This window comes from Apteryx mantelli, chromosome 21 (assembly GCF_036417845.1).
Source record: "Apteryx mantelli isolate bAptMan1 chromosome 21, bAptMan1.hap1, whole genome shotgun sequence".
NCBI classification, from domain to species: Eukaryota; Metazoa; Chordata; class Aves; order Apterygiformes; family Apterygidae; genus Apteryx; species Apteryx mantelli.
In genome coordinates, this window is record NC_089998.1 from 12048205 (window position 1) to 12187639 (window position 139435).

A 139435-nucleotide genomic window follows, 5' to 3' on the forward strand; every position below is an offset into this window, starting at 1 on the left:
GGACCTTGTGCTGTAGGCAGTGCTGTCCTGCGGCATGGGACCCGGCTCCAGCCGGGAAGGCATTGCCAGCTCTGAGGGCTGCTCCAGAGGAACAGGCGAAGGCTATGCTTAGTGCGGGGACCGGGAGCCTGTTTCTCTTGTGACTGTTTTGGAGCGTGAGTCCTCAGGCTCTTCCTGGTGGTACTGTCATCGGGGACCTCCCTTCCGTATGCCGAGAAAGGCGGAGACACGCTTGCCTTGGCGTCCTTCACCTTGTCCGGGGAATTGGCATCCCCAAGCCCCAGGTGCTGCCCGTGCATGATGCAGCCAGGCTGCGCTGCACCCAGTGGAGGGGTCCGCTGGCCCCGAAGCCTCCTGTGCAGCCTCGTGTTTAGGCAGAACTTGATCTTTTCCTCTTCAGGCCTTCTCCTCTCCTCTCCTCTCTTCTCCTCTTCTCTCCTCTCCTCTCTCCCCTTTCCAGGCATTCACGATTCCCATTAATCTGTATGCTGCTCTGAACAGTGCCTCCGTCCTGGTGTTCAGGATCCATCACCCGCAGAGCCTGCGTTTGCAGGGTTGTGTCCTAGGAAAGTTGCTTCCTTCCCTGGCTGGACCTCCTCTCTGGGGCAGCCTGGGTGCCCTGGCAATGCTGCGCGTGATGGGGAAGGCGAATGTCCGAGGTCTCCAGAGCACAACGTTCCTGGCAGGGAGATTTTACTCTCTGGCTACCCCCAAAACGATTGCAGTGAAGGGAGGATTTATCCCAACTTGGAAGTGGGGCCCTTGTGGTCTCCCCCCTCACCCCTTCAAAGGCTCTGGACACCTACCCAACACGGTTTGAAGCAGAAGAGTATATTTATCTCTGTCAATGAGAAGTGCCCCGTAGCTTTACGCTGGCAAGAGCTCCTTGGAAAGGGCAGTTCCCAAGGCTGGGAGCTGCCTGGACTTGGCTGTTTGCAGGTGAGCGTCAAGTGTTGCTGCTGAATATTGCTCATGGAGAGGGGCTGTGAGGGAGGTGGGTGTTACCTGTCTTGCTTGGACCTTTGCATGCTGGTTTATAAAAGATTATAGAGCTGTAAATTGCTGTTGGAGGAGGACGGTGGAGGGTGCAGAACCGCAGCAGCTGGGAGGTGACTGTCGCTGCTGGGATGCTCCAGGCTTGGATGTCCTGAGCCGGCTGTAATTTGATTTGGGAGATGGATACCCCTTGCTGGATGGGAGATGCTGCAGAGGGAAAGGGCAGCCGTGTGTGTTTGGGCAGTGGGCAAGAGCAGCTCACGAGGAATTTGTTAACGTTGGATCAACGTCAGTTTAAACTCTTGCACAGGGTTGGCATCCTGCTGCGAGATGCGGTTTTGCAGGTGCTTGGAGCCCGGGATGCATCTGCCTTGCAAACCTGCCTGCGGTGCGAGCAGACGAGGCTGTGATTTGGCAAAGCGGCAGCGAGGATCGCACCGGGGCACGGTGGGGATGCTGCGGCGGGTGCTGCGCCTGGCACGGGGATTTGGGCTTCAGCGGGACGCGCGGGCTCTGGGATCTGAACGGGTACGAGGTTTCTGAAGAGGCCCTTGCAGCAGGGGAAACCTTTCCAGGGTCCCAAGTGTGAAAGAGACTTAGTCGTCAGCCAGCCTGTGGCTCTGCTGGATTCCTCCTTGGCATTTTTCAGGGACGAATTCAGCTGTGCTCGCCGCAGAGGTGGTGCTGGGGGCAGGAGCACCCCACCTGTGCCCAGTACCAGCGATGCTCGCTGTTGACTCCAGGGGAGAAGCTGCAGCAATCTCACTGCTGGCAAAGTGCTGAGTTTTTCTGTGTCTGCCCCGTGCGGCAGACTTTGCTAATAATAAATCTGCCCACAGGATTGCCCCAAAATAGCCCAAACCTATTCTCTTCCTAAAAATCCACTTTTCATTTGGGAAGCAAGGTAGTTTTTCCCAGTCAGTACAACCTGATTTAGTTTCTAGTCGAAGCAAGCTTCAGCCTTGTGGTTTTGTGTCCTTTTGCTTGGACTAACTGTCTAAACACGCATGTTTGGATTTGAATACCCAGCCAAAGGCAGATCCTAATGCTGGCAAACTGAAATCTGTAACGCAGAACTGTGTTAAATTTTAAAAGAAAGTCATTAACTCCCAAGCCAACCGGCTGAGTGTGCAGTCTGCTGGAGACTCAAGTAGAAACTGCAGGTTAAGGTCAGTCCCCAGGAGATTAAATGTTAAGAGGGAAGCTGAAGAGTCTCAGCCTTGCTGTTGGGAGCCTGCAGAGAGAGGGGCTGCTGCGCGTGCAGCTCCACCGTCTCTTCTGGGCACACGATTTAATTTATAACCTTCTAGTACTGGAGCTCTGCTCTTTTGGGGCATTTATATACCAGGTTTTGTGCCTCTTCTTCCGTGGTGTCAAGGTCAAAGGCGTGAGCGCAGGACGCCGGTGCTTGGGCATGCCGGAGCGAGTGACCATCCTGCGTGTGGGACTCATGGAGCAGCTGGGAGAGCCAGGGCTGACGCGTGAGTGCTTGGGTGATCTTTCCTCTTAGTTTGCAGTACTGCTCTGTCTCCTGGGTGAAGGATGAATTACAACTGTGCAGGTGCCCAGTTATCACCACTGAACCAGATCCTGGCTCCTGGAGGTGGTGAAGGACCGTATCTCCTGCACACCCTTCACGGGGTGTCGGAGATGCCCAGCTGCCTGCAGGCTCGCGTTGCTGGTGGCAGGCCTCGGGGCTCTCCACCAGCGCCTTGTGCTGCGGGGCAGGGAGGGCTGGCGCCTGCTGCGTTTGAGAGCTAGGGCTGATTTTCACAGCTGGTGATCTCCGAGCTCTCTGGGAGGAGGGTGCGTGGGACTCCCGTGGCCTTGGATCCCCAGAATCCCAGAAACTCTTCTTTACCTTTTCTATTATTTTTTAATGGGGCAAAAGCCCTTTCTAACGGGATTCCCTCACCCAAACCTGTGGGACTGGCTGCTTTGAAGAGACAGTACTTTTTGTAACTGTGGCATTCGTCCCTCCTTTCTCCTCTTAAAACTGTTTTGCAATAAAGAAATGGCGAGGGGAGGCTTTGTGCAAGCCGGAGGAGTTCCTAGGAGACAGGGGTGGCATGTGAGACGCATCTTGCCGCTTGCTGGGTGTGTGGCGGTGTGCCGGGGAGAGCTGCAGGCTTGGCAGCACCAGAGGAGCAATCCAGGCTGTGGTCTGGTTGCCGCCATGGGGACATGCTGTGAAGGAGGCAAGGACAGGGCCTTTCATCCAGGTACACAGTCTGCCCATGCCGAAAGACATTTGGGATGTGTGGGACCGCAGAGTGGCTCCCTTGCTTGCTGCCCTGGTAGGACTGCTTGGTGTTGAACATCCCGTGGGTCGGGATGTGTTGTGCTGGTCATCGATAGCTCGGGATGCTGCGTACTGAAACATGTGATCCCAGGCTGGATATTTTATTATTATTTTATTTTTCCAGGTGCTAGTAAATTTGCTGGGGCAAACCCTTAGTTTTGATGGGTGGGAGATGGAGATCACTAGGAATGTCAGCAAACGGATTCAGCTGAACAAAATGAGGGGAAGAGTTTTTCAAAAGCCGGAAGGGAGGGATGTTTTGAAGTGCTGATTTCACTTAGAAATTGCTCTGTGTCCCCAAGTAGTGCCTGTCCCATGTGTGTGCCGGCTCCTGATAGCCATGGATGGGGCTTTGATGCCATTTGCCTGTGATCTGGTGTGTGTGATGCTCTGACAGCTTCTGGGGGATGCGGTGATGGGGGGACGGCAGCAGGACCCTTCCTCAACCCTTCTGCACGGGGTGACGGTAGCACTGACTGTGACCCAAGGCAGGGGCATCTCTTTGGAGGACCTCCATCTGCGATCTTGCTGTTAGACACAGCTGTAAGAAAGGTGTTTGGAGCCTCCGTGAGGTTGCTCCGCAGAGCCCGGGGCTGGGATGATGGAGAGTCCCCAGATTCCCCCGGCTGGAAGAGTGGGAGAGCTCCTGTGATATTCTGTAACATAAAACACACATGATTCAGATCCTCTCCCGAGTCCTCCGGCACTGCTGCCTGCGAGGCATGAAGGAGTTCATCCCTTCCCTGGCTCCATGAGCAGGACCTGGCTGTGTCCAGGGCTCCTCTGCCCATGAGCAGTCCTGTTGGAGGATGTGACATCTCCAAGTTTCGGCTTGTTACAACTCAGATAAGCTTTTTGGGGCTGAAGCTGGACCTGCTGCAGCACTGGGAGCTATGGGACCATGTGGCGGCCAGATTGCCACCAAGAGCGTTTAGTTGCTGGCTGTTTCTGTAGTCTGGACCGCTGTCACCAGGCATCTGCATCTCCTGCTCCCCTCCCAGGCTCTGACAGTGTCAGCCTCGCTGAGAAGAGGGGATCCATCTTTCCCCTGCACTCAAATCCAGCAGGATCACAGGAAGGGACAGACAGGCCGGAGCTGCTGAGAGCTGTCCCCTGCATTTTAATTAGAGCTGCAAAGACCACTCCGTTGCTAAACGAACAAGCAGCCACTAACGAATGAATCCTGGCTTTGGTAGGGGCTCCCTCTGCAGCCCACCCTGGGCTCGGGTCCCTGCAGCTGGAGGTGATGGGGGCAGACGCTGGGCTCCCAGATGTTGCTGCTGAAAGGCCAAGCAGCAGGAAGGCTGCCCAGGCCCCGAGTCCTGCCGGCAGCCTCCCCTCCCAACAGCTCTTGCCCATGGCTGGTGCCTGGCGCCCCTTCCCCTGGGCTGCGCCGTCCTCCGGGTGCAGGAGTCTCCAGCAATGCCGCGTTGATGGGGATGGAGATGGTTCCCAGAGCAGGAAGGTGACTCTCGTGCAGCCTGTGTAGACTCAACTCTGGCCCCTTCTCACCGTGGGGAAGGAGTTTTGCGTGGGATGTGTCAGCAGAAAGTCCTGGGAGGCAAGAAAAGCAACAGATGGCATTAGCTGGCTGCTTGGCCAGGCATCTCCTCGGGGCTCCTGCCAGTTGCCAAGGGTAAGGCCGAGCGCCGCGGAGGCGGGCAGCCCGAACGGAGCCGAGCTCTTTGTCTGGAGACCTTCGGAGAATGACGTGTCGTTATGTGTCTCTCCTCCCAGCGCCCAAAGGGACGTGATTTACGGCAGTGGTACAATAGGTGTCTCTTGGCCATGATGAATTGGGCTGGCCAGAGAGCATCCCTCATTCCTGCCCTCCCTGTTCCTTCTGCTGGCGTTTTCCCACGGCAGGTTGCGCGATGGCCCATGCAGGGGTGGTGGTGTGAGGCCATGAGCGAGGAGGGCAGGCTGGGGGTGGTGTGCCCTCTGCCGGGTGCTGGCCACGAGGAAACCATTTGATTCCTCCTCTCTGAGCCCAGGTGCTTCGGCAGGTCGTGGGCCGGGTGCCGAATCCGAGCGAGAGCCTTGCAGGACCTCTCCAACACCCGACACCGGCAGGGCAGTGTCTCCAGAGCCTGGGACAGCTTGGGTGCTAGCGAAGCCCCCGCAGGGCTGCTAGCCTGCTTTAAAGGGATATAATCAAAGATAAACCATGCTTGGGCTGAGCTTCTGGGATGCGCTTGGTGCACGGCACGCAAAGGGCCACAGCAGAGGCTGCAGCTGAGACAGCTGTGACCCCGTCCGGACACGAGTCCCCGTTCCGGCGTGACGCTGGCTGTAGCGGGTGCTGTCGCTCCTCTCCTTTCTCCGCGCAGTAGGGTTGTGGGGTGGTGGAGGTGTGCCAGGCTGCCAGTGTGTGCCACGTTTGCACCGAGCTGGCCAGAGAAAGCTCAGTGCAGGAGACTTGGCGGCGTGGTGCCCCGGGGAAGGCTGGGGGCAGGGTGGGGGCAGTACCCACGAGGCAGCTAGAACCGAGGGTGCCAGAGAGCCTGCGATGTCCCCTGCGTCCCAGCAACCTGTCCTTCCACATCCATCTGCCTCTGTTCTCAGCTCTTCTTTTCTCTGGCAGGCACAGGGCAGAGTCCCTGGTCGCTGGAGCCGGAGCGGGTGTCCTCCCCGCCGAAGGGGCGATGCGGAGCTCTGCAATCCTCCCTGCAGAAGCAGAGGAGGCCGCTGGTGAGCAGGAGGAAGATCAGCCACGCGCGAGTGAAAGGGAAAGGTAAGCAGGGATGGGTGTGCGAGTGGGGCTGTGGGCGACCCCCGGGCCAGCCCGGGCCAGGAGCGTGCAGAGGGGTGACTGTGGGGAGGGGTGGCAGGCAGCACCCTGCAGTTTGCAGGAGGTTTTGTCCTCTTCCACCCCTGTGATGCCCCGTGTATTAATTATCACTTCAGCTAGCGGCAAGGCAGCACGTGCTGCTGAGACCCCGTGCTGGCTGCCTTGTCTCTCTCCAACCTTCACCTCTTGGGGCTGAGTTCTTCTCCTGTCGCCCTCCTCTGCTTGGACCCAGGGCAGTGGCACCTGTGGCTCCGCTGTTCATACCCCGAAAATCCTCATGGGGCTCAGCACAGGCCCCTTACACATGTCCTGTGCGTAGCACGTATGAGCAGACACCCTTGTGGCATTTACCCCTCCGGCAGCTGGTGTGGAGCAGAGACGCTCTCGCCCTGGCAGCACCCAGCCTCCTCCGACTTCACCATGGCCAAGGTCAACGGCAAAACCCCTTCTGCTGCGCGCATAGCTCTGCTGTGGCTGTTGGGACGGCTCTTTGCCTCTGCTGGGCTTGGCTTACGCAGGAACTCGTTCCCGGGGGGACCTGGCATCCCTGGTTTGGGGGATTAGGCTCCAGGTGCCCGTGAATTTGCGCTGGGTGTGATGTGAGCGGCAGCAGGGAGCGATGGCGTCAGGGCTGCCTGCGACTGCGCTCGCTTCAGGGACACGCTGCAGCCCAGCTCTTGCTGCGCGTGGCCTCTTTCCCTTTCGAGGGGAGCGATGGAGCAGGTGTTGCTGGCCGCGGGGGTGGCCTGCCCCTGGCTGCAGAGCCCCCGAAACACCCTAACATCATGGCTCGGCCTTCCTGCTATGCGGCAGCGGTGGACAGGGCTGTGGATCTAGTCTGGATTTTTTTTCCTGGGGGAAAGGCCAGATCTGCGGGAACAGTTGAGCATCTCTGAGCTTTGAGCGTGGGTTCGCTCCTCCACTGCCAGGGGAAGGGCGAACAGCTCGATTTCCTCCCCTTTGCAGCAGCCTCTCCCCTTTTATAGGGCTGCAACCGTTCTCCCTTTGGTTTGTTATCCTGGAGAAACTCGCTCCATCTCTCTTTCCTCTGTGTTCCCTAGAGCTTGTGCTTGCTTCCGGATGCCTCCTGGTAAGCTGCGACCCAGTGTCCAGAGCTGGTGGGCGCCTCGCTGGCTCCTGAGGGAGAGGAAGGGCTGCTGCGGGGGCTTGCGGAGTGGCCCCCTGCGACACTGCCAGGCCGTTTGCCTCTTCCCTTGTCCCGTGTCAGCCGAGCAGTAACGTGCCCTGCCACCCCTTCCCTCTTTGGCTCATGCTCCGCCGAATAATCCTGCCCCCTTTCCTTGCCTGTGATAATTTCCCCCAATAGCTGTAAATGCTGCTGTCCCCTGTTGTCCTGGTGGAACGGGTCCCCAGGCGGCTGAGCGCACGCGGAGCCCTCGCACGCGCTAGCAAACCTCACGGCTCTAACGGTCGTGGGAATTACTCGCACACCGGCACATCCGCGGAGGAGAGGGACCGTCGCAAGGTTTGCCCCCTTCCCTGGGAGCTCGTTCCCCGCGCAGGAGCCGGGCGGCAGGGAGACGGCGCGGCCCGCGGGGCAGGGTGGCTGCAGGGGAGGGCAGAGCGCCGGCCGCGTCCCCGCGCGTGGCAGTGGCGGTGGTGCGCGGGGCCAGGCCTGTTTGCTCAGGCAGGTGCGGTCGCCGTTCAAATCCGCGGGGCCAATGGGAGCCGCGCCGTTCGAACGTGCGGCCGTTGGACGCGCGGCCCTTGGAAACCCGGCTGCGCCGGCTGCCTGTCACTCACGGCCTGCCAGCTTCAACGGCTGCTCGGCTTCCCCGGGGCCGGGCAGGGAGGACTCCAATTACCGCTTAATTAGCGCTGCCCTGCCATGGAGGCCGGCAGCGTGCACAGAGTCTCGCTCTGCACCCGTCAGGCTCACCCGCTGGGGGCTTCTTTCTACCTCACCACCTTCGGTAAGCGGGGGGCCTGGGGCTGCGGGCGGCACGGGGTGCGCGGGGTGCCCGCGGGCATGTTGCGGGCCGAAGCGACGGCGCTGTGAGCCGAAGGCGTTTTCGCTGAGCGGCAGCCTGCTCGCTTCTGCCTGGCTGAGCTGGAATAATACGTGGCTCGGGCAGGCAGGCGAGCCGGAGAGCGCCCTGAAACCAGAGCCGCCGAGACGTGCCGTGGCGGTCGCTCGGGCGCTGGACGTGCAGGTTGCTTTGCCCCCGGGATGGGCACGAGCTGGGATTGCTCTGTAGGGCTGGCCAGCACCGCGGCCCCCGCTCTTTCCTTCTCTGCTCCTCGTGGGCTTTTTTGTGGATGCCTCGGCCTTGCCGGGGAGCTGCAGGAAGCCCGTGGGCCATGGTGGCTTGGCTCTGTGAGCTGGAGCCAGACCAGCAGTGGCCACGAGCCCGTACGCCCATCCTGCGAGCAGGTGAATTTGGCATCAAACGTGGTGGCCTTCGCTTGTGCTGCTGTAGCGCCGTCCCTTGGGATCGGGGCCAGCAGCGCTGTTGTGGGGAGAGGTGTTATCCAGGTACAGGGTGATGTCTCTGCTCTTCTGGACCACTGGGCACATGGGCTCATTTTTATTCCCCAGCAGGTCCTGCTTGGGGGACCATTGGCTTCTGGGCAGGACTTTCCCTTCCTCGGTCTCTGCTCTGCCCCGGGTCTGAGCAAGGAGCCTGTAGGCTTTTCACCTTGTCTTGGGTGGGTGAGGGCAGCACGGAGGGGATCAGCACTGGGCTGGCGTTGTGTAGCCCTGAGGGCAAGGTGGCATCGTGGGCATGGTCAGGGGTACCCCAGCGTTGGGCCAGATATTGCCCTGGGGTCCCCAGAGTGCCCCAAACGTGCCCATCCTGCCTGTGAGTGGCACCAGGAGGAGCCAGGCGGTTCCCGCGTTGCTGGCGGTTTTGCGTAGCGCTGCCAAGCCAGGCTGCGCAGACCGGAGGTGTGCGATGGCCATCACGGTTGTGTCAGCATCTGTCTTGCACCGGGGGGAGCTGGGTGCCCTTCCTTGAGGCTGCACTCGGCACTGGTAGCTCTGAGCTCCTTCAAAAGAAGCAGAGTTTTCTTTCAAAGCTTCTTCCCGTTTTGGGGGATGAGCAGTGCAGAAAGTCATGCACCATCTCTGTTATAGAGGTTGCTGGGAGCAGAGAGGGGTTATGTGAGTGGAGCGGGGCATCCCTGCCCTGGGCAGCCGGGGACTCTGCTCTTTCCAGCTTCCCGCGATGGTCCCTCCTTGCCAGGCCCAGCCCAGACCAGGAGGGGACAAGAGACTGTGTTGTGCAGGGTTGGCACAGTGTGAGTCAGGCCTAACTGCAGCCCAAGGCAGTTAAAGACTGCTAATGCTGCTTGGTCTTTGTTGTTGGCCCTCTAGTGTCCAACTTCTCAGGCTAGCCTGGAAGCTAAAATCTTCCCATCTTTATCTCCAGGACTTTGTGTGCCAAATAATGTGAGTTTTGCAATGCCTCTTGCATCTATAACCAAACATGAGCCACACGTCCTCTCTGCAGCAACCACTTCCATCGTTGGCTGTCCATCACCGGTGAGATGTGGCTTTGCATCCTCTGAGCAGGGGAGCAGTGGCATGGCAAGGCCAGTACAGGCGTCTCGGTATGGGTGACCAAGGAGAGGGCCTTCAGACCAGCTGGTGCCAGGGTCTGAGGTCAGGAGTGACAAGCAGTTGTAGATGCTGATCTGCTCAAGGTGCCCTGCCTTGTGCCCCTGGGGACCCCCCACCCGGGCCGTTATCCAGCACTAATGTCCTCTGCGAAGCGCTCCCCTTTTGGCATAGAAACACCCTGCTGCGTGCACCAGTGGTGCTTGGCTGCCCTGGCCTATGCAAAGCCTGTGTTTTCCACAAAGAAACAGAAAAACATTTTAAGGAGCAGAAACCCAAGTTTTTATCTGCCGTAAGGTCATCAGCTGGGAAGAGATTTTCCTGCCTGCTGAGTCTGGTCCCAGCAGATGCCATTCGTGCATCCCATCCCTTAGCCCAGCAAATGTGCTGTCATGGGTGGGAACCTGTTGGATTACCAGCTTGTGCTTGTTAATCCCCGGTTTATCCTTGGTCTCCTTGTGCCAGCCTTGTTCCTCAGCTTAAATTGCTTCTCTCTCCCCCAGCCCTGCGGGGTCCGGGTGGACGGGCCTGGGTGCCCTCTTGGCTGCCGTTCTGCTGAGCCCTCCGGGGGCCCGGTGCCGTGCCAGCACAGCTCCTGCTGTTGGACCCAGTGCTGCTCCAACAAAAGGAGCGCCTGGAGGGACTGGGTGATGTTAACGCAAAGGTTTGGGCACGTGGGTGCTGTTGTGAGACGGGCTGTCTGCTGCTTCATCTCCCTTTGGCCCTTCTCTGTACCTGTTTTCATTTATGTTCATTTTTATTGAACGCGGGTGACCTGGACAAGGCGTGCTGGGGAAGTGCTGGTGTCTCTCTGCCGTAGATGTTGCTCTTGATTCATCTTAGGACTTCATCGAAGGGGGCAAACCTGGGGACGATGTTTCTCTGACCCTCCGCTTTTGGAAGGCGAGGGTGGGAGTGCAGCCTAGAAGCTTGTCCTGCTAGGCTGAATGATCTAAATAAAGCCGGCTCTTCTCCGTGCTCAGAGCACGAGGGGGTTGTGTTTCTGCCCGCCCGGATCTGGAAGAAGCCTAGTGCTCCGTGTACCTGAGAAAACACCACCACTGCCGCGGAGCAGCCCTGTCCAAGGGCAGAAGGTTGCTTAGGAAATCCTCTCCACCAGCTCGGGCTGGACTGGGCCCTTCTGACAACAGCTTCACTCTCTGCTCCCGGCCCCGGAAAAATGTTTGAATCGCTGCAAAGCCAAGGAGCGCAGCCCCGACCTGAGCGTGCCGGGACCCCTTTGGGGTCCGGCAGCCTGGCTGGGGTGTGCTGGGGGGGGGTGCAGTAGCTTTTAACCCTTCATGTGCTTTGCAGATGCTTGGGAGAGTCTGTTGCAAGGGCATTAAGAGAGAATCGTCATCTGTTCCTCGTGGGAAGCAGAAGACTTTTTCCCTGCAGTGTGCATGGGGGGGCACAGATATTCCCAAATCCACTTCTCCTGGGTGCCAGTCTTTGGTGCTTCTGAAAAAGGCAAAACTTCCCGTTTTCTCCCTGCCCTCTTTTGTTTGGGGTTGATGTAGCCTGCCACAGAGGGACCGCGGGCACCGCACAGCTAAAACCCCCAAAAGCAAAAATATATGTGATGCGTGAGGCCACGGTCGCTCGGCCGGCGCTTGCTAGGCAGAAGCCTTGATCCCATGTGCTGCCTGGGGAGCTGAGCGGCCCCAGCCGCTCCCAGGCCGGGGTTGATCGTAGGAGCTTCCTCCCCCCGAATTACCCAGCACAAAAGCTTCCTTTCTCCTCCCTGGGGCCCATTCATTACTGGCCTGACTCCTCGTCATGCTTGGTTAGACCGGAGCATTTTGCTTTCGTGCTGTAATGGTTGTTAAATGCTAATAGTGGAACAAGGAGGTTGTTCCCACAGCATCAGAGATCTGAAGATAGCAGAAGGGTTAAAGCCTGGGTTCAAAAGGCTGGGGTGACTCTGGTGGCATGATAAAACTGGGGGCGATATTCTCACTGTTGTAAATCGATTTGGGCCTCGATAGAGCTGCCCTGCTTTTACCCCACCTGAGGGAGTCTGGCTCTCGGCTTTATCCCCTCTTTCTCATTTGCGCACGTATGCATGCACATAACCACATGCATCTGCACACGTACACATGGATGCACACATGGACACACGTGTGAGCTGGGGAGAGCTTTGAAAAAATCTTTCGTCAAAGCTTTTAGGGGGTGAAAAATGAGATGCGAGTTCTTTGAATTGTTTCAGGTTGAACAATCCCATAGGAAATCCTCCTCAGCAAACCCAAGTCCTTGGGTGTGTCTTTTGCAAAATGCGGCGTTGTTTTTGAATTTGAAACAACCTTTAGATGTTTGTAGATGATGTGTACAAATGTATTTAGTTTGCTTTTTGTTGGTTTTTGTAAGTTGGAAAAAAGTGAAAGTGGGGTATACAGCTTTGCACTGTGCCTACTACACAGTGATATTTTACATTCGCTAGTAGCCTTTGGGGACATCTGGTTTGGGTTGCTCCAAAACAATTGCACAGATCTCAGGCTCTGCATCGCTTCTCAAATCTGCCCCCGGTGTTCAGGCTGGCACGTGGCCAGGCGGTGTTTCCCAGGAAACCCTCCTGGGAAGGCGTTCGGAGGGGCAGAGTCCTCCATGCCCGAGCAGGGCCAGCGAGCCGGGGGCTGCCGGCCCGGTGCAGCCCACTCTGCACCCCAGCAGCTTTTCACTTAGACTCTGGGAACCGCCGTTGGCCGAGTCTTTTTGCCAGTCTGAATGTTGTGGGTAGATTTTAGGGCTGATGGAGGGTCGTGAGTGCCTAGAAGTGTAGATATGTAACTATAACTGTAACTTAACTGGCAGAGCAGAGCTTCTGTCCAAGGACCCACAGCCTGGCTGAGCAGGGGGTTGCGTGTGCGGCCCTCCCAGGCGCTGGCCTCTGGAGCAGGGGCTGTGACCGCTTGACTCTTCACTGCTGGGAATCAGCTGCCTGCAGACAGGTCCAGGCAGTGCCAAAAAGCACAAGTTGCACTTCCAAATAAGAGCTGGGAACCCGAGGATCTGGCATGGGCATTCTGCAAAGCGGTGGGAACTGCAGGTTGGGTTTGGAGCTGTGCAAGAGCTGGATTTCATTCTCGGCTCTGCTGAAGCCCATCACCTGTAGGTGGAGAGGGCTGTGAGCTGTGTAGCCTTCTGCAGCTGTGGCCACAGCGTTTGCAGGGGGTTACTTGCCTGCCACCAGCCAAAGGCTTCTTTGGGATGCTTCTCTCTCTCACCTCAGATCTTGGCACTTTGAGTTCTCTTGCTCTTCTGGTTTATTCTCTGCCCTGGGGGGGGGGGGGGGCTGTGGTGGGAAGTGGACCCCCCTGTGCGCTCACCGAGATCTGCTCTCTTGCCCTGCTGATGCTAAGGATAGGCATGGCCTTTCCTGCCAGGAGCAGCCCTGCAAACCTCTCCGACCTCACTCCTGCTGCACTGAAGGCTTTTTCTTCCTGCCATCAGCTCCTTTCATCTTGCTGGGCCTCTGCGTTTCCGCCTGGCGAGGAATGGGCTGCTGTCACATGGCCGTTTCCTGCGAGTTGACCCATGTGGCATTACCCTGCAGGGTGGCACTGGTCTCCGGGAATCGCGGCCCCCCTGCACGGCCCCACGATGCACGGGGGAGCACTGGCTGCTTGCCCACCCCTTTGCCCCGGCTGCCCGGCAAAGGTGGGAGCCTTTGAGCTTTCAGCACAGTCCTTGCTAGGACTCCTAGGTCCATGCCCCAGATCTGCTTCCAATGTGACGTACCACCTTGGGGCAGAGCCTCTGCTGCTTGCGGGTAAATGGAGGCAGTGTTGTGAACGGCTCTTCCGTAACAGCCGTTCTGGAGCTGACAGCCCTGTCTCTTGCTGGTTGGGATTGGAAGCAGTGTCTCCTCCCTTGCTCTTCTCTTCATGCTTTTGCACAAGTGCAGGCTGATATAATGCATTTTCCTCTCTCCTTTTTGTCACCCAGAGCTGGAGGTGCTTGATGGGTGCCTGGCTTGTCCCTTGTTCCCTCTTCCCACCCCTTCCCACCTCTTCAAGGCACCATCATGTGCTCGGGATGGGCTGGGACTCCTGCAACAAACTCAGTCTGGGCTGTGATGGCTCTAGCGGGTTGCGTAGGCACGGGCGGTCCAGGCTGTGCCCTCTCTCTAGCTTCCACGTTTTGATCAGTCTGATTCTGTTCCTGTTGCCAGGCAGTTCCCAGTCTGGCCCTCAGCCCAGGATCGGTTTTTGGAAACACAGGATTGGAATTGAAAGCACTGCGGTGGCTTTGGGGTCGTGGTGGGCACATCTGACCTCCAGGCTCTTGGAGCTGTCCTGTGTTTGATCTCTTGGCTGTGCTCCTCACTCTGCTTGTGATGTTGCTGGGTGGTGGGTCCCCTGCAAGGCTTGGGGTGCCTGGGCAGCCGGGAGCTGGGTGCCCCGGGCAGGCAGGCGCAGGCCCTGCCTCCCAGCTTGGCAGACGGCTGCGGGTGAGTCAGTGTGTTGGGGGCCAGGGATCTCCATTCTAAGGTCCTGCTGCTCTGTGGCCAGACCAGCTGCAAAGCCATGTTTTGTTCATGTAGCTCCTCAAGGCTGTCCTGTGCCACCACCTAATGACCCAGGGGAGATGAGGGGTGGTGAGGCCGTGCTCGTTGCTAGTTGTGTTGGGCTGTGCTGGTTGAGGGTCTTCTATGGGAATGGAGTGAGCACTTGGAGAGCCCAGGCAATAGTGTCTTACACCACTGCCACGGAGTCGAGGGGCAATCCCAGGTCTGAGCACCATCACTACTAGACTGCATGTGCTCCTGCGGACGTGCTGTTCCCACGGCTGAGGCGCAGGACGGGGTCTCATGTTTGTGAGAAACTTAGCTGTGACAACCTGAGCCAGTGATGCCTGGAGCTGAAAGCCCCCCAACACCTCGCAGCTGCTGGCTTCTCAATCAAAAAGCTCTTGGCACTGTTGTTGTCTGGCCCTGGCTGCGTCACCGGGAGCTGGGGGTCTGGCCAGTCCAAGCCTGGCCTGGACTCTGCAGTGGAGGGGCCGTGGGATGGTGGAACCTTGCTCTTCCCCAGGGGCTTGGCTGCTCCTGGCCTTGCTGGCCACTTGACATTTGTTCAGTGCCATAAACCGTAAATTAAGCCATTCTTGTTTAATCTGAGATTAAACCAAGTGCTGACTCCTGGTTTTAGGTGATTGTCTGCTCATGCATGGAGTCCTCCACAGGCAGGTACCTGGGATCGCCAGCAAACGCAGCCTAGCCAGGGCCATCTCGCCGTGTGTTCCTGGTGGGCCGGGTGTGTTACGAGCAGTTTTGCCTTAGCCCTTGTCACTGTGTCCTTGCTGGTTTATAGTGCTAGTCAAGCTGTTTGTGGACATGACGATCAGTGGAGGGATTTTCAAGGCTTTCCCACTTGTCCCAAAGCAGTCTGGACAGATGAGGCATGCTTCTGGGAAAGCAGGAAGGAGACGTGCGTGGAACAAGGTCCCCCAGCAACGGAGGGACGAAAGCGGGTTAGCGCTGCGGCTCCAGCCTCCCAGAGTGGGGCCAGCCTTGGCTGACCCGGCGCTGGCATGTTCCTGCCACTGAAAGCCCCCGTTGTCCTTGGCATTCATCCAGGCAGTCTGTAGCTTGGCCCGTTGTCACCTTCTCCAGAGGTGACAGCCCCTTCCCTGCACGGGAGCGCAGGTGGGAGGCAAAGGGGAAGCCAGGTCTGTTCTGGGGCAGGCTGGGGGGAGGACTTGAGCATGCTGCACCCGTTGGCAAGAGGCTAATTCATCTTGCAGCAACTGTTTTGCCAGCTTGGTGCTCCCCGTCTCCCTCCTGGGCTTGGACCTCATGCCGGCGGAGTTTACTGTGCGCTGAGAAAACACTATTCAGTTTTTCCTGGAATGTTTTTGCATCTGAAAGCATGAGCATTTCTTGGTAGTGGGAGAAGGTGCTTCCTCCCCACCTCTTTTCTCTTGGCTCCCTGAGCAATGCCCTCGTGCCCAGGAGTGGGGAGGCAGGGTGGGTTTGGCCCTGTACAAGGCTAGGTGCTGTGGGGTCCCTGTGCCACCGCATGCTGGGGATGAGGTGCAAGCCCTGCCTCACTCACCGTCTCTCTTCTCCTTGCTTTCAGGCCAGCTGAAGCTGTCCATCGAGGTGCGGGACCGGGTCCTGGTGCTGCACGGTGAGTATTGCCCCACGGCGCACACCGAGATGGCCCCAGAGCTGTGGTGGGTTAGTGGTGGGGACAGCATTGCCGGTGCCCTTCCTTTGAGCTCTTTGGGGAGGTTTTGTGGTGGCTGTGGGGAGCAACTCTGCGGCAGAGCTGAATGACGGGGGTTCTCTGAAGTTCCTGGAGAGCTTCATTTTCAGGTGACCACAGTGTTTTGTGGTCCAATTATGTAACTTCTTTCTTAAACTCTGTAGGAAAAGGAAAAAGACAGAAACATAATTTGGGAAAGAAACCCTGAAATGCTTTGTCCATTCTGAAAGGTCTTTTTTATTGGCCAAGCCCATTTGCCAGACTTTGCTGGGATTTTCAAATAGTTCAGGTACTTCTAAACACTGCATTTTTTTGGCCCTGGAAATACGTCTTCAAGAAAAGTATTTCCCCTGGTCCGCGCTGGGGTTGCTGTCCCTCAAGCTGCAGCATGTCTCACTGGGGGAAGGAGACCCTTGCTGAGAACTCCTTGCTTTCTCTGGGGGCTCAGACCCAGCCACCGCTGCTGGGTGCCCACACGGGAGCACGGGATCTGCATGTACCATGTACCCAGTGCTGCTGCTTCCTCCTCCATGCCCTGCAGGAGCCGGTTTTCTTTACCCCTCTGCCAGCTCGGTCCCCTACAGTGGCTTCTGCTTGTGCTCTCACCATCGTCCACCCTGTCTCTTGTTGTCCTGTCCCTTTGTGGATCCCCCCCGTTACACTTACCGCATAATTTCTCAAATCGTTTCAATTCCAGTTGTTTCTGTCAAACCCTCTGGAGCGTGAAAGCAGAGCTGGCTTCCCCGCCGGCGGGCTGCCTGTCCAGAGCAGGCTGAGCATCGTGGCGGCGGGCGGCCTGTCCCGGCTCCCGCGGGCAGCGCGGCCTGCCCCGCACCTTGGCTCAGGCCCTTCGTCCGTCGGGGCGCCCGGCCCCGTGCTGGTCTGGGGCGCTGAGGCTGCCCGTGCCCCGGTGCCTGCTTGCGACCCGGCTTTTGTGGCCGCACGACACGATTCGGCTGGATTTGCAGCCCTAACCGATGCGGAGAGCGATATGGCACCTGGAAAACCCCGCTCCGTCACAGCCACGAGGCAGGTCTGAGTGACCCTCCGAACCGTGACTTTCTGGGCACCTATTAGAAATGCCAACGTGTCCGTCAGAACTAGCTTTTCCCTTAGGAAAAAGCCGTGCAGAGGCGTTCGTGGGGTGTGTTAGCATCGCTCCGGCTCCCGCGGTGAAGCATGTGTGCGTTTGGGTCTCCTGACACGGAGCTCCTTCTACCAGGGCTTTGGCAGGACTTTGCGATAAGTAAGTGGTTAAACAATCTAGGAAAAAGCCAAGGGTTCGAAGGGATCAGATTAAAAATCCTCTCCCTGCAATGAAGCAGGCTCGTCGCTGCCTTGGATTTGGGCCCTGCGGTAAGGGGGGAACAGGACCCTGCACACATGGCGCGGGGGCAGCAGAAACGAGCTTCCCGACCGTTTGCCGTATTTACGCTTGGCACTTTTGTCCCCGGCTTTGCGCTGTGTTTCCGCAGGAGCGAGAGGGAAAGCTCGCGACAGGCAGGGAGCGGGGAAATGGGGCTGCAGAGAGAAACCGGAGTGGCAGCTCTGCTCGCAGGAGGGGATGAGCGCCTGTTGGTCTGCCCGGGGCTGCGCGGAGCGGGGCAGGGACGGCACGCGGAGCTCCCCTGCGGCCCTACGGGTCGGGAGGGAGGCAGGAGGCCGCCGGCGAGCCGAGGCTGCGAGTGCGCCTTGTGTGTCCGTCCCCCAAGGGAGAGGGAAGGCACCCCCATCCCAGCGCCCCACGCAGCAGGACGGGGGGATAGAAAAGGCTTCTTGCAGGGCAGCTCCTATCACCGGCTGGAGGAAGGCGCCTGTCGCCAAATTGGCCGAGCGCGGCAGCCGGGCCGAGTGGGTCTAGCCCGGTGGGATGAGCTGGGCTGCCGGGCTTTCCCAGGCTGTCATCCTGTCTTGCCTCCCCCCGCCTGGCTGTAACGTAAGGTGTGCAGAGGGTGTCCTGAGCCACGCTCGACCCCGGTTGTTCTCTGCTCAGCAGCCACGACAGCTTGCTGCCCGTTTCCAGCTGCGCAGGCAAGGTTTGTAAGGAAACAAGAGCCAGAAAAGGTGTTTTTGGCTTACTCCGAGTTGCGCAGTGGTTCTGGCGATCTGGCACAGACTTCACCCCAAATCCCTCTGTCTGGAACAGCCCCAGCATGAGCTGGGTGCGAGTCACTGCGTCTCGTTCTGGATGTTGTCTCCAAAAGCAGACCTTGGAAGAGGGAAATGGGCCAGTAAAGGGGCAGGAGTGTGGCCCACGGTCTGGGACCTGACATCCCCCCCGCACACGATGGATGCTCAGGGTAATCGATGGCTGCAGGAGGACACTGGGTGACCCCTTACCTTGTCACTCTCCACCCCAACGTCTTTAAAGCAAAAGCAGGTCTGGCAGGAGCAGGTAGCTCTTGGTGGAGCCCGTCCCAGAGAAACCTTGCAAACAGCTTTGTGAAGCACCAGAGGGTCCTGCAGAGCCCATTTGCCCTTTTGCACTGCAGTTTCCACTGGGCTGAACTTGTTTATTAGGAACATGTATCTCTCCCTGGTGAAGGCAAAGCCATTGCTGCCTTGCCAGGCATGTTAGGAACGAGCTTAGCCTCCCTCTGACAGCACGTCCTGGGCTCCCCGGGCTCTTCTGCTGCCCAGATATCGCCTCCAGCCACACAGCTGGGAAGCACAGAGTTTCCCGCTGTCGGCAGTAGGGCAACGCCGCCTTCCTACTGGTGGGGCTGCGATCAGGATGTGACCACTGATATTTAACTTGATGATACATTTGGCTGCAGGGCAGGGAGCCCGGAGCTGGGTGAAGTCAGGCACACAAAATGCAATTTGCCATCCGGACGCTGAAGCGCATCTGCCTCCAACTTCCCGCACAGGCGCCAGTATTTATAGCATGGGTTTATTAAAGCAAAAATAGACCTAAAAACCTCACCCGTTCCTGGGTGCTGTGCCTGGCTGCCAGGCGAGACCGGGCTGGAGGGGAGGCGTGTGGGGACCTGCGGGGAGGGAGGCTGGTCTAGCTCTGTTCTCCGTGAGGAGGGAGCACCACACGGAGCAGAGTGCTGCGGCGTAGGAAGATGCCTTCCCTGTCGGTTTGGGGCTTAACCGTTTCATTTCCTTTCCAGTCATGGAAGCAAAAGGTCTGATGGGAAAGGAGTACCGGACATGCGACTCCTACGTGAAGGTGGGTTCTCCCGGGGCTCTGCTCGGGGACCATCATGTTCTCTTGGGGTTTTGGGGCTGGCTCCACCAAGCATGCTCTGGGCTCCCCATCTCTTCCCTTTCCTCCTCGGTCTCCTGTGCCAAGCAACCTCAGCGTGTGGGGAGATGGCTGGTCTCTTGCCCAATGCCGGAGCCTCTAGCCGGGTCCTCTCCTCTGCTTGTCCGTCTCCACGCGGTGTGCAGGGAGCATCTCCCCTGCGAGGGGCTGCGAGTCCGAGAGCGGCCAGCAGCATTTGTGTGCATCAGCCCCTCATTTTCTGACTTGCAATTGAAGCTCCTGCTCTTTTCACCTCCCACCTCCTGAAGAGTTTTGTAATTCAATGGCTAGACATGCATAGGGTAAAGTGGTCTAAACCACCCGTTAGCACAGACTCAGCTGGATCTTTGAGGCTTAGCCATCCATAAAACTGGCTCTGCCGGTCTCCTGCCGCTGCGGTGGCAGAGCTGGCAGCTGTGTGCCGGCTGTGTTTGCACTGAGATGGCTAACGCGTTGCTTGTTTCTCTACATAAAGATGTCGATCGTGCCAGATGCTGACTGGAAATGCAGGCAAAAGACGAAGACCGTGCCAGACAGCAAAAATCCTGTCTTCCATGAGCACTTTCTTTTGTGAGTATGACGGGGCAGAGGCGGCTCTGGCCCATCGTGGTTCCCATGGAGTGGCGGGGGAACCGTGTGGCCGCTGGCCTGGGGCAAACCCTCTCGTAGCCAAGACCCCGTGTTTGCTTTTGCATTATTATTATCTGTAACAAACACGCGTCATGCATGAGCAGCTCCACTGCTGAGATGAGGAGTGACAGACATTATTCTACTGTTTCTTATAGCTGAAATGCTGTGAACTTTTGGGCAGAGCTTTGCCGAGGTTCACGAAGCTGTCAGCACACAGCATGACAGCGGTGCTCCCGCACGGTTGGACTTTCTTGCTGGGTAGGAGTTGGGCAAACACGCTCCGTTTCCTAGACCCTGCGCCTGCAGTGATACGGGGCATCGGTATGAACAAGGAAGGTAAAAGGATTTCCCGCAGCTACAGCATGTCCCTGCATGGTAAAGGAGCTGTACGGCATGTAGCATTTTGGTGAAGCTTGTCATTGCTAGCAAACCAGCCTGTGTCAGACCTCCATCCTCACGCAATATTTAGTCTGGCACAGGATGGTTGTTTCAGAGCATGAACTGTAGCTTGTTCCTTGCATTTGCCCTTTGATGTCAGATGTGTGTCTTCCTGCACAACTCTGCTCCTTAAACCACCTGAGCGGTGTCCCCAGCACCTGCCCAAGGGAGGTCACATCCCTCGGCAGCCGCCTGTCAGGAAAAAGCATCTCACTGTTCAGTGACTCCAGTCGGACAGGCGCAGAGCTCCTCGTTATGTAAGAAACACGGAGTGGAGCTTGTAGCTTCGTTAATTTTAGTAAATCAGTGCACAGAGACTTGTTTGAGAAGATTGCAGTTTGGGGTGGTTGCTGCAGCGCTGCATGGAGGAGGAAACCTGCCTCTGAGGAGTGCGAGGGATCTCTGGCAACGAGGGCAGCCCTGGCTGAGCGCTCCCGGGCAGCGCGGTGCTCACGGGCTGTCCCCTCTGCTTGTTCCAGTCCAGTGCAAGAGGAGGACGAGCAAAAACGCCTGCTGGTCACAGTCTGGAACCGAGAGAGAAATTCCAGGTAAAGGGACTGCTGGGCTGCGATACGGTCTCTTTAAAACGGGGCTGGCGCGGTAGCGAACCTGCCATCTGCTCTGGCCACCCCACGTGAGCTCCTCCAGGGCTCTGGCCCTCGAGGGCTGGCCCTGACGTCAGGGCTGCCGTGTGCGGTGGCTGCGGGCCGGCGAGGCGGGGAGAGCAGGGCAGTGTGGCCGGGGACTGCGGCTTGCTGGCTGGGGGCTCTGGCTGGGGTTGTCCTCATGGCTGCCCTGTGCAACTTGTGTTGGGTGAGCACTATGCCGTGTGCACGCCGACGGAGAAGAAATCCTACTCTTGCTGCCCTCTGCCTGTGTTGCTGCTGCTCGGTAGCCCTCAACCTGACCAACATTGAAAATTTCCCCCCAGCCTGACTTTCTTGTTACAAGTTCACATCTTGCACGTGCAAACATGCAGCAAAGCGGGCAGGCCCCTTTCTGCCCTCTTGGCCGCTTTGCGAAGGGAAAGGGACTGGGGGACTGAGGACTTTCGCTTCTTCTTGGGGCAAAACAATTAGGGACAAAGCCCAGCAGCAAGGGGTCTGGCACTTTGCAGGCTGTCCTGCCTGCTCAGGTGAGTGGCTTCTGCCTCCTTGGCCAAGCTTCTGCCAGCATCAGGCACCCATGGGTCTTTAGCACTCTGGGAGGTTGGAGGTTTTGATGAATAGGAGGCTTCCGTCCAGCTCCTCCTTGCCCCAGTGGCAGCTGAGCGGCGGCCCCAAGGCAGCTGTGGATAAGCCCATGGTACCACCACACTTGCTCAAAGCATGGAAAGGAGGGAGGCCCGTTCCGGGCCCTGGCGGGGATGTTTGTGAGGGTCCTGACGAAGGGGTGCATGTGGGGAGCTGATCAACAAGTTCAACAAGTGCACGCTGACTGTCTCCCACTCTCCTCCAGTCAGAGCGAACTGATCGGGTGCATGAGCTTCGGCGTGAAGTCCCTCCTGACGCTGGACAAGGTACCTCTGTGCCGGAGCGTGGCGTTTGGGACTGGGGCTCACCCTCTCAGGCCTGTGGACAGACATGATGCACCTTTGGGGCACAAGGCAGGAGCAGGGATGGAGAGGGCTTCTCTAGCTATGGAGCAAATGCTCTGAAGATGCCCAGGGAGGCCCCTGGTTGCATCCCCAGCATTGATAACCACTGGGAGACTGGTGTCGGTGTGACTGCTGAAGGCAGGGATGGGGAGGCCAGGGGATTGTTGCTCCCTCCTGTGGGGACATAAGGACAGTAGCAGCAATTGGGGTTGGACTGGCAGAGAGGAGCCTCCTGTGAGTCCTGCCTACCCAGCTCACAGTGGGGTTGTGTGGGGTCAGGAGATGGGGCAAGCCTTGTTCAGCCTGCTGGCACCCGTCAGATGTGACACATGGCCTCTGGGTGGTGGCTGAGCTGATGCGATGGTGGGGTTTCGCTTCCTTGGAGAAGGGCTCTGCCTTTTGCCCTGTGCTCACCAGGGCTTCCCCAGCCGAGGAGGTGGTGGGGAGGGCAAATTGTCCCCTCTCAGGCCATTCCTCAGGCCATGGTGCTACCAGGAGGTCTCTGTGCCAGTCTGTGTCCCCACTGCTGCAGATTTGGTCACAGTGCTGCTGCCCCAGCCTGGCTGCTTCTTGGTAATACAACTTTCAGATCAGCTGGATTTGCCTTCCTAAAGAAGCCTGCAAGGCTACTACTATAAATGACTGCTGCCGATCTTCCGAAATGCAGGAACTGCTATACAGGGACGTGGCTGAGATGCCTCCAGGCCAGTGTCTGAGACACATCATCAGCAGATGTGTCACTGGAAGGTGCAGAACTGCCTTGGGCAGTTAAAGGGTCACAGGCTCACAGGCACATTTCATCCTAGCCACCAGTGGTGAGCGATTTCATCCCTGGCCATAGCCCAAGTCTGGTGTTGGCACATCTAAGAGTATCTAGGTAAATCTGGAAGTGGTTTATAAAAGTGTTAATATAGCACTTGAGGTCTGGAAATTTGCTCGTTATCAAGAGGTTAAAAAGGAGCTATTTGTGGAGATTATCTGAGAAGAGGGCAAGAGACAGGTTGAGCATGGCCTCCTCTGAAATTCCCATAAGAAGTGAGATGCAGGTTTTATAACAGTGAAGATAATCAGATGGATCAGCTCGAATCTGCAGCTCTCCCCAGGGAGCGCCTCTGCATTGCATGCAGCAGGCCAGACAAGATCATGATGGTCATGTTTGCCTCCCCTGCCCTCAGATGTCTCCTCCTTGCCAAATTTTGGCAGTGATTTTCACAAGCTGTGATTGCATGCAGAGAAGCAGGAGTGTCCGGGTATGTAGCTGCACCCATGCACAGCCCCAAGGCACCCTACCCTCACGGGATGAAAGGAGGATGCTGGGAGCACATGGCCCTTCTAGCTGGGGCTGAGATGAGCTGGACCTGCTCCATGGATGCCCCACTGGGGATTTAAATCACTCATTTTAAATGGACCCCTTCCTCTTTCCTGTGGGAATGTGATTCCTGCAACCTCATTGGACTCCTGGGCTTGGTCCAGGACAGTTGGCCCCTCTGGCTGCTGCCAGCTGCCCGGGGAGCTATGGGAGGCAGCGGCAGCTCCCAGGAAGGGAGACGATTCCTCCCTTCCCAGGAGGCATCCTGGGAGCCAAGGCCAGCTCTGTCCCCTTGACTGCTGAGGTGGCCTTGGCTGTGTGGAAATGGGCCATGGGCGAAGGGAGCTCCACTGTGGAGCACCCAGTGTTGCTGAAGGCTGGTTTGAGCATCCTGCTTTGGCGGTAAGGCCAGAGCTGTGTGCTCCTTGCGGGACTGTCAGCCGCTGCAAACCTGATGGGGATGGTTTTACTGGAGACTGGCTGGTCTCCTGTGCCCTGCCATCTCCCTCTAAAACCCTAGAAGCTCATTACTGTTGCGATGGTTGGTCCCTCCTTGCAGTGGGACAGGAGTTTAGCAGTTCCTGTTTCCTCGGAGAGGTGCTCTAGGCTGTGCCTCAGTGCGTGAGCGTGTCTGGGGAGTCTCTGTGCTCTGGCCCAGGGTGCTTCCTACCTCGGAAGCCTTTTGGGGCTGTGGGTTACCAGAGTGAGTTAAACGGGACTGAATTTCTCCAGCCCTCAGCAGGTTCAGTGACTCTCCATGGGGTCAGCATGCATGGGTAATGTGGGCACTGCCTGGGGGCTTTACAGTGCCACCTGGGGCATAAAGACACATAGGGCCACTGGTGCCTGTCCCTGCATTGAGAAGCTTCTCTATTCCCACCCAGGAGATCAGCGGCTGGTACTACCTCCTTGGGGAGGATCTGGGCAGGACCAAGCACCTGAAGGTGGCTACGCGGCGGCTGAAGCAGAGCAGAGGTGCGTCTCCCCTGGGGGATGTCCCAGGGTGTGTTGGCATAGCTTGGAAGGGGAGTTGACCTTGTGCCCCTACCTGGTGCTGGCTTGAAGCACCCTCAGCTGTCACACCCCAGCAGGAGAGGGTCCCTCCCCTGTGGGCAGGTGGGCTGTGTTGTGTTGCCTCCTGGGGAGATTTGGGCTTGGAGGCAGGCAGCACTGTCCCAGCCAAGAGCCCCCCTGTGCACACCAGTCCAGCAGCCCAGGAGCTGTGTTCAGGAGCTGAAATCAGGAGCCTGCACCCAGAAATCCTTGCTGGCAGTGAAGGAGAGGAGCCAGCACTGCCATCTCCCGGTCTGGTGGGGATCACTCGCTGGGGTCCAGCCTGGCTGCTCATCCTCTGTGCCCCGACAAGGATGTCTCAGCCCTGCAATGCTCAGCGGGCAGCAGGATCTCAGCAGACAGGTGCAGGGGAGAACCTGGCCAGTTTGGTAGGCCCTGCACAGGAACTGGGCTCTTCCCTTTACCCCTCGCTCCTGCTTTGCCCTTGGTTGTCTGTGGTTCTCCTTGGGGCACCAATTTTGTAGTGATGTGTCTGTGCCTCTTCCTGCTTTCCAGTCCTCCGTATTAGGGCTGATCCTGTGGCTAGACTCTGGCTCTGGGGTCTGTGCAGGCTGGTGGTGAGCTTTTTCTCCTGCCCCGGTCTCCGTGCCATGCTGCCGGGCTGCATGGAGCTGCATGGGCCGGTGCAGCGCCCATCCCAGATGTGCACCAGCTGCTACCATGCGGAGCTGCCCCCAGCCTGGAGGAAACGTCCCCCTGACATACAAAGATCTTACAGTGCCTGGACAAGGCGCGGAGTGGAGGGGCCTTCAGGAGCCCGCGCTGTCGGGCTGACGTGACCTTTCCGTCTGTCTCGCAGAGCCAGCACCGGGAAGCCAGGGCGCAGCGTGTGAAAGCCAGGACGCCGCGAACATGAAGCAGCTGAAGGTAGGTGCAACTGGGCTCCGACCCACCGGAGACGTGGAGACCCAGCTGGGACTGGGAGCCCGTCTGGCGAGGTTTCGAACTAGCCAGCGGGTTGGCATAATAAGACGAATGATGCTGAGGTGGGAGCTGCAGAGGGGATGGCTACGTCTGTCTCCTTACCAACACCACAACACAACTTTTTTAGGCAATTACTGATCCCAGTCACGCACCAATTAGCAGAGGTGGGCGATGGGGGTAGTAACCCCTCATTTGCTCCATGTTGTGGTATAGCAGCCTCGTGTTTTTTCCAGTGTGTTGCCACAGAGACAAAGCAGCGGCCGCCGGGACGGGGAGCGATGGGGACCAGGCTGCCGGCTGGCTGGCGCCCCGCTGTGCCATTCGACGGCGGGCCCCGTCCTGCGCCGCGTCTCCACGGACGGGCTGCGTCTGCTCCCCTCCTCCTTCCAGAGCTGTTTGCTCGGGGAGGCGAAAGACCCACGGCGGAGCCTCGGTGATTTATAGGAGAGGCAAGGATGGGAAATGGGAATGCAAACACAAGGCCCGCGTCGGAAACTGGGCTCAACAGGCCCTGTGATTTATCTATGCTGAATTCCGCTTTGCTGCTTCCCTCAGCTGCATTTTCAGTTATTTGTTTTAAAGCGTACGATTGAGCAAGACAAACAAAGCCAGCGCCCCTCTCCCTCCCTTCCTCTCCGGCAGTCGCCGCTAACTTGAAAGATGGTGGCTGGGAAGGAAGGTTGTTCCTCCTTCCAGCCGGGGCCGGCGGCGAGGCGGGCCGGGACGATACGCCCGGAGCAGCGCCTCCGCCGGCTCCGCCACGCTCCGGGGTCTCCCAGGAGCACTGGGGCTCCTCGTGCTCCCGCCCCGGCCTCGCTTGCCCTGCTTCAGTGGCTGCAGGGCTGGCTACCGTGGACGGGTGCTAACCCTGTTTTATCCCTGCGGACGAGTGTGGAAAGTGTTTTCTCCTCCTTTCCAGCCTGTTTTCCAAGGGGATGCACCGTGACTCTGGCAGTGTGGGCTGCACGGTGCAAAGACTCCCCAAGTCCTGCTTTGCACCCTGCTGCTGCCTGGGTTAAGAGTTTCTCTTTGTCTTTCATTGCAAGATTAATGCAATGTGGATCCAATTAAATTGACCCCTAAGCTCCCCCCTCCGCGGCTCCCTGCGCACAAAGCGTCGGGGTGTCCATATCTTCTGGGTCTGTGCTTTAAAAAGCAAACTCTTCTTCTTTTTCTTCTTTTTTAAAAAACCCCTCTCTCATCCTCTAACATGTAATGAGTGCAAGACGTCTTTTTAATGAAGTGAAGCTCGCGCAGCCGGTGCCTGTGAACCGCCGCTTAAACATCCTCAAAGTGTTTGTGAGAACATTGCAATAACAAAGTGCTCCGTGCTGCCGAAGAATGCAGCGGGAACAAAAGCCACATCAACAGAGAAGGGACTAGGGAATACTAAATAGTTGACAGGAATTTTAATATAAAACTCTCTCTCTTCCTTGTCACTTAGGGTTTTCAGGAAGCCCTCTGGCTTATCGTAAAGCGGCATACAGCACAGACAGGGGCTGGGGAGGTGAAAGGTGGCTTCCTGCCATTCTTCTCTGGAGCTGGGTTCCCATGGGCGGTCATGCCAGTTTTACTGTGGTTTTGTTCCGCGCTGGGGCGATACGAGGAGACCAGGATCGCTGCTGCTGCGGGGGACTGCGTTTTCATGGGCTAACAGCGAGTTTAGGGTTTCCAGCCATGAACCGCTTCAATGGACTCTGCAAGGTGTGCTCGGAGCCAAGATACAGACAGGTCTGTGCAACCCCGCCGCGGTGCGACCGCGGGGAAATCCACGTGCCAGCGTGTGTGTGCGCCTTGCTGCAAGCCTGGGTTAAGTTTAAGAGGGTCTCTGGGCTTTCTCCCTCTTTTGGGGCTGTGCGTGTGCTGGTACCGGGGTGTCGATTTTCTAGGAATGTTTTGTAAATAGTAATATTGGAAATCTAAGGAAAATGCTTTCAGATGGGCATCTCTGATCTCTGCCTGCTGCTGTAGTGCGTAAAAGTGGATAGATGGAGACGGTTTACTGTGTAACTTAAGGATAGGACTGAGCACGCAGACTACGGCAGCGCTAAACTGAGAGGTTTTGTCTCAATTTACTATTCATTTGGGCAGAGACAGGCGCAGCGGGCCACTAAGTCTCTGCCAGTCTGCTGCTATCTCTTTTTTTTTTAATTGTTTTAGCATGAGTGCATTTGGGAATCAAGTGTTGCTTGCAGCTGGTTACAACTGACAGTGACTTAAGCAGCATCGCTGCGCTCTGTAAAAGCCGGGGGGGGGTTTCCCTCGGACCCGCTGCGCGTGCAACTCTGGGTGCTGAGCAGAGACTCCTCGTTCGCTTTGCTTGCCCAGGTCCCAGTGTCCTGCGCTTTTGAATGCTGTTTTCCTGCATGGCCTGGAACAAGGCTCCCGGCTCACCGTCAGCTTTTCTCTGCATTCCCATGTTAATCTCCCGTTTCACGCTAAAGCTGCAGTAGGGGACAGTGTATACTAGAAATTGGGAATTGCTCAAAGAATCAGTTTAATTAAAAATGCCTCCTCCTTAGCAGGGCTGTAGACACTGGATTGTGCAGGAATGCTGCTCTGCTTTGCATTAGTGACAGCTGACTGATTTGTGTCTTAGACCTCCTCAATTCTCTATTTTGGAAGTCTCTTCTGCTCCTTTCTCCTAAGCTATGGGTACAGTGAGCCTGTGCCCACCATGGTACTGGAGTCCCACACCATCTTGTCCACCTTTAAGCTTCTATCTCATATTTATGTTTCTTACTTAACTCTGTGGCAAAAATGGATGTTCAGTTCCCTGTTAATGGCTGCGGTGGTGGGAGCTGAGATGTGAAGCACCAGCAGTGGGTAGCTGGTTATTTAGTGACACAGGGAAGGTGTCTCCATTGGTGGTGGACAAGAGCCAGCCAAGGAGAAGGAGTGAGATGTCTCTTGGCATGGGGAAAGCTTTGGCTTGAGACGTGAACGTGGAGTCTCCATGTGGGAGAGATCCTGGGCTGGATCATAAGGTGCTGATGGTAACACTTTTGCAGAACTCAGGTGCCCCGTGCCCTGTATTTAAGCAAGATGTGGGGTTGGTTAAAGGTGCAGAGCCACAAGTGGCCTTTTAAGGATCTGCAAAACTCCAGAGAGAAAAAATACTCAGCATGGTGGTATGGACCTACTTTTTGATCCCGCTAGGGAGAAAGCTTTTCTCTTTGGAAGCCTGTTTTTTCATGTTGAGGATGCAAGCAGGGAAAAGGTGCAGAGGAGCGAAAGCTTGCTGGGTTTGCCCTCCGCTGTAAAAGAGTCTTGAATCAGTTCTCCTTCTTGGCTGCTTATGCTGGATTCCTCCTCTTCTCTCTGGCTGTTTATTCTCAAAAATAATATAGGTCAAATGTTGGAGTTTTCTTTTCTCTGTCAGTAAAACAGAGAACTTGATAAATGTCTTGGGGGTAATCAGGTATTTACAGGAACAGTCATGCCGAGCTCCTGCTGGAAGCCAACATCAAAAAATAAATACCGTTTTATTAATAAGCTCGGTGCTTTGAGAATCAGGAAGAGAGATGAGCCTAAATGAGACGATATCCGTCCCAGCCAAACTCGGCGCGAGAAAGCGCGCTCGCCCCAGGGAACGCAGTGACACCCGCAGAGCCTGCTGTGGTCAGGCGCCTTGCGGACAGGAGGGTGCTGATCCTCACAGCTCCCCTCTGGGGTAGGGGAATGCTGGTTGTGTATTACACAAGTGGAAACTAAATGTTTGAGTGACCTGCTTGGAGAAGCTGCGCTAGAAGTCGCTGTCAGAGCCAGACTGCCAGGTTCCTCTTCCAGCGGCTTAGCAGACCTTTCCTCTCACACGCAAGAGTTGAGAGCGGGGACTCGTACATGCTCAAAAAACACTCGCTGCATGGCGTTCCTGTCTGTTGGTCCTTGGGCTTGATTTTGCATGACTTAGTGCCATTTCCATCCCCTTTGGCTGCAGCCCAGGAGGGCCCCGCTGTCCTTGGGGTTCGCAAAGTGACGGCGTTCGTCGTCACAGCTCCTTTGAGCTCTGCAGCCGCTTCTAGAAAAGCTGTGTTGCGGCATTTCTGCAGGCCGCGGGGCAGCCGGGGTGAAGCGGGGGATGCTCGCTGATCTGCCGCAGCGTCTGCTTTCCCCTTTAACGGGCTGACTCCGGTGTCTGCTTTCAGATTACGATCCCTCGAGGAAGCGATGGGTTTGGCTTCACAATCTGCTGCGACTCCCCGGTCCGTGTGCAGGCGGTGGACTCTGGTAAGAGATGAGATCATTTTTATCCCTCTTGATTCAAATGAGACTTTGCTGCTCCTTTTTGCTTCCCGGGTTAGATTGTGTTTCAGAAGCTCCCCTGCCTTGCAGGAGTCTGCTTACCTCCAAATAATTTCTCTGAATGAGTTCTCTGTTGTTCCTAGTGAGGACAGAGGCCACTGGGTAGCTCTGGTTTACAGAATCACAGAATGGTTGAGGTTGGAAGGGACCTCTGGAGATCATCTAGTCCAACCCCCCTGCTCAAGCAGGGTCACCTAGAGCACGTTGCACAGGATCGCGTCCAGGCGGGTTTTGAATATCTCCAGAGAAGGAGACTCCACAACCTCTCTGGGCAACCTGTTCCAGTGCTCTGTCACCCTCACAGCGTGGACAGTAAATTGCAGAGATTTTCTTCCCTTCCCTCTCCAGTCTGAGAAGTGTCCGACTGGTCAGGAGACCTATAGAAAGTGTCTGCATGGGGGGAATCAGACAGGAGTGCAGAGAGGGCAGGGTCACCGGAGCCCTTGGTTGCCAGGGCCTGGGTAGCTCCTTCTTGGTGTGGACCTCCAGGATGGGGTCAGCATCTCTGTTGTCCCCTGGCTCTCCCGGCCGCACACCAGGAAGGGCAGGCTTCCCCCTTTGAACTGTTGGCGGTGTACGCTCCGCAAGGAGCTGTGTCTCTGTAACTGCTGGCCACAGACCAGAAGCAGAGACCCATCTGTTCGCTTTTTGGAGTTTTGACAGAAAAATGATGCATTCCTGTATTCTTCTAATTCTGAATGCTACCATATAATGCATATTTTGTGCAGCAAACGACCCTAGAGGAGCATTGGGCCCAAGCCCTGTGAAATGCATCAGTGATATATTCAAGAGCTAAGAATACTTAAAACTGAAAAACAAGTGTAGCTCTATGCCTTGTGCAGATTTGTGTTTCCGTATCATCATGCAGTTGTTTAATAAGATGCACACCTATAGTTTCTCATATACTGGAATTACAAATACAAAACAGTATGTTTATTTTGCAACTTTAGATGCATGTGTGCATGGTAGCGTTCACCAGTGTTTCAACGTTAGAGCGATGTGATTAATAGAACTGCTTGCAAAGTATTCCCCCCTCCTCAAATTTCAACAGCATAAAACTTCAGAAGCAGTTTTCTATCACTTCAATTTTTTTAACCGAAAGAAATTAACATAAGCTTCCAAAGTTTTCCAAACATGCTGCCTTGACTGCTTAACGTGTTGGCATTTTAGCCTGCCAAATGAGTAATTTTTTTTTTTCTAAATCCTGTTTGTGGTTCCTGAGCACTTTTGGCATTCGTTTTGTAAAAACAAAATGAAACAACCCATGAGATGTTTTTGCAAAAAAATGAACATTTCCCCAGGAAGTTTCCTTTTAGATGTAAGATCTTTTTTTCCATCCAAAATAACATTTGGGGTGCAATTTTTTGACTCTCTCTGAGTTATACCTAGTCCATTATCACTAAAACACAACAGTATTTCTGTTATTTTCTATGTGAGAAATAGCTTACAGGTTTGCATGACAAGTGCTGGCCCTGGGGGGGAGGAGTGGGGAGTGTTTGGTCTCTCAGGACACTTCAGCTGGCTCATCCCCAGCTGTCCAGAAAACCTCTGTGATGCCCTCAGATGCAGCTAGGTGATCAGGTCTCATGATGAGGAATGGGGATGTCTGCATGTCACTCACGCAGTGAGGGTCCGGCTGGAGTGTGCAGCCTCCATATGATAAAATCTTGTGCACCTCTGGTCTAACACAGCTCTGGTAAACCCAAGCATTTAAGACCAGTGAGTCAGCTCCTGATAAAAAGGTGGCTAAAAAAAGCATTTTGAGGTCTTTCAATTTCCCTTCATGCTTTCACATTTATGTTACTCTTTCAAGTTTTTCTCTAAAAGTGGAAAAAGAAAGTAATGAAAGATTTGATTAGCTGACATCAATAGATTGCTGCCTTGTAGCTGCCTAGTTGTGTAGAGGCAAAACCCAAGCCCTCTGGGCTTGGCAGACGGTGCCAGCTGGGTCCTGTGTGGATGATCTGCAGGAGTGCTGAGAGCGTGAATTGGCTTCAGACCTGGATCAGCTCAGGGCATGAGGACAGACTGTAGCTTCCCACGTCTGGAAGGGAAGTCACATCTCCTCCAGAAAGTTGCACCACATGGCAAGGGGTGTGCACAGGGAGGTCTGTGAGATGCTGCTGTCTGCTGAGCTTTCTGCGCAGGCAGACTCATTTACTTGTGGTCATCACGCGTCTTGGCTTTCCCACAACTTAGAGCGAAGTTTGACAGAAGAAGCTGCTAATTCACTTACCCATGTCATCCCACTGGCAGACCTGAAGAGAAGGCTATTTGCTTCTCTCCTGCCAAATTCATTACCTACAGGCTCCCGTTGTCCCAGTAGAGAGATGGTGAATGTATCTCCAATCCCAGCAGCAGTACAGGGAGACTCCCAGTTGTCTCCAAGCACAGGAGCACAAAGGCATCTCTGAGCTTACCTTGTGTTGGAGGAGTTTGCAATAGCTCTGAGATAAAGTGCATGATTTTTCCAGGCAGTGTATGTATGTGTGCATATTGGAGAGTGAAGTTCCAGGATCAACTGGCTCTGCTTCATTTTTAGGGAAGCTGCTTTATATCCAAAAGAGATCAGTGCATGTCTGAAAGAGCAACCGTTTCAGAATCCTCCCGGGCAAATTGGAAAGGGAAGGTAGTGCATGGGCAATATGTGAGGATGCCCCACAGATAGCATAGACTGTGTCAGCCGCTTTCTTTTACAGCCCCTGGGCTGATCACTCAGTGTGAATATGGCAGCACTTTGCCCAAGGACTGCAGCACAGCAGAAACCTGGAAGTGCCTGGCAGGGAGGGTTATGATGCTGATTCGCCCAGAATATAAATGGAGAAATTGCCTTCAAACATGGAAGAGCTGTATGGAGGTGGCTCTGGTTTGTTTGGTAGCTATAATGTGCTTTGAGTGAGCTGCCTATTTTGGAGGGCTGGCAGGCTCCTGAAAGAGATGGTGATGCAGACCTTCACCTGGGGTGTGGCATTTGATTCCCGTAATGAACATGGAGCATGATGTGTGCTCAACCCTGTGCTGACTCTGACATCAAGGTTTGAAGGGCAGTGGGTCCTGTATGCCAAAAATGGAGATCTCAGAAAAGCTGAGCTAGTGAGAAGAGCTAGGTGTGGGGTTTGGTGGGTGGTAGATGCAGAGGCCTGGGTGGTCAGGAGGTCCTGTGGGTAGTGGAGGAGGAGGAGCTTGGGTCAGTATGGTATCCAGCAGGGAGAGAAGAGTGGACCACAGGGAAAGAGAGCACTGGTCTATATGGGGCTCAAAGTAAGGAAGCAAGAGGACTTGGGGAGGACAAGGTGTGGGTGGTGAGGGCAGTAGATTAGGGTTAGAAGTGAGGTTGTGCTATTTGGGTGTCCCCTTACCTGTGGGTTTCTTCTGTGGTGCTTTCAGCTCTCTGTCCGGCAGGTAACTGGCATTCAACTCTTCTCTCCATTAGGTGGCCCGGCAGAGAAGGCCGGTCTGCAGCAGCTGGACACGGTGCTGCAGCTGAACGAGCAACCTGTGGAACACTGGAAGTGTGTGGAGCTGGCACATGAAATCCGGTGGGTATTCACCCAAAGCCAGCCTTGGGCTGGGCTTAGGTGGAATCCCCCCAAAGGCAGTGCAAGGGCGGCCCGAATCACTGGCAGGTCCACATGGCCCTTCTTGGGTAGGGCAGGAGGAAAAGGGATCCAGCCACACAGGAGATGGGGCCTGGAAGGGGTGACTGAGGGCTACGACAGAGAAGTCTCCTCAGATAACCTGGGAATGGGTTGGGTGGTCTTGGAAGGGTTGTGGCACTGTGTGGAGGTAACTGAAGTGTGGGGCAGGCAGCTGAGCTTTCAAGGGGTACAAGAGGAGTCTTAGGGAGCTCAGGGCAAGGGGAAATGTCCAGGGCGGTTGCAGGGAGACTGCCGGTGAAACAAAGTTTGAGTCTCAGAGGTGTTCAACAAGGAGTGTGTGTCTTCTCCTAGCTGTGGGAAAGGGAATTTTGGGGAGGACAGCTCTATAAAGTGGTGTGGAGGAGTCCCTCAGCACAGGGCTCTGGGAGAGACAGTTTTGAAGGAGCTCTGGTTAGGGTAGCAAGAGCTTTGAGTGGCGATAGAAAGGGGAAGGCTTTGAGGAGGCAAGAGATTGGGACAGGACTCTTCAGAGGGGGAGAGGAAGGGATGTCTGAGTGGATTCAGGGCCTGGGGAGGGAAGGGCAGGAGGGTGGCATTAGGGATGGAGGCAGGACCTGCAGGGCATATGGCTGTCTGAGCGCCTCAGGGTGCTTCACTCCCTTCTGCTCTGTCTCTGACCTGCCCCTTGACATCTCTTCCAGGAACTGTCCCACTGAGATCATACTACTGGTCTGGAGGCTCGTCCCACAGGTCAAGTCGTCAGGTCATGAAGGCATGATCCGGAGATCATCCTGCAAGTCTGCCTATGACCTCCAGTCACCACCCAATAAGCGGGAGAAAAACAACACCATGCCTCCACGGCCCGAGCAGCGCCAGAGCTGCCACATACTGTATGACGGGAGTGATGGGCTGGTGCTGAACGGCTGGGAGAGGTACACGGAGATTGGGAAGCGGAGCCAGAACACTATGCCACCCCTGTCACGGGTACCCTCTACTGGGGACAAGAACTACATCATCTTAGCGCCTTTGAACCCAGGGAGCCAGGTATGGCTGCTTTTGAGCACCACACTCAAGTTACTGCACCTAATTCTTGGCTGTGCTTGCTGGGTCCTCTCCGGGCCTGTGCTTTGGTCTTACCAGGCATCATCTCTGTACGTTGTATAGAGCACATGCCATGTTTCCAAGCCAGAGCTGTGTCCCCAGGGGGACCTTTTACTCTATTCCTAAAGCAGTTGTCACTGGGACTGTAGAGCTAAGAATGATCTGCTGCCTCTTCCCAGGGATCGCTCAAGAGGTAAGGGTATGGGAAGTGTTTCCACTGCACAGGCCACAGTGCAAGCCGTTGCTTTCATTTTCTGCTGGTAATAGAGCAAAATGGTTTTCACCTCTCTCTGAAGCACTTGGGGTTTGCTGGATCTGACATGCTGAAATTTGCTGTTTGTTGTTTTAAAGTCTATCCAGAGCCTACTTAAGGTGACCGTGTCCTTTGCGGGTTGTGTCTTACAGCTGCTGAGGCCTGTCTATCAAGAGAACAACGCTACTGTGGGTAAGTTGCTGATGTGCTGAAAAAGCTTCTCTGACCACCCAGCAGAGCTGGGAGCTGGGTTTTCTAGTGCTAAGGAAACCTTGCTCTGTGATCTTACTCTGCAATGCAGCAGTGGCAGAGCTGGGGCTCTTGGCAATAATATCTTCCCACTCTTTGGGTCAAACATAAAAGCAAGAACCCTACAACCAAGCACATAAGAGATCGGAGCTGCTAAGGGTCTCCGTTGGAGCTCGTGGAGTGGCTGAAGAAGGGATGCTAGTGGCGTAGGCTTTCTGTCGGGGCATGACAAAAACTTTAGTGAAATTTGTGAGAGGAAGAGTGGAGTCATTGGATTGCTCTGTTCTGTGCAAGAGAATCACTTCCTGAATAGCACTGGTGGTGCTGAATGAGGAGAAGTGTTCTTTGAGTCCTGGTTGGATCCTGACACATGTCTTTGTGCAGGGACCTTGTTTCACCTTTCGTTAAAGGTATATAATGCTTGTCCTCTCTTGCAAAGTGCTCTGAGATTGAGGACCAGCAACTCTAAGTCTGGTTGCTGAGGCAGTTCCCTGGATGTGTACATGGGTCTGGCTGTGACATGTGTCCCTTCATACCACGTTTTGTGGTGCTGGGAGTGCTGATATTCTGGTCCCTTGCTTTGAGGTGCATTTTGTTACTGAAGGAGTGAGGATGGCCATGAATCAGATTTGTACAAACAGTGTAGTGCAGATTGTGGTGCCAGGTCTGAGGAATCCTCATTTTCTTGAGCTGCTGGAACATCTCTGGCAGTCCCTGGGCCAGGTCTCCTTGAAATCCCTTTGAAGCATGTACTTGCTTTCTGCAGCAGATCTGCTGGGTCTTCCCTGAGAATGGGGTGTGGATGGGCTCGCAGGAAGAGCGGGGTGAGGTGTGCAGCAGTCCTGGGGACTGCATGAATCCTGGGCTGGAAGACAGGAGCAGAGGCTAAGATGAGTTCTCCCTAAGCTGGGTATCATCAGGTAACTGTCACTTGGAGTGGGAAACCAGGGACAGGAAAACCCCAAGAACAATGAGGTGCTCCTCAGGGTGATCGCTGGGTGCTTTTGAACTTGTTAAAGAAATTGCAGTCTCTGGCACACTCAGCTTGATGCAGAAACACCTCTTGTCTGGTCATTTGAAGCTCTGGGAAGCAGCAGGAGACTTTCACTCTGGCCTGTTCAGATGATCATAGGTTGAGCTGTGTGTCTGTAGCGGAGCTGAGCTCCCAGGCATGATCTCCAAGGAGCAGTCTCTCCTGGTGCGGGCATGGCTATCAGACCAAGGCTTCCAGCTAGACTATTGTGCGCTGTCTGTCACGGTGGGGTGGTGCTCATAGGAGGCAAAGTGTGGGGCTGGCAAAGCTGTGGTGGGGACGCCAGCGGAGCGAGCAGCGTGGGTCCGAGGCCCCAGTGGCTTCGAGTCTCCCAGCACTCAAGCTCTGCAGCCAAAAGAATTTTCCTTAGCTGAAACGCAGGGGATGTTTTGTACCGTGGATAATTGCAACTCTTTCCTGCTGTTTGCAGATCCTGTGAAAAGATGGACTGAGCCACGGGGACTTCTTTTTACAGCAGGGTGGAATTTGAAAGATTCAGGCTTCTTCCCATAGCAATTTTGTAATGATTATTTTCAGTTTATTTAACATTAAGTCTTCAGAGAGAAGATGATGCTGGTTAACGTGAACAGTGATTAAATGAAGCAGTACGGAGCTAGCCACCAGTCACACTGTGGCAGGAACTGAAGGTTCAGGCAGGCTGGTTGCATTTCTGCACCAGAGCACAGAAAACAGGGCTTGTGCAGGTGATGAATTCTTCAAATGAAATGAGGTGATTTAGGGATAAGAGAAAAAGTAATTCCTGAGCCTCCCAGACAGATTGTATCTGTCCTGGGTTGAGCTGTTTCTTGTGCTTCGATTTTATCTGGCGGTGCAACCATGAGAAAAGGAAAAGAGAAAATGTCATGATTATTGCACTTAGAGGTGGAAACAACCTGTTAGGTCACGAGGGCCATCCCCCCCACCGGGCCAGGCTGTAAAAGCAAACAGTAAACAGAGGGTCCGGATTGCCAACACAGCACGGTCTGGCTCTGCTGGCGTTTATCTGAAAGTAAACATGCTACTTCCTAATACTTAATGGAGTATGTAATGTTGGGTAGGTTCATGTATTTGCTTTGGACCAGACCCTATCTGCTCTGAGCCATGTTCAGAAGTGTTTTGGCCCATTCCTGCTCAGGAAGGTTATGGATATCCGTTGTGGTGCAAAGGCAGAAGTCACCGTGCTGGGAACCGCTGTGGTGGGAGCAGAGAGGCCTGGAGCTGGGTGGCTGGGAGGGAGGGATGCTTGGCGGTCTCCGCTGGGACATCCCTTTAGCAGGGATGCTGCAGGAGAGTCTTCCTGAGACCCTCCTGCTGGTGAGGGTGCTGGGCCACTATCCAGGTTCTCACTTGGAAGTGTTCAAATCCAAGTGGTGAGCCTTGGAGAGGTCTGCCTGCTGGAGCCGAGCTGGTTTGATTCATCAGCTTTGAGAGGGAGGGAGATGATAAGATTGATTTTTTTCATTGGGACTTTTCTGAAAAAGGTGTAAATTTTTGCTTAGAGAAACATTCAGTTCCCTTTGGAGTTGTGTTGTTCACAGGTTTCAGGAGTGAGTGCCGGTTGCTAGTGCCCAGCGGCACATGGTCTGGGGTGAAGGGCTCCTGGAGACCCTAAACCTGTCCCATCTTCTGCCTTCAGTGTGGCAGGTCCTGCTGCTGCTGCGATGGGAATGTGTGTGTGATGGAAATCTGTGCCACGGGCCTAGGGCCCTTTTATCTGTCTCACGTCTTCTAGTGCTCCCATATCACTGCGAGTTTTCCTAGGGGTACATTAGCTTCAGTAGCTCCTCTTCTTCCCCTGAAGTCGTCTCTCGGGTATTCATACGCAGTGCGCGTATTCCTCCCCAGCCTTTGCTGTGCAAGACTGCATGAACCGTGATCTTCTGATCTCATAGCCCCTATGCCAGCCTACCAACCCTTCTCTGAGCTTGTTCTTGTTTGAATTCAGCTGTGACAATCAGGGACAGCCAGAATTGTACACAGGGTCACTCCTGGGTCACTAGAGAACGCCAAGGCCCTTGGGCCTAATGGATCTTATGTTAATAATAGGAAATATTTCACAGCTGCTCCCCGCTTGACAACCTTGCTGGACTAGGACATCTGAGAGCAGAGCAGCACAGCGGGCAGCGTCCTGGCAGCTCCTTTCTGGCTCTGCTCCCATGTGTTGGTCTCAGCCTGGCTCCCCTTTCCTGGGATGGCCCTGGGGAGCAGGCTGTGTGTAAAGCCATCCTTAGCACCGGTGTTTGCTGCCTCCATCATATCGCCCACCAAACTATTTGGTTGCATTAGTCCCTGCATTCATCTCCTGTGGGGTGTAGGCAGCATTGTTGGTAATTATCAATAACAATTGATAATCCTGTGATTAAAAGCAAGTCAGAGATTCTGGGTCCAGTTTGACCCACCACCTGATGTCACCTGGTCTGGGAACAATGTAGACCGGCAAGCTTGGAGCAGCCACAGATGCTGGAGTTGGCTTGCTGGGAAATGTCATAGCTTTGCTCGACCAGCTGAGACAGGAGGCTGCAAAGGAAGGCTGCTGTGTAATCCCACTTTTGAGTAAGGATAACGGCTTTCAGCTGGAAAGTGGGGCAAAGCAAAAAACCAGTCAGGCTTCTCAGACTTTCTCCAGCGGTGAATTGTAATGCTGAAAATCAGCGGTCATGTTGTGACAGCTTTAGGCAAAATGAGGTCATCCTTTATAAATACACCCCCACATTTGCGTAACCATCACATCCCTGGGAGCAATCTGGGAAAGCATGGATTGATGCCATGCTTATGACTTTATTTATTACCTCTGCCCCTTTCTCTGACATCTCCAATCTCAGTATCTTCTAAAAGCTATAATTAAAAAGCAAAATTTCTTCCTCATGATGTGAAATTCTTGCACTTTGTTGACTCCCATACCCAGAATGGGAAAGTCCATTCCAGAGCAGAGAAGACTTCTTTCATTATTTCCCCCACTCCCTGCTCTTTGATCGGTGTTTTTCTCCCCGCTGGCAGGGGAAGGTTCATAGTTCAGTAGCAAAGGCAGGTATTTCCCTGACGGTGGAAAGCACCTTGGTGCAAGATGTGATTCAAGAATGGTCATTTAAGATCATGTTCTGTATTTCTTACTTTCAGTTCTTTTTCCTGGGCCTTGTGTAGGGATGTGCATATAATAGTACCACATCTCTTTCTCCAAAGTACTGTATTCGTATATTGTACAGAAGGCAACACAGGCCCAAAATAGAGGAACATGTGCTTGATTGTGCAGAAAGCTCATGGGACATCTCATTTTGTATTAGGCAAAATGAAGTCAGTGCTGTTACTTCATTAATTCCTGGAAACTTTGATAGTGGAGTGACGAATATCCCCACAGCTCTCAGTTCCAGTTGTTCCCCTTAGGCTTTGTGTGCCTTCCTCCAGCCTGCCCTAGCAGGAGCGGAGCTGGCAGTGTGCAGCAGCTCTGCAGGAGCTCTGCTCTGACTCTGTGTTTCTTTCTGCTTCCTTTGTTGGTCCAGGAAACACATGTAAAGGGAAATCACACACGGGGTCTGGGAGAAAATCCAGGCTGATGAAGACTGTGCAGACAATGAAGAGCTACGGGAACTACCAGAACTGTACCATCGTGCGGCCACACATCCCACACTCCAGCTATGGCACATATGTGACGCTGGCTCCCAAAGTGCTGGTGTTCCCCGTCTTCGTGCAGGTGAGCGCATCTGGAATTGAGGTGTTAAGGAGACAAATGGTGCCCAGTACAGCAGCTTGCACCGGAGCTTGCTGCCATAGGTAGGGTCCATGCTGTCATGCAAAGTGTATGTATTCCCCACCAGGATATACTATGAATGCATGGATTGCCCATCATTCTCAACTCTTTCCTCTGGGACTGGCTGTACTCAGTGCACGGGTACTTTCTCTAAGAAAATTGTGTCCTGCCCTAGCGAAGTTCTGTTGGACTTTTTCCTTTTTAGCTTTCCAAATCTGGCCCTTGGCTGCTTGGACCAGGAGAAGGTGTCCCAGCTGTTGGGCTTCAGCAATCAGCTTTGCATAGTTGAAGATTAATGTGGTTTCTTCCTGTGGGTTCTGGATGCCATTAATCATAGTGTGTGAACAAGGGTTTTATAGACTTGCTGCTGGCCAGCGCTAAAATCACTGACTGGGATCCAGAGCAGTAGTAGCTTGGCAGGATATTCTCACTCCCTAGTTTCATATGTGATTGTCTAAAAATTCAGCCCTGAATTTGGTGTAGTAGATAGTCCTAACTGCCTCTGTGTGTCCCATTTTGTTCTTCATATGGCCAGAACACCAGAAAGTCTAATGTGATCCTGTATGTTTAAGTACATTAATGATGAATACATTAATCAATGTAAAAGCCTCTGAGGCTGTGGGAAACCATCCACCTCCTGTTAGCAGCAACGACACTGTTATGTCAGCTCAGACTGCAGACTTCCTTTGAACCCAAACCTGTGATCCATGTTGTCTTTCACTTCGGCCTTGGCCAGTGAACTCCTTGGGGGTGAATGTGAGCCTAGGCCTGTTTCGGGAGACAGGCTTGTGCTCACCTCCTTCTTCCCTGATGGCGTGGAGGTGGCTGCTCATGTTAACATCAGTGCATTCACCAACCATGGCTGCATGCACAGTTTGTGTTTTAGCAGGAACACAACTGGCCCTTCTGACTCTTTCTAAAGCTTGTGCCTCAGATTGAGTCTGAGGGGTTTCTGCCACTTCAGGAACTGGCTTTTCTCCTTTGCACTGTTTCATACTGTAAGGACTCCTGTGCAAGGTACCTTCACCCTTGCCCATTGGGCATGCTGCTCAGGAGGATCATCCGAGTGCTGGTTTCGCAAGGCTTGTTCAGCAGTCAGGGCAGCTGATATCTGTCCAGTCCTTCTTCCATGCTAAATTGAGATGAGCTGAAGGTGCTGAGGGTGCGGTGTGGCATGAGAAGGGGCAGCCTTAAAATCCCTTCAACTTGCTGGGAGAGTAACTCATAAAGTCATGTAGCTCAGTTATTCTTCTCTGAAGGTAGGTGAAATCTTAACGTGCCGCTGCTGTGGTTGTGTTTCCTGCTAAAGAACAGCCATAGCCAAGCCCACAGTTTGCAGAACAGTTAACTACAAAGAAATGCAAGCAGCTGATTGTCTTTTTATAGATGAGTCTGACGTAGGTGTTGTAGGTGTTAAGTGTAAGGTTTTGTTTTTATCACAAAGCTGGACTGCAAACTTTCTGTCCTTTTGAGTGCAGTGTGGGGTGGCTTTTAACTGCTTCTCTCCGAGTGATTTACAACTTAGTGAAGACAAAGTGGGTTGGGTGGGCGGAAAGTTTTTCTGGCAAACCACACTTCCAGTGGAAGGTTTGACTCTTTGTTTCCTTTTTTCTTCTTTCAAATTTAGCCCCTAGATCTTTGCAACCCAGCCCGGACTCTGCTTCTGTCAGAGGAGCTGCTCCTTCATGAGAGCAGAAGCAAGACTATACAGGTAAGGCTCTTTCCACGCTGTCTGACCTGATATTTTCTAAACACACTTTACTGCAGTCTCAAATACTATGCTGAGAAGTGGAATGTTTTACTTTGCAGTACCTTCGTTAATGTGATATTCAGAAAAATTTGTAGCTGGTGTATCATGGAATAAACTAAAGACCAAAACTCTTCTCTGCTAGAAACCAACTCTTTTTCTCATCTCCTTTATGCTCACAAAGAAGGGGCTGTGCATGGCAAATGCGTGCCAGCCACAGCCGAGCAGCTAAGACTTCCTGCAGACCTCCCAGCTCAGTGCTGGGATGAGGAGGCAGGGAAGGATATTTTGTGCAAGTTCAGAGACCTGGACACAGAACTTGCTACAGGGCTTTTTAGAAGTTTAGTTCCTGAAAGAGATTGTGTTTCCGGTCCAAAAACCTCTCCTTTTTGTTACTTTAACATTTTGCTGCAGTGATATTGGGGGGGGGCTATTAAAAGTATGGGGAAACAGCTGAGCTTTGGCTACATGCTGAACCTGTGTATGTCACAATTCTCAACATCCAAACAGGAGGAGTTTGGAAACGTTGACTGCATTTTCTGTTGGCTTCATTTGGATCCAACTGTAAAGTCCGCAAAACGTTGGAGTTTGGGGCGGAGGAAGTGACTCTATGAACAGCACCCTGGGAATCCAGGAAAGCCCACGCATACATTTCTCGCCAGTGTGGCAGGAAACTGCAGTTTCTTTTGGGGCATTTTCAGTGAATCTCACTACTGTGCAGAATAATTTCCTTTTGAGTTTAGTTGGACTGAACAGAATAATGTGTCATTTTCATAAAGCCATAGAGGAATTTTAACTTGACTAAACTTAGTTTCTGTGAAACACGGGGTGGCTGACAGCAGAATCCCAGAAACACATCATATTGCTCGCCAGTGGTACGAAACAGTCCAAGACTCTGTTATGTTAAATGACTCGTCTCTCTCTCTGATTTTCAGCGTGTACTTCATCCCTCTTTATGATTTCATTTGCTATTTTTCCCCACAAAAGTACATGAAAAATTGCATCATCCATTTGGAAACTTGTCCCTGATCTGTGAATAAAACTCTTCCCCTGTCTGTCCTGCTGTTCTTTACTGCTCAGGGTCTTCTAGGCACCTCCATGAATGAAAAATCAAATAAACACATAGCTGTGTAGTGCAGCTGTGCTGTGACAGCTTGAAAATATGGTGGCCAAGCTGAAGTCAGGATGCTTTTGCTGAGGTATTTAGAGTTACTTGCCTTCAGGTCAGACTCAGAGGTGTGTGGAAGCAGCCAAATGTGAAATAACTGTGAGTAACTCTAATGCAATTTTAATGCTGGGTGGAACATGTGTGTGTACAGGGTGTATTCATATTTAGATGAAGGAGAGTCTCAGTATAAGCATGTTTGGAAGAGGTGTGCTGCTCTGTCACCAAATGGGCCATATAAGCCATTTTGGAGACATAGTTGTAGACAGGATTAGAACAAAGACATGGCAGGGAAAGGAATCTCTTTTTGCTTACGATGCCTCAAGGATGAGCATGAGGCTGGAAGAGAATTTCCCAATTGGAATTATCACCTGGAAAGGGAAAAATGGTGTACTCTGGTCAGCAACATGAGACAGGATTTGAGAAGGATGGTGGCTTGATGCCGTGGTATCTGTGTAAGCCTGGCAGAGGGGCAAGACAAGAAGTCGTGGCTGAGCATAATGGAAAATAGAAGCAGTGAATGGGAATGAGCATGTAACAGCATCTGCTAGGCAAGATAGGAGCCTTTCCCTCAGTGTGCACGCAGGGGTGGTGCTGAGCCCAGCATTACTGGGAGCAGACGGTTGTATCTAACGATACTGGGACATCATCCATGTTCTGTGGCATGGCTTTCTCATGTCTGTGGTGAATCACTTACAGCATCATGGTGGGACTTTGAGAGCTTCAAAAAACTGGTGTATGTCTCTTTGGAAAGCCAGAGAACTCCCTTATCTTGGGGAGCAAGGGTGTCTGCTTTAGTCCTGAAGAGTTGTGAGATAAGGGAACCTAAACTTTTGAAGTCAACAAGACCTAAACTGGCCTGGCCACAATGGAGTTTCCCTGGTACTGAAGGACTGTGACTTCTGCTTTCATCTGACTTGAGCTCAGTGCCACTCCAGCCTTCTCTGCTTCCCGAACAGAGGCTCTTTGTTTCTGATGAGTCCTTTCTTCCTTGTTTCTGATGAGTCCTTTCTTCCTTGCTCCATGTGGCTTTCCATTTTCTCACTGCTCCTTTCATCCCGCCTCTCTCATGTTGGACCATTGCCCCTGTGGTTTGCAAGGCTGCTTTCTGGTGATTTTTGGTTGAGTTGCTCAAGAGAGGAGATCCCAGGTGCAAGCAACCTGGAAATGGAGATCCTATTTCATTTTTTAAAAACTAGAGTCTTTTCCCCTTGGCAATTTCCAGGTCAGGTGCTGCATCCATGTCTTTGAACAAACTCTCCCATCTCCTGAAGGAGTGAACCTGTCTCTCTCTGGAGGCTTGCCAGGATCTGTCTTTTCCCTGACCTTACCTCTGGGGCAATCCTTATTCAGGCCTTAATCACATCCTGTCTAGACTTTGTTGCAATTCCCGCTTTTATGGCCCTCTGAAATCCCTCCAGCCTGTAGAGTGCCAGAGGAATGAGCATGATGCAGGCCATTATGCACAAGGTCTTGAACATGGTTTTTGCCTTTTTCTGTCTGTCTCTAATGTACCTGGAGGCAACTTTCCAGCACCTAGAGGTACCTTTACAACATGAACAATGCTCACCCTCTTCTCTGCTCTCTTCTCTGCCATCCCGGCAGGATCTGCAGTTCAGGATGATCCTCTGTTGAACTCTGATAGCCCCCAGCTCTGCCAGGAGTCTGGAGGACAGGGACCAGCATGCCCAGGTTATATGGCCTTCTCTGCAGGGCAGCAGGCTTTTCTCTCTCATTGCAAGTGTTGCGCTACAAGATCCTAGCACTCCTGGTCCAGGACGGGGGGTTGGCAGCTCCCTGTTTCAGTGGGGTGGCCAGGTTTGGCAAACACACAAAGTTGACCAAAACCCTACTCCATGGTACAGATGTTTCAAGATCCTGTTCTCAGTCTTTTTTAGACGCTTCTATTTGAGAGCGAATACTAGAAGCCTCCACTTTCCTCCTCTCTCCCCCACATTAGACTCTCTTACTTTGTCCTTCTTCTCTGCTGTCTCTTTATGCCCTTCTCTCCTTCACTTTTAAATTAAGTGACACCATACACGTTCCCCCTGTTGCAAAGCCTCTGCTCTTGCCAGTGTGTGAGCGGAGGTGTGTGCTGCAGACCCCTCGAGGCCTGCAGTGCCTGCTCTCCCCAAACATTCAAGACAGTAAAATATTTGATTCTAGTAAGTCAGGGTGAGGTACCAGGTTGGCAGCTGAAGCCTTCACCATGTCCTAGGCCTAGGAAGTTAGTGCCCATCACCTAAGGGGCATGCCTGGTGTACGTGCACCTCCCCCCACCTGCAAAGCGTAGACCACTTCTCCTGTTAGAACAGGGCTCAGTTGCTTGGTGTTGAGATACTAAGCTGTGGTAACTTGATAACATTTGATCATGTGCTCATATTCTTGCAGTCTCAGTGAGAACTAAGTGAATAACTGCCGGTGAACAGCTGTAGCTGAGAAAGCTAATAACACTTTGAAGTGTATGATCAGGGGAGCACCACATAGAAGTGTCTGGGTGTTATCACCCTCTCTACAGGGAGCTAGATCAGTATCGATCTGGTGAGTCCAGTAGTGATGTCTCCTTCATACTGGATACTGAGAATTTGGATGGGCTCCCAAGAGAGTTAAAAGAATAACTCAAGATCTGGAAAATCTGGGTTATAGAGAAAGAATAAGAAAGTTTCATCCATTTAGCTCAATCCAGTGGATGAGGACCCAAGAACTCTGCAGATACAACCCTCATACTGGTATAACTTGAATTCCTCTTTGGGCTTGCAGCAAGTCCTTTCCGTTGGTGTGGAATCCTGTACTGGTAAATTGATAGAAAATGTGCATGGACCAGTGCCAGGGAGGATACCTGTCTAAGGGGTCTCCACCAAGGATTATGGGCTTGCTGTAGCCAGCTGTGGACAGCATTGTCTGGCCAGCAGTGCAGGGAATCATCAGGGTGTTCTCTTTTGCCATTTGAACAGTTTATCATAAAGGACCTGTGTCTGCTTCTCTTTGTTTCCTCAATTCTTTCTGCTTTGCTGAGCCTGACTGTGAAACTATTGCTAAAGAAAGAGAGGGGGCTAGCTCAGGAAACAGCCACCGGCTCAGCCTTTTCTTGCTGTACGCTGGGACGAGTGGGCTGGGTTTGCAGTGACCCATCGTGTTGGTGGCTCTGCTGCCGCGCTGTTGCGGTTGCAACATGCAAACTCCTCCCTGATGTAACACAAATGGCGGTGGCTGTCCATGCGCGTAGGTGTGCGGAAGAGGAGGGGATTGGGGGAAAGTTAACTGTTCTTAAGCCCAAATGTGAAGGTACTTTGGTTGCAAGGTTGAATTTCAAGCCACCTTTTCATAGTTTCTTTGTTAGCGTATACTGCTTTACAGGGCATGATTATCACTTCCTCCTTCCTGTGGCGGAGCTCTGTAGCAATAGTAATAGCAGAGATGTGGCTACCTCCGTCTTCAGAAGAGTCCACTCATCTTGCCGTTTACTTTCTTTTTCCTTTCGGGGTATGAGATTAGTTCTGGGAAATACAAAGATACCTTGCCCTCTCCTGGGAAGGTCTTTGGTGGATTCTGTGTCCTGCCTGGATGAATCCGGGTGCTGTATTTTGTTTTTGCCTTTTCCTGTGATTTTTCTTGGTAGACATCAGATCTGTTTGCAAAGGGCTGTTGGAGACGTTTTCCAGCTTGCCAATGGGGCGCAGGCAACCCTCGGCCGAGCTCCAGTGACTCGTGCTAGCCCTCCCCTCCTGTTATACCTGCTGGCTGCTGCCTTAGGGTCTGCCATGACTCGAGTTTCCTGTGCTCGGCTCTCCAGGCGCAGGCAGAGCAGCCCTGGCCCCGCGGTACCTGTGCGCCACGGTGCCCGGGGCACATCCTGCTCCCACATCTGTGAGCGGAGCCCGCTGGAGCCCTGAGTCTGGCGGCGCTGGTATGGCCGGAGGGCTCCCGCTGTGGGGGTGGAACGGGCACCCTCATTTTCTTCCTCCTGCGACTCAGAGGAGGGACATCTCTAAACCCTTCTGCTGTGTGGAGCTGCTCTGCAACCGGGTGCCTTCCTGGAAGCAGAAGCCGTTTAGTGACACGCACCTAATGGAGATGCTCTTACCTAACCTGCGCTGACCGTGCTTTTATCTTTCCTCATCCCACATTCAGTCATTCCCATCTTCCCATTTAACGCACAATGTTACCTGCAAATACTTTTCATGTGTTTGTGTTTCCATGATTCCCTGTTTAAATCTGCCTTGTTTTGAAGTGATATTTTCCCTGCTGACCCTCCTCTCCTTTTTCCCTTCCCTTTTAATTTCCTCGTATACTAGGTGTGCAGCCTCTTTCTGCATTTTCTTTCCTCCATTTCCACTCTTGTCGCTTGCTGGTCGTGCTTTTATCTCCTCTGCTTCACTGATTTGCTGCTCTTAAAATCCCTGAATATCTCTTTTTCTGAGGCTGAGGGAACCCGAATGGGACCAGATGTGTCCCAGAAGGGAAACCTCTTGGAACAAGACAGGCATGGGAGAAAGTTTATAGTGCAGTTTGTGTTTTGTTATTCCTTGTCTTGATAACAAGGTCAAAAGTAGAGAAGAGGGTGAATGTGGGCACTCGGCCAACAGTATATTGAGCGCAGAGGAAGGGATTTTCCAAATAGTACAGAGAGAAACAGACACTCCCTGGTTTAATTGCCTACTAAAGCTATGCTGGTAGCTTTGTGCTTATTAAGAATCCCACAAAAATAAATTTGCCCAGTAAGGAGCAATCTTGTGGCAAAGGGTTGATTTTTGGCTTCAAAGCCAGCTGCTGCTGCCCTGATGTGAGACTCAGCCCTGTGTGATAAACTGTTACCCAGCTTGTCCTTCTTCTGACGTGTGCCCGTCGGCCGCTGGGCATGGAGACAAACTGTACTGGCAGTGCGTCCCCATAAACAATGACTCAGTCCCTGTCGTGAGCAAAGTCACCTTTCAAAGGGCAACTTGGTGGTGACAGTGGCAGCGGTGCCAGCTGCCCGAGTCCCTGGGATGCTGCGTTATTTTCTGCTTTTGAGAATGAGTTGCTACAAGTTGGCCATGAAACCTTCATCACTGTTGCTCAGCAATGTACAGTGGCAGCTCTTGGTGGCTGCAGCCTCTTCTACTTTGCTCTGGGAGGTGTTTGGGAGCGTCTGAAGGACTCAAGGTTAAAAGCAGCTGTGTGCTCCCACGCTGTGTCCTGTGCTTTGAGCAGCGCTTGGTTGGATGTTTTGCAGAAGGCCCAGAGCGCTGGCATATTGCAGCGGTTTCCTGGCATCTTCTCAGCCTTGGGTTGCTGTATGCCCCCAACTTCTGCCTGAGAACAGGACAGGCTCGAAACTCAGCCACGGGCGTAGCCACCCACTCCCTGTAGGCTTCTCAGTCAAGGATCTCCAGTAAAGTGGAGAAGCTGATTCTTCTTATTTTAAGAATTACAAAAATCTGTAGTGATTATACCAGGGACTGCAGTCAAGAGCCACTTGACACTTGAGTCACTATTCAAGCACAGAGCTGGGCAGACACTCAGTTCAGTATTTGCTTTCCACCCATGAAAGTGGTTTAAAGGTATCAAGTTTGCTCCCTACAGCTGCTCATATGTTGTTTTTTTTTCTTTTTTTTGTAAAAGCCAAACTTATTTGCTAAACAAATAAGCAAAACAGCATGTGTGAAGACTGAAAACAGTAAGAAGCTCCTTAGCGAGTGTGTGCGGGGAGATCACAGTTGCTTTTAGGCTGCAGCTTCCACCGTGTTAGGTTTAGTCACCAACTCATTCACTCCTCCTGCTCCTCTGATTTATAACTTACGTAAATGGGAAGTGACACGAGAGAGCAGGGAGTCTGTGCGTGCACGTCGTTACACTGTCGGGCAGGTTTATCCCTCCTGTCGCGGGACTCCACAAGCCTCGGTAGGCAGCTGCCGAGCGGCAATGACGGTCTGGTGGGAGCCTCGTCTGCAGCTTGCTGTGAGCAGTGTAGCTTGGGGCAGTGCAGCCCCCTGAGGACAGGAGTGTCTGGGCTGCCTCTCATGGCTGCTGCATCTCCTTGGGGCAGAGGAGCTTCGGAGGATGCTGCTTCCCTGTCAGAAGATGCGTTTCTTATAGCTTCTCCTTTGCTGGTGTTGTGCCCTCCAGGTCACCCTTTTTGTCTACTCTGACTTGCTGCTCTTCACGAAGGAGGACGAGCCAGGGCGCTGCAACGTGCTGAGGAACCCTCTCTACCTGCAGAGCGTCAAGCTTCAGGAGGGTGAGTGTTTGCAGCAGTTGGAGACTTGTGGGATGTTTTCTGGGCTGCTAGCTGCAAACAGGTTTCTAGCCAGCCGAGGGGCAGCGCAGGTAGCCTGCACAGCACCCTGGCAACCCCTTGCTTCCAGTATGCGACAGTGCTGTTTGACTCATGCTGCCAGATCTCCCTCCTCAGGGTGCTGGGCCAGCATCTCTCTTCCCACCCTTGCATTCAGCTGGTCCCGGGGAGCTCCATCTCCTGGGAGACCTCAGGGACGCTCAGATACCACCAGCTCCCAGGGCTTTCCGGAGTGGCGTTCCCGTGGATGCAACGGGGACTTTCTCAGGGATTTGGGGCTGACGTTTCTAAAGGTCTTGATGTGCTGGGCTGTTCCCCTTGCCCTGGCCTGTCGGTGCTATGTTGCTTACAGTGGGAACTAGCTGAGGGTGAAAAGGGAAGTGAAGTCTTGAGGTTTCCCCCGTGGTGCCTCGAGAGAGCTCAGATGCTGTCTTCAGGAGTGTTGGGCCAAGCCCTACTGACCTTTACTTACCCTACTTCCCTCTTCAACCACCCATGGTTTTCCTCCTTGCTAGCGTCCCTCCCCCATACACACCCTGTCTCTGAGGAAGGAGCAAATCCAGGCCTTGGGGGGAGGCTGTGGGCTTGCCCATGCTCAGTTTGCTTTGAATGGACCTTCATGTCCAGCTGAGGGCTCAGGGAGTGGTTAAAGGGCAGGGGGAATGGCTTGAAATCAGTTATTTCAAGTTGAAATGCTGAGGTGGTGTGAAAGATGCTCTTTGCTACTCAGGAACAAAAGAGGAACGAAATAATTGCTCCATCACATCCTATTTCTTAGTGTGGAGGCACCTCCTGGCCCCGGCCCAGTCCCACTTTGTTCCTTCCTCGGTGCAGTCGGTCTGTTGGGCTACATGTTTTTTTGTGTACGTTTGCTCGACTGCATCAGCAAGGGGCTGGGGCCCTACCTCCTCCTCCACCACAGGCATCAGATATTGCTGAACTGGGGTCCAACATAAGAAATTCTGCTTAGATATAAGCAAAAACATTTTTTTCATGAGGGTGATTGACTCCTGGAGTGAGTTATGGGATCTCCCTCCTTGGAGGTGTTCGAGATTGACTGGGCACAGCCCTGGGCACCCTGATCTGATTAGACATGCTTTGGGCAGGGGGTTGGGCTAGAGACCTCCAGAGTCCCCTTCCAACCTGAATTACTCTGTGATTGTATGAGTTGGCGTCTCCGTGCAGGGGACAGTCCTGTGGCCCTCAGCCTGTGCTTCCCACTGAGAGGGCTTATTCCAGAGCTGTGCTGATTCTCCAAAAGGAATGATTTACTAGATTAATTTTGTCGCTTCCTGTTGGTGGCATGCTCAGAGAGAGACTGTGATGCTCTCGCGTGGAGCTGGGAGCTCTGCGCACAAGCTGCGGCTCTCCCTGTGCCCCGCATCGCTGTGAGCCGCAGGGCTGGGTATCTGCGGTGCTGCGGTTGGGCACCCGGACACCGTGGGTTGCTCATCAGTTGGTATTTCATGTTTCCAGCAACGTTTCTGCTCCCAAATTCTGGTCTGTTTGGTGGGGGCAGAAACTTGATGAGGGTGAAGAGGTGACACGGGGAGTGCAAGCTGTTTAGAAAAGCCAGTGAAGCTTTGTGGGAGTTTGCTGAGCTTGTTCTGAGTGCGGCTTATTCTAAGAAAGGGACAAAAGAAATTGTTCCTCGCTGAAGTGCTCGTTGGGCAGCGTTTAGTCCTGGAGCACTTCAGGCTGGGCGAGCGCGTGCGATTCCTGGCTGCTCTCAAAGGCAGCTGTGTAATCCTGCTCTTGTTTGCCTACTTGAAATCGGCTTTCCTGGGGCTTGTCCCGGTGGTGCAATGCTGGCTCCGTGCACGAAGGCCTGTTTGCAGCTCGGCGCTAGAATGTGCCTCTTAAGCTCAGGCAGGGCGGCTGGATTTCATGAGTGGTTATGTCCCATTTATTTCCTTGTTGCCATAATAACTTGGCTAGATCACATCTGGAATAGTTTATCAAGCTTCTCCGAAGGGGATGTTTGTCTCTGCAGCGCAGAGCCTGCCCACGTATGCTCTGCCGTGCTGGGAATCCAGCACCCTCGCCTTTCAGGCACTCACCCTCTGGATTTGTGCTTCAAAGCTGGGGAGAACAAGCAAAAAGATGTCCGTCCTTTTTGGCAGGGATTTTCTGTCGGTCTCCTAAATAACTGAATGGCACATTAATAGGAACAGGCGTATTGCTGAGTATAACAATTGAGACATCTCCGGTACACTGAAGACCATTGTGATGTTTCCTGTTTCTGCCGCTTGCTGCACTGTGCGAAAGCAAATCAGTATAATCTGCTTTACAATGCTCTGTCTTCCTGCTTTAGAAGCTGAGCATGGCTGATGAGCACCACACCAGCCAACGTTTCCAGCGTAACGGGGCTGGTTTCCTCACTAGATACTGTGGGAATTTCCATGCTCCAGTCGCCGCCTTGCTGGGCTCCTGGGGTGGGCGCGCTCTGCTTTGGGACAGAAAAGGGCTCTGACATTGAGCAGCCTCAACGAGGCCCCCTGATGCTGTGAGCCCCCTCCCCAGCTGGGATCCTCATGGGCATCCTGCAAACAGGGACTTCTCCTTTTGCATGCTGCTTTGCTGTCCCCAGCTTCCTAACCCAACCTATCCTACAGGGAAGAGCTCCAAGATTGCCAGAGGCCCAGACTGTGGTCTGTGGGACCTCTGCCCTGAGCTCTCCTCTTTGGGTGCTGGAGGTAGCCCCCGTCTTTGCTGAGCAGGGTGCCTGCGCCCGCACCTCTGCCCCTTCCTGGGCACTCTGCCTGCTGGGCACGCCACGGGCCTTGCCGCTGTCCCCTGGGCTGTGAAAGGAGGCTGGGGAGAGGAGCAGAACCGTCCTCCCTCTTTTCCCCTCTTTTTGACCCAAAGCCTGGCATTCACCACCCAAATCCCGCAAGCAGCGGGTGTTTGCGTTGGGTCGGGCTGGGGAGGTGGGCAGAGCCAGGGCGACGCAGAAAGCTTCTGCTGGCCCGGGAGCTACGTAAGTGCCTGCCCTGTGCGTCAGCACGGGAGCGCGAGAGCGGCCCCCAGGGCTTAGCCGGAAAGGGGAACGTGTCCCCACAAAACTCCCACGTTCCTCTCGCCTGTGCTGAGCACCGGGAGCAGCCCAGCCCCGGGGCAGGGACGGCTCAGGTTGCTTGCAAGGAAAAGCCCGTCCCCTGTCACAACGCATCAGGAAGAAACTCAAGTAGCTTAAAGTGAGTTTTTTTCCTCCCGCTTATTTCCTTTTAGCGTTTCCCTGAATTTGGCCGAGAGCACGGTGCTCGGCTGTCACAACAGCCGCGGACGTAGTGACGGGTGGGGAAGCGAGCCCCAGGCTGGCCCAGACGGCCGGCTGCCGTCTCTGCCGTGGCTCTCCCCTTGGCTTTCGTGGCCTGCGAGAGGCGCTGGGCACCTCGAGCGGCTCCCCGGCGCCTGGCCGCCAGGCAGCCTCTGCAGTGCTTGTGATGAGGAGGCTCCGGGAAAAGCTGCCCTGGAAGAAATCCCGGCAAAGCTGCTTTGTGTTCAGATGTGCGCTTGGGTCTACCCTTCCCAGCGCTGCCATCTCTCCTCTTCCTCCCATCCCTCCTGGCTGTGGAGCTTCTGGAACAGGGCAAAGATGGGAGGCTCTTAGCTCCCATTTTTCCCCCTCTAACAACAGTTATTTAAATAAGGAGTCTCCGAAGAGTTAAAGCCTCTGTTTCACTGTTGGGATCCCGGCTGGCTCCACTTGGAGCATCTCCCAAGCAGGTACCTGGGTGTGCACACCTCGATACAACAGGTCGGCGGGTGGCACTGAGGGAGGACAGTGGAGGTGGCTTCCCTCTCCCTGCCTGTCTGGAAGGGGATCCTGCTGGCAATTCCCGGTCAGTTGGTGCCAGCCTGCCAGAAAGGCGGTCTGCTCTCTCCTCCAGCTGCCAGCAGTGAGGAATCACAGCGGAGCTCCAGACTTGGGGCTGCCTGCCGTGTTCACTTTGCTCCGTGTTGGTGGGATGGCATTCCCCCATGGAAAATGGGATTTAAACAGCTCCTAGCTTGGGCTGCCTCCCTGCTTCATGTGTCCCGTAGCTGCAGGGCTGCTTGGCCGCGTGGATTATCAGGCAGCGAGGCTGCTGAGGGCAGGGGAAGGAGCTCCCTGGGTCATTGCTACCTCTGTGCAGTGAGGAGCAGAGATCCCATTTGAGGAGAAGGGGCTTTTTGTGCTGGTGACCACCCGGGAAGCAGAAGCAGCAGAAGGAGGACCGTGGATTCGTGGTGTGCTAGTGGCAGGCTCAGCTCCTGCCTCCCCAAACCCTCCCTCGGGGTGCAAAATGCTGGCCAAGGGGCTCTGATTGGAGGCTTCGGCTTTGCTAGGCAACTGCTTCCCGCCGGTCCTGCTGGGATTTGTGGAAGAGGGTGCCAGGAGAGCACGGGCAGAGCCGTGGAGAGCGGGGAACGGGCTCTGCAGGTCAGGAGGGGAGCACTGGAGCCCGCTGGCTAGCAGCAGGCCAGGCTGCTTTCCCAACCCTGCTCATCGCCCAGGGTGAAGCAGAGTGAGATTTATGAAAATACACAAGGGCTCCTTACCCGAGAGCTCTGCTCCATCAGCCCGGGGCCGGGCCTGGGCATGGTGTCCCCATAATGACGTTTGCAGGCTGTTGTGCTGCAACGTGCTTTAAAACCGAAGCCTGCGGGGCCCCTCCGGGCCCCTAGCAGCGGAGCAAGGGCTGTGATTCCCCCAAAGGGCAGCCGGAAGAGACTTTTGGCAAACAACTCCGGGCTGCTGCACTTCTTCATGTGTTTTGTGATATACGTGAAGGGACGCAGGTGGCATCTGAGTCTCTCAGTGGGTCTCAGCTCTTATCTTTAACTCTGAGCTGCTGCCTGCATTGGGAGAATTGCTTTTCCTCTGGGAATGGGGTGTTTCCACTGCCAGTGCAGAGCCAGTTTCCATCATTAGCGCAGCCCAGGCTTTTGAAAGGAAGCAGAGCTTGCACTGACACTGTTTTGAATAGGATTTGCAGCCGTGCCCAGACTGCAGAGCTGATCTCATGGCAGAGATAATGTTGTTAAAAGGCTTATGAAGCCTGCAGCCCAGTGGTGCTGCGTGCTACCAAGGGCAAAGATGGTGCAGGGCGCGCTGGTGGGGAGGGCAGTGAGTGCATGACCAGCTCTGGGTGGTGGGATGTCCTCTTTTAGACTCAAGGTGGCCTTGTCTTGTGGCTTCATTTCCACCTGTGAGGCTGATGTGTGCCAGGAGCTGGCTTCCCTTGGAGCTTGGGAGACTCATGTCTCACCTGTAGGGCACAAAGACCAGGAATAATCCTCAGCGAAGCCTTCTTTTGGGAACAAGGGAAGGGTAGGCCTGCAGGAACCAGCCTGGTGGAGCAGCAGGAGTTAATGCAACCCCTGGGACAGCCGACAGCAAAAGGGGGAGGTGAACTGGGGTGCTCTGTGGTTTTGTGAGACACGGCTTACTGCTTTGGTCGTTGCATTGACTCCAGCCCCATGTCCCTTCCCAGCACAGCGGAAGCACAGGTTGTGGGCTGATACAGAGGGCTGCTGCACTGCTGGCTGCCTTTGGCTTTTTGGTTCCGCACTTGTTTCTCAAGCTCCCTGATCCACTCCATTTCACCCATGCCCCTGGTTCAGCTCCATCTCCTCGGAGAGGAGCTGACCCCAGCTGCTGGCACTGATGGAGAGCCCGAGGCAGATGGTGCTAGGACAGAGCTACTGTCTTAACAGGGGCTCAGGGAGAGAAGCTGGGAATGAGCAAGGACTTAGGATCTAGAGCCAGTCTAGTTAGTTCTCCTGGGAGCTAACTGTCCACAGGGGCAGGATACTGAGAGATCAGACATGAGTGCCCGTGGTGGCTACGTGGGCATGGTGGTTTCTGCCTCTGCAGCCCCCAGGAAGGAAGCAGGGCTGTACGTGCCACGGCCCTTGGTGGGTGGCAGGCAGGACAGCCTATATGTGGCTCTGTCTCAAGTTAGTCCTTGCTAGTGCACAGATCTGGAACCTGCAGTGGGCACGAATGAAACGAGCCCTTCTGCAAAAGGATGAACCCAAAGGAAAATCCCTAATGGTGCAGGGAGTCCGTGTAAGATGTCATGCGAGCACAGTCTGCCCAGTGCGTAGCCCTGGGTCCGTCCTACAGATGCGGCATACATCATTCCCAGATCACAGCCTGGTACTGTAGGATGACAACAATAAATATTCATTGAATGTTGTCTCTTAGCCAATTCCTCTGCCAGTATCTCTGCTTGGAGAAATGCAGTTGTAGCTTAATTTTGATCCTATTTTTCTTCTTTATAGGTTCAGAAGATCTGAAATTCTGCATCCTTTACCTTGCAGAGGTGAGTAGTGGTGTTTTTGGAATTACTTCCTAGTGGGAGCTTAACATGTACTAACAACTCTTTGATTCTTTCTCTTGGGGCAAGGAGCACAAAATGCTCAAAGGAGCTTAAAATGCAAATGATTTTAACTTCCTTTTTAATGGTTGTAGCCAGAATATATTAGTAAGAAGGTGCTACAGGGAATCTGTGACTCGGGAGGCTATGCCTGGTTGCTCTTCCCCTTCCCCACATGTGCAGTAAGTGGAACTTCCCTGCTGCATCTCACCTTTAATTTACCTTGGGGTTCTTTAGCCCAGGGATAGATTTCCTTGTGAACTGTCTTGACTTTGTGTTGGGGGCATCTTGCTTTTCTTGTTGTCAAGCATGCGGATTTTAAATTTGCAAATAGAATAAGGAAGCTCAGTGTAAAAGACTTAAATAATCACAGATCTAGAAATGCGTGCAGATGGTGCATGGTTGAATGCTCTAAACAGATTTGCAATCACTCAGATGCTGGCAGAGTTACATTTATGTCATGAAGGAGCCAGGGAGACTGCAAAACTTGTTCGTAGAAACTGGGCCTACCTAATCACTGAATTCTGAGGTTATTTTCTTTTCAAATAACTTTACTGTGTTCCAGGTTTCAAGGCCTTGTATTTTAAGGTGGAAATCTGCGTCTGGGAAAGTTTCCTAGGGCTTTGAGGAGAAAGACAAACATTGCTCAGCAGCACCACAATATAACAAGCTATTGTGAAAGTTGGGTGAAAATACTTTGAATGAAAGTTGTTCACCTTTAGCAGCTGGGATTTGGGCCAAAGCATGACTTGCTGTGTAACTTTGGGCAAATGAGTTCTTTCTCAGGTTTCCCTTTTATTCCTTGCCTGTCCTCACTACTTCTTCTCTAAGCTGTTGGGGCAGGAGCTGCCTCCTCAGTTGTTTGCCCAGCACGCGTTCCAGTGTAATGTCAGACTTGTGCGGCATCTCTATACGTGGATCATTCCACTGCTGTGACTCAGAAATGCTGCAACGAATGATCGTCGGTGCCAGTCTGAACAAGGGGATGAGGCACTCTTGCATTTTCTCGTGCATTTGGAAAATCGCATTTGGAGGCTGACATTTAATTTAGAAGCCTTGGTCCCATAAATAGATGTAATTGAAAGAGCAATGGCTGAATTTCATGGGATGTTGGGAGGAGAAGACTCACCTTTGTCAAGATGTAATGAAATGCTTAGATTTTTTTTCTTCTGATGGGCTTAAATGGTCCTGTCTCTCTCTCTCAGCTCTGCTGATTGAAATCTGTGGCGTCCATTGTGGTTGGAGTATAGCGGTTGTATAGAAAATGTGAAACATTACTTGCCTCCAGACATGTGCCCATGCAGGGGACAGCAGGTCTGGAAAGGCTGGGCTTATGCCTATCCCCCAGAAGTGAGTACTTATACCCTGGGCCTGGCCAGCCCATAGCTTTCAGGTGAGGCTGGGCAGCTCCTGGCTCAAACTCCTCCTCCTGGAGATCAGGACATCCCTGATATCACCCTTTCCCTCCTGGACACAGGCTTTGAGCCTGATGGTTTTCACCGAGCCGGGGAGTGGAAGCTGACCTGATGCCCGCCTGTGGGACAGGCGGAGATGTAACTCAGAGCCACCTGGCTGGAGCTTGGGACTTTTGTGCAATGACGGGAGGGAAGAGGCTTTTTTTGTGTGAGTTTGCGAGTGCACGGCACAGATGTATTTGCCTGGCCTCAGGCTTCAGGGAGACGGTGCCTCTTTCACCCGTAAGGCTCACCAGACTCTCCAGCAATGGGTATTTTTGGTTCAGGAGGGGAAGCTGAGGTGCAAAGAGAGGCTGGGACTTGCCTATGAGTCAGCAGCAAGCCAGGGCAGGACGGTGCAGTCCTGACTCCGCTGCGGGTGCTCTTCAGGGAAACAGTGACCAAAAGTCCCAGCCCCGGGAGCTGAACGGAACGAGTGAGCAAACTGCAAGGAGTTGGGCTGGCGGCTAAAGTACGAGAACAGAAACCTTTTGCATTGAGAGGTCGTGCGGCTGCATGAACTGTCCTCTGCAGAAGTGGACCTCAGGTGAACGGAGACGGGCTTTTAGTAATTGGTAGGACACCATCCTGGGAGCCAGCTGGGGAGTATTTAAACATCATCTTCCTGCAAGAAAGCTAAGAAGAGCGGCACAGTCAGGTTCATCCCTCTTCTTTTTTTTTTTCTTTTTTTTTCTCCTACATTCGCTTGTCGGCAATGAGGCTTTAGTTACAGGGGTATGGGGGTGTTGTCCTGGGGTGTTGAGAGCTCGGAGTGTGTCGGGGAACAGTCCTCCTCAAAGGCATTGCTGCCAGTTGGCTGAGGACAGAGGCACTGCGGGGTCTTGGACGCCTCACTGGGCTGGTGGGAACCTTGATTTGTGTTGTTAAGGTTATCTTTGCGCACTTTATTGTCAAACAAAAGCTGGGATTCGGGCACAGCGAAGCAGCATCCTTGTGTTGCAGCAGCATGCAGGGCTGTGGTGGAGGTCTCTGGCCAGCCCAGCGCAGCCGTCCCCGCTGACGGACGGCCGTGGTGTCCATGGGTGCCCAGCTGGACTCTGAGCTGTGTGACTTCCTTCTGGCCCGGTGCAAAGCTCAGGCTCCCCTCTGCCTGTGGGAATGAGCCCGTTTCCCTCTGCAAGGATGGCTTCCCTGCTGAGAGGGGCCAGCTCGGCTTTGGGGCTCCTGTGGACACCCCAGGTCACCCTGCAGGGTCTTTCCCCTACCTGATGTGCATCGCTCCTGCTCTTTGCAGCAAGTGCTCCGTCAGCCCCAAGTGAGCTGGGGCCTGGGATGCCTGTAGCAAATGAAAGATGATCGGGAAAGCAGATTAAAAAGCCTTGTGCTCCTTCCTGCCTTGTTCATAGGCCTAAAGGCTAGGGGAAGATACGGTGTCTGGGATTCGGGACTGAGTCTGGGCAGTGCCTTCTCCTGATGGAGTCGTCTGCACACTCGCAGGGCGCAGTCTGAAAGCTCGTTTGGTCCATAGTGGCCCCGGTTGCACTTCTTCCGCGCCGTGGGTCTGGGAGTTTAGTGGTCGTCATCATCCGAGCACTTGTGTCACCATAGTATCTGGCAGGCAGGTCCATCGTGTTGCCCTTATGGGGTCTATGGTGTTGGTAGAAGCTCTCATGCTGCTGTTTCCTACCCCAAATCATCTGCAGTGAGCGTTAATGTATTTAGAGCTGCTGTGGGTAGGAAGGGAGCCCATGGGGCCTGGCTGACCTCAAGCTCGCTGTGGGAATGGCTCTTGTCTGAGGCCTCGAGCTGCTGGGGTCCTTCTGCTCCATCCTCATCTGGATGATGACCTAGTTTTGCCTCATAAGGTAGCATTTAGCATTTGGATCCTGTGTGATCCAAAATGAGAATATGTTTCCTTGTCTATCAGTTGCTTTATTTATTTTAACCGAAAAGGAAAATTCTAACCTTCAGGGAAACTGGAGGGTAATAAAAAAGCTGCTGTTAGTCATCCTGTCTACTCACTTCTAAATAAATCACTCCACAGGGTTTAAATCTTGTATATTATGGTTATTTACAATCAAATAACAAACTGTCATCTTTATAGCCTGGTGTAGGTTACGGCAGGAGTATTTAGTTGCTCAGCTCTTCAGGATGTGAACTGCAGCGTTCTGGGTGCTTGGATGTGCCTGGTGCAGGCGGCTCCAATCCTGCTGGGGCATGTGCAGCACCCTCCTTGGAAGGGAAGTGCTAAATATAGGTTGGTATTGGAAAGGATGTAGAAATAGAGGAAGATTCTCCACTTCGCCGTCTATTCTTCTTTTTTTTAATTTAATTTAATTTTTTTTTAAAGAAAACCACTTAAATTAATAGTACAGTTGAGTAATATTAAGAGATTGCATCCCAGGGGCAATTCTGACATCTCAATATTGGCCTTCATTCCCAATGGCATGAAGAAAATTGTCATTTTGAAATATTTTGCGCGGTGGAAATTCTGCAAGCTTCCAGCTGGGAAACACAGCCGTGCTTTGTTTCAACGGTGGTGGTGGGGTAGCTGTGATAGCCTGAGCACATAAGCAAGCCAGAATTATGCGAGTGAAAGTACCTTTTGATTTGAAGAGTTCGTATACCTGAAAGCTTGTCTAATTGCCAACTGGTGTCAGAAAAATTATTACCAACCCATAAAGACCTAGTCTACCCTATGCTTCCTTTCAGCATTTTAAATCAAAATGAAACGGTTCCAAATCAGAACGTTTTATTTCAATTTGTTGAACTGACCCGGCCTGTGGAAGTGTTGGGCTGATCCGGTGTGGACCTGTGTTTCTGCACACCAGAGGACTTGGTGTCCCCGTTTCCCAGTGCCTGTGTGCCGTTCCCTGCAGGGCACATACTCACGCAGCGCCCGTGAGGACACGTGCAAAGCCTGCCAGAACAAAACCCATGTATTGTGCCGTGGAAACTGATAGCCAGCGCAGAGACGTGAATATGGGCCAGGGCCGTATTCACACCCTTCCCCAATCCGGAAATATCCCACTGATAGGAAACCGCAGATCAGTGTTTTATTGCATTGTTAGAAGTTTTTGATTCAAACCCAACATCTTCAGACCAAATTGACTTAAAATCAAATAGCTCATTAAGTTTTTCATTGTAAAAATGTTAGTAAAATCGATCCTTTTCTCTGGAAGGTTTCATCTGCAGACATTGGACTTTCCCCTGGGAAATTGCTCCGACAGAAAATCTTTCCAATTCCAACTTCTTGGCCTGCTGTAACGAGCATGCTTAGAGACCCAAGCAAATTAATGCCGCGAATCTGCGCTTGATCTTATTGTGTGTTGGAGACGCACATCCTAACTCCGCATGGGAGATCCTCTGGGCAGGTGTCCGTGAAATGACAGTTACCCCTCCTGCCCCTGTGATCCGGCTCTGCACGGCCACATCCTGCGCCCGTGTGGTCGCCCACAGGCACCTTTCCTGCTGCAGGGACGTTCCAGTTTGCACCTGCGCACAAAAGACCAAGCTGTGTCCCGGCTGCTGGCAGGCATACGTTTTGAACAAATTCTCTTTAAACTGAACCACTAATGGAATGAGGGGCAATACCATAGCTCATGTATATATATGTGCATAACTCCATGGTCTTCCCTGGAGCTGTCCCAGCTTTCTCCATAGGAGAATTCACTCTCAGAAGTGCCCCATCTTCCTCAGGACTGAGCATTGCGAATCTAATGCCCTTATGGAAGTGTCATTGCCCATTCCTGCCCCACAGGGGAAGAGCAGGGAGAATTGAGGTCGCTCTCTCCATATAGGCAAGCTAAATGCTGAAAAAGCAATTTATTTATTTTATAAGCAGATAAAAGGCTCAGGGACATGCTGAGACCTGGTAGATGTTCAGCATCACCTGCATAAGTTTTGTCAGCAATTCTGGGTATGTCATCAGAGGAGGGTTGCCAGGAGCTGTCTTGGGCGCTGTCCTGGTGGCTCTGGAGGACTGCGAGGCAGATGGTTTCGTGATGGGGACAAGGTCTGAGGGGCTGGCCAAGGGGAGACATCAAACCTGCGCAACAAAAGGGAGCAGCTGAGGGGAATTTGGTTAGTCAAGAACTTAAAAAGGAGTTATTAATGAATGACAGGTAATAACACAAATGGATCGGAGCTAGAGCAGACTTAATCAGAGGCACTTGGCTTGATATGATGCAACACTTGGCCTGAAAACCTTAAAAAGACAGGAAATTGCCATGGCGCATAATAAATAGTTAAAACCTGTCTGGTCTCAAACCACGACAGCATCTTCCGTGAGCTTTGCTCTGCCAGGGAGGGCTTGAGAACAGTGGCTCTTGCCATATTCCAACCAACATATCATCATTGATGTGGCAGAAAACAGCAAATCATGCCTGATAAAATGCATATATGACTCGAAATTTGGGGAAGTAGAAGATAATAAAGACGATAGTTCACTGATAAAACAGAGGGCTTTGTTGTTAAGGGAGGGGTGGAAGGTAACGACATGTTTTTCATATGATCATAGGGCAAAAAGGGCTGGACACCCCGGCCCTGCAAGGGTCAGAAGTGACTTGGTGGGGGGAGGATGATCAGCGAGCGTGAGCTCCCGCAGTGGGATCTGGCAGGGGGACTGCCTGTAGGACAGGCTGTGCGGAGTAGGGGCAGAGAGGAGCTTTGCCTCTGTTCAGGATGGATGGGGCTGGGGACAGGGGCTGGGTCTCATTAGGGCTGTGCAGACTGGTGACCTGCTTCAGTTTCTGAGCTGAAAGACAGCGTTAATAATAATAAAAGTTTGAGGTTCTGTCAACTTCAGATGAGGTTTTCTCGTTCCTCTGACCTCTGTCCCCAGAACGATAGCTGGAAGACTTGCGTTTTGTCTTGAATTTGTTTTTACCCAAAATGTGATGGTTTGGGCAATGGGCCAAAGCAAAGGAAGTTACTTCCTTCCTTTTCCTTTTCCCCAGTACTGCAGAGGATCTGGTGCTGTCAGTCCCCACGGCCCCATTCCTCCACTCCCAGCAGGGCTTGAACAGCCTGCAAGATGTCTTGCTCCCTCCTTTTAAAATGCTCCATTTATACTTTCAGCTTGACAAAAATGAGCAGCGATTTAGGAGGTTCATGCCCTCTGGGGCAGGTGAGTTCCTCAGCCTCACCCAAACACAAAATACTGAATACAAAGCTGGCCACATAGCTCCTTTCAGCTGAAGTTGAATCTCAATTTCCTCTAACTTGTAATAGAAGAAAAAAGCTGCCATTTGTTGGATTTGTGGGCTGCTTTATTTGTCATCTGAGCTTGCGGCTGGGAGCTGGTTTTACTGAAGTCAGGTGGAGGATCCTCTGGGATTTTCATCTCTCCCAGCATAGGGTTCTGGTGGAGCAGGCTCTGCAGCCAAGGCTAGAAATGTTGGAATCGGTCAAACTTAAGGAGATCAAGAAGAGAAAATGTAGATGTGCTCCTTGCTGCCTGACCTTGTCAATTTTATTACATTAATTCAAAGCAAATTGAGAGAAGATGAAGTATGTTCCTGTGCCTCCCCATTTCTGCTCCTGGTCCTGCCCAATGTAAGGGGAGGACTCCCCTTGTGCTCCACTGAGCTGTAGTAGGCAGAAGATGTCACCAAGTGAAAAATCCCTTCTTGCTCTCTGACATTTCCTTTGCTTCATGTGTGTCTCGCGAGCGGCAGCTGTTGGACAGTCCCTCATTTCTGGGCCGCTAGAGCTGCACGTCAGGCCAGGCTCTGTCCTGCGCTGCCCTCACCAGCACACATTGCCTTCAGTCATCCAGCTCACGTGCAAACTGGATGCTCAGTCTGCACGCGCTGAATCCCTCTGCCGTGTCATGCCTACAGGAACAGCTTAACTCTTTCCTGAACAGAGGTTTCCGTTTGCCTTGGTCCTAAGAATGGCAGGTACCAGCCACTGGATTTTGCAGTGCTGGATGCTGAGATGTCTGAGCTGTGGCCTGAACCTCTGGTACAGTAAAAGAAAGCCAGACCAAGGCTGCCAACATCTTGAAAAGCACTTTTGAAGGTGATATCACATGAACCCATGTGCAGGTTACCCCAAATGCTGGTGCATTCCTGAAATTTAGCCCTACCCTGCATCCTCATGATGTGCCCCAGATTTCAGGGTAGCTGAAGTGCATGCAGGTATATTAAAGGGGCTTTCCTTTAAATAACCTTCATTCAGTTGGAGCCAGCGCTCTGCTAGCGTTTTGCCTGAGTAAGAGCATGCAAACTGATGGCTCTGGACCTGGTGGCAAGGCTGCTCCTCTGTGCAGAAAGGCCCCTGGGCTCTGTTTCTTCTGCCAGTGTGTATTTACCTGGGTTAGATGATGTGAAATGGCACCAGCAGATGAAGCCCTGGATTGATGTAACCCGTAGCTGGCGGATCAGGCAGCTCCCTGGGCAGTGAGAGTTCCCAGGCCAGATCTCTTTGGGCAGAGAGAGTGCTTGTCTGCCAGTTTGGTTGCTCAGCAGTGGATGATTAGATAAACAGGGATTTAACTCTTAGATAAACTCTGCTTCCCTGATTTTGTGAATCTTTAAGCTGCTCAGCCTGAAGCTGAGTTTTGAGATGACTTGATGTACTTTCTGGAGCAGAAGTTCTTTCTGAAATTTTTTCTCACAGCTCTAATTCGGAGGTCACATTTCCCAGATGCTAGCAAAAAGAACAGCTAAAATGATGTGATTAAAGTGTTGGAAAGGTTTGAGAAAGGCTCAGATACTGCAGGGTGGTTTTAGAGGTGAAATGCTGTTCCCCAGGGCCAGTAGGAGATTGCTCCAGTGCGGAGTAGGAGATTGCTCTCTTCTGGGCTGTGTTAAAGGAAGAGGGATTGAGAGCTCCAGGGGCTGTTTGCAGCAAGCGGGTGCTGAGGGATATTTCAGAGAGCAAATACAAGCGGTGTCCATTGAGCTCAGCGTTACTGTCACTGATGTTGCACAGCTTTGAAAGCCCTCTTGCGTGAGAGGAAAGGGCATTTGCAAAATGGGAAAGCAGCAGACCTGCTTTCTGTTTGCCAGAATGATGTTTGCAATGGGAGCTCTGTATCTGGCTAGTCTCAGAGCTGGGGTTTCCCATAAACGCTTGTCATCTAATAAGCTCATTAGAGACACCTTGCTGGCCTGTAAAGACAAACTGAGCTCTGTGTCCTTGTTGGCTGCTCCAAAAAGAGGTGAAAAAGCTTCTTCAGGTCATGTTTCCCTCTTGGATGCTTAGCACATGTCCTGCTTTCCTGGATATGCCTTACCCTCATGCACTGCCCCTGTGGCACCACTCTTCCCTCCTTGTCTTCCTTGGCAGCAGCATTTCTCAGTGCAACGGAGTCTGACGGACCTGGGGTGAGATGGGGTCGGGGTGGCCCTACAACATGAAGTGTCAGGTCCATCTTGCTACACTGGTGCCTCTCCCTGTTCATGGGTGTCTGTAGGACAATGAAAAGCCCATGTCCAAAGAACCAGCCCTTGGTATCACAAGGGAGGAAGGGCACATCCATCCTTTACCTTTATCTCTAGAGCCTTCCTGGCCAGACATAAGCCACACAGCAGCGAGCCGTACTTCTCTGCAGATTGCTGTGCCCAGCGACTGGCAGCTCCGTGCAGATCTTCTGCTCAGGTGCCCATTAGCTACTGCTACGTTCGGTCATCTCAGCCTTTGAATAGAGCCTGTGGTGCTACTGCCAGCATTTGTTTTTTGGGCATCACCAGTGTGCCCAGCAGTCCAAAAACCACAGGAAGAGAAGTAGTGCCCCCCTGCCCCTCCCAGCACAGCTTAGCATGGGAGCAAACTGAACTTTCTCATCAAACCTAGCTCTGTGGGTCATGACATAACCTGCCAGCAGTTGCCCATGTTTTGTGGACAGGATATTCCCAGGGCTTGCTGTTTCACTGGTGGAAGGCTTGCTCTACAATTTAAAAGCTATTGTAGTCTGGAGTCCATTTCCGAGGTACTTCCCCTCTGGGATCTCTGCTAGAATTGGATTAAAACCAATGCTCTGAACATTTGAGGCCAGGGGCCGGACAGAGCTGAGCTGGGCTGGGAGCCGTGTCCCCGTACCACCGTGCCGTAAAACCAGCAGAGCTTAATATTGAGAGTCTGTGCTCACTCTGGGATCTGTGGGACAGAGCTGCTGGCAAACTTCATCTTTGTTTGGGCTGATTCAAGCTCATGTGCAGAGCCTGGCTTTATCCATAGGGTTATTATTGATGCTCCACTCCACTGAGGCTGGTAGCACCGCTGAAGCAGGTAGGAAAGAAGTCATGGGAAGGGAGCAGAACTGCATTACCCTGATCCTGCTTGTGGCAACATCCACCCCAGAGAACTGATCACCTCCCTGCACCTCTGTGAGTGCGTATTGTAGCACAAGCCAGGGGAGGTTGTTGTGACAGTGAGATGAGAACAGCCCCCAGGTTAGGTTAGTCATGGAGTTCCAGGCTCTGAAGGTCTCAGGGCAAGTTTGGTTCGTTATTATTATGCCTTTACTTTGCAGCAATGGGTAGAGCCACACTCATGTTCCAAGTACTGTTGCGATGGGTCGTGCGCAGACCAAACACAAAGAGGGCCATGCCTGCAGTGTGCCTGATCTGCGGGCACTCGGGTCTTGGTGGCCTCTCCTGCGATGGGGTGATGTTCTCCTGGATGTCCTCCACTGATCTCTGCGCCAGGGAGCCAACGGTCCCTCTTTGGTTGGTGTCTGCCAGGATAACTGGGAGCTCTGTTGGGCCTGACCTTGGGTCAGTCATCCCTCTGCAGTCCTGGGGCCGCAGGGCTGGGGCTCAGCCCGGGGAGGCATCCGTAGGTGGGAGCTATTCCCATGTAGCAAAAGGGACCTTTTCCTTTGAGGAGTCCCCGGCCGCGGCAGGGACCGTTTGGGGTCTGTGTTAGCTAAGCGGGGCCCTCCTCTGCCATAGGCACCTTGTGTTTTCCTCCTGCTCTGGCCGTGCCCAGCGCCGGCGTGGGGTCCAGTGCTGCCCTGGGAGCTGCGCTCTCGCCGGGGAGGCTTCCGCGCCAGCCGGCACGCAACACCTGCAATAACATGTTTTTCGAAACGCTGGGGTGAATGCAGTTAGAAAGCCACTGGCAGCCACTTCAGTCGCTCACTTTATCTGGTCGCAAACGCCCCCTTCACGCCATCTGCATCCTCCTTTCCCAGCACTGCGAGATTAAACCGTGTTTTCTCTTTGTAAATATTGGCAGGGAAAGCGGCAGCCTCCCTGAATGAAAACAATAGCAGGGAGGCCGGTTCCCAGAGCGGGTCCTGACCAAGGCCGCGGTGCGCGGAGGTTTGCGCGCGACACGTTGCAGCCCCGGGACTAGCTGCCTTCTGCTGCTCCAGCCTCTCTGTTACGTGGGTGTCCCGAGCTCAGCAGCCAGTCGGCTGGCAAAGCCTCGGCAGTTCGGTCTCCTGGCAGGGACTAGGCTCTGGGGATGCACGCCGTAGGTAGAGCTTTATCCCACGTAACGGTCAATCCTTCGCATTTCTGTCCTCCATCTGGCTCGAACCCGACGTACTTTGCAAGCCTGTGCTCTTGAGGCAGAGCGGGGTGCTCAGCCCCCGTGGACTGGACTGCCTCTTTCCCATCCTTTGCTACAGCCAACTCTGCGTTGCATGTTATTTGGGGGGAGCACAGCGACGGAAGAGGCAGAAACAGGACCCTTCCCATGGGAATTGTGTATTGGGGAGGTTTTAATACCGCCGTAAAGGAATAAGGTGCCGAGATCTTGCTGCCACAGTGTAGAAATGAATGTAAAGCATGCTGGGGTTGAGAGGTTCGGACAAATGTGCAGTTCATGTCACCCCTCAGCCCTGCCCGCAATGCCCAGGAGATGCGTCAGCATGGGCTCTCTGGTTAGACGAGAGAGAAATAGTTTGAAAAAATGGGACAGTTGACTCTCCCCTCTGACTTCGTGGATCAGAGGGCAGTCTCTTCTCGTGGCTTTAATATTCCCCGGGTGGCTGTGTCTGGGCAGCCTTGGTGGCTTGCCGCAGCTGAGCGGGGAGGGAGAGGGGTCCTTCTCTCTGAGCAGCTGGTGGACGCTGAGCATTGCTTGCCAAATTCAATCATGGAGATGGGGACTGTAATCGAATCAGCCAGGGGCTGCATGGCGGGATTAGGTGAGTCGCGCATCCGTCACAGTAAAGGGGATATGAAATGCCCCTGGAATCGCTTTAAGCCTTGCACCAGGGGAATTGCAGGAGCTCAGTGTGGACCGGAGTGGGCATTAGTTACGGCTTCGCTGCAGTCACCGGACTGTCTCAGCTGCACTGATGTCTTTTGGACTTGGCTGAGTCCTTAAAATTGTTCACTTCTGCCCAGAGTGCTGGGCGGGGAAATGCCACCCCAGATTTCCAGCACGGCAAACTGGTAACTGTCCTCTCCTCTGAAAGTCGGAACGATTACGTAGCTTCCTAGGAACAAGTCAGTGTGGTGCAGCCTGGGGAAGTCTGGGGTGGAAAGAGCTCGGTGTCCCTCCAGGGATGCTCAGAGCATCACTGCAACCCAATATCAGTGGGGCAAGGAGAATCCCCCACCACCTTGTGTCCCTGAATCATGAAGCACTGTTTAATGCTGGTGACGTGCAAGTAAGTCTGAGCACGCGTTTTCAATGTTTAAGCCTGTTTCTACTGTAGGACTAGATGTGGTGATGTACTGACGTCAGAAATATCAAATCCTGTCTTGCCTGCAAGTGTCCTTGGAGGGGCAAAGAACTGGACTAGGGCATCTCTTTCTCTATAGCTGACACGCGAGGTTGATTTATTTACCTCTTTGGTAGGGTTTTTGGATGAAGCATGAATGAATTGGCATCCAGTGGGGAAAAAAAAAATTGTAAATGGTGTGACTAAAAGGCATTTCCCCTTTTGGTTGTGTTGTGTCTCTTGAGTCACAAAACTGCAAGTTCCCTAGTTCTCTGCTGACCTTTCTGGGAAAAATTGGCTAGCCGAGACCTGCCCTTCTGGAAGGAAATCCTAGGGGGAAATGAAAGGCCTTTTCTGTGCCCTTTTAGTGCAAGACTTTTTTTCTTCATAATTCTGCCTTAAACTTCCACTTTTTTCACATCTAGCCACAGAATGAGATAATCCAGCCACAGGCATTTCTGGACTCTTTTTAAAGAGAGACCAACAAAATCCCAATAGGCATCAACTGCTAACTCATGCTTAATTTTTAGTACAAGAGATGAGCAGTTCAGGGGCTGGGAGACATTTGCTGAGGGAATTTTGTCAGAGGGTTTCTTAAATGGGTGGGATTTGGCCCAAAGAAGACCTGTTAAGGAGGAACAGGTCCATACAGAAAGTGTGTGTGTATGTTTGTGTGTGTAGGGAATGGAACAGGGCATGAGGGGAGGTGGTCAGGCAAGACCGGGCTTGAGGTGGGCTCAGCTGGGATGAGTTTCTATCATTTCCCTCAATTTCTTCTTCACTGCATGTGATCTTCTTCACTGCGGTGATCATGCATGATCAGAGCTAGAGCATCATTTTCAAAATGACCCCTGATGCGTCTGCCTCGCTAAAGGAGCAGAAAGGGAGAGTCTGGCCCATTTGTGCAAACCCGATGCCGTCGCTTCTCCTGAGCTTTGCAGTCCTCCCAGCCCTGCCCAACCCAAAGGCACTTGTTTTTCATCAGTTCGTGCTGTGGCTTCTCATTAATGTTTGCGTACAGCAAAGAGCAATTTCCACCCTCTAGATTAGCTTAATAGACACATTTCCACTGCGGTGTCACAGGGTGCAGCGTTGCTGGTGTTCTGGCTGTATCTTACCTGCCTGCTCCCACTTATTAGAGCAAAAAGCTGCTGCTCTGCTTCACAGCAGCCTGTCACCCTGCGCCTGGAGGAGGTGCCACTCTGAAGCTAAATACCCATGCATTTTGCTTTCCCGTGCCCAGAGCGCTGGGCGCACATTTGGTGCGAGCGCTCCTGTTAAACTTATGTTCATCTGATACAGTGTGTTGGAAGCAAGTAGTTTGCAAACGAAGCCGGAGCCTGTGACACGCTGCTAATGACCTTCTCTCTGCCTGTGTTTCCTTTACGTCAGAAGTCGGAGTGCTTATTAAGTTTGGAGGCTTACTCCCAGGAGCAGAAGAAGAGGATCTGCTGGTGTCTGGCTGAGAACATCACTAAGCAGCAACATCCGGCATCGGCTCCTACGGAGAACAAGGTAAGCGACCCATGCAGGGGCCTACCCTCCTGCTAGAAAACCCTCCTAGGAGCATCACTGGGCTCTGCCTGCCACAGGGGCTTAGCTTGGATCATGCTCCTGCCAGGAGAGCCATTTCTGAGGCTGTTTTTTCCAGGTGAGGAGCGAGTTTGTGTTCGGGGGCTGCTGTGTCTGCAGCTTCCTGCCCTGCTCAGGAAGCATTTATTGCATTTGCCTCCACTGACCCAAGTCGAGGCAGACTTCAGAGAACAGGCTGCTTCTGATGCCTCTTGGCATCTGTGTTTGGAAAGCTGAGGCCACACAACCCAGCATGCTGCCTTTAACTGCTTCCCTCAGCGTGCGGCTCTGGGGCAGGACTGAACGCAGAGGGTGAAGTTCACCCCATGAACTCTGGGCTCTGCTTAAAAGGCCCAGGTCATGGGAGCAGCGTGGCAGAGATGTGCAGTCGGATGGGCTCAGATGTTCAATCTGGCCTCTGCAGATGCCCTCAAAGCACAGAAAGGTCATTTGATGAATGCTGTTTTTCATACATAGCAAGGCAGAACCAGCCTCAGCCTGGCTCAAGAGTGTTGTCTTGGGAGTGCTGGCAAGAGAAATGTGTGTGTGGAGCTGGTCTAAAGCACTGCCGGGCATGCCTCCCCTGCATGGGTGTGGGGAGCATCTCCCATCTGCTTGGCTTCATGGCTTGGGCTGCCACCAAGGGGTTGTTTGGAACAGTGGCAATTAGTACTGGGGTCATCTTGTTCCCCTGGGAACTGAGTTCAGACTGTTTGTGGGTGACTTGCTGCTCTGGGACGAGAGAAGCACCCTGTGCCAAGCACGGTGGAAGCATTTAAAGAGCTTTAATCTCGGCAAGTGGGTATCTTGGGGGTAAAAACACCCGAATATCCTCCCGTGTGCTGGTGAACCGTGATGGAGCTGCTCCTGCCCCATGGCTGAGCTGGGAGCATAGCTACAATGATGTGTGGACAGAGTCTGCTGCTTGGTCCTCTCTTGCTTGAAGGCAGCAGGCTTTCACTCTTGCTGTACATGCAGATGAAAGTGGGAGCAGGCAGCTGAGCTGTCTCCCAAAATCAGAGGCAGAGACAACGTGGCTTTTGCTCTGCAGTGTCCCAAACTGGGTCAACACAAACATTGTCTCCGCAGGAGACAGAGCCTCCAGATTCCTTTTCCTGCGCATTTCAGATGTACCAAAATAGCAACAACATAACAAGCCTGAGAACCTAGTTAGCAACCAAATCTATAGAAATGCAAATAGCCCAGGGCAGCTAATTCAATAAGGTGACAAGACTCTGCCGCGTCTCTTGCTTTCCCATGATCTGTCTTGCTGGCACGATGCAGGTGCCCAGGCGGAGGGTCTGGAAGGTGCTTGACCGTAGCTAGCCATGCAGGCAAGGTAGCTCTGCAGAGATACGGGCTGCTCGGCCTGCGTGTGGGTGTGGGTGTGTGCAACTGTGTGTGTGTGTGTGTGTGTGTGTGTGGCTGGGCCACTCTTGGGGAGCTTGGCATGGCTCTGCTCTCTGCTGGATCCAGCCATGGGCACCACCATTAGGGAGTAAGGTGGGACACGTACAAATCTGAGTGTCCCAGATCCCAAAAGGGGTGATGGCATCTCTCCATCACAACACTTTATGTGCTTTGGGACTGCCTGGGTTTTCAGGCAATATCTCTGGTCTTTCCCCCAACCTCAAACTCCATATTCTTGGCAGGGTGTAGGATTGTCCCCTGTCTTGGCTATCTACAAGCCCTGTGGCTCACAGCAAAGATGTGGAGAGAGTCTGTTCCCAGTGCTGGTGAAGGGGTCTGCCTGCCAAATTGCAGCTCCTGTAGCAAGGCAGCCAAAAAGGCAGTTGAAAAAATATCGTAGAAGACAGCACAAACCTTTCTAAGGCTTTTCTGTGCCTTGTTGGCCAACAGGGAGCTCCTTGTGCGTGGTTGGTAGTGGGCACGAGCCACTCCAAAGTCGTTACAAGGGGGTTTCGCCTGGGCCTGCCGAAGCTGAGCAGAAACCCTGCCGGTGGGATGTGGGGCAGGGAGGGAGAGACGGAGCAGCCAGACCAACTGCCAGGCCAGTTGAGGTCCCATAACCAGTCCTCCTCCCCAGCAAGGTGTAAAGTGGCTGCGATTTTAAAGCTAACTCGATCGTGAAGTGCCACGATGCGAGAAGAAACACCACGGGGAAGGAGGAGCCGCTGCGCGGGAGGCAGCGGCCAGCGAGCAGAAGGGCGAGGGCGCTCGGCGGGCGCCTGGGCTCTGCGCTGAGCGTGGAGGCGTCCGCGCTGCCTGACGCGAGCCAGCTGCAAAGCCGGGCTTGCTGGGCCCAGCCTGCCCCCCCGGCTGCTCTGTGGCTGCAGACGCATCCCCGGGGGGAGGCAGCGCGGCGGGAGGCTTCGGGAGCGCTCCGCGCGAGAGGCAGGAGCTGGAAAAACCGGCTGCTTCTTGCAAGGCGGACGTGAACCGTTAGCTTTGCTGCTTGCTCGCGAGCCGTTTGATACTACGGCTATTTAAGGAAACAGGACGGCGCGTGTGCTCCGCGAATAGACAAATTACGGCTAGAAATATCGGCCTCCGCACGGCCGATTTCTGCTCCAAGCACGAATCTGATTTGCGAGGCCTTCAAAACTGCGCTGCCTTGGCAAGAGGCAGCTGTTTGCGCCGCAGCCGGAGCGCAGCCGCGGGGCGTCTGGGCTTTGAGGAGGGCCGGGAGCGCCGGGCCGGCTCAGCCGCGGTGCCAGGCAGAGACGTGCCGGGTGCCAGCTGTGCGCTGAAGCCGGAGAAAGGGGCACTGTTTCGGCGGAGAGCGTATTTTCGCCAGCCTTTGCGGACGCGATGCCAGGAGGTGAGCCGACACCAGCTCTCCCTTCACCGTGTTAACGCTGCTTTAAGCCGTGCACGAGAAGATGAGTTAGTTCCCGAGTACTTTCTGCTGCATCTTTCGGGCAGGGTGGAGGGCTCGTGCGAAAGGATGGCGCGAAGGATCCCTGGCGGGACGGTCACAGCTGGAGAGGAGGTGGCCGACCTGGTGGAGGAGAGTTGGCACGTTTGCAAATTCTTGGAGCTGTCAGCAGCAGACACGTTTTGGGCTCCGGGATGGCATCGCTTGCGTTTCAAGGCCCTCTGAGCCATGCCCACGTAGGCCAGCACCAAGGGGAGGAAGGTCCAGGTTGGCTCAGAGACGCAGCTCTGCGGAGCGGTTGTTACCACCCATGGGGACCATTTTTGGGGCATGGTGTCAGGTGTGGAGGTCTGCACTCTGCATGGGGCACTTTCTTTTTCAGAGCAGCTAATTTCAGTGCACAGTGGCTAGTTTCTGGGAGACACACGGTGCGCCTAGTGCCTGCTTTTGGAGAGGAAGGAAGAGAAAGCCGTGAGGAATAAATCAGCGAGAGTCCTGCCACCATCGGGGCTGGCGATGGGGTCCTTCTGGCCAGCCGCCCATCCGCTCTGCTCCCGCGGCTGCAAAGAGGCTCGGCCACGCTTCGTTAAGGGCTGAGCCCGTCCTGCCGTCCGCAGCAAGTCGGTCACGGGAGGGTTTCGTGGACGTCTTCTCAGGGTGCAAAGCCTTCCCCATCCTCATCCTCGGGTGTGGGTTTGCCCTCGGGGGCTGCTCCTGCCTCTCGGTTGTGCTGCGCAGGGATCCGCGGGACCACCCTGCGAAACGGATCCCCCGAATGACCCCGCTGGGTGACAGACTTCCCGAAACGGGATGGCGCGGAGCCTGGCGATAGGCACGGGCTGGTGTGGAAGCTCAGCCGCAGCGATGTGATTACGGCAGAAGTAGCTTTCCGAATTAATCGAGTTAGCGAGGCTGCCTCCTTGGGCCAGATACGACCATCTGCCCAGAGCACGGTGCTTTTTTTTAACCTCGCATCGCTGCAGTGCTCCTGTTTGCAGCCCGGCCCCGCAAAGAATTGCATTAGCGCGGTCGAGGAGATGGCAAACTGCAGAACAGGGGCGAGGACGAGACGCCAGGGGCTGGAGCATCTCCGGCTGGTTTTTGCTGCCAGAGAAAACAGATGTGGAACAACACCCTGATTATAACGACCTACTCGGACCATCTTAATTCTCACCGTGTGTTTCTTCGTGTCTTCCACACTCAGAACGGCTGATTGCTCTTCCTTCTGACTCCACGACCTGAGGTTGCTTCGCAGATGATGGCTGGCTGTATCCGAGAGATGCAGATTATCCTTAAGGCTAAATAATTACGGACGCTTTGTGGTGCGGGCTTGGGAGTCGAGGACGGGCGCTCCCGTTGGTTTCCCGCGGGAGGCGGTGGATCCTCCGCGCTGTCCGAAGCCCACCCGCGTGTGCCTTTCTCCCACGGCTGCTGCCGGCGGGAGCAGGCGTGCACCGACGCTCTGCCCCTGCCCTTCCCGGCAGCGCTGGCTGCCGTGCTGGGAGCGGGAGGCTGCGCGGGTGCACGGCCCGGGAGGGACTGTCCGGCCCCTTCCTGCCCCTTTCTCCCGGCAGGAAGGGCAGGGCCGTTTCTCTCGCTATTTACAGCCCGTTTGACAAGTACAAGTAAATGCGCTGTCAACAAAAGCAAACAGTGTGTAATCGAGGGATGATTGAAACCAGGGCCGGCCGGCGTGGCGGAGGGCCGGGTGTCCGCGGGAGATGGGGAAATGGAGCCGGGGCTGCGCTCACCCGCACAGCGGCCCGGGAAAAGGCTCCGCGCAAACGGGCTCATGAGCGACTGCTCTCCCCGTCCCCCCTCGCCCGGGCCCTTGGCGATCCCTGTCCCCGGTCACCTTCAGCGACACCCTTGCTCAAGCTTTTCTCTGCACCGGCTCGGTTCCTGGACCTGCTGGTGGCATGTGGCCCTGTGAGCCCTCGGGCTGGCGCAGCCCAGGGGACACCGGCCTTGGGGTGGCTGTGATAAGGCAGGAATCTTCTCGCTTTGGGGTATTTTTTTTGTGTTTTTTTTTGGGTCCGTCATCCTTCTGAGGCATTTTGGGCTGGGAACTAGCTGCCCCGTCTGGGCTCGGGGAGGTGGCCTGGAGCGGCTCTGCCCGAGGGCTCCCCTTTGCCCGCCATGGAGCAGCCAGGACACAGCCGAAGGCGCAGGAAGCCTTGGAGGTTCATCGGAGCCAGCTTTTCCTTCCGCAGTGCCGACCCGCGGGCCCCGACAGGGCTAAACCCATCGCGAAAGCAACCAAAGGGCCAGCCTGCCCTCTGCCAGGTGCCCTCCCTCCCGGCGCGTTGGTCACCTTATTGGGCTGCTCCGAAGGAGGAGGAACCGTTGGACTTTCTTCTGCCCCAGTGAGGGTTAAAGCATCAGCTGGCAGCACTTATGAGCCGGGTTACAAAGGTAAAGCAAATCCTCAGCTGGCTCCTTCGCCCTGGGCCGGGAAGGCTCATTACTGAGGAGAGCCGAAAGCCGCTTCAGTCGAAGGTTTGGGGACCAGAGACCCCTTCCCCCTGTGAAGTCAGGCTCCAGTTCAGCTCTGTCCAGTTGAATATCCGCATGAAACCTTTCCTCCCTGAGGCCCTGGTGCCCTCAGAGCAAACAAGACCCCCGAATCCGCACAGCCGCCTCGGGAGGCTGTTGCATGGAGGAACAGGGTTGTTCGCCCGCCCCGGCGTCTCTACCTCTGTGCCCGCGGTCTGCTTGGGCTGGTGCTTTTGTGTCGCTCTTCACCTCATCAGCTAAAGCTCCCGGGTGCCTAGCGGCTTCCGAAAAGACTTGATGAAACGAGCTTATGCAGGGGAAAATCCTCAAGGCGCATCTGCCCACCCCTTGCCTCCCACCTCGCAGGAGCACCTGCGCGGCCGCGCTCTCGGCACGCCGATGCGCCAGGACACGGAGGGGATGCACCAGGGCCAGGAGAAGAACGAGGCCTGGAGCTTAATTCTGTTGAGAGAGGAGTTAAATAGGAGACAGCAGCACACGCGAACGAGGCTGCAAGCGTAGAAGACCCAGATGCAGCTCCTCCGGCCGCAAGTCAGGTTGTGCTGAGCGTTCAGCGCGGCTGTTTCTGCTGCGGTTGGCCTGGCAGGCCTCTCCCCGAGCTGCGCTGCAGAAGCTGCCCGCTTCCTGCGTTTGCAGCCCTCTTTTATGGCAACGAGCCCCAAATGCAAGCAGGGCAGCAAAGGCTGTGCCGGGTGGTTTTACAGGTACCTGTGAGGCTTCAAAGCGTGTCTCAAATACCTCTGCAGGAATTTAGGGACCCTCTTTGTGCAATGGCCTCGCTGTTAATTCCCTGCAGTAGAGATGAGCTTGGATGGGAGCTGAGATTGGAGGAGATCCTTCACCCCGTTAATCCGTTCTTGCGATTCAGTTGACTTGTGGTCCCCAGCGCAGGGATGTGCCCCAAAGCGTTGGGAGCCTGGGATTCGCCTGGCAGTTCGTGCCCAGCACGGGGGCGCTGGGTGAGGGCGCCGGGGCTTTTCCCCGTTCCCGGCCAGAGGGTTGCTTCTCTCCCGCCGCCAAGACCTGGCTGCGACTCTCCTCTTCCCGGCCATGCCGCGGGCCATCGCGGGCTGCGGGGAGGCTCTCGGGCTGGCTCCCGCTGTGCCTTCGCGCTCGCCCAGCCGCCGGGTGCCAGGCTCGAGGGCTGCAGCGGGAGCGCGGTGCGGAGGCTTAGGTCGACTCCGAAGCCGTTACGACAGCAGCTCTTTGCCGTTTCTCTGACACCGGCGGATGTACGTCTGTCCGCATGCAGCGGCAGCAACGAGCCTTCGCACGTCCACCCGAACAGGAGGGCACGGGAACGTAGCGGGGTCTCGAGCAGCCCTGGCACTTTTGGGTTTCATCCTGGACGGAGGCGTTTTTAAACCCTTAGAGGCTTGTGAAGCCCAAGAAGGGCCGGCGAGAGCCAGCGAGCCGCAGGGAGTGCTGCCGCCAGCTCGGGGGCTCGAGCAGCGCTCGGATCATTCGAACGGGGTGGTCAGAGGCGCAGGCTAAGTGGTTTAATGCAGCGCTGATGTGATTTAATGAAGCCAGCGAAAGTGCTTCGGCGCAGCGCTCCCTGCGAAGGGGGGGGGGTGCCGGCTACGCGAGGGAGGACGGCTTGGCCGCCGTCGGCTTGGCCGCCGAAGCGCTCCTCTTCCGATGCCTCCTTCGGCAGGGAGTCGCCGACGCTCTGCCTGGCCAGCGCCGTGGGGGGCTGCGAGCGCGCGGCGCCGCAGGCTCTGAAGCCGCGGCATGTCCCGCGCCCTCCTTGCTGCGCGGGGCTCTACGGCACCGGGTCCGCGCGGCGCGGCGCCGCCGACGGGGGACAGCGGGGCGCTTGCGAGCCCGCGGGGTCGGCGGGCTCCGGGCTGAGTCCTCGGGGGCCCTCCTGTGCCCTGCGGAAGCGAGGCGACCCAGGCCCCGGGTGAAAATCTGCCTTGGCAAAAAGTGCCTCGGACCCTGGGATCTTTGCGAAGCCGAGGGGTGAGTTCAAAGCGCTGGGGGGCTCTGGGTGATGCCCAGCGTGCGGGGGGGAGTGGGAGACGTGGCTTATTCCTGCTCGCTGCGGGGTCCCCGTATGCCCTCCGCGAACCTCAGCTTTCTGCCCTGTAACAGGCACCTTCCTGATATGGCAGCTTGATGGCAGGATTTCAGGAAATTTGTGCGCGGCTTTGGACCCACCCTTGTTGCCTTCTGTGCACTGTTTGGATTCCTTTGCTCTTTGCATGGATTCGCTCTTGGTGTCAGTCCCAGGCAGAGCCTCTCTGCCAAATCCTCGTCTGCAAGGTGGTTGTTTCCTGCGACGGAGGGAAAAAAAAAAGAAATCGCGTTGGCTCTGCGATGTCTGAATGCATCGGCTCAGGCTCCTGGTGTAACCTTCACCGTCCCGCACGTGGGAGCAATGCTCTGCCCCTTTCGCGTGCCGCTCTCCCAGCAGATGACACTGCAGGGAGACTTCCCGCAGCCCCGGATCAGTGCCGCGTCCCCTCTGCCACCCCGGCAGGGGAAGATGCTGAGGGCCGTGGACTGAGCGCCGGTGCTGCGGGGACCCACCGCAGCCAGCTGGGGTGGAGGGCTTGAGCCTGGCTGACCTCGGGGTGCAGGAGATGGGGCGCGTGCTCTGCGGGGGTGTCCCTCTGCTTCCCCGGGGACGGGCGACCGGAGCGTGTTCCTGAGCAGAGCTGTCTTGCGCCACGCTCTCCGGGCAGCCTCAGCTCTCGGCGGGGCTGGGACTGGGGCTGTGCCGCCCGGAGTGGCAGCCGGCGTCTAGGTGCACCCCTCTGCCCAGGCCCTTGAGCCACGTGAGCCCACCCGAGCGCCTGTCCCTGCTGGGCCGTGTGGCCCTTGCGGGGACACGCTGGGGTTTGGCAGAAGCGACTGAGCTCTCCCTGTTCAGGCTGGGACTGTGGGGCTCACCCGGATGGGGGAAAGAGTCGGGTTTTTGCTCGGGGCCGGGCCAGGCTGGAACGGGAACGCAGGAGGACCTGCTCTAACCCGTGGCCTGATGGCAGCTCTTCCCCTCCGAATGCTCCTCCAAGCCCGGCCGCCCTGGTGTGGATGACGGGACACTCTCCTTCCTTCCCCTTTTCCACCCCTCTGCTTTTTTACTGGCGCGGAACTGTCGGGATTATTTATGATCCAGACATCATCTTCATTAGCTTCCAGCTCCTCGACCCAGCGGGATCCCCCGGCAGAGGCAGGTGCCCTGGGCTAAAGTCTGTCTGGAGGCAACAGCCAGCTGCCTGGCTTGGGCAAAACTTGAGCTGTGTTCCCCAGGGAGAAGCCGGGGCGAACGGTGGCCGTTGCGCAGACAGCTGCTGGCAGACGGCCGTGGCGGTGGCTCCGCGCAGCACCGTGGTCTCACTCCATAGCCATTAGGGCAATTTGCCCGTCTAAGTCAATTAAGCGTAATACCAGGAGGAGACAGATTTGACCAAAGCAGCTGGGGCCCGGCTCTGGCGTGGACCGCAAGCGGATGCTGCCGGGCGGCGGGGCCTAGCGGCGCGCGCTGGCAGGGCGGCTTCGTGCGCGGCGGCGTCCCTCGCCTCCGCCAAGGGCGAGACGCGCTGGGGCTTTAACCCGCCGCTCCCCGCTCGGCCCACGGCCGGGGTGGTCGGGGCGCCGCGGGGAGGCTGCTGCGGCCCCGGGGAGAAGCCGATGCACAGGAGAGGCAGATGCTCTGCTCGAGGAGGAGGAGAGGGTGGGTGCCGCGTGCGCGTGGACCTGGGTTTGCGTGTGCGGGCGGCGTCGGGAGACGGCACCTGGCTCTCCCGGGAGAGGGGAAGGGGAGCGTCATGGTGCAGAGGGGCCGCATGTCCCGTTTGCTTGGGACAGCAGCATTGCTGGGGGGAAAGTATATCCTCTGGTGTATTTTTTCCTCCCTTTAAATCCTGTCCCTGCTTGTTTGGTGAGAGCTGCTGGGGTCGGGGACTGTAGTGCAGAGGTGGGTGCAAAGTGCGGTGCGGAAAGTAGTATGGAAAAAACCAGCCCCAGACCTGCAGCAGAGTTTCATTTCGTAGGAACCACTAAAATTGGTGTGTGGCTCGACGTTGCTCAGGGGCAGCACCGGGCAGGAGAAGGGGAGCTGGGAAAGCGACCGCAAAGGGCTTCCATGTGATGCATAGATCTTCCTCAAGGCAGAGCGGTCGTCCACTTTTATCAGCAGGTAATAGTGCCTCCAGGGGACGCGAGCAGAGCCGCAAATAGACGGACGGGCACAAGGGAGCGGTGTCTGGGGAGAGGCTGGGGCGTCTACAGCTACCGTTTGACACGGACATTAATAACGGCAGAAGCAGCGGCTGGCTGCTGCGCTAGCATCCACCGAGCCGCGGCGGTGGGCGCGCGTAGGGCACGGCACCGGCGGACCTGCGGAGCTGCTGCTCGCTCGACCTCCGCCGCTGGGGTTCAACTGAGCGGCCGGTTTCGGTACGTGTTTCGTTGGGAGTTTGGAGCCCACGGTCTGTGCCGGCAGGATCCAGCAGCAAGGTCGGAGCGTCGAGGAAGCAGCGTGGAGCGGTCGGGAGCGCCGAGGTCCTCTCAAATCAGCGGTGCCTGCCCCGTTTCCAGCGCTGGTCCTCTCTGGAGCCCTGCGCTGGGCTTGTCCTCGCTCTCTGCTGGAGAGTCCCTTCCGCTGCCGTCCAGCTTTGTAACCCGTCGGGCTCCTTTCAGAGGGTTAGTAGCAAGCAGCTGGAGCAGCCGGGGGGGATGCGGGGGCGTTCGCGGCGCCGGGGGCTTTCTGTAGTTCCCTTGCAAATTCTGGCCCTGTGTGGCCGGGCCGTCTGCCCGCTCGGGCTGGCGCTCGCTGTGCCGCGAGCCGTGTTGCAGCGTGCTGCGGGCTTGCTGCTTTTCTAGCCGTCCGTAAACCCTCCTTTTGTGCAACGCGGGGACTGAGGACGAGCCAGCAAATTCAAGCCGGAGGGGTGCGTGCGCTCGTAGCCGCAGCGGGGAGCGAGGGGGCCGGCATGGGACTGCCTGGGGTCCTCCCGCAGGAGGACCGGAGCTGGGATGAAGGAGGAGGCTGTGGTTTGGGGAAAGCAGCTCGGTGCCGTGGCTGCAGCAACTATATAGTAACTCCAGCTGCTTTTTGGCTTGGCTGTAGTCCGGGGCGTGGGGATGGGTTTGTCCCAGGATGCTCTCCGAAGGCTGACCCCAAAACTGTGCGGCGCCGTCGAGCATCCCATGAGAACCAGCCACCCGCCCGCGCGCTGCAGCCCCCGCCGGGTGCCCGGGGAGGTGGCACCCGCCGCGGAGAAGGGGCGAATTCCCGCAGGCGCCTGGTTTCCAAGGCTGCGTCTCAGCGACGCGGTGCCGGGCGCAGCTGGGCCCTTTGCGGTCCTGCGAGGGGGCAGGACGGCTTCTCTTAGAGCCGAACAGGACGCTGGCGCCGTCGTCCTGTCCCCGCGCTGCGCTTGCCCTGCGGGGGGGCTGGTTCCTGGCCCTCGCAGCCTTGCCGGAGGGGGATTAAACCCAAAGGGCAAAAAAGCCAAAATCAGCAGTGCAGGGGGACAATTAACCCGGCGGCGGCTGTCGGAAATGTGCTGAGACCCGGCTGCGGGGCGGCACGTCACCTGCGCCGTCCTTCCCGGCCACGCCGGCACGGCCTCACCGCGGGCTCCCCGACACCCGTGGGAGCACCAGCGGCTCCGGGCACCTTTGCCACAGCCGTTTGGCCTGGGCACTGGCTGCGGGGAAAGCTGTTACCCTCTGTTAAGCGAAAGTGCCCGTTTACCTCTCCCTTGCGGACGGCGGAGCCGCTGCGGGGAGCGGCGCAGAGCACGGCCGCTGCGGCGGCGGGGCCGGGCGATACCCTGCCGAGGCCGGATTTCCAGAGCAATCAGTTGGGGATGACAGTAACAGGGTAATGGGATTATTGCAGGCTGCTGACATGGGATCATTTCCTCCTGCCGAGGACTTTGTCTCCTTCCAGGGCTCTGAGACGTTTCAAGCCCAGCGGGTTTCGGTAGGTACGAACGGTCGCACCGCCGTCGGCGTGTACGTCCCCCCCTCACCCGCCCTGCCTCAGCCCGGTGTTGGATCCTGCTCTTTGGGATTATCCGCCAGGGCTTGCTTTTGCTGTTGCACTAATTGCTCGTTATCAATTATTCATCGATTCGGTAATGAAGCAGGGAGCTGGTACGAAGCCCTGCTGCGCAGTGGGACCTTGGCGTCCGTCCGGCCCTGCGCAGAGCGGGGCTCCCTCTCCGGCTGCATCGGAGCAAGCTCCTCCGCTCGATCCCTTTGCCTTGAGCGCTGGTGGGAGCAACGGTGCCAAAGGGGCCGTATCCTGCTGCGGGGCCAACACTGGTGCACAGGGGCCCGGGTAGCCCCCGTCACGCTCAGCCCTTTGCGGGCAGCGCTGGGCGCGCGAGGGGCTGCAGCACGAGGACGGAGAGGAGCAGAGCTGCCCAAGGGTGATGCTGCTCATGAGCGGTTGCAACATGACTCAGAGGAAAATTTTCTCAAGTTTCCATAGTTCTGCTTTGACTTTCTGGCTTTGTTTTCTTCCTCTCAGCCCCGTGGCGTGTGCGTTAGATACTGCTTTCTGTCATCACGTGTTTAATCTGTTTTTAATGGTTGCTTATTAAGTTTCAATGTGCTCGTCATTAATTGGTTTCGTAGCGTTTCACGGGGCCATTTACAGGTTTCTGGTTCAATGGATCTGGGCACAGTTTGGCCCGTGTTAAAAAACCCAAAATAGTAATTTTTTTCTCTCCCACTCTGGGAAAAACCTACTTTGGAAACATTGGTGTTTCCCTGGGTGATGTACACTCTATTTTCCCGGCATCCCGCTGAAGTGCTGTCTGCACGGGGAGGGATGTGCCCTTCATACCGGTGCAGCACTGCCGGAGCCAGAGCCTCTCTCTGTCCTCATCTGCTGACCGTGTCCTCCCCAATTTCCCCCTGGAGAGGACTTGGTCTCATTCCCATGCAGCTAACCCCTTTTTGGAGTGGGTGAGGAAGGAGCATCTTTGAGCAAAGGTAGATTTGAGAGGAGCAGGAGTCGGCGAGGTTCCTCCGTGGGACTAATGATGGATGTGCCTGGCCTCGGCTATCAAGTTCAGCCTGAAGATGGCAAATGAGAGCAGCTTCTCTAGCAATATCTCAGGAGAGCCATTAACTCCAGTCTCTGCCTTCCTGCCGCGGCGCTGAGGAGGCTCTGTGACGAGCGGCCGTCCCAGGAGAGCAGGCTGAGGCTGGCTGCGAGGCGCCTGGCCAGGAGCTGGGGCGACATGTCCTTCTGCAGGCGCTTGGAGTTGAAGGGAGCTGGGTCTTGTACGCTGAAGCCGGCTCCGGGACTGGGCGTCTTTCCAGCTCCCCCTCACCGAGGCGGGTGGGCGCGCAATCTGTGCAGCATGTCCTTTGCTCTCGTGCTCGGCTCCCATGTCCAACAGTGTGTTATCTGCAGGGATTTTGCTGCTTTCCAGAATTCCTGATTTTGGCTGAAGAGTCCCCTGAGTGCAGGGTGCTGCAATTCTCCTAAGCATATTTAGTCTCCTCTTCACCAGCATCTTTGCAAGAGAAAAATCGGAGCTGCAAAGCCTGCGCATCCACATCAGAAGCCAGGAAAGACTGAATTCAGTTTTCTTGTGTCCAAGCTATACTTTTGAGCCACAGCGTCTCCGTGAACAGGACCATTAGGAGCATAGCTTTTGAAATCAGAAGCTGAGAGCCTCAAATAATCCTGAAATAATCCCTGACCTCCCAGAACTGTGGATTTAAGGGGGCTGTCAAATGCCGTGGCACTTGCAATAGCATGTGAGAGCTGGTCACTCAGGGAAAGGCTGGCTTCTGTCACAGCCATACTGTAGCTGTGGCCAGCGTTTTCCCAGCCTGAAGTCCCAAGCTGCAGGCCACCAGAAAGGGCACATCATCTAAAGAAACGCTGGAGAAATTGGGGCTGCACTAACAAACCCACATTTGTTCGCTGAAATTCGCTCTGCTGGCGTCAGAGCAGCAGCAACTGGGGAAAATTGATCAAATTACAGACCGAAGAGCAGAGGATTTGCAGTAGTTCTCTCCTGTCTTGATTTCAGGAGAGCCTTTGATGCAGTGGATGATGCCTTCCCCGAAGGGAGAGGGAGTCTGAACCAGGAGGACGTGCAGAGTCAGGGCAAAATCCTGGGGCTAGTGCAGGGTTGGGAGAGAGCATTGTCCTGCTCTCATGCCTTCAAGCGTAAAGCCAGAGGGACTCCACTGAGGCAAATTGGGCTAAATCAGGCTTGGATTGACTCACTAGCCTTCCCAGCTCCTCTGCATGGCCAGCTGGAGAAGACTGAGTGCAACAGAGACCATGATAGCCGCGGCAGCGTCTCTGCAGGAGAGGAGCGCACCCTGCACCTCCCCTTGCACACCCACCGCTGAGACCCTGCAGCAGCGTGTCTGTCCTCTGAGCAGATGCTTGGAGACTTCAGGGAGAGGCAAAGATGTGAGAGCAAGTCCAGAGCTCCCTGCCCTTGTGCTGATCTCACAGCACGCGTCCTGCTTCCCTAAAACTGCTCGTGAAAGCCATGCTGGGGCTCGGAGGCGGCTTTTCTTTTACTTTCTCTTCCCCTCCTTGGGGTGTGCTGCCTTGGCCGCTTGGAGATGTGCTTTTACCTTCAGGGATGATGCAGGAGAACCTCTAGACCTTATGGGTCAGGACAGGGAGACCCAGGACAGGGTGCTGTAGAGAGGGGACACCCAGTCGGAGTGACTCTAGGTCCTGGTCCTCGGCTTTGGGCTGCCCTGGTGGTGGGTCATGGCTAGGGGGTGCTCCAGGGGCACATCCCCAGGGGAGCTGAGAGCAGGATACTGCGCCTCCGGGCGGCTTTCCAAGCAAGGTCACCTTTGGCTTTGTGCCGATGAAGTCCCCAGTGCCTCCAGCCGCACTCTGGGCTCCTTAGCCAGCCGTGACTGTGTTACTGCTGTTTTTCTTCCCTGTTTTTCCCCCACCAGCAGATGAAGGTTAGCAGAGCTTAGCCACAGCCCTTTCTGCGAGGACGGGATTTCGCGGTCCCAGCAATGTTTTAAGCCTGAGATGGAAACCTTGCTCGGCGTGGAGGCTCCTGCTCATATCCTCTGCGCTGCTGAAGAGCAGCAGGTTCTCTGATTGAATTAGCGCAGGGATTTAATTTAATCCAAAAATGTCTCTTATTTTAAAGGAGCCTGTTCATTTCCTTCGAGGGCCTTATCTGATGTGGGCAACCAACAATATTAAGCAGAAGGACAGGACAGATAGGCAGCTGTCAGGGAGGGGCAAGGGCTTTGCAGGGAGGCAACTGAAGGCTGTGTGGGTTTTTCCTATAATTATTTCATGAAATAATGCTGACAACGACTGCAAGATAAATAACACATAAGTAGAATCAATAAAACACACACTGGGGCAAATCGCATCATTGCATGGCAAGTCTGGAAGCATACCTTTTTTACAAGAAATTACCGGGGCAGTGAAAGAGCTTCAAGGACAGGGGCTACGCCGCCGAGCATCGCGTTGTGCCTCCCACCAAAGGCAGCGGTGGTGGGAGCTGGGGTGGATGTCAAGGTGGGGCTGAGGCCCCGGCAGGCTCTGGATGTCGCTCCCTGGTTGTCGGCCCAGAAGAGGCACGTTGCTACGTGGCCACAGGAGAATTTTAACCTTCAGACTTGCTGGGGCAGAAGTTAAGGTGATGCTAAACTGCTGGCTGCGGCAAGGCAGCGCGACTGTCTTGCAAAGCCGTGGCTTGCAGGGGCGCACGGGGCCGACGCTGAGCGCACCGGGCGTGTGCACGTGGGGTGTGCGGAGATCACGGCACAGGCCGGTGTGGGCAAGCTCCTTCCCATGCTGCCCAGGAGGTGACCCACCAGCCGTGGGTCACAGAGCAGGCGATGCCTCTCCAGCTGGCCCTGGCAGCCGAACGCAAGCGGCTTTTTGGAAATCCGGCCTGCTTTTTGGAAATGCAGGGCTTGGTAGCTCAGGCAGGGGTCTGGGGGTGCTGCTGGGTGCAAAGCGATCTCTGCAGCATCCCCCTGTGCAGGGTGGCTGGTGTCCAAGCCTGGGCTCAAACACTGCCGGGGTATTTCCTGGGAATGACAGTAATTAGGGCAGCGTGAAATATGTTTGTAATTCCTGTGTAATCCAGCAGTAGGTTATAATCCACGCGAACTGGCTCTGCAGGGGGAGGAAGTGTTTAGCAGCGGGTTTGCCGTCTCCAAGAGGAGAGGGAAGCTGCCGCTGATTCCCTGGGGCTGGCAGGGCTTTGCTCTCGCTAACCGTGACTGTTAGGGGGACACCAGTCTCCATCGGGTCCTTGGTACCTCTCTTCCCACCCCGGGGGCCGCTGGGCAGCCTTGGCAGCACCGGGGCTGGGGCCGAGCACTCCGGCAGGGATGGGAGGGTTGGATGGACCAGTTCCCAGGGCCATGTCTCCTTCTGAAGCAGAAGAAACCCTGATTTATACAGCAGGCTGGCGTGGTGGCCTTGTTACTGCAGCCATCGCTGGCTGGTTTCCATCGGGCTCTTGAAAGTGTTGGATTGTAACTGGGGATAAAGTGATGTTTTTTGCTGGGACAGTGACCCGCTACCTGGAGCCGGTCCTGTTTAACCCCCACCCTCGCCCTACAGGATCTGCTTAGGTGGGAAACGGGTGGAATTAGGTGGGAAATGGGAATTTCCCGGGGTGGAAGATGCAGCTCTTCTTCCTGCTTTTCCTGCTGTATCTGTGCGCTGTGTTTGTCCTTCGGGCTTGGACAGGCCCCGCGCGAGGAGCGGTCGCATTGCAGGGAGGACTGAGCCGGGGCGCGGGGGCTCCTTGCAGCCTCCCCAGCTGCTCGCGAGCGAGCACCGCAAGAGCCGAGTTTCTTTTTCGGGGCTGGCCCGGGCTCTCCCCCGCGACAGCGCGACTGTTCATTCCGGCTGCCGCGGCGAGCTGGCAGGAGCGAGCCCCCGAGGCTGAAAACGCTGAGCGCGGCCGAGAGAAGGCGGCGCGAAACCCCCGGTGGCTTTGCGGGGCCGCGGGAGCGGGGCGGCCGCGGGGAGGCCCGGGGCGCCGGGCCGGGGAGGCCGAGCCTTGGGCAACCAGCAGGCGAGCGGAGGCCGGCACTTCCCTTTTGGGTTTCAATAACGTGGTGCAGGAGGGGCAGGAGCTGCCGGACGGGTGTTTCTGGTTTTCCCTGCCTGCTCGGCTCCTCCGCAGCCTGCCCTGCCAACCGCCGGCTCCCCAGCCGGGGCCGGGAGGATCTCTGTGGGGCTGAGCCCCCGCAGCAGGTCCCGGGGGCACTAGGGAGTCAGCCAGGGTAAGGATGGTGGTACCGGCTCTTCCTTGGGCTGCCGGCTGTAGCCGAGCCCATCTGTGTTTGCTGTCTGGCTGTGCCGCTGTGCCGCGCCATCCGCCGCCGGCTCGGATTTGGATTTCCTCTGGCCTGGATTTCCTCCACAGCCGCTCACCCGTGGTGCTGCCTGCCTTTGCTGGGTGCCGCAGGGCTTCCTGGAGCCCACGTGGTCGGAGCTGGGAGGTCCCTGACCCGCTCCGGTCCCGGAGCCGCTGGCCTGCTGCTAGCTGTGGGGGTCAGCGCTCCGTGGGCCAGGGACCAGCACCGGGTGCCCTGGGAGCGACGGGCGACCTGCATCCCACCCGACGGTGGTGGGATCAGTGTCACCCGTCACCAGAGCTGCCCTGTCCCAGGAGCACCGTGGGCACTGTTAGGCATGTGTGAATTGGGGTCGGGGTGTTAGGAGTGGAGAGGCTTCCCGGCGTTTGACCGGCAAGAGATTTGGGATGCTCCTGGTTTCATCCTTTTTTCTCTTCTCTCCTCTCGCTTCCTGGCAGATGCTGGAGACGGACGCTGAGAAGCCGGGGCAGATGCCCTCAGAGGAGGGGAAGGTTGCGGTGGGCGATGCTTCTCCAGCCACAGAGGCACCAGCTCCAGCCAAGTCCAAGGAGGCTCTGGGGGCTGCACAGGGGCCTCTCCCTGCCGAAAAACTGCCGCCGGCTGCCGAGGGGGTAGAGGAGCAGCACAGCTCCATGCCGGCCTTCATCATCCCTGAGCTGCGGCTTGACAGCACCTTCAGCCAGAGTGTGGGGGGCCCAGGAGGTGGCGTCACAGATGGCGAGGATGAGGAGGATGAGGATGAGGATGAAGAGGAGGAGGAGGAGGAAGACGACAGCGATGAGCCCTACCTGGAGAGGAACGAGGCGAAGCGCAGCAGCATGATCGAGACGTCGGGCTGTCAGCCTGTCTACACGCTGAGCGTGCAGAGCTCCCTGCGGCGCCGGACCCACAGCGAGGGCAGCCTGCTGCAGGAGGCCAAGGGCCACTGCTTCACCTCCGACACCACCCTCAACTGCTCGGACAGCCAGGGCGCCAAGGGCCACTGGGCCCTGCCCTCCCCCAGGACCCTTAAGAAGGAGCTCATCAAGAATGGTGGCTCCATCCACCAGCTCAGTCTGCTTTTTTCGGGGCACAGGAAGGTACGTGAGCCAGGTGCCAGCTGCCGCGGGGCAGCCAGGGTCCTGTTTGGTCGTGGGGATGGGGGAGCATCAGGGCTTGCTACTGGGGATGGGAAGGGGTCCGGGTGGGTGGGCTGTGGCTGTCTCTCCAGTGCTGCAGCAGTTGTCCATGCTGAGGATGTGCTCTGCTCTTTGCAGCCTCCCCGTGATGATGCTCCTCTGGGTTGCGGCCTGGTGCCAAAACCTGCTGCCAAGGAGAGATGAAGTGGGGTGAACCCAGTCCCCTGTTAAAGCCCTTAGGGTCTTGTCTGCCTTCCTGGCCGGGTGATGAAGTCTGGCCGTGCCATGCTGAGGACACCAGCCACTGTCCCTGCCCTCCTGTGGCAGCAGGGCTGGTGTCCACGGCCCCTGATAGTGGGGCTTGGAGGCTCCCCCGCTGCTGGCAGCCAGCTCTGGGGGACACGTAGGACCTCAGGCCAGTTCGCCCAGGGCTTGTGCGGTGGTGCTGTGGCTTGGCATCTCCCAGCACTGCCTCCAGACTCAGCGTGCTTGCGTCCTGCAGGGTCTCGTGGCCCCGGGGGCTGCTGCCTCTGTCTCCTGTGGCAAGGTGCGTGCCGGGTGTTTGCACGTGCAGCAAGAGCTGCTTGCAGTGTGGGGGACAGGGAAAAGTTAGACCCCAGAGAGGGGGTCCCCACCAGCCTCTTTCAGGGCTTTGATCCTTGTGAAGGCCCACCTGAGAAAAAGGATGAGGTCAGCAGCCATCTCTGACCCCATCAAGCAGGAGGAAGCTCCTGCTGGAGGAACGGCTGTGCATTGGACACCCGGCAGAGCAGTGCCAAGACACGAGGGACCACGCAGCGGGGAGCTGTGCATGGGGCCATCCCGGTGCATGGGCCCGGCGGTCTGGGAGGCTCCCAGACCTTGTGCTCTGCTCCCTGTGCCCCTGCTGGAGCAGAGCTTGCCGAAAAGCCAGGTGCTCTTGAAATGCAAGAAGCGACCTGCCATCGGCAAAGACTGCGTGTGATAAGCGTGCTTTGCCCCCTTCTCCCCTGGGTGAAGCCCTGCTGGGTGTTGAGAGCGGTTGCCTGCCTCCCTCTGATGCTGGCCCAGCACCCTGCTCTGCCTCATCAAGCTCATGCTGGCTGGTTCTCTGCCAGCAGCTGCGGGTACTGCTCTGCTCGGGGCTGCGTAGCACTGCTTGGGGCAGCGCTGCGTGGCTCGGGGCTGCGTTGCACTGCCCGGGGCTGCGTTGCACTGCTCAGGGCCATGTTGCACTGCTTGGCCCTGCATTGCACTGCCTGGGGCAACGTTGCACGGCTCGGGGCCAAATTGTGCTGCTCAGGGCCAAATCGTGCTGCTCGGGGCTGCATTGCATGCCGCTCCGCAGCAGCCGGCTCCTTGGCAGGCAGAGATGCTGGTGCAGAGCCCAGCCCCTGACGGAGCAGAGCAGCACCATGAAGGGGTTAACCCTCTCCATGCCAGGCACGTGCTGCGTCTGATGCTGTCTCCTGGAGCGCCGTTCAGGCTCGGAGCTGCCGGCCGGCTGGAGAGAGCCCACAGAAGCGGACAGGCCAGTCAGATGGGGCTGCTGCGCAGAAGGGTTGCCCAAACCCTCCCAGATCCTGCTGAGAAGGGCCTGCCTTCATGGCAGCGCTGATCTCTGTTGGATCAGCGAGTTGCTCCCTCCTGCTCGTGCTGCCTGGTGCGGATGCAAGGGAGGCGGTGGGAGGGCCTGGCGGGGTGTCCCGTTTTGGCCCGCAGTTAAGAGACTCCTGGAGGACCAGGGCTGCCTGCGCTGAGGAGAGGAAAGAGGTTGCACAGTGCCGCTCTGCGTGCAGCCGGCGAGCAGGCAGGCTGCCTGCAGCCAGCGGCTGATTTAGTGCCTGCCCGTGCCTGCGATAGCAGCAGCTCAGCTGCGGCTCACGCTTGCATCCTGCATGGGAAGCAGGGCAGGAGCCTGGGTGCTCCGTCCTCGGCCCTGCCTTGCGATCCCCGAAGGATCCAGAGGTGCTCAGTGCTGCTGGGCGAGCTCAGGACAGCGGCGGTCTGTCCCAGGGCGGTTGTGCGGTGCTAAAGCGACCGCTTGCGTTGGATCCCTCAGCCCAAGATGCTGCTCCGAGACACCGCGTGCACGAAAGGCAGTTTTCCAGGGCCAGCCTGTGCCTGCCCTGGAGGGGAGCTGGGTTGTCTCATGCTTTATGAAGCCCAGGCAGGAGCCTGAGCGCTGACGTTTCTCCTCCAAGCCCGTCGGGCAGCACTGCATGCTCGCTGTTCGTGGGGATACCACGCGGGAGGTATTCCCTGCTCAGGTCCTCCTGCATGGACAGAAACCCTGCTCCAAAAGACGCTGGCGCAGCCGCTCGTCTCCCTTCCGTGCCACAGCTCCCTTTGCAGTGGCCACACGTGGGCTGTGGCCTGACGGCACGAGTTGCTCCGCCGTCCCCGGGAAAGCGGCGCTCGGCTCCCCGGCAGCGCCGCGGCGGGCGAAGGGGCCGCGTGCATGTCCGAGCCCGGAGGCACGCCACGGCCAGGCACAGTGCGCCCTGCGGAGCGGCAGGGACGGTGCGGGGACACCTGGGCCCCGCGCGTCTGTCCGCTGGCATTCCCTAGCCCTGGCTTTGGCAGGACTTTCGGAGGGAGGTGCTTTTTATCATTTTCGACGAAAGCCTGCAAGGTTTCTGGAGCAGGCAGGGCACCGATGTGCACTTCCCCTACGGATCCCCTCTAGCGGCAGCGGCAGCTCCGCGCCGAGCGGGCGAGATACCTGCGGGACTACAGCACCCAGTGGCCTTGGCGGCGTCCATCAAGGTGCTTTTTTTTCCCGACAGCATTTCGGAGGGGGCTTGCTTCGTCGGCCCTTTTAACCCCGGCGTGCCTGGCGTGCCTCGCGCCTCTCTGCTCCCCTCCTTCCCCGCCGTGGGGGTTTGGAGGTCGTTGTTTTAAGAGCCCATTGTGGCTGGGAGCGCTGGGACTTCTCGGGCTGGGGTTAGCCCGCTGCCTGCCTTTTGTCCCCGAGGGCGAGCGGAGCCGCTCCGACAATAGCCGGAAACGGTCTCAGGCAGCGCGTCGCCCCGTGTGCGCTCGCTTGCCAGGGCCCCGTCTGGAGGGGGAAGGCGGTTCGCAAGGATTGCATTGTTCGGGGCCGATAAACTCCGGAAGCCCGAGCGCAGAATGTAAGGAAGTGTCAAAAGCCTCGAGGCCGGGGTTGCTGGGCCGCGCGGCGGGTTCCCACGGCGGGGCCGCGGGCTGGCGATCCTGGAAAGCGCGCCGCGGCCCCGGGCAGCGCCGGGCCCACCGGGACGCCAGCACCTTCCGGCCTCGCTCAGCAGCGCCTCGACTGCTAAAGCGCCCGAGCTGAGGTGGGCAGCGGGGCACCTGGGCCCGGCTCTGGGCTTCGGGGCTCGGAGGCTGCCCCGATGCTGCTCCAGGCTCGTGTCACCTCCGCCGTGCCCTAGATCGGCCCAGGCCACCCCTGGTTCCTGGTGGAGGAACCCTCTGGGTGCTCCCGAGGCTCAGAGGCTGCCGTGAGAAAACCAGTCCTGCGTGGACTGCCCTGATGGTACCTGGCCGGTGTCTGGCTGGTCCCCAGGTACCGTGGAAGCCCCTTCGCCCTCTTACCCACCGCCGTGGCCTGGTCACGGCTCCATCGCTGTCTTTGGGAGTCAAGTGCTGCAGGCGTGAGCCGGCTGAGCTGCAGGGACGCAGCCCTGGGCAGCCTGGCGAAAGGCCCACGTGGCCACGGCCGTGCTCTTCCTGCGGGGTTGCGAGGTGGCCAACGGCCTCCCGTGTCCGGTGGCACCAAGCTCCGGGGTGTCCGGCACCCGGGGGAGCTGCGGGCGGGCTCACGAGGCCGGTGCACCCCAGTGCCTCGTGCTGCGGAGCAGAGCTGGGGAGCACCGCTCCCCCCGCACGGGCTCACGCACCCTGCCTGGGCACCGCTCCGGGTAACTCCGGGCGCCCAGCCTGGCTCTGCTCGGATGCGGTGCTCTGCAGGCTGGAGAAGCCCAGGGAGGGATCCCAGGGCCCTCGCAGGACCGCAGGAATAGGAGCGTTCGGCTGCCTCTTCCCACCTTGGGAACAGGGCGATGTGGGTGTCCTCCCTGGGGGAGGTGTCACCGGTGGGGTCTTGAACTTGAGGGGTGCCCTGATCTCCGGGGGGGCCTAATGTTTTCGACTGCCGGGAAGGCTCGCTGCCCACCCCGTGCCATCTGCCTGAGCGTGCCGACGGCCTGGCCTCGGCCGGGGTCAGCTCCAAGCCCGGCGGCTGCCCCAGCGCGGCAGGGTTGCTCGCCCGCGTTTTGTTAAACGCCTGACACCCGTCGTCGAGTGCCTGTTTGGGAGGGCAGCCGGGTCTCCTGCCGGCGATGGCGCCTCTCTTCCCTGCTGCTCCGGTGGCAGCGTGTGCAGGAGGAGGCTTCCTCGCGGGCCGGAGGCGCCCTAAGGGCGGCGGCGAGCAGGGTCACCGTGCCGGACGTGGCGCTTCGGCACAACCAACCGTGGTGCCGGGGAAGGAGCCGCGGGGGCCCGGGCAGGTGCCGGTGCAGCGCGCGGAGCGCCGGCGTGGGCAGCGGGCACCGCGTGGGCACCCGCGGCGATGCCCACCGCTCTTCCGTTTCCCCCGCAGCTGAGCGGAGCGGACGCCGAGTGCAGCTGCGACGAAGGGGACGAGACCTCCCGCAAGAAAAGGAGCAAGAGCCTGTAAGTGTCCCGCCGCGGTGGCCTCGGCCTGCGCCCGCCGCGGGCTGCGGCTCAGTGGGGGCCGCGCCGGCTCCCTCTGCTTTCGGGGCTAAGCATCTCATCCCGGGAGCCCTTGGGTCCCCCCCCATCTCTTTTTCCCAAGCTTTGCAAGGAAGGAAGCGGCGGCGACGGACGTCAATTCGGATCTCGTTTTGGGGGTCCTTGGGGCCTCATTTTCAGGGCGGAGGGCAGGCCGGGCGAGCGCCGGGGGTGCTGCACCACCCGGCCGCGGGGGCTTGCGTCGCCTGGGCGGATGCGGCGAGGGAGCCGGCTCTCGCCGGAGGCTTCCCCGGTGCCGGCACGGCTCCCGCTCGGGCCAGGCCGGGAAGCGGAGTTCAGGGAGAGGCCACGCAAGGCCCTGAAACATGAGCCGGGAGCCTCCTTCCCGCTGGCCCCGTGCCGGCAGGAGGGCTGGGGAGGTTTCCCAGCGCGGGGAAGGGCTCCGGCACGGCAAACCGGAGCGCTAGGCTGATCCTGGCCCTGGGTGAGCGCTCCGGTGCCGAGGGGACCGGGGCCACCGAGGGAAGCTGGCGGCCGCCTGGCCTTGCTCCCCGGCTGGGTTCGGCTCTGAGACCCCCCCCCCGCCTCTTCCCGGGGGGCTGCCCCCCAAAAAGGTCTACCCTAAGGTGGGCGCTTGCGAGGACGAGGGCGCCGGCACCTCTGCTTCTCGCTCACGCAGCCGCGCTTCCGCGGGGACGGAAGCACCCGCGGGCGTTGTTTTACGGGGCGACGTTTTTGGCGCAAGTTGCCTCCGTGGTTTTTTTGCGCGGCGAGAGCCGACCAGGCGCCCAGCGTGGCGGCGGCGGGGCCTGGACGTAGGGCTCGGCTCGCCGCACGCGGCTCGGAGCCCCCGGAGAAACCCCGCGTGTTTCGAGCGGCGCGCGAGCCGGCTGGGAAGCGCGGGCTCGGCAGCGTTTCGCCGTGCGCGCGGGCTGCCAGCGAGCGGCACTGTTGCCCCGCGAGGTCCCGCGCAACCGCTGCGGCTGGATATTTTTAGCTCTTTTCATTATCCCCCCCCCAACCCCGACACTTGAAATTAAAATGAATCCTTTCCCATCTGCAGTGGGGGCATCCCCCCCCCCAAGCCCCAACTTGCTTCCCGCAGCCCAGGCCCTGCCGCAGCTCTGGACACCGTGGAGAGGGGCCGGGAAGGAGGGAGGCTCCAGCCCGGTGCCGCTTCCCCGCTTCGGGGGGTCGGGGGCGGCTGCGGAGAGGGTTTTTTTTCCTCACCTTGAGACAGCAGGGGATGCGCTGGGGAGCGGCTCGGCGTCGCGCGGCCCGGCTATTGGCTGCGCAGCCTGCTCGCGGGCCGTCCGCGAGGAGTATTTATGGGGCAAGTGGCTGCCGTCGGCACTCGGCTCCGCTCCCGGCACCGGCAGGCGCCTCCGGCCGCCGCTCGCCCCCGAGCGCCTCCCAATGTACCCCAGCATGGTGGACTTTTCCGAGAAATACCTGGAAAGGTAGGAGTCGCTCGCCGCGCTCTGGCGGGCGGCGCGGTTCGCAGGGGATGGGGCGCGCTGGCTTTGGAGCGTTGCGGGCGGACGGCGGCAGGATGCGACCTCGCGGCCGTGCCCCGGGGGCAGGTCGCTTCATACCTGGGACTCCAAACGGAGACCAGCGGTTTCTTACGCCGCGCTATTTTTGCTGGGGCGTTTTATACTGCAGCCGGGGTCGTGCACGCCTGCCGCTAACGCGCCCCGGTTAAGTGGCGGTTGTTATTTATTTGCCATTGCGTGCAAGAGGAGCAGTAAGAGAGCAGCGTCTCGCTCCTTGTGAGTTCGGAAACTTTTCCAGATGTTGCACGTTAGAGAGAGCGGATCTGTCTGCGGGCCGTGCTCACCTGTGAGCTCCTGAGCTTTGTGCGCTGCAGGGTTACGCGCCGCAGATTGCTGGTGTTTTGCAGAAGGCTAAATATGTGTCCGGCCCACGTGCGCTGTCTCTCGCGTACCCCTGCGCACACACAGGGGCTTTTCACTGCTTTTAAAGCCCCGTGAGAGCCCGAGCTGCAGCGGCCGCCTCGCTAAATTGGGAACACCACTCAAATTGTCGGTTGGAGACGTGTGGGATCGCGGCATCCCGCACGGCGGCTCTCCCTCGGGTAGCGGCGTTGCTGGCAGCGCCGTAATGGGAGGCAGATGGTGTTTGCGGAGGGAGGCTCCTTGTTTTGGGTCTGCTTTTCCCACGTTAGTGTTCAGCTGATGGTCGGCAGCTGGCAGCCAGCGGGACTCGCCGCCCCGCGGGGACGAGGGGCCGCAGCCTGCAGGATGCGAGGCGGCGAAACTCAGCGCCCGCCTCCCGCGGGTGCCGGAGGCCGCGGGGAGCAGGGGGGGCTGGCAGCCGACTGCGCGCTGAAGCCCGTCGCTGGCTCAGCGCCGGCGCGCTTGGCACCTTGCAGGATTGAGCCGGGGGTTGTTGCAACTATTTTTCTAGTGAATTGTTGCGTTTTATTGCCACGTTCTGAGGCCGGCGAGACCCGTGGCTCCGGACAGCATCACTCGCTGTGGGGGACCCCTTCATCTTGCATCCTCCCCGTGCTGGGTGCTGTCCTCAGCGGGCCCTGGGCACGGTCTGCGATGGGCAAAGGGGCTCCTCTGCGAGCCCCAGGGTGCATCCAACTGCACGAGTCCCGTGGGACCCAAGGCGGGTCCGGCCACGGCACCCCGAGGACCCCATCTGCCCTGGTGCCACCGCTGGCCTTTGCTGCAGCCGGAGGTGCCACCGTCCTGTGCGTGTCCCCTGTGCCACTTCCATGCCACAGTGTCATGCAGGAGCTGTGCCACGAGGGGACAGCATCGTCCGCGCCCTTCCTCACGCCCGCCACCTCTGCTCCCTCCCGCACGCGCCGGCTTGGCCACTCGAAAGCCTTTGCGCTGCCTGGTGGGACCCGGGGCCGAGCAGGGGGTCCCGCTTGACGCTTTCCTGCAGCAGCTGCCCAGTTCTCCTGTGCGCTTCCTCCTGACTGGGGGAACTGGGAGCCCCGTGTCCGGGTGCAAGTCTGTCTGCGGGACCCGCGCACCGCAGGGTCGGCTGAACCCGACTTGAGGGCTCACGCGGGGTCGTAGCGCCGGGTGTCTGATGTGCGCGAGCACCCAGCACCCTCCTCGCAGCCTCTCCCGCGGGCAGGGTGACCGCCCTGGGCAAACGCCCTGTTGTAAAGAGCTGCCTTTCTCCAGGGCAGCGCCGGGGACCGACCCGGCGCCTTGCCGCTGTGTCCCGCGCGGGCCGCCAGCCGTCCCGCTGCCCCGCGTGGGTCCGAGCGCAACCCTTAACCCCTGCTTCGCCAGCCGCCGGCATCCCCGCTGCATTCCCGAGGCCGCCTGGGCTCTATAAATAGTGCTCGTAAATCCCCGCCGCGGGTTTTTTCCCCCCCCCCCGGTCTCTTGAAAGGCCCCACTATCCTCCCGCGGTGCTGATTTTTCCACCCTTCCTTGGGTTACCCCAGCAACGCCTGGCAGAGCCGTCATAAATAGCTGCAGGCCGTGCGCGGCCGTGGCTGGGCGCTGACACAGCCCTTACTCACACATGCCCCTTTCACGCCATGGAGCATTTAAAGCTCCTCCGGGCTGAGCCCTCCCACTTCCGGACTCGCCGGCCCGGAGCGGGAGCGCGGCACAGAGCCGGCGTCAGAGCGCCCGAGCATCTGGCTGCGCTGGTCGCTCCGGGGAGCCGCTCCGCGGGCTGCGAGGCCCCTGCGTGGCGTCACGGCCCGAGCAGCCGGCACCGGACGAAGCCGCTATGCCCTTTTTCCGGGACCTTTCCAAGCCGCAGCCGCTGGAGTTTCACTCGGAGATGCTGCTGGGCGTGCAGCGGCCGCACAACGGGAGCTTGCAGCGCCGGCACACCATGAAGGAGTAGGTGTCGGGGGCGAGCCGGTGGGCGCCGGAGGGCCAGCGCGAGCGGGACGCCCTCTCGGTCTTGCCCCGTGCCTTCCCTCCGCACCCGCTAAAGTCGCGTGGGGCCGGGCTGGCGGCCGGTCCCCTGGGCGCGAGCCCTGCGGCCCCGGCGTCCCTGCAGCCCCCGTCGCTGCCCCTTGCCCGGCTACTAAACCTTGCTCTTCCCCCTAGAGCCAAAGACATGAAGAACCGCCTGGGGATTTTCCGGCGGCGGAACGAGTCTCCGGGAGCCAACCCGAGCAGCAAGCTGGACAAAGTGCTCAAGTCGCTCAAGTAGGTAGCGCGAGCGGGAGGCGCGGGTCGCCGGGGCCGGGCACCGGGCAGCCCGCCGGCCCCGGGAGCTTGGGGACGAGCTCCGGTCTTGCCGAGCGTCGCCTCCCGGCAAGTGGGGAGAAGCTGGGGTTGCCCTGCTGCCCCGGCCAGCGGTCAGGGAGGCTGCGGGCCAACAGCTCTTCTCTCTGGAGGAGCTTTTTTAAGCAGCTGTGCTCCGAATGCTTTCTCCAGAGGTGGGTGGGAGGCTCGCTGCCCAGTGCCTTGTGTCTGGGAGGCAGCACAGCTTTTGGGAAGAGATCGGCTCGAGCTGGAAATTTCCCTCGTGGCTGCTTTCCCCCAGCGCCTTCAACTCGCTATAGGACGGTTTGAAAAACCACTTCTGCTCTGGAGATGCTCCAGCAGACGGAGACAAACCCTCCCCTCGCAGCCTGCCCTGCCGCTGCTGCCTCGTGCTCGGCGGCTTAAACGGGACGGCCGAAGTCCTTGGGGTCAGAGTCTCTGCGCCTTGTGGCCCTCGTGGCCCTCCGCTTGCCGGATGGGGAGCTCTCGCTTGCAGCAGGGAGGCTGCGTGCAGCGATGGGGCCTCGGCAGGGCTGGCCCTGACGTGTGGCCCCGGGCTCTGCACGCGGTTCCCAGGTCCGTCCAACTTGGCCTGGGCGCTTTAGCTTCTGGCTCAGCTCTTGGGCCTTGCTCGGGGCTTTCCTGCTTCTTGCTCAGATGCCCCGAATGGCTCGGCTGCTCGCAGAGCCCTGTTTATATTGGATTTTCCTCCTGCCAGTCTAAAGGCAGAGGGTCCCTTCCAGGAGAGCTGGCGCGGTGCTGCCTGTGGGCTGTAGCGGGCGCCGAGCCCGGCTTTGCAGCCTGCAGGTGCCCTGGAACGCCGGTGCCAACGTCTGAGCCGGGGCCAGCCCGGCCGGGGCAGATGGCGATGCTTTGCCTGCTGGAGATGTTTTGGTTTCGCGGCAGCTGGTGCTGTCTAGCGGCAGGCAGCGAATGCCGTTGTCTCCTGCCGTGAGTGGCGTTCGCTGTTTTGCTGTGCCAACGTGCACCCCTTCTCTCACAGGCCGGCTCCGGAGGAAGCTCTCAAGTGGGGGGAGTCTCTAGAGAAACTGCTGCTTCACAAATGTAAGTGTTTTCCACCTTCTTCCTCTTCTGTTTTCCACCAGGGGAATATCTGGACATGGGCATGAATAAAGCTGGGATTTTCTATCTTAATCCCTTCTGGCATTTTGGGGGGACAGCAGGGCTAGAGATGAGGTTGCCCTTTTCTGGTATCTGTGGTGCCTTGAGGAGCCAAGGTCAGCCAGAGGCTCATGAGGAACTTTTAGGGGAAGGTGCAGGGAGGAGGTATTTCAGGTCGCAGCTTTCCAGGGTGGCTTGGCTAAGGCTGTTCCCTGCCTGCAAGCTGGGAGTAGAGATATGTGACTGTCCCCACAGATGGGCTAGCAGCCTTCAGAGCCTTCCTGCGCACCGAGTTCAGCGAGGAGAACCTGGAGTTCTGGCTGGCGTGCGAGGAGTACAAAAAGATCAAATCACAGTCCAAGATGGTGTCCAAAGCCAAGAAGATCTTTGCGGAGTACATCGCTATCCAGTCCTGCAAAGAGGTGAGAGTGGCCACCAGGCCTTAGCTGCCGTGGTGTCCCTCGGGGCTCGGGGGGCACAGCAAGGGTGCTGGACTCTCGTACCATGCTGAGTTTGCATGACGGCTGCATGCCAGCAGGCCTGGTCGTGTGCGCGCATGTTGCTGAGAGTGTGTTGGGCCGGCCAAGCCTTGTGGTGCCTTTGCCGGCATCTCCTGTTGCTGCAAGCAGGAGCTGGAGCTCCCTGGCAAGCCCTCCTTGATGGATGGAGGTGCTGGCGTGGCATGGGTTGGTGCAACAGCCCTGCAGAGCGCAAGCTCAGCACGCGCGGGGTGGGACTGCTGTGTGTAGCTCAGGCTTGCTTTTTTAAAGAATTTCTCTCCAAAGCTATTTTATATCAGGGCTGTGCTAGCGAGTGCCTGCGATATGCAGTTGGCTGCAGGCAGCACGCGCGTGCCTCGGTGGCTGCTCCCGGAGCCGCTCACCGGGGCTGGTCTCTGTTCCCTGCAGGTGAACCTGGACTCCTACACACGGGAGCACACCAAGGAAAACCTGCAGAACATCACCCGCAGCTGCTTCGACCTCGCTCAGAAGAGAATTTATGGGCTCATGGAGAAAGACTCCTACCCCCGCTTCCTCCGCTCTGACTTGTACTTAGACATAATTAACCAGAAGAAAGCCAGCTCCCCGCTGTAGACCCAAGGTCTCTCTCGGGGCAGAGTGGGAACTGTGTGTTTACATGAAATCGGGTGGTGGTGACCTTCCTGGGGGATGGCGGGAGCTTGCCTTCCTGCTGGCGTTCATGCCCCCAAGCCATATTCCTGCAGCAGCCGGGCATGAGGCAGGCGAAGGCACCAAGCGTGAGGCCGAGGGACCAACAAGCCAGGCAGTCTGGTACTGCTCCATCACCCCCATCTCACCATCGCTGGTACGACGCCTCTGGGGTGACTCTGGCATGGATTTTAGCCAGGAGGGAAGCTCCCATGAGACTACTGTGAAGCACATGCCTGAGCTGTGAGCGCTCCTGGAAGGCGACGAGCGATCCCGACTCGGTGAGGAGGAGGAGGACTTTTGTGCAGGGCTCCGGCAAGGGGAAAACAGCACCACCATGAACATCTTCCCTGGACATAAGACTTCTGAACTGGACCAGTCCCACGTCACCGATGCTGCTGTGCTTCCCCATGCCGGCGAGAGCCTCGCTGGCCTGGCTCCCGTGCTCCCCCGACGCAGCTATCTCACAGGAGCCCGGCGCTTCCTTCGCTTGTGGCGAGTCACCCCTGGGAGCAGCGAAAGCCGGTTCGTCCCCCCTGCGCTGGAGGTGTGCAATCAAACCGCTTCCTGCTCCCATCCCTCACCTCCTGGTTTATTTATTGACCTCCTATAGCTGGACGCGTTGCTGTGTAATAGGAAATCCTTGTGTCCTTTCCTGTTCTGAAACTACAAGTGCAATATTTGTGTGTGTCTCGGCGGAGTTCTCCCGTGGAACGGATGCCTTCTCTTTTAAGAGTGCGTACAGAATTTTCTAAGTTTGCAGGTTTTATCTGACAAACGGCGTGTTCCCTAGCAGCGGGCCGCTGGGGGAGCCTGGGTGTATATATCATTCCCTGACGACAGAGGGTTTGATGGTGTAGATAAGCAGCTCTGTGAATCAGACGCTCTCACTACTCTGGATAACGATATTGTGTTTTGAGAAACGTGGGTTATTGCCGAACCTGGCAGAGCTGGATAGACTGTCTGCGTCCAGGTGCCGAGTTTACAGTGCAAAGCATCTCTGCAGCTAGCAAAAATACATTGTCATGGTCATAGGTAAATAAAAGGAGAATATAATTTCTTGTACCTGCCTTTTCTTGGTGGTATGTTTCTCCAGGCGACTCGGCGCTGGCAGAGCTGGGCTTCCCCTGCCGCACCGAGTAGTGTAACATTATGTTATTGCATAGATGAAGGTGGGAGAATCTGGTGCCTTGAATTTCAGACCTTTGTTCTGTGGTGACGTAGCCACCAGATGCTCCGAGGTTAAGGGCCAAGGCCAGGCTCAGGTGTAGCGCTGTAGTCACACGGAAAACTTTTCCCCAAGCTAGACTCCCAGGCCTGTTCCCGTCGATAGCATTTAAATGCAGCAGGGCATAAACCTCTGAATGTGGAAATGCCCAGAAACAGAAGGGATCTGTGTAGTTCAGAGTCCCTCTGGGGACAGATCAAAACTGAATCCAGGAAAGAAGCAACAAAAAACCAACGCTGCTGTTCTGAGTTCTCCTGGCTGCGTGGCCTAGCAGGGCTGTGGCTGCCCCGGCAAAGGAAGCGCTGTGGGTTGAATCAGTATGTCCTTCTGCATTGGCTTCGTGAAGGCTGCTCACGTTGCCCTTTGGTAGTTGCAGCGTTTCAGGTCCGTCACTGGGCTCTGTCACCTGTGGGGCCAGGGGGGCTCTGTTGCCTCCACCCGGGAGCTTCCTTGTCCCCGTGCGCTGGCCGCGGACCACCATGGCAAGCCCAGAGCCGTGGCTGATGGGGAAAGGCTGTCAGACATGGTCTCTTTTGGGGAACTGGCTGTGTTTCCCCCCCCTCCCGTCCCCTAAACCACCAGAGGGTGATGGCCAGGTGGGGAAGCTGAAGCAGAGCTGATGGGACCCCTGGGAGGTTTGACTGGAGGTCGCGGGGCTTAGTGGTGCCTGCACTGCTGACCAGGACGTCGGAGCGGCTCCTCTGGGTCGAGGTTGGGGGGTGGGCGCCCAAGCTGCAGGCCCAGGAGCTGCTTGGGCCAGCCGTGGCCAACGCAGCCTCCCTGCGAGCCTAGCTGATCCCATCCCTTCGCAGCCCCAGGCGGCTCCTGGGCTGGCATTTGGGTCCCCCCCGGTCCCTGCAGCCTGGGCAGGGGGCTTCTCCCTGGGGCAGCAGTGCCAGGGGCTCCTGGTGCCCGGCTGTTTTTTGTATGGTGGCCGAGGACCTGGTGCGGGGAGCCCGATTCCCCCGGGAGCTTTAGTGGCCCTGCTTGAGGGTGCTGGGAGCCAAGAAAGTCTTTTTCTGTGGGAGCTGGCGGGATTTGGGCTCCAACTTCATGCTGCCAGGGCTAGTGCCTGCCGCACATCCAGCCCCGCAAATTCAGCTCAGCGGCAGCATCTCGGGGTAGTGCCATGGGACTGGCAAACCCAGCCTGTCCCGGGAGCAACCAGGCAGCGGGACACTGCCCTGACCCCCTTCCTGGCATGGGGAAGGGGCATGCAGAGCCCTGACCCCCACCCAGGTTAGGGCTCAACCTTGGTCCCTCAGCCCTGGTGACCGCACTGCTGCCTACTTCTCCCGCGGGGCCGGTAGCCTCCTCTGAGCCAGACCTCCCTGCACGGAGGGTCTCTGGGGAGGCTTGGGGTGGCATACGGCCGGGGTGGGTGTCCTGCGGGCACGGCAGCGTGCTCGGAGCCTGCCTGCAGGAGCACCAGCACCCGCTGAGCACTGCGAGTGAGCCAAGTCTTGGTCCTCCGAAGCAGAGCCTGGGCCCTGCGTCTTTTTCTCACCCCGGCTCTAGGCAAAGCTGCTTGTTTTGTGATGGTGGAAACACAACAGAGATGCTCGCTGGCGTTACCAGCCAGGAAGCCTTTAGCGCCTCGCCTTCCCTGCCCAGAGGGTTTTGCTTGGTACCTGGCTTGGTGCAAAACGTCAGCTTGCTGCCCTTTACCCCTCTCTCCGTTGCGTCTATGCTCTCGGCTACCCCTTGCTTAGTCACAAGCCATCCACGTTAAAAAAATGGTTATTGCTTCATCAGCGTCCCAGTCCTCCGTGTCCCTGGGTTCAGCCCACTTTGGTCCCCGTTGGCCCTGGGGACTTTGCAGAGGGCAGGAGACTGATGGTTTGCGGTCACAGCTGCGTTACCTTCTCTCGCCCCGAACTCTGGGTTCAGCATCACCTCCTGGGGCTTTGGGTGATGACTCCCAGCAGCATCCAACCCTCGTGCAAGTTGTTTCTAGCCTGAATCCTGGCTTGCATCTGTCACTTGAATTATCTGAACCTAGCCAGCAGAGAAGGCAGGAAGGATTGGAGCTGCTTTGAGACACGCGGTGCAGGAATCTGGCACGTCTTTGGATAAACGCTGCTGACCTGCCTGTGGAGACAGTCCCTGTAAGGAACAGATGCGCCAGTGCATGTAAAAGACGAAAAATGGTGACTTGGAGGCACTCCCTGGAGAAAACGGAAATAGCCCGGTGTTAACGATATAAATGTGGTTATTGCTGTAATAGAATTTATTAGCAGCAGTTCAAGTTGGTCTGAGTCATTCTGCAAACATCACCCCTGCATGCTTTGAAGGTGCTCTGATTTCCAGGAGAGGCAGGGCTGGGGGTGGGAAGCAAAGCTCGGTTGGGAGTGGAAATACTCAGTGCATTCGTTGTGATCTGCCAGCCCTGCCAATGCCCTCTGCTTGCCCACCGGCACCCGGTGGCAGCACGGGTCTCGGCACGACCCCTGCAGTGGCACCGAAGCCACAGCTTTGTCCCCTCCATGCCGAGAAGAGGAGCTGCATGATCTTCTCGAAGACCATTCGTGCCCCGTGAGTGAAGGACGTAGGAAACTCGGAGCAGCTGCAGGCGAACCGTGGGCTGGGCAAGTCAGACCGCGGGGAGGGCTTCGCTCTGGGGGGGACATCAGCCAGGATGGAGAAACGGCCACGCTGCCCAGGCCAGCTCCTTTTCCAAAGGGGATGAGGGGGACCCAGGGCTGCTGCGGCTATTCAGAAGGCATTAACAACGAAAACAGAGTGGGGAATCGAAATATCCTTAATTTAGCGCAAAATGAGATTTACAGGACAAAACACAATCAGGCTGCAAGGGATTGGGAAGAGAAGAAATTATTCAGCTGTTGATGCCAATGCTGCGAGCCTGGGCGGTGAATTTGGGAGTGAGCCCTCTACGAGCGCACATTCAAACGGATCGGCGTTACTGAAACCCAGCGGGACGGTTCCCACGGCAGGAATGCTAAACTCACAGGGGCTCACCTGGCTAGGGATGGCCCCGGAGAGGGAAAAGTGGCATTTCGCAGAGAAAAAGCCATTACCTGCATCCAAGCCACTGCCACTGCAGCAGCGGGAGGGCTCGAAGGGTGTCACAGGATGGTGACTGCGAGAGCACGAGCCGCGGCGCTGGCCCGGGATCGCTGCTGTGTGTCCCAGGAAAGCTGCTTCGTCCCCAAGCCCCGGTGTGCGCAGGCAGCTGGCTGCGGCCACCGCTGCCCCGGCGCTGCCCTTTTGCCGAGCTGCCAAAGGCAATTTCCAAATGCGGAAACCGCCGCCTTCCAAATCAGGGGGATGCTCCGGCGGGCCTTATTGCAGCAACTATCAGGGATTTATCTCCGGGCTAAAAATTAGCGGTTGCTCAGTTGCGGGTGGTCACAGCTCCGTTGCGTTTGTCCTGTGCAAACAGGGTAAAGTCCACAGAGGTGCAGGTGCCCCTCGGCACGTTTGCAGGACGAAGCTCACCAAGCTGAAAGCAGCCATGAGGCAAAGTACCTAGGGGAACGAATTTAAGTGGGAAAATGGGAATAACCATCAGAAAGTGATGAATGCTTTGTTAGGTACAAAAAAATGCCCAAACCCCATATCTGAGAGAGAAAGTTAAGACTAATGGCAAAAATGCCCTAATATCAGGGTTTTAACATCAGGGTTTCCCCTCATCAGGGATCAGGAGGTTATGCTTAATCGGAAAGGAACTGGAGAGGTCGATAAAGCAGTTATACCTGCCCCAGATGACAGGGGCCTTGGCCCTTCAAGTGGAGAAGGTGTCCTTCGGCCCAATATTTCATCAGCTTCCTAAGGACACTGCCAGAGATAGGTGCTGGAGTCACCTGTGATTTACCAAAAAAAAAAAAAGAAGTTCCAAAGTTAGCAGCTACATTAAAATAAAGTCAAAGCTGCTGAGCACCTCTTGGACCTATTGGAAGAAGCTAATACCCAGCGTGGGTGTCCCCCACCGGTCCAACACTGCTTCTCATCTGCACGCAAAGAGGTGGCTGCAGCGTCCAGCGTAACGGCAGTGCTGCCTCGTGACACGCAGCGCTGCAGTCGCGCACGGGCCTGCCGCCCTCATTTCAGAGCTGGCTAGCAGCTGGGAACATAAAACCTTGCCTTTGTTCTTGCAAAGTTAGTAAAAAGTTTGGCTTTCGTATAGGTGTGCACCGTGCCCCCCCCCCCCCCCCCCCCAGCTACGCCAGCAATTTGCAGCTTTTTTTAGGCTTTTTTAAGGCACCCATCACGGAGGAGAAATCTATCCAAAAAGCCATAGCTTTCTACTGAGCAAAATAATTCTTTGGACCCCTGATTAGACAAATATTCTCAGAATAGAAACAAGGCTACTTCTTAACCATAGACTAAACATAACTCAACAGCTAGCTATTGAGCTGCAGACAGAAGAATTCCCCTGCCACAGTGAAACAGCTGACTTTCTATGCAAGTCACTTAATCAAGCACAGAAATTTATTTAGACTATCAGGGGCATGCTGCTCTCTTATTTGGGTAACCGAGATCCCCGGAAGCTGGCCGGAGTCCTGCTCAGGAACACCCATCCTTCGATAGCCTGCCCGGCGGCGCTGCAAATTGGTGTCGGTCTGGGGTGTGTTTGGGGACTTTTGCTTCCACCGGGTTTGATAAAGGGCCGGGAGGGAGGTGGGGGTTGCTGAGATGTAGTTGAGGGCTTGTGTCCTTCTGAACGCCGCTCAGGGGCTCATCTTGGGCTCTGCAGCTGAACCAGCGCGACTGGTGGGCATGAGGCTCAACGTGCTCCTTTGCGGGATTTCGTCCTGCCCAGGGGAGCAGCAAAAACTATTCCCTTTGGAGGCAACCTCGAACTGAGGCTGTAACGGCAAGTGCTACAGAGCCAGGGCTAGCGATGTCACTCTTACAAAAATCTGGGGGAGCAAAGGAGAAAATAAAACACTTCTAAAGTAAAAATAAAAACAGTGTTGAGTCAGACTCAGATGCTGTCTGTCAAGGAAATAAAATGAGCCCAGCTGAGCCGCTGCCAGGAGAGGAAATCCAACAGCGGTTACAGTCCCCTGGGTGCAACGAACTCATTCGGGAAGCACTGTTATGACCATCTCGTTGCTCATTTTCTGATTCTTCTCTGCATTAGGTCATTTTTACTCAGCCCATCCAGCTCACACATTCTCCAGTGTTGGGGGAGGAAGGCAAATAATGCTGATTCTCAGCTGGTTTAGAGGTGCTGGAGAAAAGGACAGCAAAAAAACTTTGCCTTTGTTTCTAAGCAGATCTTCCAGGGAAGTGACACAGACAGAGTGGAAGCACAGGAACCACTTCCAAAGCAGTAGAAGATTTCAACATTTTTTAGGGAAGTTGCCTTAAAAAAAAAAAAAGAAGTATGATCCTTGTTTTTGTCTGTCTGGCACTCAGCTCCTGACGGCTGTCTCCTTTCTGGACTTCAACCAGCCGCACACCTCCTGTGGGACCTTCTCTCCACGCTGAGCTGCTGCAGCGGCTCGCCAGCGTCCCTGGCCTCGATTTGAAAACTGCCTGCATGCCTCCAAACTTAGCGTGGGACACAGATGGACTCGGAGGTGGTTAACTGGATTCCCACCTTGGAAACACCCAGGACCCCCTCTTCCCAGTCTTCATCGATTGGCAGAGAGCGAGGAAGAGGGAGGTGGGGAGGGGAGAGAGGGGAAGAGCCAAGCAGGTGCAGGTGGGGAGCTGTTTGTATAGGAGCCATTTGTAAGTAATTTCTCGTCCCTTCCTGAACTAATAGGCTAATTATTTTAGAAGGATACACATGTTTCTAATGGAAAGTTCCACACACATTGTGCGTCAGTTTGTTGGTGTAGCAGCTCTATTTTTCTAGACCTGATTGCATCATTTCTACACAAACACAAGTAGGTGAACCCCTCTGTTCCCAGGAGTCCGGACACAGCAGTGACCGGTCGTGGAGCGCCAGACAAATCTCTTGGCCCAGGGCGAATCAATGGCTCTGCATAAAATGGACTGATGTCAAAAGCTGATCCACAAAGCAAAACAAACACCATTCTGCTCTTTGATGTAGTTCCCATGCTTGAACCCAGGCATTTGAACTAGTGTGTCTCATTTTGTGTCCCATCCCCTCTGAACAGCTCAAGAAGGATACGGAGAAATTGAAGAAGGTCCAGCAGAGACTACCAAGGTAGCCAGGGGCCTGGGGCGCAGGACCCATGTGGAGAGAGCATGACTGGTTTAGTTTGGGGAAGGGGAAGCTAAGGGAGGATCTAACAGCAGCCTACAACTTCTGGAAGGACAGCTACAAAGGTGATGGAGACAAACTTCTTGGCAGTGCCTGGTGTCAAAGTAAGGAACAACAGCCCCACAATCTGTGACAACCTTGGGACCTTCCACTTGGATATTAGGAAAAGATTTTAATTGTAAGGCTAATACAGTGCAAGAACAGGCTCCCAGAGAGGTACGGGCGTCTCCATCATTGGAGGGGGTCAAGACTCAGCCAGATAAATTCATGGCTGACCTGATCAGGTGCTGGTGATATTCTTGGTCTGAGGGAGAGCTGGACTGGAGATCTCCACGGGTGCCTCCCTCTAGCACACCTAGGAGTCTACCCCTTGCTTTGCTGGTGGATGTAGGCAATGTCTTCCAGGACCTGGGCACTGAGCCCACAAGAGATGTGGGATAGAAATGCAGCAGGCCAAAGACCTCATGGGATTGGTGGGGATGAACTCTGTGTTTTTCTACTGAAAAGAAAAGAAAAGAAAAGAAAAGAAAAGAAAAGAAAAGAAAAGAAAAGAAAGAAAAGAAAAGAAAAGAAAAGAAAAGAAAAGAAAAGAAAAGAAAAGAAAAGAAAAGAAAAGAAAAAAGAAATTCCTTGGCTTGGGGAGAGAAATATCATGTTAATGTCTGAGCTGAGGGAAGAGCTCGTTCCTTTTGCTCGCTGACCAGCTCTGACACTGTTCGGATCTGGATAAAAGATAAGAACTGAGTGCCAAAAATTGGCACTGAGGGCCTGGGCTGGGTTGTAGGATGGGACACTGAGCTCAAGGTGATGTCTCTGCTGTCTCTTGCTACCAGGTTCCATGTACTGATCAGGCAAGGTTATTTCTCTAAATGATATGATTATAAAATTTTGATTCCCAGATTACCATGTTTTCCATTTTAAGATCTGTTTTGGCCCCACAAACATGCAAATCATTTAATGTCTGAGCAACACCAGTTGTGCAAGGATCAGACATGGGACAAGGATATTGGATAGCTCTTGCAGCTATTGCTCGGCACATTTCATTTAATTTGTCATATGAATGCAAACAATTGGCTTAATGAACTTTTTAGGGAACCAAAGGGTTGTTACAGGTAGGAAGTCTGATAAGTTAATATAGCCAGTCTTTCCTTTTATAAAATAAATAGAAAGGAAGGAAGTAGAACGGGAGTCCTTGCAAATCACGTTTCAACAGAGTGTCAACTTTTATGGCTAAGCCATAAAATAGAAGTTCCTGAAGCACTAGCACAGCATTAATTAGACCAGAATTATGGACACACTCATTACTGCAGCTTCATTACAGCCCAGGAATTGACTCTGGCAATGAGCATAGTGGGTTCTGCTGTATCAGTCCTCATTTGCTGCCAGGTGCCTGCATGTTGGGGAAGTTATTTCCAGAGAGTGCACACCTCCTCTGTACATGTAGTTAGCACCAGCAGAAGGTCAGATCAGGTTGGAACAGCAGACCAGAAAATTTTCTGTGCCCACTGTGTTGATACGGGCTGTTCCAGGATGCACAGCCCTGCCAACCCAACCTGGCGTCCTTGAAGTGCGGTTGCTGACTGATCTCACAAGAGGCAGCCCATGTTTCTGTCCTCTCTCTCTCTCTCTCTCTCTCTCTCTCTTCCATGCAGTGAGAAGCCTGAAGGGCAGCTTTAGGGCCATCACTAGAAGATCCATAGGGTCTAAAGCTGGACTTGCTGTTCCATCGCTGCAGCCTGCATGCTTCAAGGGCATGAAGTCTCTCTCTCTGTAGAGAGGGAGGAGCACAGGATGGGAAGAGGAGCATTTTAGAGGGGTGAAAGTTTGGTGGGAAATGTAGCAACCATTATTGTCTTAGGGACAACCCAGCTGCTGCAGAGCTGTTGCCTGTGCTGGGAAGTAGCCCTTGCTGGCCAGTGTCATTGTCTCTCCCACATGTGTTTCAGCTCTCCAGCAAGTCCAGCCATCTCCCATGTTCTTCAATTGCTGAGGAGGCTCCTTGTCTGTTCTCCTGCCTGTTGTGTGGGTGGGCCTCCTGGCAGGCTGTTTCATCATGGAATTGTTCTCACTTGGACACATTTCCCAGGGTACACTGGAGGAGGAGTGCACTGTGTGCTAGAGGACATCTCTCTACCCAGGTACTCCAGTCTCCATCTCCCATGTACCCGTTTGCTGAGAACTGGTTTGGGAGTGCATACAGGTGCTATTCCTCTGCCCACCCCACCACTGCCATTAGTTTAAATGCCCAAAGTTGCTCTGCAGAGAGCCAAGACTGTTCTTGGGAGAACCATGAACACCAAGCATTAACCTTTTCCTACAGGGAACTCTTCTCCTGCTGATGACACTCTTGGTCCTGAAGAACATTTATGATGATAGTCAGCATGGGTTGGGGACATGCTGAAATGTCCTGGAATGGAGCCAGACCTTTGGCAATGGGCAGGGGAGGAGGGTGAAGATCTACAAACCATCCCAGATTTTAGTGCTTGAGAGTGCTATGAGTACTCTGAGGCCACAATGGATGATAGAAACCAGAGCATGTGGCTGGAGTACCATCTTCCAACTTTGGGAGACATGACTGAGGAGAACACACATCTGTCCTGGTGCTTTCAGCAAAGCATCTTCAGCTCTGAATCTCCAAAATTGCAACACTGAGTTTGGCCCAAAGCTGGAAGAATGAAGACAGCATCTTCTGATGCTTCAGCTCATGAGTGACAGAAGCCTCTACATGTCCCTTGTTTCCCAAAACACTGTGAGGCAGGTTCAACAGGAAGAGTTTGGTCACAGTGTCAGGGCCCCAACATGATGCACAACCTCCTCATTTAAACACACTCCTCTTGGCCAGATCATATGTGTCTCCATCTGCCACTGTAGGCAGCTATGTAAGAGGAGGTGATTAATGTCCTGGAATGCTGCTTTGTCTCCATAGACCATGACAAGAGCTTTGCGTTCTCCTGGACCTGGACAGGCAAAGCCCCCTTGAAAGATGTCTTTCTACTTGTGTTACCAACTTCTAGACTGACCATACAGGTTCATGGAGGAGATCCTGTTATCTTTCAGCCAGCCTGGGTACTGTAGAGGAGGTGGGATGCTGTAAATACTTTCCAGGGTCTACTTTTAAAGACCATTATACCTATAGAAGTGGAAAGTGTTGTTGTTTGCAAGGTACCTTGAAATCACTGTTAGCATCATTACAGCTAATGCAGAAGAAAGAACACGTTTTGTGTTGTATCTCCCAGGTATCACGTTCCCAGGACACTAACCCAGCCTTCTGACCAGGATCCAGTTTTTGTGCAACCGCCTGCCTTTACAGAGGGGGATCTTGGCTTGAGGATCTACCCTTCTTTTGGTGGCCTTGAGTCAAAGGCAGATCTACCACTTTCCTTTGAAGCCTTTGCTCTTTAACCTAATTAAGAAGAAGCTGTAATTCTCTTTTCACTGTTTGCCTACAGCCTTAACTACTCCGAGGTTGGGAAGCTATTGTGGAGTAAAATGATCTTTTCCACCTGACTGGCTGATGAATAGCTCTGCCCGAGAGCCTGCCAACACTGCCTGGTCGCTAGGTCATGATGAAGGATGCTCTGGGTCCCAGACTGCAAGGGAAAGTTTTGCTGATGAACTGATAAACAAAATGACAGGCTGTTATAAGCAAACAGAGGCAGTAACAGGAGTCTTCTCATATGCCTGCTACATGCTGTGCTGGGCTTCCTTTGACTCCTCTACTGTGAGATCTCCTGGCTGGTTTGATTGCAAAGCTGTCTGAAAAAACTGATTGTTGGTCTGTCTTCTGGGTCTATCATCTTACTCCATTAATTGCCTCTGTTTCTAGGGATGGCTAAAGGACCCACTTGGTGGGTGAAGTCAGGCTTAGGAAATTGAGTTACGTTTTTACTCTCAGAGACCTCTCTCTCCACCATGATTTCATTTCCTGGATGGGACCATTGAATATTTGTCCTGTTGCTAGGCTTGAAATCCTTGCTGCTCTGTGTCGTGTTTCTCTGGTTAAGGTTAAACAATTCCTCTGGTCCTAACCATCTCCTGGAGGGAAGATGCCTGGGGGGGGGGTGCTAAGCTCCACTGGGCTCGCTAAAAACGCTTAATTGGTTCACAAGCTGCTTTAGCTTCAGGATGGGTCTGAGTGGAGGATGCCTGTAGGATTCACATGACAGTGGTGAAAGCCCAAAGCCTGAAACCTGGGAGCAGAAGGGATAGTGGTTCCTGAGAAAGACCTCACCTGTAGGGTCTTGTTCAAAGAGGTGCTGCAGGAGGCAGTGGGACACAGCTGAGGGGAGCAGAACTAGGGGTTTGAGACTGGTTTGCTGCGGGCAAACATGACCTGGTGACCATGGACCGAGAGAAAGGGGCAAAGATATGGCCTGCTCCTAGCCATAGAGACAAAAATAGGAAGGAAATACAGCCCGCAGGTCTGCTTGGAGGCCTTTAGTTGAACCAGTGATTACACTATTGCACATGCCCTGAAGCAGGCTGGGCTCTGAGGCAGTTTTTTTCTCCATGAAGCAAGAAGCAATGCAATTCCAGTGTCCAATTCCTTGCCTGGTTGTCATGGCAGCACAAACAGAAACAAGGGCACTCACGTACGGTGCAGAGGAGAGTGGAAAACGTTCACCAGGTCACCTTTTCCTTTGGGTGTGGCTTGGCTAGTCCTGCCTGAGCACCTGGGACATAGAAATAGGAGCTCCTGAGGGTGCATACATGGCTTGCGCCCAGGTGGAAAGACCCCCAAATGCCTTGTCCTGCCCCTGCATGAGCATGCCTGTGGCCAGGGGTGGTGAGAAGCCCCTGAGAAGCAAGCATGTTATGTTGCAGACTGCCCCAGGGCATGCCCAGTCCTTGGTCCAACTGCTCAGTCACCTGGCACCAGAGTGTAACACAGCACTGGGGCAGAGACAGTCAAACTCATACCATGTAGTGGGTTCTCCAGCACTGGCTACATGGGAGCAGTTTCTGGTCCTTGCTGGATGAGCTGGAATCCCCGGGGCCCCTAGAGGAATGACCCTGTTGCCTGCTGCTGTTCTGCAAAGTCCATCTGCCCAGTCCCATCTCCAAACCTATTGCTGGTACGTGGGTGAGGGCTGAGTCTGTGGGAAACACTGTGGTTTGACACTTGGCAGGAGTGCTAAGCACAAAGGTTTATCTTTCCCTGTCTTACAGCCAGGGGACTGAGTCACAGAGAGCTGAAGGTCAAAGGTTTCCCTGCTCAGAGGTGTCCAGGGCCTGGCTGTGCATGTTCCGAGCAAGAGGTCCCACTGGCTCGTGTCCCCGTGGGAGGTGCCCAGTGCCAGGACATGCCTTGCTCACCCCACACCTGCCAGCCCCTGCTAGGTACATCAACAGCTGCTTCTGCTACCTGCTTCCCAGATTGACTCAATCCCCAGGGGGCTGAACCAGAGGAATCTTTTGAAAAATAATCTGTTCCCATGTAACAAGGCCTGCCGAGACAGCCCCCACTTGAGGAGCTGACCTCAGGCCAGGCAGGCGATTTTTATTCTGTCGTTTTGCAATTGTTCCCTGCTTGACGTCACATCCTTAAGGAGCCATTTTAAAGCACAGGTTTTTCCTTGTGATATTTTTGCTGTTGTTTTTTTAAAGGATGTGGGCAGTTCATTGTGTGGCATCACATCAGCACCCTTGTACCTCCATGGACCTCCAGCCTTCAGACTGACTGCAAGACTCCTCCTGGCGCCCATATAATGCCAGACAGCAGAAGGGCCATTCCTCCTGCATTAGCTGCATGTGCAGAGGAGATGTGGATCTTGTGGCTTATCCATGTGTAAAGGTGGGCCCTAAAAGGCTGACCTCTGCTCCAGGTGCTCAGGCAGGGAGCCCAAGGCAGGGCAAGGTTGACTGCTTATTTCCCAAAGCCTCCTGACGAGGCTCTCCCTCCAGATCACCCGCCTCCTTTCCAGACCCAGTCTCCTTGCCCAGCTCCTCTTGTCCTCCCTTCCTGCATCGCTGCCCAGCTCCTGCCTGCCTCGTGCCTTTCAGACACTGCTCTGCCCATCACAGGGCTCCGCTGTGTTTCTTCGCTGATGCTCTCTGAGGGGAGCAGATACCTCAAGGGCTGCACCTACCGTAAGGCTTTATGGGAAATGGGTTGACCAAGAACAGTGCCTGTACTGGAAACTTAAATGCTGCCAGCAATGTTCCCAGGGATGGAAATGTAACCACCCATAGGGTTAGACTGGCAGGATAGTCCCTGGGGTGATTCCTTGCCTGGCCAGATATATCCTATCATTTCCCAGGCATGCTCTGGGCATCAGTCCGGGCACAGGAGCACTCCCTCCAGGCAGTTCATATTCAGGGATATGTTTTGGTGGGTGAAGAGTTTAATTGTCCATGTGTTGTCCTCAGCACCAGAAAATGGTCCTGGACGCATTTAATTTACTACAGATGAAACCAAAGAGTCAGACCTGGTAAACCCGGTCCTATCTTTGTGCCCAGTGCTTCCCTGAAGCACCTCAACTTAGAAGTCTTCTGTTGTCTGGAGCTCCATTTCTCTGCTCCAAAATCAACATATTGCTGTTTCCCGACTCTCAGCAGCTGCACGGAGTCACTAATAAATGTCCGTCAAGTCACTAGTCTGTCAGATTCCTGCGAAACTTCAGAGGAAAGAGGCAGTGATGGGCAAATTATTTTCTTGTCATATTGGAAGCACAGCACAGCCCCTGAAGTGCCCTGGGCCAGGAGAGGAATGTGTTTCTCTGCAACATGAAGGAACTGGAAAAACCCAGGCAGGGAGCCATGGGAAGGGAATATGCAGAGCCCATCTTAGCTTTTCCTGTGGTGCTTCTATAGTGCTGCAGTCAGTTATTTCCAGCTGTGGCTTTTGGAAATCTTTGGTGCATTTGCCACTTTTAGCTCTTGTGGCCCAGTAACAGCTCCTGGCAGGACTGCTGCTCTTCATTTAGGAAAAACCTAAAATGCTTGAATGTCAGAAGACTGGCCAGTTAAAGAAAAACAAAAAACAGAAAAACAAAACCCAGCCTTTTCCCAATCAAGTTGGAGCATTTTTTTTTAAAAAAAAACATGTCTATTTTCCTCCTAGATCAGACTGGCCCCTGCAAACACATTCCCCATTGCGCTGAGCTCCTAAAATAACTGCAGTTGTTAATGGAAATAAAACACTGCAAGAATCACTCATTTGTGTTTCATCAGCCGGTCTGCCTGATACATTATGGAACCCTGCTTGGGGTTACAAATCTTTACAGTGGCAGTTACTGTTCAGTTCAAGTCACAACATCATTACTCTGTGAAGATCCATCCTAAGATCTGTATCTTCAAAGGCTGGTATAAATCAAATGCAGCACAGAGAGAGCACTTGCTTGTTAGATAGGTTTGTTGGTCTGGCCCAGCATCGTTAACCTCTTCGCTGGCAGGGCTTGCAGCAGGACACAACACCTGAGTCTTGTGTCCTGCTCCCAGGCTCTTGGCCCAGGTGCAGCAAGCCTCAGTTGTCCTGGGCAGGGACTCCAGGGTGGCCTCCAGGCCTTGCTGGGGTGACAGTCAGTTTGCTGCCTGCCATGGTGCTATGAGCACCACGATCCTGCTCCTCTGGAACCAGCCCTGGAGAGATGCTCGCTGACGCTGCACAGGAGTCTGGCCACTCTGTTAGAGGTATCTGCAGGGCGTAAGCTCACGTCCTTCCCTGGCCAGGATGTTGCACATCCCAGGGGCTGGATGCAGGCATGGTGTGTTTGCTGGGCTCCTACTCACCCTGCCCAAGGGCAGCCCAGGTAAATACAGCCACCAGCTAAAGCCAATGATATTCAGACTCATCTGTTTGACCATGGCAGTGCTGAAAATCTAGATGTTCCAGGACAGGAAAATGAAGAATCAGGGCATTCATTCATCTGTGTCTTTGAAATCCTTGAAATAAATAGATTATTTTTATCCCTTTTACCAGATCTTTTATCACTTTTATCACATTTGTTCTGCTGGCTTCATCTGTTCATAAGCTTGGAGAACACCTTTGCTGAGAAGGGCCGCTCTCTCCAGACCAGCATGTTTCTAGTCCTGATTAGATTTTGGAGCCTTTACAGAGCTGCAGAAGAATGTTCACATGACCCAGTTTCGGACAGCTGAGCAAGGAGGTTTCCTGACTTCCCTCTGTCATTACAGGACAGCAGCTCTCCAGAGGCTGATTCAGAGCAACAGCCTCAGCATCCTCTGGTGGCCTCTGCCTCTCCCTGCCCACCGTGGGAGAACCCACAGACACTAGGCAGCTAACTGAGCCATTGACGTCAGTTTGATTCATTTCTCAGGCATCTCCAAAGAGTTGCCCGGCAAGCCTGGTGGACTGCGAGGCTGGGGAAGGGACTGCATCCACCTCTAGGTATTGGAGCAGTGGCAGCACAAGTGGACACAGTCAAAGTGCATGGCTCAGGTGGTCCCATCCTCAGTGGAGGTAACAGGAACTGTGCCCAGACACCTCACTGAGAGATGAGGGAAGAAGAAAGGGAGTGTGGGTCCCCAGATCTGCTCTGCAAGGGCAAACACTGCAGCTGGGGAGAGCTCAGCAGCTGAAAGGCCTTTGGTGTTTCAGCGTGATCCCAAATACCTCTCCAGATCTTGGCGCTGAGCTCCCAGCCTGCTAGGCTCCGCGATGGGCTCAGCTCACAGAGAGTTTGCGTTATTTTGCAAATGACACCCTCAGCATGAATGTCTGCCCTCATCTCCATACAAAATATGAACATCCCCCAGAGTCCAGCAGCCCTCGGGGCAGGGTAGGAGATGCCGCTCCTGAAAGCAGCAGCTGTGGTGGCCATCTGACTGTTGCAGAGCTTGAGCATGGCCAGGACTGAACTGGGGCTGGTGCAGGCTGCTTCAGCTCCATTACACTTGCTGTTAGTGAGCATATCTCCAGCTGCCAGGGACCTTGATCTGTGAGGTACTTAGTCCAAGAGTCGTTGGAAGAAAGGCAGTAAAGTAGAAAAATGTCCCCCAGGGCTGCCTCAGGGCCATGGCCTCAACCCACATAGCCTGCGCATGCTCTGCTCAAGTCTCAGCTTCTGACCTATCAGTGTGGTACCCCCAAAACTGAGCAAGTGATGGCCCTACACCCCGCACCTTTACAGCCCCCAAAGAGCCTCTTACAGGGCTCTCCATCACTCCACCTTTTGGAGTTGCTCATGCAGCCCTTCAGTGTGATCCCCTCTGGGCTGCTAGAGACAGGCCCTGGCCCAGGGACTGCATGTGACCTCTCCTCCATGAGCTGAGGAAATCCTGGGATCCGTGGCAGGTTGCAGCCCCTTTCTTCCCAGGAAGTGGCTGTGCTGGCTGCTGTTACACAGCTGCTCTGCCCTGCCCTGCCCAGCCCAGATGTGTTTGTGGGGTGCTGTTCTATACATATTTTACACTAAAGGGTAGAAACCCTCTGAAAAGGTAGAGTCAAGATGAGCCTTTTTCAAAGGCTCTTGGGAGGATATCCTGGGTTGGGACCGCCGTGGCTCCTAGGCATGGCACTTTTCTTTAAAAATAATGATTTTTGCCAGGACTTTTGCAACAGGACTCTGTTGTTATCAGCAGACCTGTGAATGCAGCCAGCAGGGCCAGAGCTGGCTCTCATCAATCACAGAGCAATGACATGTTTCACTGCATTTGGACTTCCTGCTCCCAGAGCTTTATCAGGACTTGCTCTTTGGCCTGTCTCGGCTTGCTCTGTTCTCCTTCCTGCAGACTCCCTTCGTCAGCAAGTAGATGCTTCCCAGTGAGCTGGGAGAGCGTGTCAGGGAAGGGCTACCTGCCTGGTGGAGGACAGCATGGCATGGCATGAGCTTTGGGGGAAGCTGAGGCCAAACATTGCTGCCCTCAGGCCTTCAAAAGCCAGGAGTGCCGCTCCACAGAGCTTCAAATCCCTGTGTTTACTGCAGGGACTGGTTTCGTTTTGTTTTCTTTCAGGAGGTCGAGGGTTTATGGCTCATTTTTTCCAGCACCTTCTGCTAATCCAGGTGACTGGGGACTCAGCACATGGGGGAGGAATGAACGTGGCTGCTCCAAACACTGTCATGCTAGGGAAAGCCACAAAAGTGCTAGAGGGTGGCATGGAGAGAGACAGCATTGCCCCAGGCTCTTTGAGTTATGTGTGGAAGTGGTGCGTTGTCATGGTGGAGTTTTGGCTCCCATTGCATCCCAAGTGAGGTGAAAGCTGAGGATGGACCTGCCCACAGAGCTGCACTAAGGCACATGCCACCAATCTGCTCCGTGGGCACTACCAGGACCTTCACATCTTGTTCTGGAGTGGTGGGGCTGGCCCTTTCCTTGTGGGCCTTCTCTGTTCACTACAGCCGTCCTGTGCAAAGACACTCTTATATGTGGGGAGTCTTCATCCTGGGGAGGGCTGCACATCGAGGTCTCAGCTGAGGTCCCTAAGGTCCTGGGGTCAGAGAGCTCTAGCAAAACTCAGCACTGGGAGCAGTCGGGAGCAGCAGATCTCACAGGGCTGCACAAAGCTGAAAACAGAGAATTAAGGACTATTTTTTCAGAATGTGGTTGCAGAGCTAGACCTCTGGAGCTGTCCCTCACTTCCTACTCTTCCCTGCCGTTCCCCCTTTTGTCCAGCTTTCCTCCTTGTGGGGCTGTGTGCTGTGGACGGTGTGATGCATGAAGGTCTGTGTACAATGTCCAGCGATCGTTTTCAGAGTGCACCCTGGGGTCTCTCCAACACACCTGCTCCCCTTGGGAGAAGTATTTTCTCTTTCCAGCGGTTGGTTTTCTTCAGCTCGGATTCCCTGCGTGCCCCAGCTGTGACAGCAGCATGGGCGCTGCAGCCAGCTCAGCTTGAGGGGGCTCCCCAGCCCCCATACTGCTACCTGGTCTTTTCTGTGCTGTACTGACTGCATTTTTGTCCCTTGCAGAGGGTCACGCAGCTGCTAATGGCATCAACCTGCCCACCCAGGCCAGTGCCATGAGTTTGGTAGTTCTTGAGCGTTACTCACTCACAACCTAAAGGTCTCATCACAGACAGTGCTGAGGTCTTGAACATGTCCTCTGACGGAGCAAGTTTTGTTCAGGCCACCCATGTCTTTTCCTGGCTTCCAGCCAAGGTCTTTGGGAGAACAGCAGCATGTGGCCAGGGGCCAGAGCTGGTCCTGGAGTGCATGTAGCTGGAGGGCCCTCTGTTCAGACTGGGCTGAGGACCTGTAGGAACAGGATCTGGCAATTTGGCTTCTCTGCCACTTGTATTTCTCAGTGTAAGGGGTAGAAAAAAACAGCTGCGGACAGAGCAGGGGTGACTGTTTTCAGCACAACTGCCCCCTGTTTTTGGGGCTGCTGGGGCAGGAGGGTGCTTGCCTGGGCGGCCACAGGGAGGAGGAGTACTGGGTCACCGTCTCTTGCAGCACGCAAGTGAAGTCAGCCTGAGGGCATGGCTTCCCTAGCCCTCCATTCCTGCCCTGACCCTTCTGAAGCAGTCACGGTCCTCCTGGGAGCAGTTTCTAGTTTGGAACTGAATTCAGTCTATTACAGTATGCTTCTTAGAAATCGCTTGAGCTTCTGTTTTAGTCATTTCCCTGACTGCTTGACTTGTGCCTTCCAGCCCATCTCCTACCACTGGGGCTATTTTCATTCCACACACTCATTTTTGCAGTCAATGATCTTTTCTGGTGTTGCAATAGCTACGCAGCAGGCTGGTGTGTGGGTGGGGAAAAACAACAGCAACTGAGTATTAGACAGGAATGTGTGAGAGTAAATGGCTAACCCTCTAGCTCTCCGGCTTGCCTCCAGGGATCCTTTCCCCAGGCTGCCGAGGCACCTTCTGGACATGATCGAGGGTGACATTGCTCTAAATGCCCAGACATCTCCCATCCTTTGACCATGCCCCAGGGCTGTCTGACCTGTGGCAGGATTCCCCCAAAGGTGGAAATGCACAGGACAAGATCTCTCTCTGTGGGGCATAGTTGCTATAATCCTTCTTTGAAAGGGCTGGGTGTGGAAGGGATGGGCAGTCTTATTGGGACTTACTTGGTGACACTGTGGGATGAGTCAGAAGTGGCAGGGCATGCCCAGATTCATGGAGATTTGGTGATTCAGCTCCAGGAGCTGCCTTCTCCCACAGGGGGGGATTCCAATTATTCAGCAGCCCCTGCACTAGCATGGCTGGATGATGAGAAGTGGTTGGTCCTTCCAAGGAGAAATGCTGCCTTCATCTGCACCTCCCAGGAGGAGAATGCAGGTGCTAGTCCACACTACCTACCTGAAGCCTTTGAACCAGTTTGAGTGCTCCAGTTTGTTTCTGGGACACAGTGGGAGGAGGGAAAATTAGAGCATCTACTAGGGCACTTGTCTGCAAGGTGGACAGGCCATAGCCTCTCGAGTCCCATCCATGAGGACACTAAGCAGTCAAGGCAACATAGTGGCCTTCCTTGCAGGAGTGATGGGAGCTTCCTCAAAAATTCCTTTTAATGTCCAGTGTAATTCAGTAGGACATGAGAGGATGGAGGAAGAGAGTGATGCCAGGGATTTGTAGCACTCCAGGGCCTGATCTGACCCTGAGCATGCACAGCTGACACCCCCAGTTTTATGACTCCCTTGTGCAGCTGTGGCTGTCAAGAGATGCATGAACCAGGACATTCAGGGCAACTGCTGGCTCTGCAGTGGCAAGAAAGGCCAGTCTTCAGAGCTGAAAGATGCGTAAGCCAAACTCTGAATCAGATGGACCAGGAGAGACACTCTGCACTCTGGGGAACGATAAGAAATGCTCTTGGAAGATGGAGATCATCTGCCCAGTAGCATCTAGCTATATTGGTCCTGTTTAGGTCAATACTTTGCAGTTCAGGAAACGTTCTGGTCTTTCTTCCAGGAAATGTGCCTGTAGCTCATTGCTTCCCATTCATCCCTGATCACCTGTATGAACTGAATGATTGAAGCTTTATCTACAGGGACCACATGACTGAATCTTTGGTCCCTAATTTTCTCTAGGCCTGAACTTGTGCAACCTTAGGTACCACGGACCACTCAGCTGGAACAGAAGAACTGTGTCCCTGTGTCTCCTGGCAGAGAGTGCTAGAGCCTTGGAAAAGCTGCTGCATGAGCCCTTCCCTGTATTGCTGTTTCACTGCTGACTGTGTGAGCTCCAGCTGCTCATTGCAAGAGGCAAACATTAAAAAAAAACAAAAAACCACTTCATTCTTCCCCTGCACTCAGTTAAATACTCAGTTAAATAAATAAAAAGATGCTGTTACTAGGTTAAGCAGATCAAAAGGTCTAAGTGGTTCCTGGCAGGATGGGCACTGGCCAGGGCAGAAGGCAAGAAGCTCTTTCACCAGATTCCCAGCTGGGGGACTAATAACTCTCAGGTGAATGGCATTGGAGTTCAGCTCCTTGCCACCCTTTAGTGGAAAGCAAGGCTTGTGTGCAGTTTCACCTTAAAATAATCAGCTATAAATTGTGGTGATGCAGCAGCTGCCTAGTAAGGTAGTGCAGGGGTTGAAATTAAGGTCAGTGGTCCTGACTGTGATTCAGATCCTGAATCCCCCTGAAAGCCCATAGCAGTAAGGCTCCTGAGTGCTCTCTGTTGGCTCTGTGGAGGGGAGATAGGCTCAGCACTGCTCTTCCTAACTCTGGGGAACTGCTGCAAAATGGAAATGGTGGGGCTGGGTTTGTTGTGCAGGCTTCCTCTGGAGTCCAATTGGAGAGGTAGGAGCTGGACCACGTAACTCACAAGCACCAGCAGGTTGGCTTGGGGCCAGTTCAGCCTGCTGATAGCCCAGGCTGAGGATGTGGTGTCCTGAGAATGTGAGTCTGTCCTGAACGGGGATTTGCAGTGCTGGTGCCAGCTCCTTCTCCCAGGGCATGGTGGAGAAGAACCTCTCTTTGCCAGCACACTGAGGCACTCAGCAGGATCTGGAAGACTATTTCTTCCCCTCTCTGAGGAGGCTTGCATTGTCCGTGCACAGAAGAGTACCCTGGCTGATGTGTTGGAAGAAATGGGGATGGATATTTCTCAGCTGTATATTAATTGAGCCACTGAGAGCCTGAGGAGGCCTGGATGAAAGGGCATTCCTGTCTAGTGATTAGAGTATGGAAATGTGTATTCTGGTCCCTGCTCCAGGGACTTTCAATTTTTCACATGCAGTATTCACTGAAACGTGTTTTGCAGGTGTGCTGCCTGGCCACCATGCAGTGGAGCTGTGCTGTGAGTCCTCCTCAATGGCCCACTGTTCTAGGAGGAGCAGCTGAAAGGACTCACTCCAGATGCAGGTGATCTTAGTCATTTGGTTCAGTGGTGCGGGCTTGAGGAAGTGCCAGGCTCCAAGAATGCCCCTGGCATTGGACCTGGACCAGATGAGGCTGACAAACTCTGCCAAGAGTAGGAGCCGCATGGCTCTGCTTTACTGACATGTGGCTGGCCATGGGCAAGCTCAGTGGTTACAGCTGTAGGTACATGGGGAATGCGTGGGGACTGCTGGAGTCAGCTGGCCAGGCAGAACACCTTTGGCAACCAGATTTTTATTTTGGCAGTTACATTCACTGTTGGGGTTCCAAGTTCCCATTTTTGGTCAAGCCTAAAACCTCTTTGGAATATGGGCCCAAGTCATGTAGATGCTCCTGGGATTCACGTGCAACGTCCCAGGAGAGTGCGGTATAATCCCAGAAGACCCTTTCTGAACACTTCTAAAAGCAGTAGGACTTGCTGAAGCCCTAAGCTGTGCCAGGGTGCAGCCACTGCTCCAGAGTGACTCCAGCTTAGACCCATCAGCACAAATGAGACCTGAGCCAAGCTCCTATGATGCAGGATGGCCTGCTCTTACAACCATCCCTTGATCTGCTCTCTCCTCCACCTTCTGCTTGCTGCTTTTGAATGCTGCTGCCTCTGTCTTCTCTGCTGCTTCTCTTTCCGTTGATGGACTTTTTGCCCAGAGGCTATTCTCAAAGCCTGCTTCCAATTTGCTCAATGTCCTCACTCTTTCTGGAAATGAGAACCAGACTTGCTGGCTTCTAGAGGGAGTCTGCATCAGATCATTTTCTCATATTCTGCTGATGCCTATTCTCAGAGCCTTCGAAGGTGAGTTTTGTTTCAGTGTTACCTAAGCAACTTCAGGCAGGCCAAATAGCATTACTTTTCAGCAGCAACATCTGTTTGCCATCTGTTTTCAGATGTTCTGTACCTGAGGGCTTGGTCTCTGCTGAAATGCTCATTTTTGCTCTGAAAGATCCCTTTCAGAGAGGAGGTACTTGGGTGGAAAGCCAACAAATGGTCTGTGCATTTGATTCACTGTCTGCCTTAAGGATTGGACAGAGCTCTGGAAAGTGGATCTGCATTTATAGAAGGTGGCTGAAGTCAACATAACTAACCTGGGTTGTGTGGTATAGGCAGAGGGAGGGGGACAGTGCTGGCCTCATGGCTTGGTTCAAACGCTGTCCACAGCAGACTGCAGCACAGCAGTTACATGCAGTTGGCTTGGTCACTGTTGTACTGGCCTTCTGGGTTTCCTTGCCAGACTTTGATACTCCAATTGTAGCAGTTCCCAAAAGAAATAACCTTGAGCTTTGCAGCTAAGCTCCAGCTGGGCACAAAATGAAAGTTGTGATCAGGCAAGAGGCCAACACAAGGCTCAAGAACATCCTCTGATGCTAAACCAACATATGTAGGGGAGATGACTGAGAAATGGCCCTGGGGAGTTTAGGTCCATTGGCAGCCAGGGCCATGTGGGAAAGTTCCCTGTATGTGCTCGACTCAACTCTTTTCTGAAAGAGAGCTTGCAAGCAGCACAGGCCATTGTGCAGTCCCAGGGACTAAATAAAGCCTGGTCCCCTATCCACATGCCCTGTGTCCCTGCAGGGGAGGAAACAATCCCATTCCTCTCGTGGTTTCAGTTCCTGACAGCATGGAATTGGTTTAAAGTGTGTGCCCTCAGCAGCCGAGGCTGACTGCCGTGGGAGCTGCAGCTTGCCCTGTTCCTGCAGCTGGGCAGAGAAGGCGTGCGCCTCTCTGGGGGTCTGTGCAAGCCAGCAGTGGAGCTTCTGGGGATGGGGGTGGCTTCCCCTTTACCCCATGGCAGGGCGTGCAAGTGGGGTGCCAGGGTGGGACTGGCTATGCAAAGTATTGCCTGTCTTGTGCAGACAAGTCCTCTCCAGAAAACAAGCCCCACCACTTTGGTCTGTCTCCTCAGGACTGTGCCATGAGCCAGGCTGGTTGTATGGTGAGATACATCCGGACACAGGGGAGATGGGTGCCTGGATCCTTCCTTGCCAGTGTGTAAATCCCTTCTGCTGCTGGTGTCTTTGTTCCCTGTGCTCCATGATGAGAAATGAGCCTCCTGGCCTTGCAGGATATGAGCCCTGTAGAGACGAGACCCCCACAAGGGTGCTGAGATCTATGCTACAAGGGGAGGTTGGCAGCAGCTTGCATAACTCTAAATTGGGCAGGCTGCATCTCGCCTCAGGAACAGCAAGCCAGGACGTGTATTTCCTGTCTGGCTGGAGTAGTGGCAGGGCAGAAGTCACTCTGGGTTGGACCTCTCCATGCTATGCAACCCAGTAGATCTGCAGATCTGATCAGGAGGGCTGAGCTCCATGGCTTACCTGCCCTATCCTACCTCTCTGGAGCTACTCCAGAGATATGCACTGCTCGGCTCAGGTCAGTTCCCTGGAATATAGTCACCCATGGCATTGCCTTTAAAAAAGCAACATTTCTAGTACCAAAAAGGTCTTCAGCTGTGTCAGCCTGTCCTGGACTGTAAACTGAGTTTATTGGCGTGCAGAGGAAATGAATTCTAATGATGGCATCTGGAGAGGAATGACTGCACTCTTCACAGTCACTTTCAAAGCAGGATTCCTCAGATACTTTGCAAGGGTGGAAATTTTCTAATAGCTACATTTCAAACAGGCGCTTGTATATGATGTGGGCTCTTGTTTAAACTGGAACAAGAGAACCACTGGAAAGGAACAATTATGAATTTTTAACACCAGAAACTCTGGGGATGTAAAAAAATAAATTACCTTCAATTTCTTTGGACTCCGTCCCAACCCATGAGGATTCACTGGAACCAGCTAGGACAATTAATTCTACATTTCTCCGGAACACACTGGATGTTCCTTCCTTCCACAGAGACTGCAGGAGATAAGAGCTGTGACCTGGCACCAGCCCTGGGAGCAGAGGAATTTCTAGCTTCTTTCTCTGATAAGAATGCTGACAAAGCCTGGTCTGGGATGGTTAGAAACAGTCTGTTTTCATGGTACTGCACAAGGTCAAGTCGTTTAGCAAGGACCACCCCACACATATGCTGAACAGCCCAAAATAATGTCTGAAAACAAGGCTATGGCATTGCAGACCCTGCAGCTTATGGCAGGGCATGAGTTCCCCTGCCTCGCAGATTAAGTAGGATGTAGGTCCCATTCACCCAGGGGAAGCAAAGGGAAGGAAAGGCATGCAGAGACATAAAACTGCTGAATGAGACATGTACGTTGTCCTACTGCAAGGGAAAGGACCACTACCCAGTGGGCTTTTATTGCCCACCCTTGTCAGCAGAAATTGGCGCTGTGTGTCTCAAGTAGAACAACACTTCCCAGCTTTAGGTTTGGTTAGAATTTGTAAACTGCAGAGTCCCCTCCCTCACAATTTTGTGAACAGTTTCAGTATTTGCCCCTTCATAAAGCAAACAAGCCTGTTCCCCTGGTGGCTCTCCTGAGCAGGTGAAGAACTAGAAGTTATGTGGCTGAGCAGAGCTGGATGTCCTCCATCTGCTACAGATTGATAACCCAGTTTCCAGCTCCAACCACCCCTGTGTGCTGCATCATGCTAGTGTGATTCAGCTCAGTCCAGCAATTTGACTGGATTACCTATTCCTTAAAATACATCAACTTCAAAGACATCCTTGCTGCACACAGCTGTGCTTCACAGCCTCTGTGTTCAAGAGCCTCTAGGCTGACCGCTCTCTACTCTTTTGGATATCATGGGGCAGACAGCTCATGCAAAACAGTACAGTGATTCCCTGTGTTAGGAGAAGTCATGTGCTCCAGTACGTATGCTGCAGGGCAAGAGATCCCTGGGTTGGACATCAAGGGAAAAATCCTTCCTGCTGCAAGGTGCATGAGGGAGAAGCCAGAGCAGCCACTAATGGGAGGTTGTGCTGGGGTTATACATCATGCCTCTGTGCTATGGTAGCTTTGCTCTCTGCAGCCCAGAGGGACATGTCCTCATGGATGAATCTTTTCCCCCTCATGCTTTCACTGAAAACAGTTCCTTCCTAGTCTGTAGTGCAGGATGGCTAATTGGCTAATACATATCCCCTGAAGGGCAGATTCATAGCTTGAATTAAAGGAAGCAACGATTTCTACTTATGGAGCCAGCTAAAGGTGACATGTGCTGAGCAGAAAGAGGGATAGTGAGCTTTCTATGGGCTGGTCCCTCGAGAGCTGAAAGGCACCAGAAAACTACCAGGGACTGATAATTGGCAAGAGGCTGGACCTGTTGCATCCTGGAGGCACTGACTTCCACCTCTTTGTTCCTGCCCATACAGGTGACGAAGGTCTTCATATCTCCCAATAATGGGCTGCTTGGTGGGAATGAGGTCTTGCACAGAAGAAGACAGGGAGGCACACCTAATTTCAAACCCCTTGATGTGTTTGCTAGAGGGGCAAGAGAGGAGAACACACCTGCCTCGACCTGTTCTGCCAAACAAATGAACAGGCACCCATGAAAGAGGCTACAAAGGCTGGGTGCCACCCGGCTGTGGGCTGATTAATGACAACTGCAAAGAACAGAAGTGCGTTAGAACACCTGGGTCCCCAGGAGTGGTACTGTAAGGGTTGCAAAATGGGCTTTGGCACTAGCAGTGCTTTCTCCTACACACAGGCTGCTTATTTAGGACCTGATCCAGTAAAACACTTGAGCACAGAGGTATCATTGAATTCAGAGGGAATGTTCAAGTTCTTAAACGAGCTACTTACATGTTTGAGGCTGCGGATCCATCTAAGTTATTTGCTGGATCAGGGCCTTAGGGTGTAACATTGACTGAAGGATACTGAAATGCTTCAGGGCTGAGATCACTACTGGCCCCACGGAAAGACTGCAGAAGATTTATTGGCGTTTATCTTCATTGCTGCAGAAAAATGAGCAGTGTGTTTGGGCCAGAAAGCAAAATCACGCTCTTGAAAAAGTAACATGAAGTGGTTCCAAAGCTGCAGTATACTTTAACACAGAGTTTCTTCCACTGTGGCCTGTGCAACGCTCCTGCAATAAAGCCCCAGCAGTTTAGTCCAGGGGAGAAGGTGGATAGGACCACGTGAGCTGCTTCTGGACCTAGGGCTACCCAGAGGGGCTGATGCTGGCTCTGACGTGCCACCTCCCCTGGGTGCTGCCATGGGACATGGAGGGCTTGGTGAAAACTTTCCTCCTGCAGAGGAGGGGCCAGAAGACCCTGGTGTAGGTTGCTCTGGGTAGAGGGATTCATGCTCTGCCTTCCAGATTGCTATGAAGAGTTCATCTTCCTGGTGGACTGACCTGTGCAGAGTGTAGCATTGCTAATGCCATGTCCCAGGCAACCTCTGCCCACCAACGCCAGCATTCAGACCAGGTCAGAGACCTTTGGCTGTGTTCAGTGATCGCCTTTAAATATGTACAGTTATATAGTGTAAAAGAAGAGTGAGAAAAATGTGATGGTGGTGGGGAATGAGATACAGTCCAGAGAGTGTTAGCTGATGGGAGGCTGCAGCTACAGTGTGCGCCATTTGTGGGTGAGTTGGAGTCTCTCGAACTGGAGAGGGGTAAAGGATACCTCTGAGACACCACATGGCTAACACTGACCCAGTTCCTTGATCTCCCTCCTGCCAAGTTTGGAGAGCAGCTGAGGAGCAGGCCTCACATCCTGGGCTGGTGCTGGGAGGCCTGTGGGCTGGGGTTGAGGAAATGCATCACCTTGTGCTGGGAGTATCTCTGGGGAGCTGCAAGGACCACCGAGGTCTGGGGTGCAGTGGGGGGATGGCGGGGTTGTTTACAAGGAGGGTGGCTATATATATCTTACATGGCTAGGTTTGGGCTCCACAGGCCCATCCTGTACCCAAACAGCAGAAGAGCCATCTGGGCTATTTGGGAGGCATGAATGTTTTGTCCGAGTGCTCTGGGATGGGTGACCAAACTGGAGGAGCTGATGAGTGGCGAAAGTGCTGCTTGGCTGGAGGCTGTTACAGCCATGCTGCCTGGTTTTTGCTGGGCTGTCCTCCCCATCAGTAGGACACTCTGAACATCACCCAAAATGTGAGACCCCACCACAGAGACCACTAAACACAGGGCTCTGAGAGCAGTCCTTGCTGATCCCAGACCGCCTTTTCTCTCAGCTCCTTTCTGTGGCTCACTGGCAAAGAGCCCTGCAATTGTTCTCATCTTCTCATCTAGCTTCAGCACCTGCCCTCTGGATTACACTTGGTCTGTGGCGTTCCCAAGGGAAAAGTTAGGTGACAACACTCTGGGGAGCCCAAGTGTGCTGCTGAAAGGGGTGTACCTCAAAATCGGGGAGGTGGGGGGTTCTCCCTGCATGATATCCTTATTACATGCCTGGAGATGCTCTTGGAACAGGGTCTGTTGCTTGTGCATGGCTGCAGGCTTTGCTAAAGCCCTTTGCTGCTCTTGTGATCTCTCATTGCCTCTTGCTTCAAAGCATATTTTTAGCATGGCGCTGCATCTGGTCAGGGCCATGGCTCTGTGAATCCTCCAGTGCAGATAAGGAAGCAGAGCGGAAACAATTGTGGCCTCAGTTATTTTTGGCTATGAGAAGATCTTTATTAACAGCATGACTTTTTATTAAACAAAATACCCCCTTCATTCAAGGCGAAGGGGAAACAATCAGTCCGTTTATCCCCTGCACTAACGAGACTGCAAAAAAGGAGCTAATGGGAACTCAGTTGACCAAGCAGACAAGGAGCTGCAGAACAACAGATCTATTCTGGGCAGGGCAGGAAAGGCTGTCGGGAAGGGAGGCTGAATTTCCTCTCTGCATGCAGGCAGGCTGCTGTCCCGGGGTCTGTTCCCATCTGCCAGCACCGCCTCCATGGGCAGCTGGGAGAAGACAGAGCTGGGGATGCCCACGGGTTGGAGCCCAGCCACCCCACACGGCCTGTTTTGCTGCTCTAAGCAGCATCTCCAGGGGGATGTCCACACATTCCAGGTCCCTCTGACCCTCTCTGGCACAGCGTGGGCTGGAAGGCACATGGCACATGGCACATGGCCACATGGCACTGCTGCCAATGGCCGTGTGGGTCTGCTGCGATCTCCTGGCACTGTAGGTTCTCATCCATCCCATATTTCATTGAAAGCTGTCTATTAGCTTTGAGAGCCCCTCAGAGCCCCCTGGGCCTGGCCCTCCCCCCTGTGCTCCTCCCAGCCTGGGAAAAAGTAAGTGACCCATGGACGGGGGTCCAGCAGACCTCACCTCCGTCTCTGACCTCCGGGGCTCTGTCCCGGCTTGGCCAGACCTTGCTCCCTCCCTGTGTCTAGACACCCTATGGGATGTCTTGCAGTAACCTGCGGTGGAAGGCAAAAGGACCCGAAACACAGGAAGGGCTCAACCCCCAAGCCTGATGCTGAGCCATAAATGGGGGGACAGGTTTCTCAGAGACTGCAGAACACAAACTGTCCCTCTGCTGTCCCAGTGCTGCTGCAGGAGGTACAGGCACCATGGACCTGACTCGGAGGGACCTGGCAGGGCTTTCTTGGTGGCCCTGAACAAAGAGTCTTTCAGTGTCTGTGCTGGCAGGCTGGAATTTGGAGCTGCTTGGGCTGTCCCCTTCTTGAAGATGATTTCCGTAGCCCCTCAGGAGAGAGTGCCCTTCCCCATTCACACAGCTCTACAGCCCGGTGCCCAGAGCACTGTGGCAAGGGTGCTTGCAAAGGGAGCCGGGGTGCCTCTCGGTGACAGCACACCTGCAGTGGGGCCACATCTGCAGCTGGTGCAAGGTGTGGGAGCTGTGGGTGCTACACCAGCTGGCAGTGACAATGTGGCCAGGGGGGCATGTATGAGAGGGGTGACAGGCTGGCTCTGCGGCTTGCTACTCTCTGAGCCTTGGGGGCTCACTGTGCTTTCAGACTGACGTGTGTGCACTGCTCTGAGCCCTGTGGGCCAACACATGGGAGGAAGCAGCAGCTTCCCCATCTCCCTTTCTACCTGAAGGCCTTAGTGGAAAGACCAAGGGCTCCCTGAGCACGTCTGCCCGGGGGAACTGCACCTGTGCTGGCTTCTCTTAGGGCAGCAGAGACCTGCCTCTTCTGGAGCATTGCGGCCCCTGCACCATGATTTGGGGAGATTTAGGCTCTGCAGTAAAAGGAGCCAAAGGAGACTGGGTAGCTGCTCTGGGTGGCACAGTGACACTTGCCAAGAAAGGGCTGACTCAGCACAGGACCTTCTATGCCACTGCCTCTCTCAGTGGGTCATTCAGCTCTCACATTTGTCATGCCCTTAAATATTGGGACAGCTAAAAGGTATTTTCTGGCATTCTCTCTGTCGGAGCAGGCTGGATCCTGGAAAGCAAGACTGCAGCCATGCTTAGAGATGGCAAAATCACCAAAACTCCACTCGCTTGCCTTGGTTATCTGGAGATTTTAGGAAACTCTGTGGTTGTGTTTTCCATGCTCCAGAAGGGAGCTGACTGACTGGTGATGGCTCAGGAAAGAAATACAAGATGGTAAGGGCATCTAGAAAATGTTCCCTATTGTGAGAAATACAGGTCGACAGGGGGTGTGTGCCTTTCTGTCAGTACTGAGTCTGGCATCGAGAAGACACAGGCTCTTTGCATCAGGAGCTGGAGCAGCAGGAGATGAGGTTTCTGCTCTGTGTCACACTCAGATCTCTGCTAAGTTACTTGGCTCTGTCCTGCACAGTTGGCCAACTTTAAAAGAGGAATAAAGCCTCCTCTGGAGAGATGTGGAGGGCTTATTTATAAACATTTTCAAGTGCTCTGAGCTCTGCAGCTGAAAGGGGCTATTACAGTGCAAAAGATAGTTTTCTTGTAGCTGCATTAACTGTTTGTCTGATAGACAGCTCAATTTACCACGCTATGTGGAATTTTCCAATTCATTTCAATCTCTCTGACAACTGATCATTGTAATCAGAAGGACGTACAATTTTCTACAGCAGTAATAACACTGCAGAAACCAACAGTTCCTTGGGATCCCAGTTCCATAGCTGTCTCCAGATAGATGACTGTATTTCCTGGGAAAGGGCACACCTTGGAATAAAAAAGCAGCCAAATGGGAAGAAAAAAAACAGACTTATCTTACATTTTAATATCAGAAATGGGATAGTGGGGTGTTTGGGCTGTATGGGATTCATAGGCAAGTTGACTGATTTAACATGGTCTGGCATCTCTGCTGGAGGAACAGGTATACCCCAGACTCACAGATGGGGCTCATGGGCAGTGCAGGATCGCCTCTCGGGAGAGACCCCAGGTGTGCAAACTGGCTGCAGGCCAGTGGATGGAGAGAGTTGTCATGCAACTTCTCCAGACATTTTCTGCATGCTGGTAAAGTTTCTCCAGCTGGGAGCCTACTGCCCAGCCTGGCTGTGCCTCAATGACTGACAGCTTTTCCACTGGTGATGATGACCTCCTTCCATGTGACATCTGTGTGATGTCGCCAATAAAAGGTGCGGAGCTGGAGTCCACCCCAGTGACCAAAGGAGCAAAAGAGAGCAACAGAAAATATTAAACTAGGCCTTGAATTGATATCTCTTTGAATCTGCTTAATCCTGAGCTATTCTGGGAGTCTTAGATGTGGTCTGGGCTCTGGCTCTGGAGGAGATGGGGAGAGCTGGCAGACAGACAGGGATGACTGGAGCTCTGGGGATGTAATTTCCAATCAAATGATCCCCACAAGCTGGGTAAACATCCTTTGATTCGAGAAATGCTCCTCCAGACAAAGAGATCCTGTCATTGTGCTGTACTGGCTCAGCAGGTCCCAACACCATCGCGCTGTTATTTAAGTTCCAGCTGAACCCAAATTTGACCCTCCCAATAAAATCCACAAAAATAGTCCCATTAGACTCAAAGCTGTTAAGTTAGCTGTAGCAGGAAGGGAGAGTTTTTTCTGCCACAGGAGAAATGAATGGGAAAGCAGTTTTGAAAACCCTGCAGCTGCTGCTGTGGTGCAGGTGGGCTTAGCCCAAGGGGCTGTGAGATTGCAGCCCCATGACATGCTCGTCTCGTGACCACTTGTCCCTGGAAGAGCAGGACATGTCCCTCCAGAAGGCTGGGAGGGAGGCTGTGACACTCCCGTGTTTCTCTGGGGTGGTGTCTTCTCCCAGCTCTGGCTCCTGTGTTGTCCAAACCTGTACACCAGTGTCCCCTGACCTGAAGACTCTTGGAGTGCTGGGTGAGAGGCTGGGGGTAGCCTGACATGGACCCCACCCCAGAGGTCCTGAGAAGAACTGTCCAATCCTCTGTGAGCCATGACATGCCAATCATGCTGATCATGAAGTCTGGGATCAGAGAGTGATTTCCCTGGGTTTGGTAAGAGCCAGGGAGAGGGCAGAATCTATCTTACTGACTCAGCTACTGTTCGCTGCAGAGACCAAAACCAGTCAAGGCTCTGCAGTTGTCTTGTCCTCTGCTCATGGCACAGAAGGGAAAGCTTTCCTGAGGACTAAAATGTTGTAAACTGATGCCTCTCTACTTAATCTAGAAGTTTAGCGTTTAAAGATTTTAATGGGTCAGACTGACGGCCATATAGGGGAGGTCAGAATAGGCTGTCTGGAAGTATCCCTGATGGTTGTTTGATGATCCATGGCCATAAGGGTAGAGACGGTCTATGTTTCCTGTCTTTTGCCTTTAGCTGGGAATATCTGTGTCTGAAAATGCCCTTGTAGCAGGCTGTTTCCTTCTATGGATATTTCTGTTGTTTCTCACTCAGCTCCCACTATGCTGCTGACCTTCGCTCTAGTTTGTGTAGGAAGCTGTTCAATGTAACACAAAATACCAGGTGGGAAATAAGGCTGGGATAGGAAAAATACCCCTGCTCTGTCCTTGAGGAAACAGAGTAAGACACTCCTCCTTCCTCTGAGACCCTGGCAAGAAGCCATCTCTACAGCAAGGGAAATGTGCTTTACATGCACATCCATGGTGAGAGCTGGGGTGATCATCCAGCTACTAGAGATCAAACATGCTGCAGTCAAGGCTAATAGCAATGGCATTCCTCCTGATGTATGAGGTGGTCACCCTCCCAAGACAGGTTCTTGCATGGGACCCAAATGCCCCATTGTCTGTTTTTCCTGCAGCTTCCAGATTTGTGGATTTCTAGGCCAGGAGGGATCAGGCGTTACATAGGCTGGCCTCTTATGTAACAAGATTTCATAATTTCTACTTTACAGGAGTTGGGACATACCAGTTACAAACACCTCCATGATGACCACCATGTATCTGGTCTGGTCACTTTAGGCACTGTCCTTGGGATACCTCTGCATGAACAATCTGGAGAACTGTATCCAAGCTGGTGTCCCTATTCCTAACCTTCCTGTACCACAGCTGGGGCTTAGCATGGATATGGAAAAGACTCCAAGCCTGCAGTTCAGCACATAACCATTGGCATTTAATGTCTTCAGAGATGACCAAGGTTGTTGTACCTGACTTCCAGCTATTGGTTCAGATCAGATCTGCAGGATCCCCTTGGCAGGGTCATATCCATCAGCCCCTTATGGGTGCTTCAGCTACTGTAGCGTGTCTGTAATGGCACTGGGTACCCACATTCAAGAACCTGACTCCCACTCTATGTGGCTGGACTCTGGATGTTGTCAGTGTAGAGAATCCTTGGTTTGACAACAGGAAAAGTTGGAGAGGCTGTATTCAAGGTATGGAAGAGTTTGGAGGGTACATAAAGGCGGATTGGTCCCTCCAGTTTGTCCTGCCTCAAATAGGAGAGAAAGGGCTCTCCTGGAATGAATGAGCAGTAAATTTAAAACACACAAGAGGAAATATTTCTTCACTCAGCATGTGCACAGCCTGAGGAATTTACTGCAGCGGGGGGCCAGTGATGAATGCTATCTTTGGAGTGGAAAGGAGGCTGGAGTCTTCTAATGCTACATTTCTGGTTCCACAGGCTCCCAGAGGGTTAATACGTCTCCTGTCCAGGAGTCTGGGAAGAAGGCATTTCTAGAAGCCATACAGCCTTCACTCACCAGATGCAGACTGAAGGATCATTTCCCTGCAGAAAGTGGTGTGACTAGCTGGTGTCACAGTATTCCGCAAAGGTCGAGTTAAGGGTCAGACGCTCTAACCCCACTATCTCCAGAGATTGAGTGATTTGCTGTTACGGCTGGTCTCAGAACAACATCAGAGGAGCCATCTGGATTAATTCCATTTGCAAGAATGCATGTAGTGCTGTTGTTGAGTTACACATTTTCTATGGAAGGCAGGAGGCAAAGTGGGAAAAGACTGGAGGTGGAACATTACCATGCTCACTCAGGTGGAGAGGGACATTTGTAACAGACTTGTTGATATGTTTAATAAGGCGCAAAGGCAGTTAAGAGCCTGATGTGTGGAGGGAGGGAGCAGTTTTAGAAACATCTCCTAATTAACTGAGGTAACTAGATAACTTTGGGGGATGTGGACAGGCATTTCCCAGGATTTCATTCAGGTTCATCTCAGAAAAGGAATTTCATATAAAACCAAATGAGAAATCCTAATTCTAGGTTCTCCTCAGTGTCTGCAAACTTGAAGGCAAAAAGTCTGCATAGGAATTGGTTTCTTGGCCATGTGTTCAGGCACAGTTTGTCCACTAGATAACAGAAGAGAGAAGCCTTTGGTTCATCTTAGTAGAACTAAGCCTGTTTTTCTTACATTTTTGTTCATCTCTCTATATATCATTTGTAAATGTATCACTCCTATTTGTCTCTTGAGATAGATATTTCCTTGCTTATGCCATAAGCTTGGCTTATGTTAAGGGTAGTTTCCCGGCTGGCTGCCAGACAGTGAGTCATTCCATCCCTCCAGGTACAGCAATCCCTAAAATCAGGGACTGGGCCTCTCTTGCAGCCCCTGGCAGGCCAATATGGTCTGTCAGGTTATGGTGGAGAGGCTCAAATTGTGCCTGACCTCTGCTTTGGGAGCTTGTAATGCAGGGACTCTGCAGAAGGGGTGCTTGGATAGGAGAGCTCCTCTGTGGGTAGCAGGGCTGCAGGAGTGGCAGCTGGACCACAGTGCAAAGGCAGGGTAATGGGATGCCTTGGTTTTACTCAAGACATTAGAGTCACTGTTCCTTCTGCAAAAGCTTTTCAGAAACATTTTAGCCCTGGTGCAAGCTGGTAGGTGCTGGGGATAAGGCAGGTTGGGCTGCAACTGCCACTGCTGTCTTCCTATGAAACATCTCTGCAGTGCCTGGGCAACGTGCTTTAGGTGATCCTGCTTGAGCAGGGGGGTTGGACTAGATGATCTCCAGAGGTCCCTTCCAAGTTCAACCATTCTGTGATTCTGTGATCCTGCTCTGAGCATATTACTGCTTTTAGTCATCCTGCCTGGCCCTGGTCCAGGTGGAAGAATGAGAAAAGGTAAAGCGCAGCCCTTTTCTGGAGGAAATGAAGATCTCATCAGCCATCTGGAAGCTGGTCATGCCAGAACTGAGAGTGGATGGCCTTCGCAGGGCAGCTGCATGGGACAGAAGGTGCAAAGCAATGTGCAAATGGAGAGGGGCAGCATCTCTAGCTCAGCCTGGGCCTCTTGCTCCTATGTTGCTGTTTCCAGTTGAGCATCTTATGCAACTCCAAGGCATGTGATGCCAAGTGACCTTTACAGCTCTAGATAGCCTGGGGATGTCCCAGTGCATCCTCAGAGCTGAGGCCACAGAGCTGAGTGAAAATAGGCGCCAGGGAGGAGGATGTGACAAATATCCAGTCAAATTCCTGCAGCCTCATTTCCGGAGATGTTTTTCAGCAGGGAGTGGAGGGACTGGAAGCAGCGACGCTGGCAGCGACACAGAACAGGCCAAACACAAGAGCAGCGAGACCTTGCCAACAACCTGGTTTTAAGTGTTTTGTGCTACTCCAGCATAGGAGTAAGAAAAGAACCAAACTGCAACCCTATCAATACTTTGCATAAATCTGTCACCTTTCTTTTACGAGCAAGGAGACAATTTTAGCAGTGATTGCTACACTTCTGCCACTTCATGTTTTCTTTCTGGATTCCATGGGTCATATGCCCAAATCCTTCCCTGCCATCGCAAACCTAGAAACTACTTCTCTTAAATAAAGCTGAGACTCCCATGCTTGCCTTCACAGGGCTGAAATTATTGCCTTTTCCATCACTTAAAAAATGGAGGCATTATGAAAGTAAAGGCATGAAAGCCAAGGATTCCATCAGATACTTTAATAGCCATAAAAACTAATACTATTATCCCCAGAAAAGTGCTTCAATATTGTATATCATAAAGCATCAGGTACTGTTTCCTAAATGTTGTGAGCATCATAATGAAAACCAGCGCTTTTTCCACTTAGCTTTCTGGGTGCAATATTGCATGTAAATACACCTCAACAGCATACCAGCACGGTTACAAAGCCAGTTACTGCAAGGTCTGAGTTCAAAAGAAGGGATTTCACTGAGCTCCCATCCTGGGCTAGAGGGTTGATAAAGGGTTTGGAGTTAAAAGAATGTGTGCCTCTTACGGTATAACAGCTGATATGACTCAGGGATCCCACTTCTCATCCAGTTTTGTGTAGTTTGTTAGCTTGTATGACACAGTCCCAGGTTTTTAGGCTGGCATACAAGCCTGCCTTCCTTGTAAGGCTATTTTGGATCCAGGATCCAGACCTGAATGGGTAGCTCTCTCGATCGTGCTCAGAACTGAGTTTTGAACCACATCATTTTTACTGCAGTCTGGAAAAAGCCTCTATGTCTATGTTCACTTACTGCTGCTCTGCCAATTAAAAGTAAATGAAAACCATAATGCCTTAAAATCTGGGAAACATCCAGATGAGGAATTATGAAATCATTTCCTCTCTATGTAAGTAATCAATCTTTCTAAGCAAGACTACTTCTAATTTTTGCATAATTACACTGCTTTTCATGATGCTAACTAATGATCCACAGCCTATTTCCTAGCATGACTCTGAGTTATTATTATGTTTGATGTGATAATCTTTTCTATTTCTTTTGATAATGACTAAATATATTCCTACAGTTTATTTGATGCATAAATTCTAAGTATCTATGTATTTCAATAACAGTTTTTGTTTTTCCCAAACTTTGTATCATTGCAAATTGTGATTGCCCTGTTATACAGCCCTTGACTGTGTTTTCTACACAAGTGAGATTAAAAACCTCTGTGCTATTTCTTCCTCAGTGACTGGTCCAGGACATGACTAGCAACTACTCATAAAACTCAAATAATAACCTAAACTAGTTATTTTATTATAGTGCCAAAGAAGTTTGCATAGTAGTTGGCAGTAACATACCAGGACTCTGAATTCAACCCCCAGCTTCTGGGATAGGAGAGAGGTTTTGAGCCATTGGTGGCAGAATTATCAAAATTATCGGGCAGCAAGTTGTAGAGAAAAAGAAGAGCATCTCAAAGATAAGCATCTCTTATTCTGGAGTGTAGGATTCTGGGCTGCCTGTGATATTTCTGCTAATGTGATAAAAATCAGGGTGGGAACTAGATGCTTTCTAGACTCAGAGTTTGATTCAAGAGCAAAAGTAGTGCACCGCATGGGAATTTAACCAGTATTTTGAATAGTATTTAGAAAGAACATGTCTCAGACTGCTGGTGTTCTAGATCCAGGAACACCTTCACCTTAAATAGGCCACCTATGAAAGCATGCTTATTCTGCTCACCACTGGATGACTGCAGCATGTTAAAGCAGGCTCTTAAAATTTGCTGTCTGCTCTGACATGATCTTTAAAATTTGACATCATGTACATACTTAAGGAAGTATGTATTGTTACGCAAACAATGTTATGCAAACAATGCAAATAGGTTGGTAGCACTTGCTTCTAATTGATGAATCAATGAGATCGATGGATTTTTATGCTGTTCTGCTCCCCTGGACATGCCTCTCACCCTGGACTTCCTGGGTGTAATTTCTTTTTCCACTGCCTCAGTTTCAGCCTCTTTCTTCCACTGAAATCAGCCAGAGGCTGAGATGAAGGACGTAGAGGGAGTTGGGGAAGGAAGAGAGGTGGCAAATGACCCAAAATTATAACTTGAGTCTCTGGAGCAGAGGCAAAGGGGCAGCTCTGAAGTCTGGGAGCTGGGAAAATATGGAAGAAGCTGAACCTGACCAGAAATTATAACTGTTGATAAACAGCAAGAGCCAAAAATAAAGGTTGATTTTTCAATAAAATCCTGCCAACCCTAACTAAAAGCACTCTGGCACTGCAGCTGTGATTGTATCTGTCGTGGACTGTGCCAAACAGTGTTTGTTCCAAATCTTCACATGACGCCCTTGAATGGCCCTTGAAATCAGCCTTGGCCTGGCTTCCACATAACAGTAAGGCCCCTCCACTCTGCCCAGCTCTTCAGCTTGGAGGCTGTCTCTGAACACCACAGTGCGTGTGGTAAACCAGTGAGGTCTTCTCTCAAATGAATACTTAACCCTTTGAGGGAAGCTTCAGAACCAGGGGTATAGTAGGCATCTCTAAAACCACCCCATTTATTTTGGTCATTTGGACACAGAAGGAAAATTCTTGAGTCAAATGGTTCCTATGCAGTGTCTGTTGATTGGAAATCAACCCAGCATCCACGGCTTTTCTGCAATCTATTTGTGCTCTCCTGGAATTCCCCCTCTTCCAGGTGCTGGCAGCCAGTGTCTGCTCTGCCTCCAAATGAGTCTTATTCATCATGCCCTTTGCAATCTATTCCAGAAGACTGGTCTGTGGTTCAGGTTTCTTGTTGCCTTCCAAAAGTCATTCAGTTCAGAAAAGCTGCTTTGCTCCAAGCTGGGCAATAAACACTTATGTGCCCAGTCTTTTTGTCTTTCAGGCCAAGATATGATTTTAACCCTTTATCTCTTTAGAAACAACAATCAGAGGAAAGTTGGGAAAATCGAGGCGTGTCCAGGGATGATAAGAAATCATCATCTAATTTACTGCATCTTTCTTCAAGAGAACAAAGAAAAGTTAGATACTTTCCCATCAAAATGTCTAACTGACAACTTTTCTAACATCAGTTGTTGCCTACCTATAGCAGATGTGCTGGTCTAATTTGAGTATTTCAATGAGATTCATTAAACCCTGGGTGGGCAGGTACAATATACACTTATTTTATCTAGAGTAGTCTTGTGGGCAAGAGTATATATTGGTGTATTTGTTTACATTAGCTTGTTCCAAAAGCAACAGATGATAAACCAGACTACCCCTGATTAAACCAAAATAGCTAAATTCTGTTTGAACACTGGACACCTAAATCTCTTAGAATTTAGATAATGGCATAGTGTGGTAGCCCTGGCTCATAAGGCTGATGCATTATGCACAATATATATCAAGAAGATACCAACTAATACTCGATAGGAAATGTTCCTCAGAAGAAAACTACAGCTTTGAAAATCATAGAGGGCTCAAAGCACCAGAATTCACAAGAAATGCTGTTCACTGTGGCCTGGAGAGGTGTACAGGATCCCCTCCATGCAGTGGACAGCTGGCAGAGGAGAAGACTGCTTGGGGGCTGGGTCTGCCTGCAGCAGGGTGAAGGCAGAGTTGTCTTTCCTATATGGTGGAGGGAGAAGTACGTTTTCACTTGCCTTTCACTATGACGTCTAGGGAGTAATTCAGCTGCTTGGAGGTATATGTCTAACAGTATTTTGGATGCTTAGGGTATCCCTCCTGTGTTCCAGTTGCCACTTCAGAAGGATATGGGTGTCCTATACCTTCCATGGCACATGTGCCAGCCCTGTAGGGATGTTTCTTCAGCATCTGAGTTAGCACAAGACACTGATGTTTCAGGAGCTGAACTCTTCTTGCATTCCCAGTGAATCTGTAATGCTTGAATATGCCCTTTGCTTGTTCTCTATAGATTTCTTGCACATGCTGCCACTGGAATTATGGGAGAGGTTGGAAGAGGGGCCTGGAGATGTGTTGGAATCACCATCCTTAGAGATTTTCACACCTTGACTGGACAAGACCCTGAGCAACCAGATCTAAACTAGGAGTTAGCCCTGCTTTGAGCAGGGAGTTGGACTAGAGACCTTCAGAGATCTCGTCCAGCTTCAGTTATTTTATGATTCTGTGAATTTCTGTGATGCAGCAAATGTGGATAAGTCAAAGACTGAGTTAAGTTCTAAAACCCAGAATGTTGTCATTTACCCCAGGATAGGTAGGGTAACAGATTTCCAGCCAGTAACATTGAACTGTTGATTTTTGTTAATGTCAGAACATAAACATTAATATAATCACAACTGTATTTAGCATATATCCTCAGCATCAAATATAATGTGCCACATTACTATTAAATTAGGAAGTTATTATAAACCTTTAATTTAAAATACTGAATTGTATAGCCTATGAACTCAAAATGTGTGTCCTGCCACAAACAAGAAATTAGAAGCAAGTCATTTAATTTTCACCTGTTCTTAAGAAAAGTTTTAATTCTTGTGTGACCACATTCTCCAGTGGGAAACTTTCTGCTAGAGCAACCTGATTGGCTCTGTAGTGAGATTTTATAAGGACCTGGAGCACAGCAGCCTTTTCTTCTGGCTGCAAAGGTTAGACTGTCTCTTCACGTTCTCACCATCCTACACGTCAATTTGGGGCTGAGATGTTGAGATTCAGTAGGTGTGGGCTGGGAACAGGGGCCAGCACTGCCATATTCCTCCTGTAGCAGACAAAGGAACCGTGGACACGATACTGCGACTACATTGTAGGCCTTCTGCCTGTGCTCTGCCCTGCAAGGGTAGATTAAGGATGAGTCCCAGGGTAGACAGGGCTTGAAGAAGCTGTGTTTGTAGCAGTTCTGGTCACGGGGGGAAGGAGTCCGGACTCAGCACTTGCCTTTGATGGTGGAGTTTACCAGCTGCTTTGCCAAAGGGCTTGGCTGGTTTGCTGTAAATAACTTCTGGAGCCTGACTGTCGTGTCCCAGCCTGTGACAGCTAAAGATGATAATTAACTTCTCAGCACATGATCTCACTGGCTCAGGTCCATTGCAAAAATACCTCATGAAGGGCCTGTTCATCAAGAACTGCCCTGTATAGCTGGGTCACTTACGGTGTCTAACAGTTTACATACAAGAACAGCCAGAAATTATCTGGCCGCAAAACACTGCTGCTGAGGGATGTTTGGAGTCCAGCAGAATCCACATGATCAGGGAAATTGAGAACTGAGGCTGGAAGCCTGGCCACTGCTTCAGCCCCAAAGAGCATCCCAAAGACATGGCCTTCAGAGCCTCATGCCAGGCAGAGAGCATTGGTCAAGGGTCTTCTTCCTCCGTGCAGTCCCTTGCTCTGTCTCTCTGCCTCCTGTAGGCCTCAAGATCTTCTCCACTTTCTGTAGACCCCTCCTGCCAGGGGGTCACACGGCTCTCCTGTGCCTCACAGCGGTTGTCAGCAGCACTCCTGACTCCGCTCTGCGAGGACTGGTGCTAGAAAGAGGTTCTGAGCATTGCTTGTGCTGCTTCTCCCCTCCCTGATTATTTCTTGTCTTCATTATGGTCCTGTTGATTGTTTTGTCTGGAAATGGGCTGGTAAACCGGCTTGCCGTCTACTGCCCTCACCACGATGTGCTGGGCAGACAACCTTCTCTCCCAACTTTCTTCCAGGTAACAGAAAAACAACAACAAACTCTTCCAGCCTCACGTTCAACTCACATCATAGAGGCTCGATGGGAAGCCTAAGGCCATCTGAGATGCAACCCACTCCCAGACAAAGGTGTATGAAGGAATAGAAGAATCTCTTCTTTGAATCAACCTTTCCTCATTTCCCCATGGATTTATGTGAAGCTCCTTGCTCTGTTTTTTCATCAGTCTGGAGGGAAGCTGTTCTCTGGCTCACCCTTTGCTTGCTGTAGAGGTTTGGGGGATTTTGGGGGGCTCTGCATCTCTTCCTTGCTCTGTTTCCATTATAGAAAACAGGAGGAGGAAAGCTGAGATAAAGGGAGCAGAGCAAATGCTCAGATTTGACCAGTTCTTGAACAGTATCTCAGAGCTGTCTGTGAGAAGGGGAGACCGGATTTGGAGGAGGAGAGAGCTGTCCTGTTCTCCACCTCTCTTTGATATCTAAACTTCAGAAATGCTAGGAAACTCCACCTGCCTGCAAAGGAGAGCTTGAAAAAGTCTCTGAAAGCCCTTCATAGGTACTGTAAAGTCAGAGAAGCATGGGGCACAGGTCTGAAGGAAGAAGAGGAATTCAGTTCAGGACTGATATGCACTGACGGAGATGAGGCTGTGGAGGAGGAAGGCAGGTCAAAAAAATGACAAATGGTGCCCTGGGCAGGGTTAAAAGATGCTGATGACTGGGCGAGAAAGGAAGTTTCCATGGTGTAGTCTTGTACCGCACACTGCCTGCATCCAGCCTGTGATATAATCACTCA

The 139435-nt window shown here is 54.3% G+C and overlaps 1 protein-coding gene across 3 annotated transcripts; it reads left to right on the top strand.

Annotated features, from left to right (window-relative positions):
- The first annotated feature begins 1404 nt into the window (after nt 1–1404).
- RGS3 (regulator of G protein signaling 3) lies at nt 1405–98617 on the top strand. 3 transcript variants are annotated; one of them, XM_067308936.1, is made up of 25 exons: nt 1405–1443; nt 2375–2477; nt 5883–6032; nt 15753–15803; nt 19001–19059; nt 19610–19704; nt 20682–20750; nt 21661–21721; nt 23993–24083; nt 24982–25049; nt 29255–29336; nt 32845–32950; nt 33712–34054; nt 34517–34556; nt 39144–39334; nt 41019–41102; nt 48412–48523; nt 54854–54894; nt 68386–68508; nt 85687–86328; nt 90932–91005; nt 95109–95210; nt 96274–96335; nt 96648–96814; nt 97301–98617. In XM_067308936.1, exons 2-25 carry the CDS (start codon nt 2411–2413, stop codon nt 97484–97486), a joined length of 3066 nt encoding a protein of 1021 aa, XP_067165037.1. In that variant the 5' UTR covers nt 1405–1443; nt 2375–2410; the 3' UTR covers nt 97487–98617. The 3 variants fall into 3 exon arrangements, with proteins under 3 accessions (XP_067165037.1, XP_067165038.1, XP_067165039.1); XM_067308937.1 differs by lacking the exons at nt 1405–1443; nt 2375–2477; nt 5883–6032 and adding an exon at nt 7939–8023; XM_067308938.1 differs by lacking the exons at nt 1405–1443; nt 2375–2477; nt 5883–6032; ... (1 more) ...; nt 19001–19059; nt 19610–19704 and adding an exon at nt 20028–20100.
- Nucleotides 98618–139435: the final 40818 nt, after the last annotated feature.

What these genes read in the sequence shown, in the direction of transcription:
- RGS3 (XM_067308936.1), top strand. Translation starts at nt 2,411, where the DNA reads ATGCCGGAGCGAGTGACCATCCTGCGTGTGGGACTCATGGAGCAGCTG. An exon ending in CGCGCGAGTGAAAGGGAAAG is followed by an intron (nt 6,033 to 15,752) that starts GTAAGCAGGGAT and finishes CCTTGCTTTCAG; the next exon opens with GCCAGCTGAAGCTGTCCATC. An exon ending in GCGGCTGAAGCAGAGCAGAG is followed by an intron (nt 24,084 to 24,981) that starts GTGCGTCTCCCC and finishes TCTGTCTCGCAG; the next exon opens with AGCCAGCACCGGGAAGCCAG.